General features: G+C 32.9%; 6 protein-coding genes, 1 long non-coding RNA gene and 1 pseudogene across 9 annotated transcripts; 6 read left to right on the plus strand and 2 right to left on the minus strand.

Annotated features, from left to right (window-relative positions):
- Positions 1-7,082: 7,082 nt before the first annotated feature.
- On the plus strand, positions 7,083-9,106 carry LOC120140642 (cationic amino acid transporter 6, chloroplastic-like). The gene is made up of 4 exons (XM_039155609.1): positions 7,083-7,492; positions 7,559-7,781; positions 7,888-8,218; positions 8,321-9,106. Exons 1-4 carry the CDS (start codon positions 7,102-7,104, stop codon positions 9,104-9,106), a joined length of 1,731 nt encoding a protein of 576 aa, XP_039011540.1. The 5' UTR covers positions 7,083-7,101.
- A 38,631-nt stretch (positions 9,107-47,737) lies between these two features.
- On the plus strand, positions 47,738-69,564 carry LOC120140823 (casein kinase II subunit beta-2-like). Its single transcript, XM_039155805.1, has 7 exons — positions 47,738-47,748; positions 61,021-61,026; positions 67,027-67,334; positions 68,089-68,313; positions 68,662-68,771; positions 68,864-69,029; positions 69,220-69,564. Exons 3-7 carry the CDS (start codon positions 67,103-67,105, stop codon positions 69,348-69,350), a joined length of 864 nt encoding a protein of 287 aa, XP_039011736.1. The 5' UTR covers positions 47,738-47,748; positions 61,021-61,026; positions 67,027-67,102; the 3' UTR covers positions 69,351-69,564.
- Positions 59,016-85,523, minus strand: LOC120140826. Its single transcript, XR_005517741.1, has 5 exons — positions 85,512-85,523; positions 85,407-85,409; positions 83,736-83,746; positions 71,646-71,648; positions 59,016-59,145 (listed from the first exon to the last, which is right to left on the minus strand). It is a non-coding gene; the product is annotated as an uncharacterized LOC120140826 (long non-coding RNA).
- On the plus strand, positions 59,157-62,254 carry LOC120140824 (calcineurin B-like protein 1). Of its 2 annotated transcripts, XM_039155806.1 has the most exons (9): positions 59,157-59,263; positions 59,614-59,780; positions 60,098-60,180; positions 60,506-60,565; positions 60,970-61,078; positions 61,168-61,220; positions 61,381-61,461; positions 61,802-61,914; positions 62,002-62,254. In XM_039155806.1, the coding sequence occupies exons 2-9, from the start codon at positions 59,702-59,704 to the stop codon at positions 62,063-62,065; spliced, it is 642 nt and encodes a 213-aa protein (XP_039011737.1). In that variant the 5' UTR covers positions 59,157-59,263; positions 59,614-59,701; the 3' UTR covers positions 62,066-62,254. The 2 variants fall into 2 exon arrangements, with proteins under 2 accessions (XP_039011737.1, XP_039011738.1); XM_039155807.1 differs by lacking the exon at positions 59,157-59,263 and having other exon boundaries at positions 59,596-59,780.
- On the plus strand, positions 85,317-86,671 carry LOC120140825 (transcription factor PRE3-like). Its single transcript, XM_039155808.1, has 2 exons — positions 85,317-85,445; positions 86,522-86,671. Exons 1-2 carry the CDS (start codon positions 85,317-85,319, stop codon positions 86,669-86,671), a joined length of 279 nt encoding a protein of 92 aa, XP_039011739.1.
- Positions 86,672-88,605: 1,934 nt separating this feature from the next.
- Positions 88,606-90,806, plus strand: LOC120140695 (vacuolar protein sorting-associated protein 29-like). Of its 2 annotated transcripts, none has more exons than XM_039155671.1 (4): positions 88,606-88,760; positions 88,855-89,015; positions 89,919-90,056; positions 90,424-90,806. In XM_039155671.1, the coding sequence occupies exons 2-4, from the start codon at positions 88,884-88,886 to the stop codon at positions 90,727-90,729; spliced, it is 576 nt and encodes a 191-aa protein (XP_039011602.1). In that variant the 5' UTR covers positions 88,606-88,760; positions 88,855-88,883; the 3' UTR covers positions 90,730-90,806. The 2 variants fall into 2 exon arrangements, with proteins under 2 accessions (XP_039011602.1, XP_039011603.1); XM_039155672.1 differs by having other exon boundaries at positions 88,865-89,015.
- An 11,099-nt stretch (positions 90,807-101,905) lies between these two features.
- LOC120140722 lies at positions 101,906-105,484 on the plus strand (annotated as a pseudogene).
- Positions 105,485-107,122: 1,638 nt separating this feature from the next.
- LOC120140799 (calcium-dependent protein kinase 10-like) lies at positions 107,123-110,609 on the minus strand. The gene is made up of 7 exons (XM_039155782.1): positions 109,943-110,609; positions 109,460-109,603; positions 109,216-109,368; positions 108,691-108,806; positions 108,410-108,577; positions 108,028-108,258; positions 107,123-107,642 (listed from the first exon to the last, which is right to left on the minus strand). Exons 1-7 carry the CDS (start codon positions 110,607-110,609, stop codon positions 107,469-107,471), a joined length of 1,653 nt encoding a protein of 550 aa, XP_039011713.1. The 3' UTR covers positions 107,123-107,468.
- Positions 110,610-111,145: the final 536 nt, after the last annotated feature.

Below are 111,145 nucleotides of genomic sequence, written 5' to 3' on the forward strand. Positions count from 1 at the left end.
GGCACTTGAACATGAAGAAACCCCTTCATAGATTTCATGACCAAATGCACAAAACAACATGTGCATGGCCTTGGCATTAAGTTGAGCTTTTTTCCGTTCTTTGTCACTCATCTTCTTCTCATTCTTCTTTGGAGAAGAGTAGCCGTTCTCGATTATCTCCCATGCATCAAGATCATTGGATTGGATGAATATCTTCATTAATTTCTTCCAATGATGATAGTTGACTCCATTGAAGTATGGAGGTTTGTCGGTTGGTAGGGAATCTTCCATGTGGAACGAGCTGGAGGTGGAAGCCATCTTCTCGGTTGTGTCGGAAATTGGTAGAGCTTCTTCGAGGATCGTCTCAAGGTGGTTAAACCTTCTTAATGAGTTAGGCTCTGATACCAATTGTTGGGATTTTCGGAAGCTCGATTCGACAACTGGAACGGTTTGCAAAGAAGGGTCAGAACAGTTTTTGAGTTTAGGGAGTAAGGAGATTGAAAGATAGAAAATTGTACAGCGATTTAGAGTGGTTCGACTTTCTAAATCAAAGTCTACGTCCACTACCTTAGCTCCTCACCAACAATTTTTCAACAAATTCACTAATTTGTTCTTTCTTTTGAGGACAAAGAGATAACCTTACAACTCCCTAGTTTTTTCGGGCTAAACTAGAACATTTCCCTAGCTTTTACACGGGATAAACTAGAACCTTTCCCCTTTACAAAAGGATAAAATAAGTAAACAAGAAAACCTCACTAAGGTATGTGTTTACAAGATTGAGCTCACAAGAATAAAATATTTACAAGAGAAATATGAAATAAGAATAAAAAACTCTTCTCTTGTGTTTGATTGCTTGGATAGTTGTTCTCTCTATTCTTCAAGTGTCCTTAGCTTGTATTTATAGCTTGGAATGTGTTTGATGTTGTATATACCCGTTGGGGATGTTTTGGAGTCGTTTGGGGATGATTTTTTTACTAAAAAAGACTGCACATAACATGGTGCATCGGTGCACTATCATGGTGCATCGGTGCACTATCATTGTGCATCGATATCCCTTCATTAAATTCAAATAAACTAACTGTTACTAGCCGTTGCAGCCTTCGTGCATGGATGCACAGCATGATGCATCGATGCACAACCTTGATGTATCGATGCACATAATGATGCATCGATGCACTAATTGCATTCGGTGTTTGAGTGCATGAATGCACTACACGGTGCATCGATGCACTAGTGTAGGTGCATGGATGCACTGCAGGGGTGCATGGATGCATTTTGACACCCTTTAGCATTTTGGTTCAAATCCGAATTTAATGGATTTTGAATTATTTTTGAAACCTTTTAAAACTTTGAATAAATTCAATTAAGTCCAAAAACATTTTGTAAATTCAATTCAAGTCCAAAAACCATTTTGTCTTAAATTGTTATATCAAAACATAGTTCAACACAAAGTATAATTCAACAATGCGTCTTTTAGTCAGGAGACCATTTGTGTACTTTATCTTTATTTTTATTAGTAACAAAACAACACCTTATAGTCGATGATCATTTATGTAATTTACTCATATATTAGAAGTCATTGAACTATATTTAAATAATTATTTTGATTACTAAAATTTTAAAATTATAAAAAATCAACAAAATTTATCTAATTGTTATAAAATGATCATTAAATTTTATAAAATTATTAAAAATTATTAAATTTATCAAACTTTTATAATTATTATAAACATTGTATTGATCAATGCATTATAGTTTGATAAATTTAATAATTTTTAAAATTTAATAATTAAAACGATAATTAGAACATAGTTAAGTGATTTGGTGCACTTTACCTTTTTTTATTTGTCTAAAATTAAGACTTTAGTTTAGGTATAATGTCAAAATTTATCCTTTAATATTTAATTAGATATTCATTTTTAATTTTTATTCTTTTTGTAATCAGTCTTATCTCAACGTTTCATTTTAGGTTAAAATAACATTTTTAATATAGAAATCGTTGGATGACTAATAGTTAATTATTTATATCAACTAAATAAGTCGATATAAATTATAATATTAACACGATATGTCTATATGACTGCAAACAATGATGTAATATGTTCTCATTTGATTAATTTTAAATTAAATAACATAAAAGTTGAGTTTCGAGGAGTTCAGATCGGGATTCAATAGACAAAATAGTTTGATGCATGAACTACTAGATCAATCTATAAACTTTAGTAACTCTTGGAAATAAAAACATATAACGAAGAACTCAAAGTTTTAAATTTCTACTTCAGCGCAACTGTTTCCCAGTTTTTCAAGTCTATTCTGGATTTGCACCTTATGAGGTGATATATATTTCATTCTCGCAACTGCTGTCGTTATTTTACCAGGTTTAGGGTGCAGCACACCCGATTAAACTTCTTTTCGGTGTTGATCTGGGTGTTTTTTAGCTACTCTTGATGTCGTTTTGTTCCTAGTTTGTGCCTCTCTCCTGGCAACCTGATCTGCTTGCTCAATCTCTTTTGCAACATTCTCAACAATAATCTAAATAGTTGGAAACTAAAAGATGTTTACATACGTTACCAAATATGTATTTCCATGCATTAATACTTGGAATTGAGCATTTGCACAGAACATGGATTCTTTTTGGTTGTCTCAGGGTTTTACCCTAATTAATTTGGTGGGTGATTCCAATTTTTTTTTGTATGTACAATACCTCAAACTCGAACTTGCATAAACGATATCAAACTACTTATCACTTGAACCAATCTCGCTGTTACACAAAACATGGACTCTAGTACAAACTATAAAGCCTAGAGCTTTACAGGTTCATATATTCCAAATACACCTGCAATATGAAGCACAGAAACTCCACTATAGAATCACTTTTATCTTTGCCTTATGCGCATCTGCAAGCTGTAAAGCACAGAGCTGATTATTCGCTAGTCACGGTTCGAAACATCCTTCTCGTGCTGCAGTGGCTTCAGTCAAAGCTGAGAGTGACGGCACAATGTTTCTTGATCAAAGTCAAGTCGAGTTTATAAAATTAGAATCAATGAAATCAATTTTTTTCATCAAGTCGAATTTTGCTTACCCTTACCCGCATCTATTGTGATTAGTTGGACATCTGCTTTTTCTTACCTTAGGCCCATTAAACCCAAACGCTCTCACACATCAAGTCAATTTTAGGGTACAATAGTGGAAATTAAACCCCAATTTCCCTATACAGACCACAGGCTTGCTTGGAGTTCTCTGGTGACACCCATACAAATTATTTTAGCTTAATGTCATACATACACTATGCATTGATCATATCTGAATCTCCATCCATCGCCATTGATAGTTGGAAGAGTTAGAAATGTTTGATTCTAGTTTTGTCCATGGAAAGGACACGTGAAAGAAACTAGTACGTAGTTTGTTAAAAGTGGAACTTACATTGATTGACTATGAAAATCGAGACTTTTTGTAGTTCAAAACTATTGATAGATGATGTAGATATGTGATTTCGAATATTAAATTTATTTAATATCATCTTTTCACGTGATTATAGGGATCAAATGAGTAAAGTTTTGTGCTGATAAGAGTGATGTCTATATGTCAACTTGGCTTTTACACAATTGGTTTGTTTTTTCCCATCAATGCTCTTAGCATATGATTTGGTTTTAATTCTTCTAAAAGGGGAGAAACAATGGCTCATCCAAGGCTTGCATGCTCATTCAACCTTAATGTTATTTTTATATCAATATCCATAGACTCGACTCAAATTTTTGTTCTCTTTAAATATTTACATATATTTTAATATTTTACAACTTTAAATGTACCTCTAAAAATTTAAACGTGGAATAAACATACATAATATAAATAAAAATGAGAAAATTTTGATAGGGAAATAATGATTATAAGTTTCATTGCCCGGTCCTTATTTTATTAGCATAAAAGCCAAAATTCAAGGGTAGGGAATAGATAGAAAGTTGAAAACCAAAGGCCCTTGTAGAACCAATTCCAAAACCAATAAAATATATTACCCCGAACTTGAAAATTTGACCATTAACGTGATCGAATGAATTAAAATATTTTTTTTCTAAAATAGTAAAAATATCATCAAATTTGGGGATTAAAAGATCATTTATCTTATTTTATATCAAATATTGTTTGATTGCATAATAGATAATATTATTTTAAACCTAATTACTATTAAATCAATTACCGATTAAAACAAGATGAGGCGTTAAATTATTTAAACAAAATCCTTAAGTAAATTTAACGTCCGCGTCAATCTCGATGTTTTTTAAAAATGTATTTTTAAAAATGATTTTAAAAGCATCCTGCGTTCAACTTAATAATTAATTATCAGTGCACTTTGAATAGGTTCCACTGCCCTAATGCTCTACTTATTTTAGTTGTGTGAATATGCTTAATCGCTGTTCAAAGGTCTTAAAAATCCTTAAATGCCCCATATCTCATTACTTTGTGGTATATATATCTTACACGTACCAAATAAACAATGCTGACCAAACGCTTAAGTTTAAAGCTAATCCTGAATGGTTAACCCTAAGATGGCTATCGAGTAAGGCCGAGACTAACATCTTTGTGTCATACAAATTATGTAAATATATAATAATCATAAATTAAGATCGATTTAGCTAGTGGCAGAGACATGATCTTGTTCTGTCTAAAACAAAGTCAGCCATGTGTTCATTATGTTCTCAACTGAGATCAAGATAAAAGACAGTTGAAAACCAGTTTAGTGTCCTGTTTTTCTTTTTCTAAATATCTTCTTCTTTCTCGAAATCTTAACCACGCAATCTCTCTTGGATGCAATGAAGTCAACGTTCTTTTTTTGCTTTTCCTAGCAGCAAAGTGTTTGTTTAATGGATATGGATTTTTAGAAAGATTTACAAGTTCACGCAAATTGCAGTGCTTCGATTATAATATTTTCTTTAATTGGCCCACCAGAGTTTTCATATTTGTTGATACAAAGATGGTAGTTTTAAGGTATGTTAGATTTTATAATATGAATTCCGTTTAGATTTAATTCGAAAAATTTACGGTGTGATCAGTTTGGTTAAATAAATTGAGAGGAAAAAAAACGATTTCGACAAATAAAAATATTATTGAGATTGAGAATATTTGATATTTTTAGTATTACAGGTTTTACCTTATTTTCAATGCTGATTGCAGGTTTTCACTAGAAGTCTTTGGCCAAGTTGCTCTGATTATTTGTGACATGAAAGCACAATGGATTCGAATAGGGTTTTGTAATTGCATATGCTAATGATTTCACTTTTGAACCCTAATTAGTATTTAGACAAAACACTCGAAACTTCAAGCTATACATGCACTGTGAGACAGTCTGGACACTTCCCAAATGGGGGTTCTGCCATGGCTTCTCCTCCACAAATATCCAAATCCATGTACATTTTGATAAACAGTCCCAAATATATATGTGTCTCATTGAGACACGTGGAGCAGCATCATCGATGATGTTTACGCGGTAAACCAGGTTAATTCTATAGGAAGAACAAAAGGGGTATATACTGGTTTAGTCCTTGTGTTTACTCAATCAGATCAAATCTTGATATATTCGACATGATTAAAATATTTTATTAATTATTGGATTGTACCCATGGATTTGATTCTGGAGCCAATATGTGAAAACATTCACTTTACCAGAAGATTAGCTACAGAGAATCATCACACTTACAATATAAATATATATATGTTTGATGAAAAGTGAAAGAAGAACCACTTTCGCATGCAGTCAATCGATAGCTTTACTTTTATCTGCCTTTATTTAGGGTAAATTACGTTTTTCATCACTTAATTTGGACACATTCTTATTTTAGTCATTAATTTTAAAAAAATCATTTCAATCACTAAACTTTAGAATTACTCCTTTTTTTTTTGTCATCCGAGCATTAGGTCAGAAACAACATAGCGATGTGGCATGGTTTTTGCTGATGTGACCACACCTCAGTTTTTTTCATTTTATTATTTTTTCCAACAACTTCAAAGCTCTTAGAGTTTCATCCATCTCTCACGTTGTCATTGATACTGTCATTCTTCGACTTTTTTAACTACTTCAAACATTGATGAACTCGTATTTTTCTCCTTTATTACTCGTAAAATAACTTTGATTTACAATTCTCATTGCCTGATCATCGTAAAATCAGTACTATATTTTTTGTGTATTTTAACATCAAGAAATTAAATAAAATCTGAAAAATTTGATTAAAATTTGGAAATAAAGATTTAGGGTATTAAACAGGAGCTTCAACGCATGTCCATGTGATTGGATCAGCCGCTGAATGGTAATACTGATTGAACCATTTAATGTGCTCTCGGTGAAGCTGAAGCAAGCGATAAATATTGTAACGTGAGGTAAAAAGGTTTGAAGATATCTGTAAAGACAAAAGATATCAAACGTGAAGAAGATCTAAATAAGCAAAAGAAACAGATTTTGCATTTTTCGCATAACGAGACGCGCCGAAAGCTTTTAAAGAAACTGGAGGCGCATCTTAAGAGCGGCGGAGAGGAATAGTAATGCTTGCATGCATGCATATATATATATATGAATAAACTATAAGTTTAGTATCACAATTATCATTTTTATTCTGTTTTGGTCACCTAACTATTATTTTTTTTAAATTATATCTAACAATACATTTTAGTTTTATTTTGAATGTCATTCGTTTAAAAATTAATAGAATTACGGATGTAACATTTTTGTATTTTTTTTCAATAATAACGTGACATTATCTTATGATAACATGTCAACATCATCATCAATTTTTTAAGTGGATGACCAAAATGAAATCAAAACTAAAATTTGAACAACACAATATATTTACAATATATATACAATAATACAATTAATATTTGATGCACTAATCATATATAATTTTATGCACCGTTAATGAATTAGATGATATTACACTAATAAAAAATAAAATAAAATATTAAAATTATTGATGAAATATTATTATCTAATTCATAAATATTTACAATATCTATTTACCAAGATATACGCTCTCTCTTTCTCTCTCCCCTACATTCATATTTAAACTCTCGCCTCGAACTTGTCATGTACACCAAGCCACCAAAAAGAAAAAACCCCATTTCCTTGAGAAAAACATGGCAACAAATCAATCCACACATCAGAAGAAACCTTTCTTCTTCAACTATCTCAAATCTCTCTCTCAAACCCCTCATAGGCTCAGAAAGAGAATGCTAGCAACATGGACCCCAGACCAAGAGCTTAACCAAGTGAGGCTAAGGTCCGGTGCCGATATGAAGAGGAAACTCAAGTGGTATGATTTAGTTGCTCTCGGTCTAGGAGGAATGCTCGGCGTCGGAGTTTTCGTCACCACCGGCCATGTCGCCCGATATACCTCCGGTCCTTCTGTTTTCATTTCATATATCATTGCTGGAATATCTGCACTTTTATCTTCTTTGTGTTACACTGAATTTTCAGTCCAGATTCCCGTTGCCGGCGGTGCCTTCTGTTACCTGAGAGGGACTTTTGGTATGTATGTGTGCGTCTGTATATATTATCAAGACATCAACTTTCTCTAATTTCCATTCTTTGTAGGAGAATTTGTTGGCTATTTTGCTGGTGCAAACATACTACTGGAGTATGTATTATCAAATGCCGCAGTAGCAAGAAGCTTTACTGAGTATTTATGCTCAGCCTTTGGAGTAACTGATCCAAATTCATGGAGAATTGAAGTTCATGGATTGCCAGAAGGCTACAACAAGCTGGATTTCACTGCTGTTGCTGTTGTTGTTCTTCTAACTCTTTGCCTATGCCATAGGTTAATCTGATCCCTAGTACTTAACTATCTTTTTTTATTTGTACCTCAAAATTATGGGATTTTGAAAGTGATGGATATGTTTCCTTTTTTTTCCTGGGATTTGCAGTACAAAAGAAAGCTCGATTTTGAACCTTGTTATGACGATATTTCATGTCGTTTTCTTCGGATTCATCATAATTTCGGGTTTCTGCTACGGGAAATTTGACAACTTGGTGAAGCCAAGAGGGTTAGCTCCGGATGGTATTAGAGGTATGCTTGATGGTGCAGCCGTAGTTTACTTCAGTTACATTGGCTACGACACGGTCTCGACCTTGGCCGAAGAGATCGAAAAGCCTCGGGTAAGCCTCCCGGTTGGGATTGTCGGTTCGGTCCTCATTGTCACCGGAATTTACTGCCTCATGGCATTGGCTTTATGTATGATGGTTCCTTACCAACAGGTAACATACTCAACATATACATACATACATACGTACATAAAAACATATATGTATGCATGTATATAGTTATATAGCATTGTTTTGATATATGATCATGTGTAGATAGCGGAAACAGCATCATATTCAATGGCTTTCGGGAGAATCGGATGGAAATGGGCGGGGAATGTTGTCGGTGCCGGAGCAAGCTTGGGGATTCTAGCATCGCTCTTGGTCGCCATGTTAGGTCAGGCAAGGTACCTTTGTGTTATAGGAAGGGCCAGGCTAGTTCCATCATGGCTATCAAAAGTTCATCCTTCAACGGGCACACCGTTGAATGCCACCATCTTTTTGGGGCTTTGCACGGCATTGATATCACTCTTCACGGACATGGAAATCGTGATCGAAATCATCTCCATCGGCACATTGTTGGTGTTCTACCTGGTGGCCAACGCTCTCATTTACCGAAAATACGTGATCGTAGGCAAAAATCGACCGCTCCCTACATTGTCCTTCCTTTGCCTCCTAACGTTGACCGCGGTCGGCTTCTCGGTTTCGTGGAAAAGGAAACGGCAATGGTGGGGTTTGCCGGTATTCGGTGGGATCATGATCGTCGTTACGGCCTTGCTTCAGTACACGGTCGTCCCAAACTCTGCCCATCAGCCTAGTGAGTGGTCGGTGCCGTTGATGCCGTGGCCGGCTGCCATTTCCATTTTCCTTAATGTCTTTCTCGTTACAACACTACAGGTGCTGTCGTTCGAAAGGTTTGCAATATGGACATGTTTGATAACTGTGTTCTATGTGCTATATGGAGTTCATTCAACATTTGAAGCAGAAGAGATGGAAGTGGAAATCATGGCTGTTAATGAAGCTCCAAACCCAAGTATCCAACCAACAAAATTCGATGTTTAATTCGAGAATTCATATATTCTATATTTAAATATCATTATTTGCAAGTGTTATATTCGAATATATTTTAATTATGTGTTTATTATAATAATTAATTTATATTTTTTTATCGTATTTGAGAGAGGTAAATGACGTGCACTTTTTTTTGTTTGAGTGCAAAGAATGATTGGATTGGACCATATACCCTACAATGATATGAACACAATCTCAGCTAATATTTGTATTATGAAGGTATCATTATCTTGAAGAATATAACCATAAAGCTTGGGAAAAAAACATGAAATGACATGAACGATTATAGACAACTTATCTACCCACCCAACGACAGACGTTCAGGTAAAATGTTCACACTTCCACGTTTCAATGGCCTTCATTTAATAGCCACATCATAATCTCGAGTTATCATTTACATATATAGCATAAAATATTCAAAACATTATAATATTCATATTCGACTCTCATTTGAATTAGAATATAGATAAATACTTTGCCCCAACTACTTAGGTTATTCTATGAAAAATTAAATGAATTGAGTATTTAAATAACTATACAGTTTTCGACGACAAGAAGTGTATACTTATGTCGGTTTTAGGACAATTATACTAGAATTTAATATTTTTTATTTTATTAATTGTGTTTATTCTAAAATTCTATTTATATTTATTCTGTATAATTTTATTATTATTAATATATACGTACTTAATATCCAATCTATTTGAGTGGGATGTTATATAAAATAACATCCTTTTCAAGAATTTTCTCCTACCTTGTCTTTTGGTTGCCCATTCTTTGTTGTGTTTTTCACACGCAATTCATTGTTCTTTCGCATTAGCTCTCATTTACATGGAGAAGCCGAAGTTTTGATTTTTATCTATTGCCTTCATTGCCATCCTTGCATTTTGTAGAACATTTGAGATAAATTATTTTTATTTTATTATTTGTATGTTATATTTAAGATTATAATTATATATCTTTAATATTTAAATTTAGGGTAAACTAAATGTTTAGCACTCAAACTATCACTTTTGTTCTAATTTGGTCATCTAACTATTATTTTATTAAAAAACATACCTAATGCTACGTTTTGATTTCATTTTGACGTGATATTTTTTTTTTACTTTTTAATGAAGATTTGGTATTATCTTATGGAAACACATAAGCTTCACCGTTATACTTTTAACGGTGGGTGTCCAAAATGAAATCAAAAGGTAACGTTATATATGATTTTGAAACAAAAAATTATTGAATGATCAAAATGGAACAAACTTGACAGTTGGAGTATTAGGCGTGTAGTTTACCCTTAAATTTATATTCTCTTTAAACGTACAATATATATTTTATTATTATAAAAACTCCAATATTATCCATATGTGATGTCGGCATAATTGTTGGGCCTTGTAGAATGGATAATGAAAATGATTTTTAATTGAGCCTATTAGCTCATAATTCCTGAAAGTAAAAAGCAGCCGAAATATAAAAACAGAATCAATATGCATATTATTTCTTTTGTTATAATATTATTTCTTTTAATAATAATAAAAACGAGTATAATTTGGCAACTAAACCGTGAATAAATTGTTACTTTTCTTTTGTTATAATATTATTTATTTTAATAATTAAAAGAACTATTCATGATAAAGTCAAAGAAGATAAGTGTTGATTGGAGGAAGAATGCATGCAAGTAGGGATGGACAAAATCTTTTGACCTGAAATAAATTTCTAAAATTTTATGAGAGGTGAACTTATAAAATTATAAAAGATAAAAATATATTATTAATTAAAAATATCTAAAATATATATTAATTTTTAATTTTTAGAGGGGTGATTGCCTTTATCCGTCCCCTTCGATCAATCTCTTTGTTTGTAAGGGGCTAGGGATGGAACGAGGGCAATAATTTTTAAATTCTATTATATTTTAGATTTTTTATTTGTATTTTCTATTAATTATTTAATTTCACACTCCTAAAATTTTATAATTTCGCACCTTCTAAAATTTTAATATAATTTTTTAAGTTTATACTTTTACATAAATTTTTAAATCCGTCCTAAACGGTATAAATTTATAAATAAAAGTATTTGCAAAAATCGCTTTCAAAGGTTTGAAAAATATTATAGAAAACGATTTTTCTTTTAAGACATGGGCAGTAATTGAATGTCTTCAAGCTGAAACTTTACAAATAAATAATATTATCAAGTGCCAGACAAAATAAATAAATAATAATATTCTCACCTATGTAGCGACATATGCTGCCTAAATTTTCAACAAGAAGCTCATGTGTCTTCCTTTGAGAAAATAAAAATAGTAATAAATTAATTACTAATCCGTTGACCAATGGGAGCAGAGAAAAAGTATCATTTAGATCATAATATAATAAATAAAAATACTTCTATGATTTTTTTTTTGAAAAATAAAAGTTTAGAGTTTATTTTATCTTATTTTTCCAAATTCGTTCTAATATAACTCATTTATTTTAACTAATATTTTTATTTAAATTTGAGTGTTTTATAACTAAATCCAATCAGTTACCTATTTTATTTCAAATATAAAAAAAGGTAAGGTCGTTGAATTTTAAATATGATTGTATTGCACATCTTATTATACATGTTTTTCGAGAAGAGAGCAATAGTCTCTAAACAAATAAAATTAGAGCGATCTTTTTACTGTCGATTTCATGCCGAGAGCCTCAGTGAATGGGATAGGTAAGGTGGACATTAATAACATGATTCGTGACGAGACTCTCATGATATTAAGTGAGAAAGAATGTTACATCGTATAATATATAATTTTTTTAATTATATGAGATTAATATAATGTAATGTTTGTTTAAAACTTTTTTAATCAATTGACAACATAACTTGAATACATGATCTCTGAAAAAAAATAATATTCATTTTTATCATCAATATCGATTAAATAGTTCAAAAAAACATTAATTCTATATCGAAAAAAATCCTAAAGTTTAAACATGTATATATATATATATATAAATAAGATAATAATATGTAACAAACAATGTAACTGTAACACCTTCAAATCGATACGAGTGATCCGATCTGATCCGAAGTGTCACATTAGGCCACCGGAGCGACCTAGGCTGAAAATCTTGGAAAATTTAAAATTTTTGTTAATCCATTTAAAACTGTAAAATAATTTATAGGGAAAATACAAGTTCATAAAAATCATTTATATATTAAAAATAGTATTAAAAAATATACAGTAATAAAACAAGTTTCAAACTCGAATATAAAAACAAAATACAATCTATATGCCCCCTAATTATATGCATTGTACTCCACAAGTAACATCGGGTGAACTTCTTTACTGATGTCGATAAAAGCATAGGAATCAATCTTTTTAACCTGAAATTGTAAGTAACAGAGTGAGCTGTGAGAAGCTTAGTAATACAAAACTACCATATGAATGCAATAGGCCATCGAATATAAAGTAAAACATAAATTTTCTTAACGATACATACATCATCAGGTTCTAGCGACGAGCTCAGATTTCATCAATTATTTCTTTAGGTAACAGTCGAGAAAATAAAATCTAAAGGAAATATTTAGAGAGACAGATTAAATATATTTTTAAGACCACACTAATACCCTCCAACCGAACACCGATATTCAATTCCGCATAACTGCATCCATAAAGACTTATCCTAGGCCCATTGGGAGTAGGAGCCAACCGAATGTAGTATCTTGAGGCCTGACAGACTATCCAAGAGAGTACCTTAGGGCCTAAAAGCCTACCCAAGGGAGTACATTGGGGCCTTAGAGCCTATCCAAGGAAATGCCTTCGGGCCTCAAAGCCTTCCAAAGGTTATCTAAGATTCGTAAGGAATTACCAGTTTGATCAGAGCTGAACCTCTGTAACACCCCTGACCCGTACCCGACCTGAATACAAATTTGAGGTGTCACATTGACTTTGCAAAACTTTGACTCGTTGAAAATCCAATTAAAATTTGACTTTTTATTTTTATTTTAGTGGAGAAGCCGTCAAAACATAAGTTAAAATCAAAATTAATATTAAACAATGAAAACAAATATTTAATATATTTACATAAACCTTAATTAGTATAATTACAAAGCATATCAGAGCAACTACGATTTAAACATTTCAGTACATGCCAACAAAATTTCAAAATAACAAAATCACATACTACTAAATTCAGTCTGATCTAATCTTCTTCAAGGTATGTTGTCATGACCTATCTTTCCTCTACTGACTTCTCTGAACCTACGTGTAAAAACACTCACACGCTAAGTCATTGATTTAGTGAGGCATAAATGAGTAATATAAACATTTGCTTAAATATTTCAGAGGAAACATTAAATACGAAAAACAATATACATTTCATAACAATAACATATACTCTTTGCACTGTTTAAATCATATTATTTTGTTTAAATAGCCCAATGTATATCACTGAGAACTCAAGGTATGTGAGTACTTTGAGGTTATGCATTGTAATTGCAATCGAAAATGCCGCGTAGAATTTGCACAGAAGTGCCACGAAGAATATGCACCGAAGTGCCACATAGATTTGTCCCGAATGACCGTTTAGAACCCTCGACTCTTAACATGCCAACTATACATCTAATTCTCATAACACATACTTTGGGCTTTAACCATATAATTATTTCAATTAACATTATTCAAATTATCATTTATTCAAATAGAATATATTCACGTAGAACATATACTTATAGTAATGAAATCACAACAATACTTCTGAAATACAATTTAAGTAAAACATTATAAGAACAATTCATAAAATAATTCAAATTGTTTTTTATTGAAAACCTTCGAGGTTGGCTCATCGTAAGCCTCCTCATATCAAATATAAAAGAAGTAAGTTGAACTAACATTTGCCTCACTTAAGCTCTAAGCCAAATCCTTTTCACTCTCGTTCAATATCTTTACTACGTCTATTCGTTCGGTACTTGCTTTCGATCGAAATCTACACATTAACATGAACAAGATAAATATCGAAGCTCAATTAACTACTAACCAATCAACACTTGCATAAACTAAATGAAACTCCTAATTTAAAATTTCAGGCTAAATAGTATCGATACTATACACCAATACTAATATTTCCCTTCTATGGTACCGTTATCTACCTCAGTATCGGTACCCAAATTACAATATGGAATTTCATCTTCAATTATAGTATCAATGCCTTACTATTGGTATTGATACTTCCCCATCAGTATCGATACTTCATTCAATATCGATATTGTTCATCCGATTCATACAATTTCCCTTCATTTAACCTTATAGTATTGGTGTTGTTCTTTCAGTACCGATACCTTTGCCCATAATTCACTTATTTCAATTCGAATTTTACCCAAAACTCACATAAATCTCATACTTCTATCTCCATTCATACCCTTAAAATCAATAACACTTATCACAACTAATTTACATCAATTAAATCCCCTTTAACATCAAACATTTTCATTAGAACACTTAAAACAAAAAATCACACTCATTCTTCAAACATATTTTCAATTCTTTATAATACTTCAATTACCTTATTCAAACCTTTAAAAAGTTAATTATACCTTTAAAATCCAAAAACTAATCAATTCTCATCAACTCCCTTAAAAACCCTTTTTACTAAATCACCATTAACTCATCAATCTCTTTGTTTCTAATCATCTTTAAGCTTTCTTATGCTTCTATACCACCCAAGAACACAAAACTAATTCAAAAATGAAAGAAACAACCAACTTCAAAATCACTTACCTCAACAAAGTAAGTTCACGATGGAAGAAGAGAAGATCAAAAGAATTCTCTAGGCTTTTCTTTTCCTTTCTCATATTTCCTTACATGCTATATTACCTTTAAATTGAATTTTAAATTCATTTTATGCCAAAATACCACTTTACCCTTTCATCCTTCAATCTTTGATAATATGTCCTAAATAAAATTTCCAAATCAATCATTGAACATTTCAATTTATCAAAATCAAACTGCTAAATTTTGAATTCTTACACTTTAGTCACTAACCCGATGTTTGGGATATTACAACCTCCATACTCCAGAATCCTACCCATACAATATCCCAATAATCAGCTCATGCAGTAAACAATAAATTCCATGATCCATAAATCAAGCATAATTATATTTTTCAATGAAAATAGGTAACTATGGATCATATATCATGTTGCCATAGTTCATAAATAGTAATTCAATAAATCAGTAATTCAGAATATTGAACAGTTAAAAAAACTCAATAAATTAGTAACTTCGGTAAATCAAATTTCAGGACAGATAAAATAATCATATAGCACATAAGGAACACACTAGATGATCTAGTTATTTTTCGAAGGTACTTGGTAATTATCAAGCGGGGAAAACACAAAACTTCTGCAAACTGATTGAACTTTGGAAATGAGATCCCTTTTTAAAGAGTCCGATAGCTAACAAATTAAACAATCATTAGGAAAGTGATACATTAGGATCATATAATATTCAGATATATATATTCAAAGGATATTTAGAAACTGTTACATCAGAATTTCTTAAGATTTAGAATTTCTTGGGGTGATTCCATTAATCAGACTCATAAGGGCATTAGTCATTTGATTCTTCAGAAATTTTGGTAATTTAGTTTAATAAAGGTAAGGAGTGATTCACATTATTTTAGATTTCAAGCATCTTATCAGGCTTCCAAGTCCGATCGAATTGTATTGATCCCAGTACATGCGATACTTACCAAGTATACAAGTAGAGTAACTTCACGAATATTCATTTCTTATTATTGACTGCACTATAGAGTTGAATTGATCACTTTCAGAACCATCATTTGACAAATTTTTATGAGACGAATGGGTATTCAAGCTATATTTATTTTATTCTCATATTGTAATAGTAGCAAGCATGGCCGATATTCTTGGGACGTGTTTCAACCCTTAGGGGCGATACAACATTTATTTATATTTTTATCAATATGTCCGAAATTTATCCAATGACATTCACTTATTATATACCATGAATGTATTTAGGTCATTTCGATTCTTGAGGTTAATTTAGTCATTTTATGGCTCGAGGATATTTCATTCATTTTGAAACACAAGGGTATTTCGATCATTCAAGGGTTTTAGGGGTATTTCGATCATTTCAATATTCAAGGTATTTTAATCCTTTCATTCAATCCAGTTTTTCCATTTAATTCAAACTTATTAATTGTTTCAGTCATTTCGAACAAATCCTGACAATAAGAGTACTTTCAATAAGTTAGTCTTTGGGTGTTTGCTTATAAATCAGAAATTCTAGGTCTAGTGCATTCTCAGAGGTTAAGAATTGATTATCAATAAATTTTTCGAAAAGATCAGGAATTTAACAGGTGAATCAACAATTTATCGGGTTAAATACAAATTTTCAAGGTACTTTCACTATCAAGGTCAGTCCGAGACATTTTTACCTCTTAGGGGTAATTTCATAATTTCCTAATAAGGTACTTTCGGTATTTAAACTTTTAACAAGGATAAATAGAATTTAGAGATTTTGAGGTTAATAAATGAACTTGAAATTATTTTTTAGCAGTCTTCTAGTGTCTTATACATGTAATCTGAGTCTTAATCAGTTTAATTACTTTATATTACATTCGGATCGAGTTTAGAAATATTAATTACACGCATGTAACCAAACATATTCATCCATGCATTAACCAATACCAACATGTTTCATAAAGCATGCATAAGGTAGTAATGTATTACCTTGATATTTGAGCCATTTCAATCGACCATTTAAACTCCATTCGATCGCTCTCGATCTTGAATCCAATGCCCAAAAATATCTCAGATATAAACAAAATGAATTACATCAGAAACATAACTTAATTGTGAAAAATGGATCGAATCGGAAGGTAAAACGCTGAAAAACAACTTAATGGGTTCGAATTTGGTGAAACAGACCTAAAAACAGACTCGGGACATTAAAAAATGTCATGATAAGTGTTACCGAAAAAAGTCAACTTTCAGTCAACGGTCAATAACCGGTCAAACAGCTCGGTCTAGATCGGTTCAACTTGTCAACAGATTCCCATAATTGACAAATGACGCCCACGCGCAGGGAGTGACGCGTGTGGCGGCTCCGTCCTCGGTTCAACTTGAAATTTTCCAGTTCTTAGATCGACATCTCGGGGGTCTCGTGTAAGTGCTATTTTGTGACAGAGCATCAAAAACCCAATTTATGAACAGTTGAAACCTCTTCGATGTTTACTCTCTACGAAAGCGACGCAATGATGGTGAGGAACCAAAATGGTCGGGTATTAGTCGGACGACGACGGGGAGTCCAGTGCTGGGGCGGTGAGACTAACTGAGTTCGAAAACGGCGGGAAATTGAAGAAAAATGACGATGGTCGACAGGTTTTCAACAAATGTTTTGAACACTGATTCACGTTGATCAACGACGGTTTTCGACGAACGGATTGAATGAGTTTGGTCGTGACTGGACGGAGAACACTTATGTGGTGGCGGTGCACGTCATCGATGATTGGAGAGAAAACGTTGATGAGGGAGATGCGAACGAGGCGTTAATGGCTTGTGGGGCTTTTTAATATGATATAAGTTAGATGAACTAACATGTTTGTTAATTTAAAAACCTAAATATTGACATAACCTAGTGGTAGGGGTCGCCACACCTATATGTCACGCTTTCAAGCGTTGACAACCTTACATTTTTTTAGTGAGTTTCAAATTTATAACAAAATGAGTAAATTACATACAAGGCTACTGATTTCTTTAGAATTCATCCTTTTGGCTCGAAGTTCTTTCCCAAATGCAACTTAGTCAAATATTCCCTTAGTTTCCAAACAATTTGATTACAGTAATCAATATACAACATTGTTCAAAATACAAGATTAGTACTAATTAAACAACAATAATTTAAAATGAATATGGTAATTAATATTGTCGGCTTCTTTCATCCTAGTATATTGCTTAAGAATTAAGATAACATGTGAGATTAGAGAATCATACCTGCCAAACTCGAACACCTCCACGTGATTATTTGTTTTAAACCTTCGAGATAATCAAAACCATGTCCCCAAACATGCACTAAATTGCAATATTCATTAAAAAATTTGTATTTTTCAGGGCGAAACAAACTACTAATTTAATGATTGAGATTTGTAACAAACGTATGCTTTGTTGATCTATTTGGAAAGGTGGTTGGCCAAGGATTTGACTTCATGAACGATGAAAATAAGTAGAGAAAATAACTTCAGTGACCGAAAATTCCTTATAATATACGATTTTGACCAACTTTTTTTCGATTTGCCAAAATGACCAACAAAATCGCAATGCGATCTCTAAATCGCAACTCGATCTCCAGTATCGCAAATCAGTTTCCAGATTCGCAACGCGATTTTGACTGTTGCATTGCAATTTTCCAAATTCGCGTTGCGATTTTAGAAAATCGCAACGCGATAATACAAAATAGCAATGCGATTTTCAAAGCGCCATTAGTATCGCAACGCCTATTTTATTTTCAAATTCCAAACACGAATATTAATACATCCCGTAATCGTAACTCTTAACCTAAAACCCTAAATCACAACTCAATCTCATCTCCATTCTCACTCTCTACGGTGACATCCGTCCCCATCTCCGACGAAATCAATCCCCATCTCCGGCGAAATCCATCTATCTCCATCTCTTAGAGCCACCCTCACAATCATTCACGATCAGAAATGGAAAATCAACCAAATCAACCACCGAGGGTTAGTTTTTTTAATTATTTTTATTTTGAAATTTTTGCATTATTATTAGGTTTTTCATATTGAAATTGATGATAAGTTTACTGGTAATTTCAATAATAGATTAACCATTTCACTTAGATTGCTTATTAAACTCATTCGATTGCTGCCAATACTGCTAAATTGTTTAGTCATTAACCCTGTAAAGTTAGTATTTATCTTTGTTTTGTCTTTTGGTTGAAGTAATGCAATTCATTCAAGTTTCAATTTTAGACAATGACTATTTGAAACCGAGGATCGCAACACGAAATAAAAATCGCAACGATAGTTTAATTCGCCTTGCGATAGTCATTTTCGTGTTGCGATTTTCATTTCGCGTTACGATAGTCAAATTCGCGTTGCGATAGTCATTTTTGTGTTGCGATTTTCATTTTCGTGTTGCGATTTTAAGTTTCAGAAACTATTATTCTTCTACAAATTGAAACTTGAATGAATTGCATTACTTCAACCAAAAAACAAAGACAAATACGAAATTCACAGTGTTGCAAATTTAAGTTTGAAGAATAAACTACTACTACTCTTTATGTTTATTATTGTTTTTGGTATATCTTCACAGTGTAGTTTTTAATCTAACTTGGTATGTTTATTGTTTTTGTAGAACTTTTTTTCGGCTCAATTGACCTTAAGAAATAAAATAAGCCTAGTCACTACAATTGCGTCGAAGCTTTCACCTGTACAAAGAAAATTGTTTGAGGATACTTGCTTCGGGCCATGGCTGAAAGTACAACATCCGGGTGGAGATGATATGTTGACCCATTTGTGGCTTTATACCATGACTAGCGATCTACCCGAGAGTATAAAACGTGATAATGAAGAGATATGGTTTTATTTTCCACCGGCGTATACGTGTTTTGGGCGGGAGGAGTTTTGCTTAATCACTGGTCTACGCTTCGGACACGATGATGTAGGTCGATACACTAGTCATATTACCCGCCCTTCATAGTTATCTCGGGTTTTTCCTGAGCTGTCAATGGAAAAGCCGAATTTACACGTCTACGACTTGACGAGATTATTGAATAAGAAAGATGATTTTACTCGGATGGACGATGACGATGTCGATGTTGTCCGAGTATGCCTTTTAGTACTTTTGCATGTCGGCTTTTTAGGCAGAGAGACCAGATAACCTATTCCTAAGGACCTAATATTATTGGTAGATGACCTAAATGCATGGAACATGTTTCCGTGGGGTTCGTATATATGGAAAGCTACCTGGAATAAGTTGTCGTCTGCCTTTGATGACCGCAAAAGTTTGCGTGGCGATGGTTCCAAATACACTTTGTCAGGCTTTATTTGGGCCTTTAAGGTAAGAATTTCTATATAATGTTTCCAAAATTATAATTAATTATTTAACAATTACTAATGTTTGTGTATTATATTATTTTTATAGATTTGGATATTTGAGGCTTTTCCCGACATGCAGACAGATGCATTAAAAACTTCAAATGATATTCCTAGAGCTATTTCCTGGAAGAGGAAACAACGGTTTTTGATTTGGGAAGAGTTACTACGGTATGCGACAATAAATGATGTAAGTTAACACAAATACTACCATATATAAACAAGTTATTACTAGTACACATTTAACTTTGTTTGAGCTTTTATATTGTTAGGAGGCCAACACTCCATTACAGAGGCTGACACCCACGGAGGCTGAGCTTGCCACTGATTGGTGGCAAGCTAGTATGTGTTTTTTTGATGGCACGAATGATGAGCAGCCTCCAATTCGAGAGCCATCACCTCAACCAGAGCCATCACTTGATCGACCACACTATATACCTCTACAACGAGAGCCATCACCTATTCCATCACATCATCGAGCCTCTTCTCCACCATCACCTCATGATAGGCGACCGACAAAGATGCCACGATGTTTATCTCTCTGTTCTCCACCTCCACGGGATGAGTTAGGGGAGTTACGTGATGAGGTCAATACCTTGCGTGAGGAGGTCGATACTTTATGCGATGACAATGGTGCATGGCGTGACGAGGTATCTACTTTACGTGTAACACCCCAACCCGTACCCGACCCGAATACGAGTCCGAGGTGTCACATTGACTTTTAAAACCTTGACACTTAAAGAAAATCCCCCAGAATTAAAAAAACTTTGTTTAAAACAAAATACTTTAATTTATATAGAAGAGACTACAAAATACAAACTCGATCAGAGTGCTCATAATTAACGACTTATTACATGCCAACACTCTATACACAACAAAATACATACTTTGTCGATTACTTCTGATCTGATCTTCTAGTAGTGATACTGTCGTTGCCACTTCTATTACTGCTCTTCTTGTTTCTTGGTACCTACGTGTAAATCACTTACACGCTAAGTCATAGACTTAGTGAGACAATAAATGAACATGTAACAATAGATTCATAAATATGCATTCTTACCATTTGATCATGACATTTCAATATGCATATATATATATTTCATGACATATATATAATCATATCATGCACACATGAAACTTACCTTCTTGTATCACTTTCACTTTAATTTATCTTTCAATTGTATTGCCCATGTATATTATTGAGAATAGAGGTATGTGAGTACATTGAGGTTGTGCACCAATGCTGTCACCACAGCTCGTATAAATTCCCTCATGGGGCACCGAACATTTATTCAGTATTCGTCCCGAAGGACTGCTATATATGTCCCGTAGGACCACTACGTCCCGAAGGACTACGTCCCGAAGGACTACAATACCCTCGACTCTTGGCATGCCAACTATACCTATAGCTCTCGTATCATATACTATGGGCATTTACGATGAATACTTTTCTCATCACTTGTTCTTTCTTTTTTGTCACATACCACATGTATGTGTAACCATGTATTTCATATCATATCACATGTATCACGTATTGCATATTCATATATCATTTCATATATTCACATAACTTATCTAATTTCACATTGGTCATGTCTCATAGCATATATCACATATGCATATAATCATGTATATCATATCATATATCTTATGTTTTATGCTCTTATGTTTATGCATATCATGTAACATATATAATAACCTATACTCATTTCAAGTATTCATGCACATATAATAATCACAAATTAAATAACATTTTAGGAGTCACTTCTTACTATAGTAACTCCATCACTGGCTCATCGCAAGTCAATGTCCGTTCAATAATATAAGTACAATTAAAATTGCACTCACCTTAGCCTTGTTTTCTTTGATTCGATCCTAATCCTTTGATTATTCCGGAACTTGTTTAGACTCAATATCTACATAAATATAACATTTCAAAACAACTATCAGAAGCCTAAACCTTAAACTTGATGTTAACAACTTAAGCCAGATTAAAGAACCAAATTCCATTTTTTCATTTAGGGGGGAATCGATACCCCCCCAGGGGGAATCGATACCCCCTGAACATTCTGGAAATTTTCATCCAAGAGGGGGAATCGATTCCCATTCATAAGGTATCGGTTCCCTCTACCCAGAAATTGTATTTTAACCCCGAAAATCATCAATTCTTCACTTAATTCTTCTATTTTAAACCCCTATCATGTCATTAAACTCAACTACCATTACTTAAACCAACTTATATCCATGAAAATCATCTATAACTTCAAAATCCTATCATTCATATGAAATTCAAGAATCATACTCAAATTTCAATATGTTTTAAATACAATTCTAACACTTCATATTCCTTAATTATCATGATGACAAGTCAAATTTAACTTCAAATTCAACTTATCAACTATTTTCCATGATTTCATATAAAAACTCATTTTCTTAAATCTCTTATAACTTCTTCATCTTTTGATTATAAGACAACTTAAGCTTTCCTTAAGCTTAGTTATCATCTAATGATCAAAACCTAACCTTTAATTTAACAAAGAACCAACAAATCAGAAAACCCTTACCTTTGCCTAGCTTCCACGGTTGGGAGAAGAAGAAAGGAAGAAGAAAGAGTTTTCAGATAACTCTTTCCCCCATCCCACGTGATTCATTCATATAATTGGGGGAAAAATATCTTTCATGCTAAATGACCATTTTGCCCTTTAATTCTTTGGATAATTACTATAAAATTTTAGGAAATATTTCTGAACCAATCATTGAACTATTCAAATATCCAATTTAAATCACCAAAATCTGAAGTTTTACAATTTAGTCACTAACCCGTATTTTGGGATGTTACAATTCTCTCCCCCTTAAGAAAATTCGTCCTCGAATTTTCACTGTACAAATAGATGGATAACTATATACTCATTCTTATTTGCATTTCTCTGTTATATTACGGATCCACCTCTTTTAAAGATCCATAAGGTCCAATGAATGTAGGACTGAGCTATACTAAACAGAAAATCTTATTCAGAACAAGATATTAAGAAATACTTTATCACTTATCTAGAAATTCCATTTTTTTTAAAAAAAATAAGTGTAGAACTTCTGTTAACTATCCATTATGTAATTTTTCCCCACTTTTCTTCAACTTCTTTGATCCAATCTGTCCATACAAAATCTTAATATTTCTATTCAACTAACTTAATAGGGTCCAGCATTTCTTTTACACAACTTCACAAAAAGCTATTTTGATATATTTCTTTACTTGCGGACCTACTACTCATTAAACAAACTCAATAATAACTCTTTCTATGACATGATAACATTCATCCGACTTTAAGTCTTTAACTTTCCCTTCGTGGTTGCAATTACTAAACTTATTTTCAATCAACAAGGAATTACATTCATTCATATCTTTTCACTCATTCGATTCTACACCTTTTAATCTTTAGCTCATCATGGAAATAATAAGGTTCCATCCATACGGTAATCTCAATCTTTATCACTCAACATCATGAGTCCACTGATTTCTTTCATCCTTCTCTAATGACTTACAACATAAACCAAACATTTATTCTTATACCATCTTCATTCAAATTACTATACACATTTCTTTCTAAATTTTACTCATATTAATCTTTAAATTGATGTCAATACTCTTTTTATCATCTCAAAAGTAACATACTTATCTTTAACAACTTGATTAGAGAGAATACTATCATTCAAATATATCTTAAGTTTCCTTCATACATATAAATAAATCCTTATCTCTTTGACTATATTTACATGGCTAAGAAACACAACCTTAAACCAATACATGTTACACTTGGTTAACTTAGTCTGACATTCTTTTTCCGATCTTTTAAATTCTATTATACTCTCCCCTTTGCATAATAATTTTTTTTCTAATAAGATACTTTAAGAAAAACTTTATCGTCTTCATGAAATTCAATTTATTTCTGCCTCAAGTCTGCCTAATACTTTTGTCGATCAGATGTCATTTTGAGATTATCTTGAATTATCTTTACTTTATCTTCAACCACTTTCAATAAATCCTGGCAAATAAAATTCTAATCTTTTAACTTGAACCAAATTAATGGTGTCCGACAATTTTTCCCATATAAAACTTCATAACTCTTTATCCTTTCCACTTAAAATTGAAAAAAAATTCTTACTTTTATACCAAACTTATACTTTACACCTCATTCTAACCCTTTTTAATAAATCTTTCGTGCTATCATAACCTTTATTTCATTACTTTAATTCTTTCATTACCTTTTTCCTCTTATGCTTTTACCTTCTTTTCATATCATTTATACTTATCCCTCTTTATCCTTTTAACTTTTCTATCAATCCTTTGTTTCCATCAAACATACAAATCCTTTAACTTAATACATTCACTATCACATTACTTTATTGATCAACTTATTTCTTTCCATCAAAACGTAAACCTTCATCGAACTATCCATATGTGTATATTTTTTTTAGTCAAAATAATTCATTCTCTATTTCCTTCACTTATCAAACCTTCATTCTCACTCATCCATAATACGATTCCTTTGGTTCAAAATTAACCATTCCATTTACCTTTTTATAATTAGTATTATCTTATACATAACTAAATCATATCATGTCCTTTATACTCACATGCTCTTGTATATCATATATATTTATCCTTAACTATCACTCCTTATCACATTTTCCTGACTTTGATAGTCATATCTACTAGCACAGAACTTTATTCTTTATTATTCTTATACTTGTATCTTTATTCCTCAAAGCGCATTTTAAAACCTGTAAATACTCTTCTCATTGTCTTCATATATATATATAGGATCCAAATACCTAACCATATTCAAATCCATATCATACTTGATTAATTCATTTTAGCTTTTCTTCCAATCTTTTAACTCTATCACCTTTACTCTTACGGATAGTCAATAACAACTGTTTAATCTAGTGCACAAGTCCCAATTAATTAATCATATACTCCTTTTTCAATCAGAATTATCTCAACAATAGTTTACTTAACTTATCAAATCCACATTCATTCTCATGTATCATGAAATTTTATTTGTCAGTCTCAACATTTCAACATCTTTCATCTTATAAAATAATTACTGACATACCTATTTCTTAAAAAAAAATTTCCGAAACAATATTCACATCAATTAATCTTCCATTATTCCCATTATAACATTTATTTACCATATTTTATCTCAACCGCATAGCAACTAAATTATCTCATCTAAATTCTCCACTTTAGAATAGTGGATATCCTTTAACATTATTTAATAGTACATTCAATTTTTAAACGAAATCTTTAACTTTTAATCTAGGGTACAACCCTTATCCACTCAATCATCTACCATATTTTCAATCAATTTTTTTATATCTTACTTATCTTTTCAAACTCGGACTTTTACTCACACGCAATATTATTTTTCTGTTTAAAAAAAATCAAACGTTATAACTTCCTTTATCTTATAAATTGTTCACCCACTTACTCATTCTCAAACTTTTCTATTACTCTATATCTTCTCTTGAACATTCAAATCCTTATCTCACATACACATACTTAAACTCATTATATTCCTTTAAAATAATTAATTTTTTTTCCTGCTTCAATTTTCATAACTTCTAACAGAGCTTTTAACCTAATTCACAAAGGTTGTCTTTAACCCTGACTTATTATCAATTAACTCCTTGTTTAATCTTTCAAGATCAAACCCTACTGCTTGAGTTTGTCGGACTCTCTTATGATTTGATTTTCTAACGGAGAATAAAACTAATTCATATCTGGTTTAAAGTTGAAAACCAAAATCTCTATTTTTCTTTGATAGTACTTAACTCTATAAAGCACTAATTCTCTTAATCATCTGAGATTTTTTTTGTCCAATCCTTTTATTCTTAACTCTCCCTAGAGCTTTAACACGATTAACCATTTCTAGAAATGAGAAAAATTTCAAAACCAATAACATTTTTTTTAATTTAAGGCGCAAGCCCTAAACAACCAATCACATGTTCTTTCTTATCCTTCTTAATCAAAATCAACTCAACAATAAATCTGTTTAATTTATTAAACTTATATTCATACACATGCATGTGTAATTTCCTTGTTTCAATCTCATATATTTGAGTTTCATTTATTTTATGAACTGATCATTCATGTACTTATTCATGAACTCTTCTACAAATGATAACCACATCACTTGATATTTTAACATTCTTATGGTAACATTTGTTCACCATACTTCTAACTTATCTATGTAGTAACAAAACTACTCAATTTAACTTCTCCACTTTGGAGAAATGAAAATTTTCTAATATTATCTTCCTATCATTTAATCAAATTTCCATAACAATGAAACATTTCTCAAATTCACCCTTGAACTCGGGTGTTTTCAACTCTTTTCAATACATTCATTTTATGAATTATAGAAGTATAAAAGTAAAACACATCATAATATCATTCTTTAATCTTATTCAGGCATTCCCTGAGGTTTTCGCTCTTCTCCCTGCCTGGCCAGGGCAGGTGAATGCTATTACCTTCAGTTTATTGCCTTGTGCTTCACTTTAGAAGCTCTCATTATCATACATATAATATAACATAACATTTTAATTCTATTAGCAAGACAGTACACTCCTTACCGTATCAGATCAGAAGTTTTCACTATTTTGTTGGCATGTATACCTTATAAAACACTCTAGACTCCGGTTTATGCCGAGAATCGACTAAACCTTAGCTCTGATACCATTAACTGTAACACCTCAACCCGTACCCGACCCGAATACGAGTCCGAGGTGTCACATTGACTTTTAAAACCTTGACACTTAAAGAAAATCCCCGGGAATTTAAAAAACTTTGTTTAAAACAAAATACTTTAATTTACATAGAAGAGACTACAAAATACAAACTCGATCAGAGTGCTCATAATTAACGACTTATTACATGCCAACACTCTATACACAACAAAATACATACTTTGTCAATTACTTCTGATCTGATCTTCTAGTAGTGATACCGTCGTTGCCACTTCTATTACTGCTCTTCTTGTTTCTTGGTACCTACGTGTAAATCACTTACACGCTAAGTCATAGACTTAGTGAGACAATAAATGAACATGTAACAATAGATTCATAGATATGCATTCTTACCATTTGATCATGACATTTCAATATGCATATATATATATTTCATGACATATATATAATCATGTCATGCACACATGAAACTTACCTTCTTGTATCACTTTCACTTTAATTTATCTTTCAATTGTATTGCCCATGTATATTATTGAGAATAGAGGTATGTGAGTACATTGAGGTTGTGCACCAATGCTATCACCACAGCTCGTATAAATTCCCTCATGGGGCACCGAACATTTATTCAGTATTCATCCCGAAGGACTGCTATATATGTCCCGTAGGACCACTACATCTCGAAGGACTACAATACCCTCGACTCTTGGCATGCCAACTATACCTATAGCTCTCGTATCATATACTATGGGCATTTACGATGAATACTTTTCTCATCACTTGTTCTTTCTTTTTTTGTCACATACCACATGTATGTGTAATCATGTATTTCATATCATATCACATGTATCACTTATTGCATATTCATATATCATTTCATATATTCACATAACTTATCTCATTTCACATTGGTCATGTCTCATAGCATATATCACATATGCATATAATCATGTATATCATATCATATATCTCTTATGTTTTATGCTCTTATGTTTATGCATATCATGTAACATATATATAATAACCTATACTCATTTCATGTATTCATGCACATATAATAATCACAAATTAAATAACATTTTAGGAGTCACTTCTTACCATAGTAACTCCATCACTGGCTCATCGTATGTAATCCCCTCGACCCGGTCTATGCGTTTCGACTAAGTCTAGTGGATCACATTATGATTATTAAAGACATTTTTCGAAACCGTTATTCCATCAATATAAAATCACATTATAAATAACATGAAATTATAAACAAATTATACTATCAAAATCCAACTCGTAAATATAGTACCAATAAATAATAATTTAATTTTAAACATGTCTTCAAATTCAATATCACAATAAACCGAACAGTATTAGCAAAAGAGTTATCATTATAAAATCCGATATTTTAAAATAAGGTCCATGTCACCAAAATAAAGTCAACTTGCCAGATAAAAACATTACAATCTGATTTACTTCAAGAGATATGTTGATCCTCCAAGTGCTCGAACCAAGGTATCTAACCAACAATATCTGAAAGGGGGAAAACATTTTCAAAAGGTGAGCTAGGCTCAATGTGTCCCAACATTTCCATAAAATGTCAATAGGTACAAATCATAGTCCAGTAATCTCACAATTTCGTAAAAGAGTTTAACTTTTGAAAATCATAGTTTAAACCCTTTTCTGGTACACCATCAGTAGTTCTCAAAATTATTTTCCATATAGCTTACTTTATGCACATAGCAAAAAGAAAGCCGACTTAAGGATAGGCTCTGAAGCTTGTATCCTTAAGCCCAAGTCAATAAGTCCATATAGCTTACCCAAAGCACACAGCAAAGGAAAGCCGACCTAATGAAACATCTTGGGGCCCTCAAGAGTCACATTAGGCCCAGTTAGCTTGATCAGAGCTATTCCATCGTAATTCAATTCCAAAATTCAATTGCACCGTGACATAAATTCCATAAATCCAAAAACATGGTAATCATATACCATTTCAAAACAAAAATTAGATAGCAGCCATATTCCATAAATTGTCACATTAAATTGGTGCATCCATAAAACAATAACCAATGAATTCGGTGTACCACATATTAAAACCAATAAAACAGTTCAATAATAAGTAGGGAACACACCTCGACAATAGATTCAAATAACAAATCTACTGATTGATGGTTTCACCACGCTCTGCTACAGTTTTCGAACGGGTGAATACTGGCACACGTGGTTTAACTGATCTAGAAGAGCTGGGTCGAGCTGTCGAACGATCCGTAGAGTCTCTTGTACCTTCAAACAATAATATTTATCAGTCCCAAATCCTATTTAATTGTTCAAAGCTAAACTTCTTAAGTATATAAGCATTTTTCGGGTTTGACTATCAATTTGAGGTATTTCAAGTCTGAATTTGGCCAAACGGATTGCAGAATCGGAATCAGGGCGTCGAAAAACATAAAGTATGACTTTTCGAAAATTCAAATTCTTGGTCAAAGTCAAAGTCAATCACTTTGACCGTAGATTTGGAGACCTTCGGATTCAAATTTGACAAAACGGACCACGGAAACGGATTTGGCACGTCGAAAACTATCAGGATAGGTATACTCGGAAAAGATTAACGGTCGTTTAATGCTCGGTCAAAGCCATTTTAAGTTTTGGTCAAAGAAAGTCAACGGTAAACGGTCGGGTCGGGTTGGGTCAACGGTCGGGTCGGGTTGGGTCAACGGTCGGGTCGGGTCGGGTCAACGGTCGGGTCAGACCGGTCAAACCGGTTCAGACCGGTCAAACCGGTTTGAACCGGTTGAAACCGGTCAAACCGGTCAGAACCGGTTAAACCGGTTTCCAGCAGCCACTCGCCCTACGGCGGCGCGTGTGGCGCGTGAGGCGTCCTCCGGGGCCCTAAAAATCCCGAAAAAAATTCTAAAAATTATTTTGAGCGATTTCGAGATACTTACAACGATCGGTTCAAATTTTTGAACGGCAGAGAGCTCGATTTCAAATCGGCCGAATCTTTGACTGCACCACCTCCTCACGCGCCGCCGTCTACGGCGGACAAGGTTGACACCGGTGAACTCAGAACGGCACAAGGAACACGATGGTGCAGGAGGTGTCGTAAACAGAGCAACGATCAGCAGTGAATTTAAGATTTTCTTGGCGATAGAGCTAACAAAACCGTCGCTACTTTGACTAGAAATTCCCGACGTTTGGTCGCGTTTCGCTTCAATTAATTTGAAGGGTTTGCTCCTCGCTCGATGATGAACACAACGGTGGTTTCAAAACAACGATCGGAATTCGGACGGCGTCGGAATCGAGTTTGGAAGTTGTGTGCGTGAGGAAGGATTTGTGAAATTGATTTCTGTTTTTCAAAACAGAAATCACGCATATAACAATTGTCTGCCGACACTCCATGGTTAAATTCAGGGCTTGGTCCCTGAATTTTCTTTAACTTTAAAACAAGCTCCAAGTTTTAAAATCTTTCAATTCAGTCCCAAATTTTCGCCAAATTTTCACAATTAAACCCTCCAATTTTAATTAAATATTATTTTGAAAATCGGGTTGTTACAATTCTCCCCCTCTACAAGAAATTTCGTCCTCGAAATTTACCTTATGAGAATAGTTGAGAAAACTGAGCCTCCATTGACTCCAATGTCTCCCAAGTAGCTTCTGAGGGGCCTCGATTCCTCCACTGAACTTTGACTATTGGAATTCGTCTATTCCGAAGAACTCGTTCATCTCTCTCCAAGATCTGAATGGGCTCCTCTTCATATGACAAATCAGGTCTCAGCTCTACTTCTTCAACCTGAATAATGTGACCTGGATCTGGACGGTATCTCCTCAACATTGATACATGAAAGACATCATGAATACGACTTAGCTCAGAAGGCAACTCAAGCTGATATGCAACAGGTCCTACCCTCTTCAAGATACGAAATGGTCCAATAAATCTTGGACTCAATTTACCCTTACGCCCGAATCTTAATACTTTCTTCCAGGGTGAAACTTTCAAAAAGACCCGATCTCCCACTTCAAACTGTATATCCTTCATTCTTTGATCTGCATAAGATTTCTGCCTATTAAATGCCTCTTTCAGACGGTCACGGATTAATCTGACTGTGTCCTCCGTCTCTCGCACTAACTCAGGTCCCAACGTTTTCCTATCACGCAACTCAGTCCAACAGATCTGTAACATCCCAAAATACGGGTTAGTGACTAAATTGTAAAACTTCAGATTTTGGTGATTTAAATTGGATATTTGAATAGTTCAATGATTGGTTCAGGAATATTTCCTAAAATTTTATAGTAATTATCCAAAGAATTAAAGGGCAAAATGGTCATTTAGCATGAAAGATATTTTCCCCCCAATTATATGAATGAATCACGTGGGATGGGGGAAAGAGTTATCTGAAAACTCTTTCTTCTTCTCCCAACCGTGGAAGCTAGGCAAAGGTAAGGGTTTTCTGATTTGTTGGTTATTTGTTAATTAAAGGTTAGGTTTTGATCATTAGATGATAACTAAGCTTAAGGAAAGCTTAAGTTGTCTTATAATCAAAAGATGAAGAAGTTATAAGAGATTTAAGAAAACGAGTTTTTATATGAAATCATGGAAAATAGTTGATAAGTTGAATTTGAAGTTAAATTTGACTTGTCATCATGCTAATTAAGGAATATGACGTGTTAGAATTGTATTTAGAACATATTGAAATTTGAGTATGATTCTTGAATTTCATATGAAGGATAGGATTTTGAAGTTATAGATGATTTTCATGGATATAAGTTGGTTTAAGTAATGGTAGTTGAGTTTAATGACATGATAGGGGTTTAAAATAGAAGAATTAAGTGAAGAATTGATGATTTTCGGGGTTAAAATACAATTTCTGGGTAGAGGGAACCGATACCCTATGAATGGGAATCGATTCCCCCTGTTGGACGAAAATTTCCAGAATGTCCAGGGGGCATCGATTCCCCCTTGGGGGGTATCGATTCCCCCCTAAATGAAAAATGGAATTTGGTTCTTTAATCTGGCTTAAGTTGTTAACATCAAGTTTAAGGTTTAGGCTTCTGATAGTTGTTTTGAAATGTTATATTTATGTAGATATTGAGTCTAAACAAGTTCCGGAATAATCAAAGGATTAGGATCGAATCAAAGAAAACAAGGCTAAGGTGAGTGCAATTTTAATTGTGCTTATATTATTGAACGGACATTGACTTGCGATGAGCCAGTGATGGAGTTACTACGGTAAGAAGTGACTCCTAAAATGTTATTTGATTTGTGATTCTTATATGTGCATGAATACATGAAATGAGTATAGGTTATTATATATGTTACATGATATGCATAAACATAAGAGCATAAAACACAAGATATATGATATGATATACATGATTATATGCATATGTGATATATGCTATGAGACATGACCAATGTGAAATGAGATAAGTTATGTGAATATATGAAATGATATATGAATATGCAATACGTGATACATATGATATGATATGAAATACATGGTTACACATACATGTGGTATGTGACAGAAAAGAAAGAACAAGTGATGAGAAAAGTATTCATCGTAAATGCCCATAGTATATGATACGAGAACTATAGGTATAGTTGGCATGCCAAGAGTCGAGGGTATCGTAGTCCTTCGGGACGTAGTGGTCCTACGGGACATATATAGCAGTCCTTCGGGACGAATACTGAACAAATGTTCGGTGCCCCATGAGGGAATTTATATGAGCTGTGGTGACAACATTGGTGCACAACCTCAATGTACTCACATACCTCTATTCTCAATAATATACATGGGCAATACAATTGAAAGATAAATTAAAGTGAAAGTGACACAAGAAGGTAAGTTTCATGTGTGCATGACATGATTATATATGTCATGAAATATATATATATGCATATTGAAATGTCATGATCAAATGGTAAGAATGCATATTTATGAATCTATTGTTACATGTTCATTTATTGTCTCACTAAGTCTATGACTTAGCGTGTAAGTGATTTACACGTAGGTACCAAGAAACAAGAAGAGCAGTAATAGAAGTGGCAACGACAGTATCACTACTTGAAGATCAGATCAGAAGTAATCGACAAAGTATGTATTTTGTTGTGTATAGAGTGTTGGCATGTAATAAGTCGTTAATTATGAGCACTCTGACCGAGTTTGTATTTTGTAGTCTCTTCTATGTAAATTAAAGTATTTTGTTTTAAACAAAGTTTTAAATTTCCCGGGGATTTTCTTTAAGTGTCAAGGTTTTAAAAGTCAATGTGACACCTCGGACTCGTATTCGGGTCGGGTACGGGTTGGGGTGTTACAGTTAATGGCATCAGAGCTAAGGTTTAGTCGATTCTCGGCATAAACCGGAGTCTAGAGTGTTTTATAAGGTATACATGCTAACAAAATAGTGAAAACTTCTGATCTGATAGGGTAAGGAGTGTACTGTCTTGCTAATAGAATTAAAATGTTATGTTATATTATATGTATGATAATGAGAGCTTCTAAAGTGAAGCACAAGGCAATAAACTGAAGGTAATAGCATTCACCTGCCCTGGCCAGGCAGGGAGAAGAGCGAAAACCTCAGGGAATGCCTGAATGAGATTAAAGAATGATATTATGATGTGTTTTACTTTTATACTTCTATAATTCATAAAATGAATGTATTGAAAAGAGTTGAGAACACCCGAGTTCAAGGGTGAATTTGAGAAATGTTTCATTGTTATGGAAATTTGATTAAAGGATAGGAAGATAATATTAGAAAATTTTCATTTCTCCAAAGTGGAGAAGTTAAATTGAGTAGTTTTGTTACTACGTAGAAAAGTTAGAAGTATGGTGAACAAATGTTACCATAAGAATGTTAAAATATCAAATGATGTGTTTATCATTTGTAGAAGAGTTCATGAATAAGTACATGAATGATCAGTTCATAAAATAAATGAAACTCAAATATATGAGATTGAAACAAGGAAATTACACATGCATGTGTATGAATATAAGTTTAATAAGTTAAACAGATTTATTGTTGAGTTGATTTTGATTAAGAAGGATAAGAAAGAACATGTGATTGGTTGTTTAGGGCTTGCGCCTTCAATTAAAAAAAAGTGTTATTGGTTTTAAAATTGTTCTCATTTCTAGAAATGGTTAATCGTGTTAAAGCTCTAGGGAGAGTTAAGAATAAAAGGATTGGACAACAAAAATCTCAGATGATTAAGAGAATTAGTGCTTTATAGAGTTAAGTACTATCAAAGAAAAATAGTGATTTTGGTTTTCAACTTTAAACCAGATATGAATTAGTTGTATTCTCCGTTAGAAAATCAAATCATACGAGAGTCCGACAGACTCAAGCAGTAGGGTTTGATCTTGAAAGATTAAACAAGGAGTTAATTGATAATAAGTCAGGGTTAAAGACAACCTTTGTGAATTAGGTTAAAAGCTCTGTTAGAAGTTATGAAAATTGAAGTAGGAAAAAAATTATTTTAAAAGGAATATAATGAGTTTAAGTATGTGTATGTGAGATAAGGATTTGAATGTTCAAGAGAAGATATAGAGTAATAGAAAAGTTTGAGAATGAGTAAGTGGGTGAACAATTTATAAGATAAAGGAAGTTATAACGTTTAATTTTTTTTTTAAACAGAAAAATAATATTGCGTGTGAGTAAAAGTCCGAGTTTGAAAAGATAAGTAAGATATAAAAAAATTGATTGAAAATATGGTATATGATTGAGTGGATAAGGGTTGTACCCTAGATTAAAAGTTAAAGATTTCATTTAAAAATTGAATGTGCTATTAAATAATGTTAAAGGATATCCACTATTCTAAAGTGGAGAATTTAGATGAGATAATTTAGTTGCTATGCGGTTGAGATAAAATATGGTAAATAAATGTTATAATGGGAATAATGGAAGATTAATTGATGTGAATATTGTTTCGAAAAAAAATAGGTATGTCAGTAATTATTTTATAAGATGAAAGATGTTGAAATGTTGAGAGTGACAAATAAAATTTCATGATACATGAGAATGAATGTGGATTTGATAAGTTAAGTAAACTATTGTTGAGATAATTCTGATTGGAAAAGGAGTATATGATTAATTAATTAATTAATTGGGACTTGTGCACTAGATTAAACAGTTGTTATTGATTATCCGTAAGAGTAAAGGTGATAGAGTTAAAAGATTGGAAGAAAAGATAAAGTGAATTAATCAAGTATGATATGGATTTGAATATGGTTAGGTATTTGGATCCTATATATATATTAAGACAATGAGAAGAGTATTTACAGGTTTTAAAAGGCGCTTTGAGGAATAAAGATACAAGTATAAGAATGATAAAGAATAAAGTTCTGTGCTAGTAAATATGACTATCAAAGTCAGGAAAATGTGATAAGGAGTGATAGTTAAGGATAAATATATGTGATATACAAGAGCATGTGAGTATAAAGGACATGATATGATTTAGTTATGTATAAGATAATACTAATTATAAAAAGGTAAATGGAATGGTTAATTTTGAACCAAAGGAATCGTATTATGGATGAATGAGAATGAAGGTTTGATAAGTGAAGGAAATAGAGAATGAATTATTTTGACTAAAAAAAAATACACATATGGATAGTTCGATGAAGGTTTACGTTTTGATGGAAAGAAATAGGTTGATCAATAAAGTAATGTGATAGTGAATGTATTAAGTTAAATGATTTGTATGTTTGATGGAAACAAATGATTGATAGAAAAGTTAAAAGGATAAAGAGGGATAAGTATAAATGATATGAAAAGAAGGTAAAAGCATAAGAGGAAAAAAGTAATGAAAGAATTAAAGTAATGAAATGAAGGTTATGATAGCACGAAAGATTTATTAAAAAGGGTTAGAATGAGGTGTAAAGCGTAAGTTTGGTATAAAAGTAAGAAAATTTTCAATTATAAGTGGAAAGGATAAAGAGTTATGAAGTTTTAAATGGGAAAAATTGTCGGACACCATTAATTTGGTTCAAGTTAAAAGATTAGAATTTTATTTGCTAGGATTTATTGAAAGTGGTTGAAGATAAAGTAAAGATAATTCAAGATAATCTCAAGATGACATCTGATCGACAAAAGTATTAGGCAGACTTGAGGCATAAATAAATTGAATTTCATGAAGACGATAAAGTTTTTCTTAAAGTATCGTATTAAAAAAATATTATGCAAAGGGGAGAGTATAATAGAGTTTGTTTAATGAGTAGTAGGTCCGCAAGTAAAGAAATATATCAAAATAGCTTTTTGTGAAGTTGTGTAAAAAAATGTTGGACCCTATTAAATTAGTTGAATAGAAATATTGAGATTTTGTATGGACAGATTGGATCAAAGAAGTTGAAGAAAAGTGGGAAAAAAATTCATAATGGATAGTTAACAGAAGTTCTACACTTATTTTAAAAAAAAATGGAATTTCTAGATAAGTGATAAAGTATTTCTTAATATCTTGTTCTGAATAAGATTTTCTGTTTAGTATAGCTCAGTCCTACATTCATTGGACCTTATGGATCTTTAAAAGAGGTGGATCCGTAATATAACAGATAAATGAAAATAAGAATGAGTATATAGTTATCCATCTATTTGTACAGTGAAAATTCGAGGACGAATTTTCTTAAGGGGGAGAGAATTGTAACATCCCAAAATACGGGTTAGTGACTAAATTGTAAAACTTCAGATTTTGGTGATTTAAATTGGATATTTGAATAGTTCAATGATTGGTTCAGGAATATTTCCTAAAATTTTATAGTAATTATCCAAAGAATTAAAGGGCAAAATGGTCATTTAGCATGAAAGATATTTTTCCCCCAATTATATGAATGAATCACGTGGGATGGGGGAAAGAGTTATCTGAAAACTCTTTCTTCTTCTCCCAACCGTGGAAGCTAGGCAAAGGTAAGGGTTTTCTGATTTGTTGGTTATTTGTTAATTAAAGGTTAGGTTTTGATCATTAGATGATAACTAAGCTTAAGGAAAGCTTAAGTTGTATTATAATCAAAAGATGAAGAAGTTATAAGAGATTTAAGAAAATGAGTTTTTATATGAAATCATGGAAAATAGTTGATAAGTTGAATTTGAAGTTAAATTTAACTTGTCATCATGCTAATTAAGGAATATGACGTGTTAGAATTGTATTTAGAACATATTGAAATTTGAGTATGATTCTTGAATTTCATATGAAGGATAGGATTTTGAAGTTATAGATGATTTTCATGGATATAAGTTGGTTTAAGTAATGGTAGTTGAGTTTAATGACATGATAGGGGTTTAAAATAGAAGAATTAAGTGAAGAATTGATGATTTTCGGGGTTAAAATACAATTTCTGGGTAGAGGGAACCGATACCCTATGAATGGGAATCGATTCCCCCTGTTGGACGAAAATTTCCAGAATGTCCAGGGGGTATCGATTCCCCCTGGGGGGGGGGGTATCGATTCCCCCCTAAATGAAAAATGGAATTTGGTTCTTTAATCTGGCTTAAGTTGTTAACATCAAGTTTAAGGTTTAGGCTTCTGATAGTTGTTTTGAAATGTTATATTTATGTAGATATTGAGTCTAAACAAGTTCCGGAATAATCAAAGGATTAGGATCGAATCAAAGAAAACAAGGCTAAGGTGAGTGCAATTTTAATTGTGCTTATATTATTGAACGGACATTGACTTGCGAAGATCCAGTGATGGAGTTACTACGGTAAGAAGTGACTCCTAAAATGTTATTTGATTTGTGATTCTTATATGTGCATGAATACATGAAATGAGTATAGGTTATTATATATGTTACATGATATGCATAAACATAAGAGCATAAAACACAAGATATATGATATGATATACATGATTATATGCATATGTGATATATGCTATGAGACATGACCAATGTGAAATGAGATAAGTTATGTGAATATATGAAATGATATATGAATATGCAATACGTGATACATGTGATATGATATGAAATACATGGTTACACATACATGTGGTATGTGACAGAAAAGAAAGAACAAGTGATGAGAAAAGTATTCATCGTAAATGCCCATAGTAAATGATACGAGAGCTATAGGTATAGTTGGCATGCCAAGAGTCGAGGGTATCGTAGTCCTTCGGGACGTAGTGGTCCTACGGGACATATATAGCAGTCCTTCGGGACGAATACTGAACAAATGTTCGGTGCCCCATGAGGGAATTTATATGAGCTGTGGTGACAGCATTGGTGCACAACCTCAATGTACTCACATACCTCTATTCTCAATAATATACATGGGCAATACAATTGAAAGATAAATTAAAGTGAAAGTGACACAAGAAGGTAAGTTTCATGTGTGCATGACATGATTATATATGTCATGAAATATATATATATGCATATTGAAATGTCATGATCAAATGGTAAGAATGCATATTTATGAATCTATTGTTACATGTTCATTTATTGTCTCACTAAGTCTATGACTTAGCGTGTAAGTGATTTACACGTAGGTACCAAGAAACAAGAAGAGCAGTAATAGAAGTGGCAACGACAGTATCACTACTAGAAGATCAGATCAGAAGTAATCGACAAAGTATGTATTTTGTTGTGTATAGAGTGTTGGCATGTAATAAGTCGTTAATTATGAGCACTCTGATCGAGTTTGTATTTTGTAGTCTCTTCTATGTAAATTAAAGTATTTTGTTTTAAACAAAGTTTTAAATTTCCCGGGGATTTTCTTTAAGTGTCAAGGTTTTAAAAGTCAATGTGACACCTCGGACTCGTATTCGGGTCAGGTACGGGTTGGGGTGTTACAAGATCGGAGTGTGACATTTACGCCCATAGAGCGCTTCATAGGGTGCCATACGAATACTGGTCTGATAACTGTTATTGTAAGCAAATTCAGCCAACGGCAAAAAGTTCTCCCAACTACCATGAAAATCGATTACGCAACCCCGCAACATATCCTCCAGAATCTGAATTACTCTCTCAGATTGACCATCAGTTTGTGGATGAAAGGATGTACTATAATCCAATCTTGTTTCCAAAGCCGTATGTAACGCCTTCCAAAATCTCGAAGTAAATCTCGGATCTCGATCAGAAATAATAGACAATGGAACACCATGCAATCTGACAATCTCTGAAATATACAATCTTGCCAGCTTATCCAAAGTATAATTTACTCACACAGGAATGAAGTGAGCTGACTTTGTAAGTCTGTCAACAATCACCCAAACTGAATCTTTTTTCGAAGGAGTCATAGGCAAGCCAGTAACAAAATCTATAGTAATACGCTCCCATTTCCATTCAGGAATCTTGATAGGCTGTAACAAACCTGATGGATGTTGATGTTCTGCCTTAACTTGCTGACAAGTCAAACACCTAGCCACAAAGTCAGATATGTCTTTCTTCATACCAATCCAATAATACCTCTCTCTCAAATTCCGGTACATCTTATCTCCTCCGGGGTGCATAGCATATGGACTACTATGAGCCTCAGTAAGGATAGTCTGCCTCAATTCAGCATCATCAGGCACACAATATCTACCTTTAAAGCATAAAACTTCATCCTGATCAATTGCGTAATCTGTGTTTGTCCCCTGCTCTACTTGCTCAAAGATGGAAAGCAAGGAGCTATCAAGGGGCTGCTTAGCTTTGATCTCATCAACCAAGGTCGGCTTAACTTGCAATTCTGCTAACAAAGTGCCATCGTCATATAAATTCATCTTGGCCATTAAAGACCTCAACTCCGATACCGTCTTTCGACTCAAAGCATCTGCTACAATGTTAGCTTTACCAGGGTGGTAATCAATCACGCAATCATAATCCTTTAGAAGCTCTAACCAGCGACGCTGTCTCAAATTAAGTTCCTTCTGGGTCAGAAGATACTTTAAGCTCTTATGATCTGTGAAAATGTAACACTTCTCTCCATAAATATAGTGTCTCCAAATCTTCAAGGCAAAAATTACTGCTGCCAACTCTAAATCGTGAGTAGGATAATTACTCTCATGCGGCCGCAGCTGACGGGATGCATAAGCCACCACCTTACTTTCCTGCATTAAACACAACTAAGTCCTGAATGTGAAGCATCACTATACACTGTAAAATCCTTCCCGGACTCCGGTTGAATCAACACAGGTGCTTGAGTCAAAACCGCCTTTAATTTCTCAAAGCTCTCCTGCTGTGCCTCACCCCAGTCAAACAGCACATTATTCCTTAACAACTTTGTCAAAGGAGAAGCAATGATCGAGAAGCCCTCAACAAAACGTCGATAATAACCAGCCAAGCCCAAGAAACTGCGGATTTCAGATACGTTCTTAGGTCGTTTCCAATTCATAATAGCCTCTATCTTGCTGGGATCAACCTGAACACCTCGCGCAGAAATAATATGCCCCAGAAATGATACTTCTTGAAGCCAAAACTCACACTTGCTTAGTTTGGCATATAGACGATGCTCTCTCAAAGTCCGCAGAACGATCTTCAAATACTCGTCATGCTCTGCCTCAGTACGAGAATAGATCAGAATATCGTCAATGAAGACCACCACAAATTGATCCAAATATGGTCGGAACACCCGATTCATCAAATCCATAAAAGCTGCAGGAGCGTTCGTCAAACCAAAAGGCATCACTAAAAATTCATAATGACCATATCTAGTGCGAATGGCCGTTTTTGCAACATCAGATCCTTTAACTTTCAATTGATAATACCCCGAACGAAGATCAATCTTAGAGAATACAGTAGCTCCTCGCAATTGATCAAATAAGTCATCAATCCTGGGTAATGGGTATTTATTCTTGACCGTCATCTTGTTCAATTTCCGATAGTCAATACATAATCTTAGCGACCCATCCTTCTTTTTCACGAATAGAACTGGAGCTCCCCATGGTGAAGTACTATGTCAGATAAATCCTCGATCGAATAATTCTTGCAATTGGACTTTCAACTCCTTAAGTTCCTTTGGAGCCATACGATAAGGTGCCATAGAAATAGGTGAAGATCCCGGATAAGTCTCAATCTCGAACTCTACCTCTCTATCAGGAGGTAACCCAGGCAACTCCTCCGGAAAAACATCAGGAAACTCGCTAACTGTACGAATCTCCTCGATCGTGGACAATGCACCTTTGGTGTTCAAAATACAAGCAATGAAGGTCTCATATCCCTTCCGGATCATATGATCAATTTTCATCGCTGAAACTATATTGGAGAGATAACCACGCCGTTCACCAATTAACACAACAGTCCGACCATCTGAAGTCTTCAGAGTAGCCCGCTTGTATTCGCAATCCAGTTTTACCTTGTGTTTATTCAACCAATCCATTCCAAGAATTAGATCGAACTCCCCTAAAGGAAGTTCCATAAGATCAGCGAGAAAAATTTCTCCCTGAACCTCGAGAGGACAACGCCGAAATACTTTATTCACTAATACCGCTTGTCCTACTAGACTTGTAACTGTAACAGTATTTTCAGTGTTCTCGATCGGAATCTGAAGGTTTTGAGATACTGAGCTCGATACATAGGAGTGAGTGGAGCCATTGTCCAATAATGCAAAGTATGGGGTAGAATAAATAGTAAATGTACCTGCAATAACCTCAGGCTCATCTCTGTCATCACGACGTCTAGTTGCATAAACTAAAGCTGGCTGTCTAGCCTCAGAAGCTGTTGGCCCTCTATTTTGCTGAGGTCGGGCTCTACTGTCTGTCCTGGACGCTGATCCTCGAGTATTTCCTTGACTACGATCTCTAATTGGGGTCTGTACTGTAGTCTGTGAACGCACAGGAGTTTGGGTAGTGGTCTGCTCAAACGAAACTAACTGAGGACAATCCCTCCGATAATGACCACTAGATCCACACTGATAGCAAAGACCCATCTTCTTACGACACTCTCCTGAATGCTGTTTACCACAATACTCACAAAGGGGCCCATTATAATACGACGAGGAACCGCCTCGACTGACAGCTAAAGGTGAGGATGCTGCAGGCCTGAAACGTGTATTGCTTCTCTGAGGGGCTGAAGTACAAGTCCTCTTTCCGGACTGTGCTGATGACTCCATCGGGCCTGAAAATTTCTTAGATCGATCTTGATCAACACGCTCTCTACCAGAAGCTAAAACCTCCACCTCTTCCGCATCTTTGGCTCTGCCCACCAGCACATCAAATATCTCATCCTGATGGGTTACAACTTGCCTACGCAGCTCGTATCTGAGTCCAAGGGCAAATTTACGACATCGATCTCTCTCCGTAGGTACCATACTGAATCCATACTTCAGCAACTTCAGGAACTCGATCTCATATTCAGAAACAGTCATGTCTCCCTGAACCAGGTCTTGAAACTGTTGTCGTCTCTGAGCTAAGTAGCGCTCTCCCAGAAAACGGCTCCGAAAGCGATCCTTAAAGAAATTCCAGGTCAAACGATCGGTAGGAACACTACTGGTCACTGACTCCCACCAAGTGTAGGCATTGCCATCTAACATCGCCACATAACCCTGATATCTCTTAGTTGAGTCCAAACCCAACTGATCCATGCGTCTCTCTGTATCCTGGAGCCAATCCTCAGCTTCAGTAGGAGCTCCACCTATCTTTTCCCCAAAAGTTCTAACTCCATTGGCAATCAAAGTCTGCGAAATAGGAACCTCAGATACAACACCAGTAGCTCTAACTGCTCCCTGTATTAACTGCAGAAATTGTCTACCAAAATTCTCATCCAAAGCAACTCCGGTAGACTCTGACTCAATATCGGTCGCTCCTATTATCGGTGTAGTCATGCCAATACCAGCGGCAGGAGGCAGATCCGTTGGGGTCGTAGGAGCATGATCACCTATCGGAGGTGGGGGATCTACCCGTATCTCATCGATCGGATCTGCGAATCTAGCCACTTGACCTCGTCCACGGCTAGTTCGACGACCATGTCTAGCACTCATTTTGATGGATCTCAAGTTTACTACAGAAGATAAAACTTAGGGTTAGATAAGCACTTGGAGTCTCAAACATAGTTAAAATCTTAATAACTTTGTGACATAGCCTTAGTAACTCGTTTTGTAAAATATTTCAAAACCGTATTTTCAATGTGGACTCATATACAGTCCGAGGGTTAAAAACCAAAAGCTCTGATACCAATAAATGTAATCCCCTCGACCCGGTCTATGCGTTTCGACTAAGTCTAGTGGATCACATTATGATTATTAAAGACATTTTTCGAAACCGTTATTCCATCAATATAAAATCACATTATAAATAACATGAAATTATAAACAAATTATACTATCAAAATCCAACTCGTAAATATAGTATCAATAAATAATAATTTAATTTAAAACATGTCTTCAATATCACAATAAACCGAGCAGTATTAGCAAAAGAGTTATCATTATAAAATCCGATATTTTAAAATAAGGTCCATGTCACCAAAATAAAGTCAACTTGCCAGATAAAAACATTACAATCTGATTTACTTCAAGAGATATGTTGATCCTCCAAGTGCTCGAACCAAGGTATCTAACTAACAGTATCTGAAAGGGGGAAAACATTTTCAAAAGGTGAGCTAGGCTCAGTGTGTCCCAACATTTCCATAAAATGTCAATAGGTACAAATCATAGTCCAGTAATCTCATAATTTCGTAAAAGAGTTTAACTTTTGAAAATCATAGTTTAAACCCTTTTCTGGTACACCATCAGTAGTTCTCAAAATTATTTTCCATATAGCTTACTTTATGCACATAGCAAAAAGAAAGCCGACTTAAGGATAGGCTCTGAAGCTTGTATCCTTAAGCCCAAGTCAATAAGTCCATATAGCTTACCCAAAGCACACAGCAAAGGAAAGCCGACCTAATGAAACATCTTGGGGCCCTCAAGAGTCACATTAGGCCCAGTTAGCTTGATCAGAGCTATTCCATCGTAATTCAATTCCAAAATTCAATTGCACCGTGACATAAATTCCATAAATCCAAAAACATGGTAATCATATACCATTTCAAAACAAAAATTAGATAGCAGCCATATTCCATAAATTGTCACATTAAATTGGTGCATCCATAAAACAATAACCAATGAATTCGGTGTACCACATATTAAAACCAATAAAACAGTTCAATAATAAGTAGGGAACACACCTCGACAATAGATTCAAATAACAAATCTACTGATTGCTGGTTTCACCACGCTCTGCTACAGTTTTCGAACGGGTGAATACTGGCACACGTGGTTTAACTGATCTAGAAGAGCTGGGTCGAGCTGTCGAACGATTCGTAGAGTCTCTTGTACCTTCAAACAATAATATTTATCAGTCCCAAATCCTATTTAATTGTTCAAAGCTAAACTTCTTAAGTATATAAGCATTTTTCGGGTTTGACTATCAATTTGAGGTATTTCGAGTCTGAATTTGGCCAAACGGATTGCAGAATCGGAATCAGGGCGTCGAAAAACATAAAGTATGACTTTTCGAAAATTCAAATTCTTGGTCAAAGTCAAAGTCAATCACTTTGACCGTAGATTTGGAGACCTTCGGATTCAAATTTGACAAAACGGACCACGGAAACGGATTTGGCACGTTGAAAACTATCAGGATAGGTATACTCGGAAAAGATTAACGGTCGTTTAATGCTCGGTCAAAGCCATTTTAAGTTTTGGTCAAAGAAAGTCAATGGTCAACGGTCGGGTCGGGTCAACGGTCGGGTCAGACCGGTCAAACCGGCTCAGACCGGTCAAACCGATTCAGACCGGTCAAACCGGTTCGAACCGGTTGAAACCGGTCAGAACCGGTTGAAAATCGGTTAAACCGGTTTCCAGCAGCCACTCGCCCTGCGGCGGCGCGTGTGGCGCGTGAGGCGTCTTCCGGGGCCCTAAAAATCCCGAAAAAAATTCTAAAAATTATTTTGAGCGATTTCGAGATACTTACAACGATCGGTTCAAATTTTTGAACGGCGGAGAGCTCGATTTCAAATCGGCCGAATCTTTGACTGCACCACCTCCTCACGCGCCGCCGTCTACGGCGGACAAGGTTGACACCGGTGAACTCGGAACGGCACAAGGAACACGATGGTGAGGGAGGTGTCGTAAACAGAGCAACGATCAGCGGTGAATTTAAGATTTTCTCGGCGATAGAGCTAACAAAACCGTCGCTACTTTGACTAGAAATTCCCGACGTTTGGCCGCGTTTCGCTTCAATTAATTTGAAGGGTTTGCTCCTCGCTCGATGATGAACACAATGGTGGTTTCAAAACAACGATGGGAATTCGGACGGCGTCGGAATCGAGTTTGGAAGTTGTGTGCGTGAGGAAGGATTTGTGAAATTGATTTCTGTTTTTCAAAACAGAAATCACGCATATAACAATTGTCTGCCGACACTCCATGGTTAAATTCAGGGCTTGGTCCCTGAATTTTCTTTAACTTTAAAACAAGCTCCAAGTTTTAAAATCTTTCAATTCAGTCCCAAATTTTTGCCAAATTTTCACAATTAAACCCTCCAATTTTAATTAAATATTATTTTGAAAATCGGGTTGTTACATCGCAAGTCAATGTCCGTTCAATAATATAAGTACAATTAAAATTGCACTCACCTTAGCCTTGTTTTCTTTGATTCGATCCTAATCCTTTGATTATTTCGGAACTTGTTTAGACTCAATATCTACATAAATATAACATTTCAAAACAACTATCAGAAGCCTAAACCTTAAACTTGATGTTAACAACTTAAGCCAGATTAAAGAACCAAATTCCATTTTTTCATTTAGGGGGGAATCGATACCCCCCAGGGGGAATCGATACCCCCTGAACATTCTGGAAATTTTTGTCCAAGAGGGGGAATCGATTCCCATTCATAGGGTATCGGTTCCCTCTACCCAGAAATTGTATTTTAACCCCAGAAATCATCAATTCTTCACTTAATTCTTCTATTTTAAACCCCTATCATGTCATTAAACTCAACTACCATTACTTAAACCAACTTATATCCATGAAAATCATCTATAACTTCAAAATCCTATCCTTCATATGAAATTCAAGAATCATACTCAAATTTCAATATGTTCTAAATACAATTCTAACACTTCATATTCCTTAATTATCATGATGACAAGTCAAATTTAACTTCAAATTCAACTTATCAACTATTTTCCATGATTTCATATAAAAACTCATTTTCTTAAATCTCTTATAACTTCTTCATCTTTTGATTATAAGACAACTTAAGCTTTCCTTAAGCTTAGTTATCATCTAATGATCAAAACCTAACCTTTAATTTAACAATAACCAACAAATCAGAAAACCCTTACCTTTGCCTAGCTTCCACGGTTGGGAGAAGAAGAAAGGAAGAAGAAAGAGTTTTCAGATAACTCTTTCCCCCATCCCACGTGATTCATTCATATAATTGGGGGAAAAATATCTTTCATGCTATATGACAATTTTGCCCTTTAATTCTTTGGATAATTACTATAAACTTTTAGGAAATATTTCTGAACTAATCATTGAACTATTCAAATATCCAATTTAAATCACCAAAATCTGAAGTTTTACAATTTAGTCACTAACCCGTATTTTGGGATGTTACAATACGTGGCAACGTAGCGGCTCTACGTGAGATGGTAGCATTGTTGCAGATTGAGGTTCATACTCTACGCAACAAGGTAAGTTTAAGATTTTTCATATTTAACTTGATTTACTCGTAATTTCACTTAGATTAACCATTTCACTTAGATTGCTTAGTAAATTCATTCGGTTGCTGCCAATACTGCTAAACAGTTCTAAAATAACCCTGTGAAGTTAGTATTTGTCTTTGTTTTGTCTTTTGGTTGAAGTAATACAATCCATTCAAGTTTCAATTTGCAGAAGGAGAATATTCGCAACATGAAACTTAAAAATCGCAAAGCGAAAATGACTATCGCAACGCAGAAATGACTATCGCAATGCAAATTTGACTATCGCAACGGGATAATCGCAATGCGAAATAAAAATCGCAACGTGAAAATCGCAATGCGAAAATGACTATCGCAGCGCGAATTTAGTTTCACATTGCAATTTTGGTTTCGCGTTGCGATTTTTATTTCGCATTGCGATTATCCCGTTGCGATAGTCAAATTCGCGTTGCGATAGTCATTTCCGCGTTGCGATAGTCATTTTCACGTTGCGATTTAAGTTTTGTGTTGTGATTTTATGTTTCAAAAACTATTCTTCTTCTGCAAATTGAAACTTGAATGGATTGCATTTCTTCAACCAAAAGACAAAGACAAATACTAACTTCACAGTGTTGCAAATTTAAGTTTCAAGAATGAACTACTACTCTTTATGTTGTCCTTGAACATGCACTAAACCTATATACTGTCCTTTTAAATGTTTATAAGTGCTTACTTCCGGAATGTTATCTGATGCATTTTGTGAACTATAATAGAATAATAACTTGGGTGAATATCGTGCAAGTTTGAAACATATTTATCTTTGTTTTCACTGTTTAATATCATGTATGTTTATTTACTGATTTATGTATTAATTTATTTTTAGTGGCCCGATAAGGTGGATGCTTTACGTCGAGTTTTTCTTGCACGATGGGGTTCACGAATCAGATGGTGTGCACGTGCCATTACGTATCTGTTCACCCCAATAGTGTAAAGACTCCGTAAGAAGAAGCCCGACTCACTTGTCATCGTTCAAGAGGCCTCTCCTATCGTTCAAGAGGCCCCTATCATCCCTCAAGAGTCTCCTCCCACCATTCAAGAGGCCCCTGTCATCGTTGAAGAGGTCACTCTCACCATTCAAGAGCCTGATTCATACGGCGTAATATGTCGAATTATTGAGAAACCCCCTCACGTGCCGGACATGATGGATGACTGTTGGCTTTCGTAGGAGTTACTAGCCAGTACCATTCCGGTAGATGAAGTAGAGAGGAGACAACTACCGGAAACAATTCTGGATAATACCCTTTGAGCTAAGATCGCAGTTGATTTTTATCTATATGAGCGGAGCCAAGGGTGTTACGCTGACATATACAAACTCAACGATGATATGCATTTGTTGATTGATCGGTCTTGGTGGGGTGTGTTATTAGGGGTTGAAGACAAAGGCTATTTCGATGGGGGGTAAGTCTTATATTTCTTCTTATATTTCATTTTGATTATTTTTTTTAAATTTATGTAATTCACTAATATATGTCTTTTTTTGTAAAACATCATATTGTTGCATGGGTGTCACGTCTTCTAATAGTAAGGAAATTGAAGAAAAATAAAAAAAAACGCGATATACAATTATGCCGACGTCTTTTCACGTAGTTCACTTGAAAAATCAACGACATGAATCATATGTGTTGGCTAATGGACAAGCTAAAATTTATCTTGTATGGTGGGAGGTCGATAAGGTTAGTATTTATTTTTTTAAATATTTTAAAGGTGTTCATAAATAAGTGCGCAATTTGAATTATTCCTTATGATTGCAGGTGTTTATCCCTGTTTTGGAACGTACTCATTGGCTTCTCGTCGAGCTTCAACTCCCATCCCTGAAGACAATAGTATATGACAGCATGATAAATTACATATCATTGTATGATTTGAGAGATATTATTAAGGGATGGAGCTCTCATTTGGCTAAATTTTTGGATGCGATTAATTATTGGACTTATTCTGGAAACAAGAAGCCAAAGAAGTTCAATGTTACAGTTATCAGAGACGAGATCGCGCCACAACAAACGCAGGAAGCCAGAGGGGATTGTAGTCCTCTCGTATGCATGTGCTTGGAGCGTTTGACGACAGGAAGTACACAGTTTCTACCTCCCACCGATAGAGATAGAGGTGCAGTAGGCTTGTGGTTTTGGCATTTTATGGCTAGAGCGATATATGTGAGACGCTGTCTACCTGCATCCGCGTTATGAAAGTGTCCATAAACAATTTGTAAGTCAAATGCAAGTTTTGTTAAGTACCTATAATTCAATAATAATTTGTTGTTTGTTCGTTTTAGATGTGTAGAAAGTGTTGTTTGAGCAAATGTTTGGTTTCTGCAGGTTAATCCTAAAGTGAGCTGTGTGCAATTGATGTATGGATGCATAAACAACTGTTTGGGGTATATTTTTTTATTGTTTAATTGATTCTTAAAAGTCTGATTTGTTTAATTGATGAGGAAAATAAGAATTATTAGCATTTTTCCTTGTTTAATTGATTCGTAAAAATTGATTTGTAAAAGTTGATTTGTTTAATATTGATGTGTAAATAATTCTTATTTGTGCTTGTTTAATTAATTTGTAAAAGTTGATTTGTTTAATTGATGTGTAAATAATTCTTATTTGTGCTTATTTAATTGATTGAAATGTAAAAGTTGATTTGTTGATTTCAAACTGCATCATATTGAAGGCAAAAGACCTGTTGAATGTACACTTTCGCAACGCTAAACTCAAAATCGCAATGCTAAAGTCAAAATTGCAATGCGAAATCCAAAATCGCAACGCGAAAGTCAATTCACGTTGCGATAGTCTAATATGCTTTGCGATTTTCTTGTTGCAATAGTCAAATTCCCATTGCGATAATCAAATTCGCGTTGCGATAGTCAAATTCGCATTGCGATAGTCAAATTTGCGTTGCGATTTTTGCGTTGCGATAGTCATATTCGCATTGCGATAGTCAAATTCGCGTTGCGATTTTTGAGTTGTGATAATCAAATTCGCGTTGCGATATTCAAATGAATGTGTAATAAGTGATAACAACTGAACAGATCATAGCAATGTTCAAACTCAAGTTACTAATACATGTCTAACTGAAAATGTTAAAAGTTTACACATAAAATACACATAATAGTCAAATTCGCGTTGCGATATTCAAATGAATGTGTAATAAGTGATAACAACTGAACATATCATAGCAATGTTCAAACTCAAGTTACTAATACATACCTAACTGAAAATTTTAAAAGTTTACACATAAAATACACATAATACAACGTTTGCATTTAAAAATCACCTAAGTTAATAGTCCCAAAAGGTGAAGCCGGTTGTGATTGGGATTTTGATTTTGATTGCGATTTTGATTGCCTTTTTCTTGACACCATATGAGCTTTGGATTTTGATGAGGATCCATATTTTGGTAGAGGAAAAGATGATTGTGATGGCACTGGTGATCCACATGTCAACCTTGTATGACCATTTTCCTTGCACCGACTACATGTCGATCTCTTCTTCTCATTACTCTTAGACGGTATACGATCGTGACTTTTTGGTCGGCCAGGTAGCCTTCTATCCATGGCTGGTGCCAAAACTATTTGTAAGTCATCTGGTATGTCCCACTCAGAAGGATGTGGAATATGGTAGATAATCTCGGCATAAGTCTGTCGATATACTTCTGTAGTGTAGCAATCCATAGCGTATGCGCTTGAATCATCTTGGTTTAGATGAAGAGCAACTTTTATAACATGGCCACACGGATAACCAGATGTATTCCATTTCATACAACTACACGTCTTTGCATTTAGATCGACAAGCCCATTTAAGTTATTATCCAGTACTTCAAACAAAGTGTTTGAACATGGTTCAACTCTCCATGACGTTGACTTCAAAACACGTTTCGTTATCTTTTTTTCAGTCCATGGTGTAACACGATGTTCCAATGTTCCTGTAAATTTAAATAAAAAATACTTAGTAAAATATATGATAAGTTACGAATTTAAAGAAATAATACCTGCATGGTTTCTTTTCTTGTAGTACCACTGTTGAATAGAGGCTCGAAAAAAATCCATTAACATAGTAATGGGTAATTTCCGGGAATAACGACTTAGAGCGTTGATTGATTCTTCACTATTAGACGTCATGAAACCATATCTTGCTCCAAGTTGATGTACTCTTGACCATCTTTCAAACCCGACATCTTCTAGTGTTTGAGCACACTGAGGCAAAACACGTCTTAAACAATTTATATGCTTATTAAAATCCACTTCCCGATAAGCTTTTACAGCCTTCCAGTATGTCTATTTATGATTTTTTATACCAGCAGACCTTGATTTTAGATTGTTATACAAATGAACACCACAAAGTCCATGAAAAGCATCTGGGAAAAACCTTCTAGCAGTGTTGTCAATTGAGTTTGCCCTATCGGATATGATTGTCAGATTGCTAATAGGACCTATGTAATCCCTAAGATGCCCCATAAATCATGTCCATGAATCAGAGGTTTCAGATTTGCCAACCCCAAAAGCTATTGGCAGTATCACATTGTTAGCATCCATGGCTACTGCTAATAAGTTTACTCCAAGGTATTGACCTTTTAAATGTGCTCCGTCAACTATAATAACTGGGCGCATGCAAGTAATAAACAAACGAATCTACAAAATCATATACACAAGAAATATAATAATTTAAATGTGAAATGCATGTAACTAACAAAAATGAGTCAACAAAATTATATTGATTTACTAACTGCAGCACCAATGGCGATAAACAGCAACTCAAAGCGTCCATCTCTATATGTTTTGATATGAGTTACCGACCCAGGATTTTTCAGCTTTAAATTGTGACAATAAGCCGACAGTTGGGCAAACGATGCTTCTGGCGACCCCCTCAACAATTCCAAGGCATAACATTTGGCTCTCCAAGCTTGAGAATATGATATATTAATCTTGAACCAAGCATTCATGTTAGTCATAATTTCATGTCCCCGATATATCCTGCCATTCAAAAACATTAACTCAGCCAGAAAACCACCCAACACCTTTTTGTTTTCCTGTCTATGGTGAGGAAAAACTTGGGTTCTTGAACATGTATGTTTATCAATAAAAGTCCTAACTTGAAACATTTCACAATCTTTTATCCTCTTTACAATCATACGCCAGGTACAGTTTTTGTCAATCATACACCTTGTTTCGAAACGATCTTTGCTTGATTTGTTAACTTTTAGTTGATAACCATCTTCCACACATTTCGTATACAAAGCTATCTTCAAGTCTTCCTTTGTATCAAAACAATCATCTTTCTTGATACGAATAATTTTTGTGTAACAATCAACTGTTATTTTTACCAACTCTTCTTCCGGTATCTGAAGTAATTCTGGAATATTCTAGTTATACTCCCGTGGCATTTTCTTCGGGGATTTTTCTTCTTCTTTTTCTTCTTTAGGGTTATATGAATGCAGAATGAATGTTCAATATGTTCATTCACAGTCGTAACTTCCTCCTCATTATCATCAATAACATCTTCCTCGGCAGCGGCTGTTTCATCATCAAAATTCGGGTATTTACCAATATCAAAATCATTACACGCAGGGTCTGTTTCTTCTTTTGAAACATCATCAAAATTCGAGTATTGACCAAGATCAAAGTCCGGGTATTGACCAAGATCAAATTCCGAATACCGACTAGTACTCACAATTTTTTCTGTTGGCTCATCATCGTCTAACTGGTTAATACGAAAACCGAAATTTGGTGCTAAAAGTTGATTGGGATTTGGATTAGGGAAAGGTTGTGGGTTTTGAGATTGTGTTTGGTATTGGAAATGTGGAGAAACAAAATTTGCTTGGTGATGAAATTGTGGTGGAACCATTAAATTTTGAGCACCATAAACTGGGGTTGAAAAACTTAGCTAATTACTACCCGCTACTGACCCAACTTCACTACTTCTAGGTTCAACAACATACAATGTAACATCATCTTGTGAAACACTAATATAAGCAATGAATCATTCAACATCTTCATTGTAGGTTAACCAATAAACTTTACCTTTTCTCTGATAAGATAGCCTAAATCCACTTAAGGGCTCTAAATTCAATTTATTTGCAACACGTAATATTAGAGTTTCATAAGTTAACTTTTTTAATGATAGTTTTTGTAACACCCCAATTTAGGGGCTAAAATTTAGAAATTATAAAGTGGTGGACTTAATTGGTATTTTGAAAGAAACAGTGGGTTAAATTGTAAAATTTTAAAGTTGACAGACCGTTTTATGAAGTGCAGGAAGTTCAGTGGCTAAACTCTTGGTTTACCATTTTTAAATATGAGATGTTATAAACCCCAATCCCCCGCATGTTTTCTAGAAAATTTTCCAGTTCCCTCTCCCGTCAACCCCTCTTTGAACTCCGATCTACTCGCCGTCCAACTTCCAAACGACGAGTCGAAACCACCATCGTGTTCGTTGTCAATCGAGGAACAAAACCCCTCAAACCTTTCGTCGTGAATCATCGCCGTTCGTCGTGAATTTCAGTCAGAAGTATCGTCGGTAATAACTCGGTTTTAGTTGGTTTTTCATCGATTCACGACGATCGGGTCATCCGTTTACGACACCTCCCGCACCATTGTGTTCGTTGCATCGTTCCGAGTTTACCGGTGTCATCCTTGGTCTCCGTCGACGGCGGCGCGTGAGGAGGTGAAGCGGTCAAAGTTTCTGATTTGTTGAAATCGAGCTCTCCGCCGTTCAAAATTGTGAACCGAGCTTTGTAAGTATCTCGAAATCGCGCAAAATAATTTTTAGAAATTTTTTCAGGATTTTAGCACTGTTCACGCGCCGCCACTACGCGTGGGGAAGAAACAAATGACCGGTTTGACCAGTTTTGGTGCATAGTTGACCGGTTTGATCGGTCACAACCCGACCCGACCCGTTTACCCGACCCGAACCGTTGACCGACGTTGACCACTGTTGACCAAAACTTTGACTGGCTTTGACCGGGTATTAAACGACCTTTGACTTCGACCGAGTATACCTATCCTGACATTTTTTCGACGTTCCAAATCCGATTCCGCTGTCTGTTTTTCGAAATTCGAACCTAAAGGCCTCGAAATTGCCGGTCAAACCCGTTGACTTTGATTTTGACTGAAAATTCCAAATTTTTGAAAAGTCATATTTTATGCATTTGACGTCCTGAATCCGAATCCGAAGTTCGTTTTGCCAAATTCGAACCCGATAAGCCGTCTTTCACTTATTTATCACCCGATTCGATCCGTTTATCGTAATTAAGCTCCGTTTCTGATATAATTTATGTTGATATGTATATGAGGAATTATTGGAAGTTGAATTGAAGATCAAAGGCATTCGAATAGAATTTTTATGGTCGATCAGTATTGTACGAAAATCGAGGTAATACTTTACTATCTCTTTATGCTTAATAGAACATGTTGGTATTGGTAAATGCATGAATGGAAATGTTTGGTCTCATATGTGTAATTAATGAAGATCTACACTAGATATGAATACAGTATAAAGTAGATAATTGAATATGGCTCAGATGACTATTATAAGAAATTGGAGGACAGTTGGAATTAAATTACAAGTTCTGGAATTAAGTGATAAAAGAATCAACCAAGGATTGTAGATTATAATTTATCTCATTAAAGGTACTTAGATGATAAATTATGAGAATATTTCGATTTGGTAAAATTACGAAATTACCCTTATGTTGGAAAATGACAAGAATTATCTCTGGAAGTTGATTAATAAATCTAAAAAGAATTATTGATCTGCTAAAACTATTGATGTGCATAAGAAATGTTAGTTTTACTTGGAAATTTTGGATAACCGGTTTTTAACCCCAATAAAGTTTATGCTAGATTCTAAAAGTCTTTTAATGAATCATTTCAAGATCAAAGAATGTTTGAGGAAGCAATTAATCATAGAATCTCTATATTATATTATTTTCGTTAGGAGCTAATATCGAAATTATCTGGTTAAGAAATTACGAAAATACCCTTGAGAGATAAAATAATCTAAATTGACCCTGAATGAGAAAATACTTTGAGGATTTATACTTAACTCGATTAAATACAAATTTAATTGTTAAGATCTTGTCTTTGTACAGAAAAATTCATGATATTCCGTTTGTAAGATATGAGAAGACACTTGACCCGAAAATATTCGAATAATGAGTAAATACTTGAAGAGTAATTTATCGGGGGTATTATGCTGTCAGAATTGTTCGAAAGGACTGAAGTAAATGATAATATTGAATTAAATAATAAGACCGGATGACAGGAAAATATTGAGATAGCGTAGATATGTAAAATGACCGAAATACCCCTGTAATGAAAATGACCCAAGAATATCACCAAGCTCAGGAATGATTGAATATCCTCGAGCTCTGAAATAAATAGAATAAAACTGGACATCAAGATGACCAAAATACCCTCATGACCTATACCAAGCAAATGCTTTGGATTAATTAAGGAATCTTAATAAGCATAGGTATTAGCCTACCTTTAAAAGTAATGGAACATAATTTAAGTGAGTAGATCAACCCTAAAGCTATGTCAATACCTGAATGGCATAGATATTACTGGAATGTGTGTTCTTCTTCTTAAGTTTGGCTCGATGATAATTTTGGAATTATTCAACTCAACTCAACTCTAGATCGCATTCAGTACTAAGAATTGGACGTATGTTCGATAAATCAACCATGAAGACCAAATCGAATGGAATGGAAGTACAACATGTATCTAAAATTTAGTAACGTCTAAATTACTCTGAAAACCCCCGAAGTAACTGGAATGGATTTAACTGCTAAATAAGCTAAGTAACCTCAATGATTGAGGATTAAGTAAGTGAATTGGATAAGTCTGGAAATTCTGATGAGTTTATAAGATGTATTGTCCTTATGGAACATGAACTACAAATCAAGCCCGTCAGTATTTCATGATATCGTGAAAGCTTGGAAATGAAATAAAGATCATTGGAAGATCTATTCAGCGGTGATTCTGAAGGTGATCTATGAACAAGAATTTGTGGTATTAAAAAGTAAATACCCTGGAAGAGAAATGAATTGACCAGTGGATATAAATTGTTAAGGTTCTGAATCTTCGTTATCAAGTTGTTCGATTATCCGATCAATTGACATGGATGCAAAGGATTTTGAATACCCTTCTGATTACGTACAACTTCTGAAAACTGTCCGAATAAGATATGATCCTGATAATTCACATTCTGAATAACTGATGATTCTGTCAGTTAATGAACTCTTCCAATAGTGATTCTAAATTCCAACATTCTATCGACATACTGAAGAACTGTGTTTCTCTGCCTGATACAGTACCTCTAAATAATACCTGTAAACTCTGGTGTGTTCCCTAATCATATAAATATTTTATCTGATTTCTGACTTGAATTATGTTATGATACATTACCTGAATTCTATTCTGATTTCTGATCTGGATTCTGTTCTGATATCTGATATGAATTCTGTTTTGATTTCTGATATCTCCATTTACCGACGGAGAAATGTTTTATCTGGGGGGTTTATTGTTGGAGGAAGATTATCTGCAGACTCCTCGGCTTTGTGCTCAGGGTCTAAATGGTATGTGCGGTTGGGTGTATGGTTCTGGGGAACCTCTACATTTATGATGTGAACGGATGAGGGTATATATATATATATATATATATATATATATATATATATGTTTTAAAAAGATCTGAAAAATTACATGGTTTTTGGGAACACACTAGAAAACCTATTCTGATCTCCTGAACTCAGTCATCCAAAATATTTCTCTGAACTGAAAACTCATTGTTCGTTACCACCTGAAATATCAGTAGGATCTTTGCTCAGCATAAAAATATGTAAATGTTCGGAAACAATAAGGAAATAAATATTTATCTGTATATGCACGTTCATCAGCATCATCTGGTAGTTCTGTATTACTGAGCTTTCCAAAGCTCACTCTATTACTCACCTTTTCAGGTTAAAAGAATTGTACCAGTGCATTTATGGACTTCAGTAAGGGAGTTCTTCCGACGTTGTTGCAGAGTATGGTACATGTGATTAGGGGGCATGTAATTGTATTTTGATTTATATACGTGTTTGGAAATCTGTTTTATTTTTAAATAGTGAAAACTGATTTTATAAGTTTACATGTTCTGATAAAAAGTTTTAAATTTTCCGCTATTTTTACAGTAGGTCGCTCCGGTGGCCCTAATGTGACTTCCCGGATCAGATCGGGCTACCCTTATCGGTCTGTGGGGGTTACAATTTTAGTTGAAGATTCATGGGTAAAGGCATATATTGTAAAACACCATGAACATTCTCCCATGACCCTCCAAAACACAAATCTATCCAAACATGATCAACATTAGATGATTTCATTATTGTAAATTAATTTACTAAACAAATGAGCTGCGAAACTAAAACCTGTTGCCGAATGGGGAAGGATGTCGTTGGATATAGGAACGGATGTCGCCGGAGAGAGTGATAGATGCAGATGGAATGAGTTGCGATTTAGGGATTTAGGTTATGAGTTACTGCTGCTGCGTAGTTATATACCCAAAACATTTGTGTTGCGAAACTAAAACCTATTGCGAATTTGAAATTCAGCATTGCGATAGTCAGAATCGCGTTGCGATAGTCAGAATCGCGTTGCGATAGTCAGAATCGCGTTGCGATTTACATATTCGCGTTGCGATTCGCAACGCGATAGTCAAAATCGCGTTGCAAATCTGGAAACTGATTTGCGATACTGGAGATCACGTTGCGATTTAGAGATCGCATTGCGATTTTGTTGGTCATTTTGGCAAATTGAAAAAAAGTTGGTCAAAATCGTATATTATAAGGAATTTTCAGTCACTGAGGTTATTTTCTCAAATAAATATATGAAGATATATTGAATTTAGGGTTTGTAACCAATTGGATTGGATCAAATTTTCGACTAATCTAATTTAATAAACATATATTTTAAATTTTAATTTGATTCGATTTAATTTTAAAAAAGATTTATCCAATTCAAAATTTGATCCGATTTTAATGGAAAAAATGATTTTTCACCCATAAACAATTCTAAACACCCAAAAAATAATTTAAAATTATAATTGAAAAAAATGATTTTCAGCTCAACCTCAAAAACTCAAATTTCAAGCTTTTAATGTAAAAAATCACTTTTGAGGTAAAATTATATTTTATCCTCAAATACTATAATTTTAATTTACAACATAATGTTTAAAATGAACATTTTAACTTTTCAAAATTATTTTTTAACAACAATTTCAAACATTTAAATTTTAAATTATACTTTTAATAGTACTTTTTTATTACACTTTTCAAAATCATTTTTCATAAGTAACACCAAATTGGTTAAAACTATTTCTTTTACAATATAAGTGATTAATTTTATTAAAATTTGAGAAATATCTAAAATTACAATGAATGTTTACAATCATAATAGTAAACTAAACACATCATTAGGATATTCTCTTATAACCATTAATTCAAGAAATTAATCCCTTGATATCATAAAAGGACTATACAAGAAAAAGATGAAAACGTCATAAAAATTCAAACAAAAGATAGATACAAAAAGATATGACTGCATCATAAAAAACCACAACAGAAAATCAAACTATTTAAAGACTATTGATAAATACAAATTAGAGCCAAGCATTGTGAAAAATTATCTACGCGTGCAAACCGCATATCCAAACCTAATATGAGAGTCTAAAATAATAAAGTTAATCAAAATAACAAATAAATATCATTTTAATCAACTGCAATGACGTCAAATCTAACCTTAAAAAATAAACAAAAAAAGCCTAAACAATCGAGACAAAAGACAAAAAAACGTGCCAAAATCAGAGGAAAACATGTCAAAAGAAAAATGTGTAATAAAGATAAAATTATTAATAACAAATGAAAATTAAAGATATGAGACAAAAAAAATAAAAAGAAATAAAAAATATCATCGATCGATAATTAATATCAACACCGATGCCTCGACCTGCTAACTAAAGATGAAAAAGAAAGATCTAACAACGCTAGAGTTTTTTGAGAGCATTAAAAGTATTATCTTAAATTAATCATAATTTTATTTGATAAAATTAAATTTTAAATATATATATAAAATACAAGGGTAAAATGAACATTTCATAATAAAAATGCCTGTAGTGGGCTTTTTGTATAGTGCAAAAAGCGAAACTAAAGTAGAAATTAACGACTAACCTAATTAACACGGAAGAGAGAATATTCCGAATTCCTTCTCGACGCATAATAAAAGTAAAAGGAATTCGACCACTCGCGTCAAAACCATGTGCAGATAAGGCGTCCAACCGTCCAAGTCCTATTTGTTGGCAAAAAAAAAAAAAAATTCAGTGACTAAAATAAGAAAAAAAATAGGCTAGTGACTACATCTGTAGTATACCCAAAACTAAATAAAATTTTCTTCCGGTGCTTCGCTTTTTTTTTTCTTCCTTTTGGACATACGAAAACAATAAAACTGCAAATTTACGGAGTACTAAAAAAGAAGAGAGCAGCGTAAAAATGGGCTTTTCCATCTTCTGATCAGATCAAACCAATTTCAACCGTCAGATTAACCAGTCATCTTTGTGTTATTATATAATCTTCTCTGTGCTTTTCTCAGTCTCATACAAATTTTTTCGTTCTTTTGGAGAGAGTTGAGATTTCGAAGCTCCATCTAAAGGTTATGAATTTTTCGATCTGTAAGTTTCTGATTTCTTTGTTATTTGAAAATTTCGAGTTTGCTTTTTCCCCATATATATATATAATAAATTATTGTTAATGTTGTTTGTTTGGTGGAGAAATTTTGTAAAAAAGAAAAAACATAGATTGATTTTTCTATTCGGAAAGTTGAATTATATATATTATATTGGCTGTCGCATTGATGAACGATCTATGATTCAATTGTAATCACGTTATTTAAATTTGTATTTTACCGAAAATTTCGATAATTGTTAGACTGAGATATTTTTGATATAGTTAGCACATTTGTTGCCTTTTTTATTTTGGTTTCTAAGCTAATTTAGTCTTAATATTGTGGATGAACATGCAGGGTTTAAAATGGTTTTGCTGAGCGAACATAGTAAAGCCTTGGCGCTCTAGTCTAGCAATCTTTTATCTTTTATTCTTTTTTTGAGTAAATGGGCTGCTTTCAATCAAAAGTAACAAGACAATACCCCGGACACGAAGACCCAATTATTCTCGCTTCTCAAACTGCTTGTAAGTTTACAAATTACTATAAATTTTTTGTTCATTTCATTTGGCCTATTGTCTGATTGGTTTTATGAGGCGAAATGCCAATGTTTTCTTAGCATTTTCTTGTCTGTAGCTGAACTGTTGCTATTTGTTTTGGGGTTTTCTAATTCTACTATTAGTCAAGAAACATGACTTTGCTTCAAATTATTCTTGGTTTGTTGTTTTTATGATAATCTGGGAATGGGAAAATTTCAATCAGCTTGAGATAGATTATATAGTTTGCTAATCTTTGACTGTTTTTATGCTCCAAATTTGACTACTTGATTGGTTTTCTTACGCAGTTAGTGTTAGTGAAGTTGAAGCACTTTTTGAGCTATTCAAGAGCATTAGCAGTTCAGTGATCGATGATGGGCTGATCAACAAGGTACAGTTACCAATAGTGTCAATGTAGTTTGAGATTAGGATTACCACACCTGATATCAAGTGTGAGTCGATGATGTGTTGAATGGTTCTCATCACTTCGCTATTTTGTTTGTATTCCTCCCTTGTGTTACTATGCCTCTTTATTTTTCTTGAAGTATCCATATTAAACATCCATGTCTGACACTCACAGCCTAGTTCAAGTAACATAATCCATTCCTGCTTTCTTAGCATTAGAGTATATTTTTCTCACTCTTCCCTTTTCAGTCAACTTTGAAAATTTACACACGAAGTTTGGTGCCCATCTAACTCTTCTGTTATACATGCAGGAAGAATTTCAATTAGCTCTCTTTAAGAATATGAAGAAGGAAAACATTTTCGCAAATCGGGTAATATATTTTGTTACGGGAAGTTCAATATTAATTCAAGTTTCAAATTTCATTTTGCTTTGTCTAAATCATGTTGGACTTGGATGGCATGTCCTGTGCTACCAATGAGTGACTAGGTTGCATGATTATTTACGGGGTTGAGGTTTGTTTTGTGGGGGTGTTTATCACATTTATCTTGCACAAATGCTTAAAATTTAGTACAGATATAAAATTTGGTTTGAGGGGATAAATATCTCTCTAGGTTGCAGTATTTCTTGTCCAGGTTGCAGTAGAGTATTGTACCCTGTCTCATTTTCGTTCTATAAACATGTATTTAATACCAATATGGAAAGTATGAATTGAGTATTTTAGAGAATTTCTAAGATTTGAATTGGTTTATTTCTGCACACTTCTACTACATGCAGATCTTCGATTTATTTGACGCGAAGAAGAAGGGGGTCATTGATTTTGGCGACTTTGTGCGAGCACTCAATGTCTTCCATCCCAGTGTCTCACAAGAGGACAAAATTGATTGTAAGTAAACAGTTGATATAATTATCTTGAATACCTAAATTGTGTTCATCTTCCATCTTATTTTCTAAGTTGATTGTTTTACATTGCAGTTGCATTTAGACTTTATGACATGGATGGAACAGGTTTTATCGAGCGTAACGAGGTATGTTGGCACTTACATGTTTGATATTTATATACCATGCAGAACAGAACTGGTTTTAAAGATTACATATTGCTGCACATGACCCATATTCATATTTTGATTCCATTACATTTTTACCCGAACCTCTTGCAGGCAAATTTATCTTCTGTGATTTTGGCAGGTCAAGCAAATGCTGATCGCACTATTATGTGAATCTGAAATGAAGTTGGCTGATGAAACCATCGAGGCAATTCTTGATAAGGTGAGAGCTTGTTGTCATGTTGTGGTATGGCTGCATAAAGTAAGTTTTTATTGTACTGATGAAAATCTTCCACCACGCCTGGAAATCATTTCGAGTCAATAGCTGCTGAGTCGTAGACTATTTTTTGAAATGGATACCTCTAAGAAGATTTCATGTGAATATGTGATCGCCCGTATTAGGTATCCGGTTTACAGTCAGAATAGAGGAAAGAATATTTGGCATTGTATTTAAGTTCTATCCAACAGTGCGTGTAATTTGCAACTCTATATATGTATAAAATCTTTCGTTGGATTTTACTTAATTTACTATTATTTACTCATCCGTGACAATTTGTGAGCAGACATTCTTGGATGCTGACATGAATCAGGATGGAAAGATTGATATATCTGAATGGAAAAACTTCGTCTCCTGTAACCCATCACTGTTGAAAATCATGACCCTTCCATACCTGAGGTATGTTTTACCAACAATAATCGGTTTACGTAGAAACCTCAAGTCTCTGGGGAACTCAGCCTCCATCGCACATTATGAATCATGCAGGGATATAACGACGACGTTTCCAAGCTTTATTTTTCATTCCGAAGTTGATGAAGTTGCCACATGATTGTTGGAGTATGTGATGGATCATGCATGCATTGCGTTGAGATGCATTTTTTACATGATTTGTGTGAAGAAGGAAATAGGTTTAGATGCTGTTATGAAGGCTAAAGCTATCAAAGCATTCATAAAGATAGCCAGCTAAATGTGATTAGCACTGGTAGTGCATTATTGTAATTCACATTTTTCAAGTTTAATTTTTTTTTATCAATTGATTTGTAGGTAATATATGTTTAGATTTTAATTTGTGTTAATTTGGGTAGGTTGCTCAAATAATCGCTTGAAGACATTAGGTATGCTGGCTATGGCTAGAATAAACAATTCGGTAGCAAAATTAAATTCTTACATTTTATCGATAGTAATTAATTTTTTTAACTTATAATTTTTAAATACAATATTAATTTGACTGTTAAACTCTAATACAATATCAATTTGACTTTTAAACTTTAATACAATATTAATTTGACCATTAAATGTTAAATAAAATATTAATTTAACTTATGAATCTAGCTAAAGTCTCTTGCCGTCGTTTATCACCATTGTGGTTAACCGTTAATTGCCTTTGCCGACGATTGTTGGACCGTAGAATTTGAATTTGTTCATTCCTTCTTGACGTCTTGAATACGTATAAGACATTCATTTTGATGTAGAGAAAAATAAGATGATTTAAATATTTTTATTTTTAAAAATCATAGCTAAAATAAGATGACAATTTTTGTGGAATAATGCAACGGAAAAAAAATCATGGAATAATGCAGTCCATGAATTATTTTTTTATTTGGGGTGATTGTTACAGTGATCTACGAGGTTGCCGGCTGCTCTGAACAATCTGTTTTAGCTATGGTTTAGGTAATTCTTGTTCGGAACACATGACGACCAACGTAGGTCATTTGGAATATATGACGGCCTATGGTAAACTGTAGCATTTGTCCCAGATGAACAAATAATCCTTCGACTGTATTATCTGAGAAATTTTTTTTCCAAAGCATTATTTCACAGATTTTGCCAAAATAAGATATACCGAAAATAAAAGTTACCAATAATGTAGTCTAATTTAAAGAGAAAATCGCCTCAGTGACCAAAAAAAAGTTATAATATACGATTTTAACCAACTTTTTTTGGATTTGCCAAAATGACCAACAAAATCGCAACGCGAAATAAAAATCGCAACGCGATCCCCAGAATCGCAAATCAGTTTCCAAAATCGCAACGCGATTCTTGAAAATCGCAATGCGATAGTCAAATTCGCATTGCGATTTTCCAAAATCGCAACGCGAATATGAAAATCGCAACGCGAACACATAAATCGCAATGCGTATCCGTAAATCGCAACGTGTATCCGTAAATCGCAACGCGTATGGGTAAATCGCAATGCGTATCCGTATATCGCAACGCGTATCGGTAAATCGCAACGATAATACATAAAATCGCAACGCGTATCCGTAAATCGCAACGCGATATTTAAAGCGCCATTATAATCGCTACGCGTATTTTATTTTCAAATTACAAAAACGAATATTAAGACAAAATCCCGTAATCGCAACTCATAACCTAAAACCTAAAATCACAACTCAGTCACATCTCCATCTCTCACTCTCTACGGCGAAGAAATCCGTCCCCATCTCCGAAGATTTCCGTCCCCATCTCCGGCGAAATCCCTCACAACCATTCACGGTCAGAAATCCCTCACAATATTCAGAAATGGAAAATCAACCTCCGAGGGTTAGTTTTTTTAATTATTTTTATTTTGAAATGTTTGCATTATTGTAGGTTTTTCATATTGAAACTGATGATAAGTTTACTGGTCATCTCAATAATAGATTAACCATTTCACTTAGATTTCATTTCGCGTTACGATTCTCTCGTTGCGATTTTCATTTCGCGTTGTTATTCTCTCGTTGCGATTTTCAAGTTAGTATTTGTCTTTGTCTTTGTTCTGTCTTTTGGTTGAAGTAATGCAATCCATTCAAGTTTCAATTTGCAGAAGAGTCGCAACGAGATAAATGAAAATCGCAACGAGAGAATGACTGTCGCAACGCGAAATGACAATCGCAACGAGAGAATCGCAACGAGAGAATCGCAACGCGAAATGAAAATCGCAACGAGAGAATCGCAACGCGAAACCAAAATCGCATTGCGATTTTTATTTCGCGTTGCGATTCTCTCGTTGCGATTTTCATTTCGCGTTGCGATTCTCTCGTTGCGATTGTCATTTCGCGTTGCGATTCTCTCGTTGCGATTTTCATTTCAACCAAAAGACAAAACAGTGTTGCAAATTTTAGTTTCAAGAATAAACTACTACTTTTTATGTTTATTGTTTTTGGTATATCTTCACAGTGTAGTTTTTGGTATATCTAACTTGGTATGTTTATTGTTTTTGTAGAAATTTTTTTCGGCTCAATTGACCTTGAGAAATAAAGTCAGCCTGGCCACTACAATTGCTTCGAAGCTTTCACCTGCTCAAAGACAATTGTTTGAGGAAACCTGCTTCGGGCCATGGCTGAGAGTACAGCATCCGGGTGGAGATGCTAATTTGACCCATTTGTGGCTTCAGACCATGACATCAAATCTACCCGACAGTATACAACGTGGTGAGGAAGAGATATGGTTTCATTTTCCACCAGCGTATACTTGCTTTGGGCGGAAGGAGTTCTGCTTAATCACTGGTCTACGATTCGGACACGATGATGTAGGCCGGTACACTCGTCATATCGCCCGCCCATCATGGTTATCCCGGGTTTTTCCGGATGAGTCAATGGAGAAGCCGAACCTACATGTCGACGACCTGAAGAAATATAACTGGGCGCATGCAAGTAATAAACGAACGAATCTACAAAATAATATACACAAGAAATATAATCATTTAAATGTGAAATGCATGTAACTAACAAAAATGAGTCAACAAAATTATATTGATTTACTAACCGTAGCACCAATGGCGATAAACAGCAACTCAAAGCGTCCATCTCTATCTGTTTTGATATGAGTTACCGACCCAGGATTTTTCAGCTTTAAATTGTGACAATAAGCCGGCAGTTGGGCAAACGATGCTTCTGGCGACCCCCTCAACAATTCCAAGGCATAACATTTGGCTCTCCAAGCTTGAGAATATGATATACTAATCTTGAACCGAGCATTCATGTTAGTCATAATTTCATGTCCCCGATATACCCTGCCATTCAAAAACATTAACTCAGCCAGAAAACCACCCAACACCTTTTTGTTTGCCTGTCTATGGTGAGGAAAAACTTGGGTTCTTGAACATGTATGTTTATCAATAAAAGTCCTAACTTGAAACATTTTGCAATCTTTTATTCTCTTTGCAATCATACGCCACGTACAGTTTTTGTCAATCATACACCTTGTTTCGAAACGATCTTTGCTTGATTTGTTAACTTTTAGTTGATAGCCATCTTCCACACATTTCGTATATAAAGCTATCTTCAAGTCTTCCTTTGTATCAAAACAATCATCTTTCTTGATACGAATAACTTTTGTGTAACAATCAACTGCTTTCTTTATCAACTCTTCTTCCGGTATCTGAAGTAATTCTGGCATATTCCAGTTATACGCCCGTGGCATTTTCTTTTCTTCGGGGACTTTTTCTTCTTCTTTTTCTTCTTCAGGATTATATGAATTACAGAATGGATGTTCAACATGTTCATTCACAGTCGTAACTTCCTCCTCATTATCATCAACATTACATTCTTCGGCAACGGCTGTTTCATCATCAAAATTCGGGTATTGACCAATATCAATATCATTACACGCATGGTCTGTTTCTTCTTCTGAAACATCATCAAAATCCGTGTATTGACCAATATCAAAGTCCGGATATTGACCAAGACCAAATTTCGAATACTGACTAGTACTCACAATTTTTTCTGTTGGCTCATCATCGTCTAACTGGTCAATACGAAAACCGGAATTTGGTGCTGAAAGTTGATTGGGATTTGGATTAGAGAAAGGTTGTGGGTTTTGAGAAAAACTTAGTTGATTACTACCCGCTACTGACCCAACAATACTACTTCTAGGTTCAACAACATACAATGTAACATCATCTTGTGAAACCCTAATGTAAGCAATGAATCGTTCAACATCTTCATTGTCGGTTAACAAATAAACTTTACCATTTCTCTGATAAGATAGCCTAAATCCACTTAGGGGCTCTAAATTCAATTTATTTGAAACACGTAGCATTAGAGTTTCATAAGTTAACTTTTGTAAAGACAATTTTAGTTGAAGATTCATGGGTAAAGGCATATATTGTAAAACACCATGAACATTATCCCATGACCCTCCAAAACACAAATCTATCCAAACATGATCAACATTAGATGATTTCATGGTTGTAAATTAATTTACTAAACAGACGAGCTGCGAAACTAAAACCTGTTGCCGGATTGGGAAGGATGTCGTTGGATATAGGAACGGATGTCGCCGGAGAGAGTGATAGATGGAGATGGAATGAGTTGCGATTTAGGGATTTAGTTTATGATTTCAGTGTTATATACCCAAAATTTCAGTGTTGTGATTTACATATTCTCGTTGCGATTTACGGATTATCGTTGCGATTTACAGATTCTCGTTGCGATTTACGGATTATCGTTGCGATTTACGGATACGCGTTGCGATATACGGAAACGCGTTGCGATTTACGGATACACGTTGCGATTTACGGATACGCATTGCGATTTATGTGTTCGCGTTGCGATTTTCATATTCGCGTTGCGATTTTGGAAAATCGCAATGCGAATTTGACTATCGCGTTGCGATTTTGGACACTGATTTGCGATTCTGGGGATCGCGTTGCGATTTTTATTTCGCGTTGCGATTTTGTTGGTCATTTTGGCAAATCTAAAAAAAGTTGGTTAAAATCGTATATTATAACTTTTTTTTGGTCACTGAGACGATTTTCTCTTTAAAATTTATTATTGTAACAGAAAAAGAACGAGAGAAACCCTAGATTAATATCACCGCTATGAATCGGCGATAACGGTAGCGATTAATATCATCGGCAAATAAGAAGAGAAGAGATAATAAGATGTACAGAGGAGAGAGAGCGGCCGGTGGGTCCAAGGGAGAGGTTGCGTCTGTGGATCGGAAATGGATCAGCGAGGAGCTTGATAAGCAGCTGGAACGGTCGTCGCCGTCCACTTCGAGGACGACGAACGGCAAGGATAAGTCCGCACACTCCCTTCTCATGGGGAAGCATCCACCTGATCATCATCGCGACTCTCGTTCCGGTTCTCTACCCAAAGCTAACATCTCAAATGGTATAATTTTTAATCACATTTCCCTCTTTCAGTAATTAAGTTATAACTTTTTTTTAGAAAAAAATGGATTTTTTTCTTCTAGTTTCCATATGCGAACATATGAGGAATATAGGTTTCTGTAACCTTTTATTTAATTTTATGATTAAAATTGCATGCTTCATTTGTTTTCCTGTTTGTTTGATTCTACTGAAATGAAGCTTGCCCAAAGGTTTTGAAATGTACGTGATTGAAGCTGTTGTAAACTAAATTGTGAATATTTTATGCCTATATTTTTTTATAAGGGTGAGAAAAATAAGATAAGGCTAATATTCTTAATTTATATTGTCACAATCTTTGCTTTGTTGAGATTATATAGATATTGGCCAAACCCTGTATTTGTATGAAATAAGATTTCCGCAACACCGGTGTTTATAACTCTAAGGTAGTGTCGGCATTGAAACTAAGTTGGTTTTAGCTTTTCTTTTTAACCCTTTTGGACGGAGCATTCAATTTCCGAAATCAAACGAAATGCTTATATGCAGTAAACCTCCATATTTTTAGTTTTTAATATTTTACTATAGTGTGTCACGATTGTCCATTCGGTAGATTCTTCTTTTCTATTTTCTTATTCTTTGTGAACAATGTTTTCAAAGTTAGGGTTGTTACCTTTTGGTTTTTTCGGTGACACTGCTTTCCTATTTCGCTTGTTATTGACATATGGTTTCCCATTTTGCTTGTTATTGACAAATGCTAATGCAAATTTTGATTACATTAGTCGCAGATGAATCTGAAACCAAAACAGAGGAGTCAGATGTTAGTGGTTCCGATGGGGATGACACGACTTGGATCTCATGGTTTTGCAATCTAAGAGGAAATGAATTCTTTTGTGAAGTTGATGATGACTATATACAAGATGATTTTAACCTTTGTGGGCTAAGCAGCCAAGTTCCTTATTACGATTATGCGCTTGATTTGATTTTAGATATTGAATCTTCACACGGTAAGTACATAGTATGTTTCTTCTCATGTCAAGTTGTTTAGGGTTTGTGAAAATTTGATTGCTCTTGATTTTGTTGAAGTCTTTGAGTGGCATCTTGCCATTAGTTTTTTAGAGTGCTCACATATGTCTCATTTATTTTCTTTGAAGCATCTGGTTTCATGATTGGTTTCATTCTAATTTGACTGCTTTTAAATATCAAAGATGGCAAGATTTCCATTTTTTCTGCATTTAATGTTCTTGATGGCATTTTAATTTAAGTGGGGCAGTATTTATGTCATCTAACAACAAGGCAAGTGTCTGTTTCATGTTTCTTGCGATGCGTAATTTGTGTTGGGCTGACATTGATAGGAGATATGTTTACGGAGGAGCAAAATGAATTAGTTGAATCTGCCGCTGAAATGCTTTATGGTCTGATTCATGCTCGGTTCATATTGACAAGCAAAGGAATGGCTGCTATGGTGAGAAGCTCACCATGGTATTTGATGTTATAGTTCCATTTTTACATATTAATATATAAAACTTTACAACAATGTTTTCGAAACTTTTACAGCTAGACAAGTACAAGAACTACGATTTTGGAAGATGCCCAAGAGTTTACTGTTGTGGACAGCCATGTTTTCCGGTTGGTCAATCTGATTTCCCTCGGTCAAGCACCGTAAAAGTATACTGCCCTGGATGCGAAGATATTTACTACCCTCGGTCCAAGTATCAAGGCAGTATCCTTTTGGTCACTGAATTAATTGCTACTTGATACATGCATGCATGCCATGAATAAGCTTTCCTTTCTACCACTTCCATGCATTTATGATAGTCACATGATCAAAGTTTATATATACAATCAATGTTTATTTTTCCGACATTTCTGCCATGGCGTGTTTTGATTTTACCTTAATTATTTCTATCTAGACATCGACGGAGCCTATTTCGGGACCACATTTCCTCACCTGTTCCTGATGATGTATTCGCACCTGAAGCCACAAAAAGCGACTCAAAGCTATGTTCCAAGAGTATTTGGGTTCAAGCTCCACAACCCATAATACTGGGATTAGAGCTTCCCTCCTGCGAAACAGTTTACTGACGAGTTTGTATTCGGTATTCCTCGGCTTCTATTTTTGGAAGTACTGTTATCGAAAAATCAGGTATAGTTTGGTAGTCTTTTGAGGTAATCATGTTTCAGTTCCTTTTCATATGTTCTAAATGAATTACCATAAAATCATTTCTGCAACCAGCAAGTATTAATCTTCAATTTTATCAGCCGGCTTCTTCATCCGAATTTTATTTGCACTGTGTAGTGCCTCGAACTCCCGGAATGTCGTATCCTGTATCACCTAAAAGAAAGAATTCACTAGTGGATCAATTGTCCCATATAAATTTTCTAAGAATGTTCCTTTTTCAATCAATTTGCCCCTTGCATGAACATTTCATTTTGATTATCTTTGTTCACTTATTCTCGGATATGGTCTCAACAGTCCCCAAATCAATGTGTTGTAATGAGTTGTGCATATTTGCAACTTTTCCATGGACTACGATGCAACCGATATCTACTTTACATTTTTCAATCCCTCAACTAAATCTTTTCAAAGGGAAAGTTTGGGTAAAAGTATGAAGTTTGAAAATTTTATGCTCGTTCGAAGCATGGACCGGTCTTGGATTCAAATACTCAAGGTCGGAGCCTGGTCTTGCCATGTTTTATAATATATTATAAACAAATTTTGTATTACATGAAAATTAAATCTAGTATATAAACATTAAAAGTATTTTAAGTTATTTATTTTGAAATTTCATTTAAATTATTTAATTAAAAGAATATAATTTTTAAAGAAACAAAAATAATATGAATAGATATACAATGGGTTTTGATTAATCATTTATAAATATGAGTATTTTTTCTAATAAAAGTAGTTAGTTTTATTAAAAGGTGAAAATATCTAAAATTATAATAAGGGCTTGCAAATATCATCATTAATTAAATATATAATTTAGACATTTTTCTATAGCACTGAAAATAGTCACTTTAGATCATATATAGACCATACATGGAAAACATTAAAAAATTAACCAAAAGACTCGAACAAAAAACCGATGCAAACAAATCTGACTGTATCGGTGAATGAACTACAAAAAGGGATTAAGCTATTGAAAGAGCATTGAGATCATAAATCAAAGTCGAGTGTTGTGAGAAACTATCCACGAACGCAAAGACGCATATCCAAATTCAATCTGAGGGTTCATAGTAGAGAATATCAACAAGATTACAAATTAGTGTTATCTTGATCAGTTGTGTTGTCGTTAAATTCATCCTTAAAAAACATAAAAAAAAGGGGTCAAATGACCAAGAAAGCAAATGAAAAATATGTCACAAAGACAAAGAAAAACATGTCACAAATGTAGAATTATTTTTATTAAAAAATTAAAAAAAGAATTGATGGTTAGTAACTGTCACCGTCAGTTAAACAAAATAAAAAAAAAAGTTAATATGATTTATAGAAAATAACACATACTCTAACAATTAGCCTAATAAAATCCAGAACTTATAGAAAGTGAGAATAATAATAAAAAACACATCATTGTTACTTGTTTTTGATCTCACTAATTTTCACCGTTATTACAAGGATTTTAATGCTTAAAACGATATTTTATTGTTGAATTTTTAAATATTATTAAATAATTATTAAATTCATCAAAATATTACAAAATGCTTATTAAGATCATAATAATTGTATAAATGTAATAATTATTTTGTAACAAACTAATAAAAATTTTAATGATTATTTGATAATAGTTCACTAAAATTAAGGATTATTTAATAATTTTTAAAAGTTTAAGGAACAAAACTAGAATTTATTCTAAAAGTCTCAACCCAGGAGTCTTTCTCGATCTCGGGTGTCCACCCATCTCTTGAACCTCTCTTCTTCGCTCATGTCCCTCAACGATCTCCACCCTCATCCCGCTTTAAAAGACTGCTTGACCCTGTTTGATGACGCCCTGACTCGACTCAATGACTCAGTGTCTGCAATGAAGGCTTAATTGACCAAGAAGAAGATCAGTGATATCCAGACTTGGTGATAATGGGATGGACGGCTGATGATGTAGTCTCCTAGTAAAAGTTTGACCATTGTTGCTAAAATGCAAACTCCTGTACGAGAATTTGGTGCACTTAAATTCACAAGTTGTCTCTTTAAGTTCATCTCTATTTGTTGATGATGCAAATCTTATCTTCCTGCTGGTGCTATACTGATCGACAAAAATGGGGTTCTTAGGCTGAAATCAGACCATATATCCGTATTCGGCAGTCACACCCGAGTAGTTTTACTTCGATCCAATTATTAAACTTGCTTCTATAAGCATTCTGTGAGCCCTTTTAAATCAATTTAATTGTGTTAAAGCTTCATGTGAATGCATCTGATCAAAGCCTGCAACTATGGAACTTTTGTCTGAACATAAAAGAACAAAAGCAATGCTACAAAAAAAGAGAATCATTCGTGATTCGTAGGTTTTTCATTCAGATTGCTCTATTTGATATTTGGAAATTATAATTTTGAGTATAATAGTGGTTTCACGCTTGGGATAGCACCTCAACTGAAGTGGCAGAAAAGGAGAATTAATCCCACACCGACAAAGTATATAAAGTTTATGCTATTTAAATATGAAGTGAAGAACTCATCAGTTCGCCGAGTTGGGTAACGCCTATTTGTGACCCGAGTGGGGGCATTAAGGTGATTGGATATTGGCACATTCTTCAGAGGTGGGTCCGTGATGACTGTTCTCTGGCCTGCCTATTCCAAGCGAGGAGTTGGACTATGGGTCTTATGCGAAGGCATGGGTCTCGTACCACTTAGACAGGAGCACATTGCGTGAGGCTGGCTTCACAGAGCAGCGAAAAGTTCCCTCTCCTCGCGGTGGAAAGATAACAGGCCGTTGTTGTCTGGATCCAATGTGGCTCTAAGGGCGTTCCAATTGTACAGTCATTTTTTCATTTTTTTTCTTATATAAAATTTAAAATATTTTTATTCTTGAAAACTATTTAAAAAAAACATTTTCTTATAGAAATTTTATATAATTGTATGAATAGTTTGTTTTTAACAAATACTTTAGTTTCGGTTTTAACAGTAAAAAGGAATATATTTTAATACTTTAATTTCATATACATGATTGAAGCAAATTCATAACTGTATATATGAATATACAAAATTATAATTTATATATCAAATTATATACTAAAAAGTTCAATGAAAATTTAAAATTATCTCTAAAACAAAATCTTGTTTAGAATAAAGAGAGTGACGTCAAAATTTAATCTCTAGTCATTCTCAATGCATCATCACAGCAAGCTGTCTTCACATGCATCAATAGGATTTATTAAATTTATTTAAAGATGGAATTATTTACACAACTTTATAAAACAAGTTATTTTGTATTTCGATCTACCATGGCATGAATTTTTTTTATTGATTAATATTTTATTAAATTTAAGCATAAAATGTTTTTAATACTTAAAAAGCAATAAATTCAAATTTAAATGAGCCTTGTAGAAAATCAAAGTGCAACGGCTGTAGAATTTAATGGCCTTGGAAATTTTTGCAACATAGATTAGGTAGAGAAAGGGTGGTCCAAAGCTATATAGGTATATAGGAAGCTAAGCTAAGTGATCCACTGGCATTCACATGGGCTTATTGTACAAATTTTGCCTACATAAATGGAGACACGGGCACTGTTTACATAGCTCGGCCATCAATTGATTTAAGTTTTATTCTATAGTTAAATTTAATTTTAGAATAAACTATACGTTTAATACCTAAACTATTATCTTTGTTCTATTTTGGTACTTAAACTTTATCTTTTTCAAAATCATACGTAACATTTAGTTTATGTTTCATTTTGGTAGTCCACCGTTAAAAATATAACGGAACTTCTGTACGTGGTAATTTGTATAGGTAAATTACATCATTCATCACTAAACTATCTTCTCACTCATGTATATTTTGGTCACTAAAGTTGAATGTTTTTCAATTTAAGCACTCAACTTTCAAATTGCTCATGTTTTAATCATTCTAATTTATTTTATTAATAATTTTTGTTACATGACATTTATTATTATCTTATTAATATATAATTGAAATGAAAAATAATAAATTTGAAGGTTAGAGTGATTAAATTAAGAGTAATTTGAAAGTTACGTAACTAAATTAAAAAAATTTAGACTTTAGTGACTAAAATAGGAGTGAGAATATAATTGAGTGATGAATGATGTAAACGTTAAGTTTTTAACAGAGAGATACCAAAACGAAACAAAAAGTAAACGTTAAATATTATTTTGGAAAAAATAAAAGTTTAGGTATCAAAACAGGACAAAAATAATAGTTTAGGTATTAAACATATAATTTACCCTTAATTTTATTATAAAAAGATTAATTTATAATTAAATTTATTTAAACAAAAATTCTTATCGGTAGGTAATGTTTTCTCTACAACTATTAAAGTATATGTTGCATAAATGCATTTTTGTAGGATATTAGGATAGTGTTTTAAAATACATTACAATTTTAGAATATATGTATTTGATTTTATAAACAATAAATTTTATATATTTGTACATTTTGGGAAATCTACGTGAATTACAATTTAATTCTTTTTATTAAGTGGAAGGATATTAGTAAAGATGAGATTTAAACTCATTCTCCCTCCCCAAATTTATAACGGTGATCATTAAATAATCATTAAATTTATTTAACTGTTACTAAATAATCATTATATCGTTATAATAAGCGTAAAAGCTCGATAATAGTGATCATTTTGAAATAATTTGACAAAAATAATTTTAAAAAAATTAATAATTAAAATATTCGTTTCAGTATAATTTGATAACATTTAATTTAAAGTATCCTATTTTTTTTTGTGGCAGACCCTATAAGCAAAGGCAAACCCTTTTCATTTAAATCACATAACATAACCTTAGATCCTATAACATGTACGGCTGATTTTGGTGGACCAACTCGTAAATGATGGATATGAATTATAGGGTAAAAATCAATAGAGACAAAATCAAAATAGGGCAAGCAATAAACAGACAATGAGACAAAGGTATCAATTTGGTAAAATGTAAACATCTGTACTTTCTTTGAATTTAATACTCTGATAAGACTTGACATATAGTTCATCATAATATCATAAATACAGACGTGATTTTAAGTTTCTCACTACTTGAATTTGAATTTTATTTTATGTAAATCTTATATGAATTTTCTAATTAAGTTTATTTTTTAAAATAGTTTGAGCTGATTATAAAATAATATTTATTTAGAATTTTATTAACCTATTTGATAACGCATCTACACATATTATAGATGCAGCTATTGAAGCCTGAGATCTCTATGAAGAATAATATTTCCTCTTACCAATGAATCACTCAATGGACTTAGTTGGATTTAATTTAAATTAACTTAATTCTTAAATCAATTATACATTTATGTATTTGTAACAATTTATTCTGATTATGATTATTATCTCTCATTTTACAAGATTTTGACATTCTTAATAACATTATATTATAGGCTTATGATAATTTCTTCATCCAAACATGAGAAGGTGATTTCCAAATGTATAATTATCACGAATGATCGTATTATGTGTGAACTAATCACGAGCTAATGAGTACGTACTTGCACCGTATTCGACAACCGGTGTAAAGAAACCAACATTTTTGTTATGCATGTTTACTATCAACTGTCACGCGGTGCAATCTTTCATCCTCGTTGAGTGTATATATAAGAGCTGGTTGTGCCCTCTAATTTCAGTGTCTTTTTTAAGGGTTGTATTCTATGTCTGGCCAAGGATCAACAAGTTCCCACAGAATCACAGATGATGAGCTCAATGCTCTCATCTTTAAGCTGCAAACGTTGCTGCCTCAGCTTAATCAAGGCCGCCATGGCAGGGTAGAACCCCCCCTCTCATCCTCTCTCTTACTTGTTTTTACTAGATTTGAATTGGTTTAAAGTCAACTTGAATCAAATCCTAAATAAGGAAAAACTATTGCAATGTTTAAGTTATGAACTTGTGAATTATAGGTCGTTCAAACATTACGATTTATTTTTATTCTCGATTTGTTTGACTTTCTCTCTCAGTCGTATAAGGTTTGATTTTTTATTTTTCATTCCAATTTTAGATTTTGACTTTCTTAACTTCATTTTGATAAAATAATTTTTTAAATAAAATTTTAAGGTTATTTGGTGAATTTAAAAAACCATACATTTCCTTTTTTTCCCCTCAAGTAAATAAAGATAACTAATAATTTTCATGTAGTGTCACAAAGTTACTTTCACTATTTGAATGCAAAATACATATTTTACATTATAAAAAGAGTTAGGATCCACTTACACATAGTATAAAACTTTTACTTTTACTTTTACTTTTAGGATCGTTGGATGAGAGAAAATCAAAGGCTGATATTAACTCTTTGTTTTTCCCCAGTGATATCTTCACATTTTCTACTGTTAATCTCAGTCTTTGATTTCCCTTCATCCAACGATCCTAAAAGAGTGCAAAACTAAAAAGTTTTACACTATGTAATTGAATCATATCCCTTATAAAAATAAGTTTTAATAAAAATAATCACGATTTTTTAAATACCACTGTCGTTTAATTAGATTTTCGATTTTATTCTCAGTCATATCGAGTATTTTCAATAAGAAAAATAATGTTAGAATATTCTTCCTACGGTTAGGAATCCAATCTAATTTAACTTTGGATATAATCAAGATTTATATGATTACCGGACCGATGAATAAAAAAGTTTAGGCGTGGGGGATATATTTGAATATTTTCAATGTTAATATATACAGAGCCTTTTTTCTGCATGCATTTTATGATCAGGTATCAGCAGCAAAAGTGCTGAAGGAAATATGCAGTTACATCATGAGATTACGAAACGAGGTTGATAATCTGAGCGAAAGGCTGTCTCAACGTCTACACTCCTTGGATTTAAGTGGTTTTGATGCTGAGATTCTTAGAAATTTGTTGCAACAGTGAAAGCCCGCTGTCCATTTTTGCCCACTGTATGAAGTTTGAATAATCCAATTATATTCTGTAAAATTCTGTTTGTTTTACACAAATTTAGGATAATTAGATGAGTGAAAATAGATGGTCGAGATTGAAATTAGGAAATGAGAAGATATTTAATGGAAAATAAAATAAAGAGTTAATCTCATCCATTAATTTTCACTAATCCAACGGTGTTAAATTTATGTAAAACTAAAAGAGTTTTACATTATGTAAGTAAATATATATATAGAGAGAGAGAGAGGCAGAAAGATTGTATCATTTTCTATTGATTAGATCAACGGCGGCATCAATATTGATGTTGGTCATCGACCGTTGATTTTGTTACTTTTTTAGTTTTTAATAAGAATAATTATATTTATGTGGGCATATTTTTCTCTATCTTTGTAGTATGCTTTTCGTCTTCTTTCTCGGTCGTTTGGTCGTTCTTTTTATTTTATGTTTTCTCATGGTTGGATCTAACAACTCCACGATTAATGAAGATGTCTTTTATTTGTAATCATGTTGATCTTCATGCTATGGACATTCAGATCGAATTTGGATATACGATTTTGTGTTAGTGGATAGTTTCTCACGACGTCGACTTTGATCTGCGGTTCTCGTTGGTCTTTCAATAACTTAATACCCTTTTGTGGTTGGTTTGTCGACGCAATCCAAGTTTGTTCGTATCTATTTTTTATTCGAGTTTTTTTGGTTGAGTTTTTAACATTTTTCATATATGGTCCTTATATGATTTAAAGTGACTAGTTTTAATGTTATAGGAAAATGTCTAAATTATGTATTTAGTTTAGGATGATAGTTGTAAACCTTTTATATTAATTTTGGATATTTTTATTTTTTTTAATAACACAAGTGGCTCCTATTCAATGTTTTTTACATATACCGAAAATCTAACTAAAAATATATAAATACAGATCAGATGAGCTTCTTTAAATTCAATAGACTCAATTAGTTATAAGAAAGAAATTTAACTCAATCAAACACAAATTTTATTAGAAAAATTGATTGTATCAGATTAAGTCAGATAAAATATATGTACATATGAGCTTCTTTTACATCTTTAATTGGAACATTGCTCGACTCGTTGACTAGAATCAAAAATAATAATGTGTTGAATAAAAATATGAATACTTTTTTCTTTTTCTTTTTTTGATATTAATTTAAAGGGTAAAGTATAGTAATGGTCACTGAACATTTATGAAGCTTGCATTTAGGTCCCCTAACTTTTAAAACTTACAATACAGTCCCCCAACATTTATTCCGTTTGCAATATGGTCCCCAACTTAAATCACTGTTAGAAAATTAGGGTAAATTATATAAACGGTCATTGAACTTTTTAGGCACTTGAATTTAAGTCCCCAACTTTTAAAACTTGCAAAACAGTCCCCCAATAATTTTATTTTCTTATTAAATATAGATGTATAGAAAATATAAATGATTCAATTTATATTTAAATGTATGAATCATTTATATTTTTGATATATTTTATTTTTCTTGTATAAACTAGTATTTAAAATATGTTTATATTTTAATCAAAATATTTCAATATACGAATAAAAATATATTTATATAAATGTATATTTATATTTAGATGTATAAATAAAAAATATATTCATATATTAATGTATGAATCATTTATATTTTTTGAATATTTTATTTTTAATAAGAAATTAAAATTATTAATTATATTAGAAATACTTAACTTAAGATTATATATATAATCATGAATTATAAATATGAAAAATATAATTATTAAATTTAGTTTAAAAATATATAAATCTTAAATTTATTCTTTTAAAATATTGTATCAACTAATATTTAAAAAATATATTAAATCTATCAAACAATTTATCAAATATAATATTTTTATTGTAAAAAAATATAATATTTTCCCATCATTTATTGCTTTCAAATTTTTTGCCGAAGTTCAAATCTCATTATTTCCATTTTCCATTATATTCTTTTTTTTCTGGCATTGGTCATACTATTAGTATATGTATTATTGTATATCTCTTAACACAAACGATGGTGTTAGCTTAGTGGCTCCACCCTGTATCTTTCATTTGCGTGACTCAGGTTTGAGTTTGCCCAATACCCAAATTTTACTTCTTTGTAACTTAATTTTCTTCTAATTAGGTGGTGACATGTGTCACCAATAACATATATCATGATCATGTGTTAACACATGTCAGATCCTGGTTAAATGATTAATTTATTAAATTTTATTTAATTTAGGACCAAATTGATAGCACATATAAATAATTAGGTGGTGACATGTGTCACCAATGACACGTGTCATGATCATGTACTAACACATGTCAGATCCTAATTAAATGATTAATTTATTAAATTCTATTTAATTTAGGACCAAATTGATTATATAAATAATAAAGACTGAATGTATAATAATGTCAATTCCTTTTAACTGCCACTTCATCATTTGTATCAATTGGTAACGACTAGTGGCTTAGTTGAAACAGTTAAATAATTATGTTGTATGATTGATAAATTTAAAAGATCGATGACAAAAGTAAAAAGGGCTAGATAGTTAAGTTGTCAACCTAGTAGTTTACACTTTTATTTATACGTCAAAATAACATTTTATAAATTTAAAATTCGAATTATTTTCAACCTCTTCTATATCCTAACTACTTTTTTTAATTAAAAAATTTCTTCAACATATAAGAATTATACTATTATATTTATATAAAAAATACGTATCACATGAAATAAGATGAAATTAAATAATAATAAATCTGACATAATTGAATTTAATTGAATTATTTTGGAATTTAGGGTTTAGAATGAAATTGAATTACTTTGGAAATTGGGGTTTAGAATGAAATTGAGGATTTTTTGCAAGTTTTAAAAGTTGGGGGACCTAAATTCAATTGTCTGAAAAGTTCAATAACCTTTTATATAATTTACCCTAATTTCTAACGGTGGTTTAAGTTGGGGGATCATATTGCAAACGGAATAAATGTTGGGGGACTGTATTGCAAGTTTTAAAAGTTGGGGGACCTAAATGCAAGCTTCAGAAATGTTCAGTGACCATTACTATACTTTACCCTAATTTAAATGATCGTGTTTTTGTTCACGTACATAGAGATGGGAAGTCAAAGATGTTGGTGTCCTTTTTTAAACGAATAATAATATTTTCGACTCCTTTTACCTCAAAGTAGTATTTGTGTTCAATGTCTGTTTTGTTTTGTTTTTAAAATAATTGTGTTCAATGTTAAATTTACCTAAACTCATTCATATATATATATATATAAGTAAATAAAATTATTCAAACTCAGATAATCTAAAGAAAAAAATAAGGTTAAAACCTGCGCTCCTTGCTCAAGTTTATTGCTTCTAATATTCTTTATAGTTTTTTTATATATATAATTCCTTCAACTGTCCTAACTGCACCCCTACACACAATTACATGTAGAGTTACACTTAAAATATAATATTTAGTGATTCCTTTTATTTCGTAAATAAAACTAACTAGCTTATATGGTATAGTGGATCCCAATTCGATGAATGCATTATGTTTTCCCACCAAATTATTATTTTAATTAGGGTTTTTTTGGAGTACAATGTTTGTTTTGCTATGTTCCAATTGTCAATTGGAAGCAATTGTGATTGAATAATTCATATAATTAATGGTGGCCCATCCCAAATTGTTGCTAAAATATTGTTGCAAAAGTTAAAAATGGAAACCCAAATATACCATATAGAGCTTGCTCACAAAGTTATATAGATATACGTGGTTAAAACATGCTCTGAATTTACTGGTTGAAATTATTTGGTTAAAATCAGGTTCATTTAGGTTTTCACCTAATCCTGGTTGGATATATATGAATGCGGATGGAGCAGTCTCGCTTACAGCTGGTGGTTTATTTTGAGATTTTTCTGGTACTGTTCTGTTGGTTTTCACTAAGCACATCAGACACTCTTCCGTGCTTAAGTTGAACTATGGAGAATTACGAAGGTTTGAAGTTTGCAGGAGCTCATGGTTTTAAAATTTTGATAGTACAAAGGGATAATGAAGATGCATATAGGTTGCTTTTTCCTCCATCCGAGATCAGTCCCTTCGCTTTGATGAGGGCGATTACTGATCTTTATGCCAAAGTCATAGATTTTCAGAAAATTCACTGATAAACAAATGGTGCAACAGACTTCATAACTAAGATGCACTCTTCCTCATATTGATCAACTATTGTTTTTCATCGTTCTCGCCGCAATTGCTTAATATCTTGGATAAAGACATCGACGGTCCCCTTACTTGCGCGTAAAGACTTAATGTAATAGCTTAGATCTTCTTCTTCCATTCAAATATATATATATATATATATATCAGGTCCGTTTACATTTTAAAATAAAGAATACTAACTTGGTATTTGATGACCATATAACAAAAGAGAGAGAGAGAGAGAGGATGTTTCGTAGTGGACATGAATTTAACAAAACTTTTTACGGATGTTAAATATTTGGACTTGAACGTTCAAATTCAACAGATAGAGGGACTAAATTCCTAAAAGTAAAAGTAAGAGATTAAATAATGGACATGCATTCAGACAAAAAGATAAGTGAGTGTTCACATGATCGTATCATAGACACCTTTTATATTTCCAAACCTTTAATAATTATTAATGAAATATGTTTATTTAAAAAAAAACATGAAATAATATTGGGAATGAAAATACAGTTTATGTCAATTAATCAATATCTAAATAGACAAATGCATGTTACCTTTAAGATAATATTAAGTTCATATTAGTTAATTAATCATAATAAAAACAAAAATTACACGGAATTGTAGATGCTAAGATGATCAATATATATTTTTTGGTAAAAATATTTCTTAAGTCCCTCTCAATTCTAAAATTAGTCTATGTCTTTGGAAGTAAGCATTTAAGGAAAGTGAATTATTAACGATTGGGTTAACACATTAGATTAAATCAAGATCTACAGCAGTCCTATTAATTATTTTGTGATCAATCGATAAAGTAAATAGATACAATGTAATTTCTGAAAGTTGCATTATCAAAATAAAATAAAAATGAAATAAGTGACCTTTTGTGTAGATTACCCTATAGTATATATTAATTTTATTTATTTATATTTTATGTGACATTGAGTACAGTCCTCGCTGGCCATTGAATGAGTGTCATGTGCGCCCTAAATGCACGCTGAACACTTCACCATTCTCACTGACTATGATCACAGACTTTCATCATCAAATAGGCAAAATATTCTTTTCTCATTGATTTACATAGGATCTTGTTTCTTTTATTATTTTATTTTATTTTCTGTGTACCTTGGATTTTATTTTATTAAATTAATCTTATCGATGAATCAACTTTTAATCACCAAATTTATAGGATCAATGGTTGTTGGAATAAGAGGTGAAGAATATGATATCTTTAAATGGAAAAAACAATGTTATAGATTATTTACATTTAAATATTTAGAAAATAATATTTAATATTATATGAATAATAAACGTTGAACAGTAAAAGAATAATATTAAAAAAATTAAGCTCTAACTAAAAATCATTAGTTTGATTTCCTATATTAATTAATTAAATCTCTACCCTTTTCGACGATTGGTGGGTCACAAGCACGTGTTTATCAAGATAAAATTTAATAAAAATGTTAATGCAGGATCGATTTTTTAATTAATATACAAGTAAATCGACAGGCAAAATCATAATTACGAGGTTTATTGAAGGTTGGATCAAATCTCACATAAATCTAGAAAATAATTACCAGCTGTTTAGTATTAAATAATTAAAAATATTTAATTAGGTTACAGAAGTGAATCATGGAGGCACTTCATTTTGATGATTTTTTACTTTTTAATTAATTATTTCTTATAAATATAAACAAATAACAGGCACTGGCAGGCATCAAAGAATTAATATACAGTTACAGTTCATGATAATATTCTTATTGTCTCTTGCTAAATATAAATAAATAAAATTAAAAGCCAAAGCTAATGATAATTAACCAAATAAAGTAGTAATCTTAAAATTAATTATTCTATATTATAAGCACGAATCAATTTACTTTAGTGGTTAACAGAATTGTTGTTGTTCTAATTTTTTTAGAGGTCATGGGTTCGAACACCAACGACTGCAATGGTGATTAAACATTCATTATCAAATAGTTAAGAATATTTAGAACATATACTATTATAAGGACATATGCTACTATTAAGAATTAATTATTTTCTATTATAAGGACTTGTGATACAATTAAGAATGAATAGGAGATTCGGGTCCAATTGATTTTGTTTCGATTCTATAAAATCATAATTTAAAAAAAAATCAAAGTGACCTGGTATAATAATATTCTTCTTCTTCATAAATTTAGAGATAATTGAAATAATACTCTTATCTCCATATTTTATCTAAAAATATCGAGATAATTATTTTTTATGTATTTAGAGACCTCTATTTTATTTAATAAAAATAAAATTATATATATAATTTATGTCAGGTCAAGTATGATTTTTTACTTAAAAAATCAGATTAGATATTAAATCAGATGAAACGGCTCTAAATTTATATTGAATTAAATAATAAACAAAAGAATATAATATTTAAATCAAATTCAGACTGACAAAAAAACTTAATCCAACTCATGTTCATTTCTAAACATGGACTGCACTAGCCAAAATATTGGAAAGAGCCTAGAGAAAATTATAAATAATAATCATTAAACTATAACTTATATAATATTATATTTAAAAATAATTTATAAAAATATTCAACAAATAATTATAATTTTTAATATAAATAGTTATAAATTAAATAATGAAGAGTTTTGGTATCCAAGATAACACGTGAGATGAGGTGCGAAGAACATGGTGTGTGTTCTTTTTGCTTTACTTAGACTTGACCGGTCAACCCTCCTAGCATTGCGTTCACGACCTTTAGTTTCATTTCTTTGGTTTTTATATAAGGGTTAGTCTAAATATACAAAATCTTTTATTAAACCTATTATTTTTTATCATTATAATTTTTTTATTAAAGCTTTTTAGATAGATGTAATGATTATGTAATGATTTTTTTTTTATTTTTATTAAAGTTTTATTTTTTTATTATTAAGTTTTTTTATTAAAGTATTTTTCATTTATTTCTTCAAAATGATAATAATTGTTTGGATTTATTTTTTTCGATCCGTTTGATTTTTCAGTATGTTGTTCGTGTTAGACTTGCGTAAATTTTTGACCTTTCGAAACGTTGATCGTAGATCCCGATCTCCATAAAGAGGCCACAAATCGTTCGGATTTATTTTATCCGATCCGTCACTGTCCACCGTACGATCGTTCTGATTTTTTCAGTATGTTGTTCGTGTTGACCTTGCGCAACTTTTCACCGTTCTAAACGTTGATCGGAGATCTCAATTGCCGGCGAAAATCCGACATAATGCAAGAAATGTTTTTTTTCTCTTTTTTCTCTTCAATTATTCTCTCTCCCGTATGCTCCTCATTCTTCTCTTTGATTTTTATGATGAATTTTAGTATAATGTGGTTGATGATTTAAAATAATAGGTAGTGAGTTTTTTAGTGGGGTTTTATTTAATGGGTAGTGGGAATATATAATAATTACATAAAAATATTATAAAATTATTAAAATAACTTCAAATATATCATTTTCGTTTAGATTATTATCAAATTTTTAGGGGGAAAGTAACTATTTATTATAAAAATATTTAAATAATTGTTGGAATATTTTTTCTTATATCCGACGATTATATCTAGCATATAATAAATTATTGTTTTTTTTTTCTAAAAAAATTGATTGTAGATTTGTAGGGAAATAATGATTTTTTTTACTTAAATATCACCAAACAAATGAATAGCGAAAATAATACTAGTTTTAGATTATTTTTGTTTTTCAAGTAACGTGTTTCTTTATCCTATATGATAAACAATGTTAAATCAAAATTAATCTGAAGTAAATGTTATTTTTTATATTAAATTTTGTTTTTGATGATATTTAAGTAAAAAACTTGAAATAATATGTGCTCATGTTGCATATTTAGTTCGTACATTAATCATCATTAATCTAATAATTATTGACAATCAACCAAGCACCTCCATCTCTGTTTTCTTTATTTCTTTCTCTGTTCGAATCACGATGTGCTCAGGTATAAATACTTTCAATATTTAAATATAAAAAAAATCATAAATTTTTTAATATGTGTTAATAGAAAAAGGAATTTTAGAAATATAAAAGATAACTTTCAAAATAAAATTATTATTGGGTAAAGTACATCTAAGGGTCCTCAACTGATTATTTTTGATCATTAAATTTTCTAATATTATAAAAAAAGTCATTAAAATTATCAAATTATTATAAAATGATTATTAAATTTTATCGAATTATTACAAATGCTCATGATATTTATCAAACTTATACACTTATTGCAATATCTCAAATATTATTTTGTAACAATTCAATAAATTTAATTATTATATTGCATCTTTTAAAAGTTTAACGACCAAAACGATAAGTTGAGTATAATTCAATGAATTTTTATATAATTTATCATTATTATTAAGTTGAAGTAAATTGGGAACAACCCAAATGAAAGACAGGATGGCATATCCAAGTGTGGGTTGAATCTTGTTGTGTGTATATTTTTAATTAATATTATTATTTACTCAAAAAAAACTCTATTTAAAGACAAAGGGGCTTTAAGCAAACTCCCATGCAAATTGTCCCCCTCTCCACTCCCCAACACACCTCCACTAGCTTTCCTTGATTTTTAACTCTCTCTCCCCCCCTATATATATATTCACACAACTATATCTCTTGTCCATAACTTGTCTCCCTTGCCACCATTCTTCTGTGTTCCTCAAAACTCATCTCTTTGCATTCACAAATTCTCACCTATATATAATAATTTGTGTGTGTTTGTTAAGTAATAATATATCCACGAGAAATATGTCAAGTAGAAGGTCAAGATCAAGACAAGCAGGGAATAATTCGAGAATAACAGATGATCAGATTAACGATCTTGTTTCTAAATTGCACCAACTTCTCCCTGAGATTCGCAATGTCCACTCTGATAAGGTATTTTTCAACTTTAATCCATTCTCTCACTATATTTGTGTATAATGTAGTTTAATTATTAAGGACCAAATCCTTGTTTATCTTATTCTTAATTTAAAAAGAAAAAGAAGAAAACATAGGTTATTCTTTTTTGAATAGTTGAGGAGATTACAAAGTAGTATTTGTTTAGAATCTTTCTTAATTATTGATAATGCATACATTACGTAAATGCAGCTGCTCAAACTTAAAACTTTTTACGGAGAACAACACTCTATTTAATCATTAAGGCCACTTGATGGGTGTAAAATAGAATTATTCTAAATATATTTAGACAATTTACTATGCATACATCTGGTATTCTATTTTATTATGGAATGTAGGAATAAATAAGTTAACAAATTAGGAGTTTCATAAGGCTACTTTCTGGTTAATTTCTTCATTTAGTTCCTTTATTTTGTGTAAATTATGTAATACAAGGACATAATTATGTAACCTTAATTTCCTATACCACTTTGCTAACATAATAAACTAGAGATGGTGATGATCTTTAAGTTTGATTATGGAGAGGTCAATTTAAATTATTATTTATATTCTTGAAATTATAATTGGTATGATATAAAATTGCCCCGAAAACAAGAAAAAAAGTAACAAGGAAATTATTTATTTTGTTAAGGACAATTTAAATGTACTTTTAATACAGTGGGATCCACTAATTGCGTAAAGTTCATTAATTTTACATGAAATAAGTCATTAGATGAACATAAATTGACGATTGAGAATAAAGTTTTTCTATCCTATTTTTCGATGCAAATTAGAAAAAAATATAATACTAATGCATAAGCTTTAATCTTAGTCATATATTTAGATTCATTCAATATTTATATAACTTTTTATGTAAAATTAAATAATTTTACTGAGTGCAAGCAGATGGAGTACTTCCCTTTATATATTGGAAAGCATTTACTCTGATGAAATTATTATTATCGATTTTAGTATTAGTGACGAATATTTTAAACAAAATTGCTTTTAGTGACACTAGTATTCCCGACGGGATTATTATTTACTGACTTTAGCTAAAATGTGTACTTCATTGATAGGTTTCAGCGGCCAAAGTGTTACAAGAGACATGCAACTACATTAGAAGCTTGCATAGAGAGGTTGATGATCTCAGTGAGAGATTGTCGGAGCTTTTAGCGACGACTGACAATGCTCAAGCAGCCATAATCCGAAGTTTGCTAATGCAATAGATCACTTTAAATTCATCGAAATGAGGGCCAATTTATATTAGGATTTTATGGCTTCACTACTTTCATTTTTGCCTTTTTGTATTAGGGTTTGCTTAGTTTATCCAACCCTTTTTTTTATTTCCTTGTATTTTTATTTTTCTATTTTATTTTTTTTAATTTCTTATCAAATTTTTATTATTAATAGTGGCGGCATTCGACGTTTTTTGTATAGTGTTATTTAAAAAGCCTAAATTTACGAGTAGCAACAGTGAGTTATGTATTTTGAGGGGACGTATAATAATTTTATCATTGTCTCGACCTATTTTTATTTTTATTTTTTATAGTATAACTAAAAAAATGTATTAAATACATTTTTCTTCTAAATAGTAACTGAATAATCTTTAATTAGTAATTATTATTATTATTATTATTATACTTGATCCACTGATCCAGCCTCCCCCAACGTGCAAACGTGATGTAGTCACCAATTTCAAGAACCAATTAATTAGTGGGTTGGTTTTAATATTATTAAGTTAAAAGTGTTTTTGTTCAAAATAAAAAATTAAAGAATTTAAATAAAAGATCAATCCTTGTTCTAAAATATAACTTGTTAATATAGATTATAAATTAATATAAATAATTTAAAAAATGTTAAAGAGTTTAAATAAAAGATAAATCTTCATTTTAAGACACAATTTGTTAATATAAGATTTAAAAATGACAGAAATGATTGCAATTGAAAATTTTATTAAGAATGTAACTTTTTAGATTGAATAAAATAATATTTTAGGTTGGACAGGTTGTAACTGAAAATATTACATTTTTCATAACATTTTCAGTTATAAACTCTAAACCCTAACTTTTATGTTACAGCCAAAAATGTTATAAATTTATATAATTTTTTAAATTAAAAATGATAACATTTTACATTAAAATCATCTTAAATTAACCTTAAATTAAACGCAAAACTACCATGAATAGCAACATGAGCTTATTTTAAAATATATTCATTAGTATGCCTATTGATATTAAATGATACCAAAATTTATCAATAACTGTGTTGATATTGTATGTAAATAATTATTTTTATATGTTAACTGAATAATTCTTTTTAGATAGATAAACAACAACAAAAATTAACCCATACAAATAATTATCCTTAATGTGTTTACAGAGTGGAAGACTAAGATGAGTCCCGAAATCTCTTATTCATTTGAAAGTTGTGATCTCTCTAATTATGTTTTCTTAGTTGGGAGTATGGGTGCAATTTTTCTCCTTTGTTTCGTGGAGGACGTATTTACATTTGATTTTTGTGATTTTTCTGATTTGCGGTTTGTTGGTAGTTTTTCAGTAGTTCCATTTTATTTTGTGTTCCGTTTACCGATGCGATTAGATCTATTTGTATCTATCTTTGTTCGAGTTTTCTTGGATAAATTTTAATATTTCCTTGTATGGTCCTTGTATAATCTTAAGTTATTAGTTTTGTTTCAATGATTATAGGAAATTGTCCTAAATATGTGCTTAATTTATGATTATGATTATAAATTTTTATTGTAATTTAATATATTTCCTATTTTGAATAAAATTAGTGATTTTTTAAAAAAAAATCAAATATATGATTATATACAATGATAGAGTTAAAAAATTTAAATTACAATATTTATTCATAATTTTTTATTAGTTATTGACAATGTGTATATATATTACATACGAAATTGTTCAAATTCGAAACGTCGAAACACTTTTTACTACTATAATCGCTTAATAATTTCATATATTTTGTATGAGTCTAGTTTAAGTGGTGAATTTTTCACCTCTTTCTTCAATGAAGATTTCTGTCCGAATCTTGTTTTTAAAGAGTATAGGTATAGCTCCAATTAAATGGATTGAAACTACTGGACCGGGCCGGTCTTTGATGGGTTTAAAACCGATCTACGATTGAACAAAACTAGGATGGAAACAAGACAACAAACAGTTTCGAGGAACAAATCGTCAACTAGTACGAGAGGGAAAGCAAAACAAAAGAATCAAATTCTTCATTGGTAATCAAAAAACATTTTATGTTTATTTCTGGGTTTCCTCCCAAAAGTTCAATCCAAATCCGTCGCTGGTAATCCAAAAGTTTCCATCCCATCTTCTTTCATGTTCATGTTTCCCTTGTTGGGTTTCTTTTCATTTCATTTTTTTCTGAATTAATTGTGCAGTTATTGGTAGATATTAGAAGAAGAAGAAGATGGTTCTGGTTTTGGCTTTGGGGGATCTGCATATACCTCATCGGGCGGCTGATCTCCCTCCGAAATTCAAGTCCATGCTTGTTCCTGGCAAGATCCAACATATCATTTGCACTGGCAATCTTTGCATCAAGGTATCCCATCTTTCTTTTTCTTTCTGGTATTTTTCCACACTGTTCTTCTATGGGTTTTATTCTAGTTGAATCTTACTTGAATTTGGGTTTCATGTTTCTCAGCTCAGTCTAATTGAAGCAATTGACTTTATTAATCCCCCCCCCTGAAACTATGGAGTATCCAGTCCTTGTTCAGGAATGCTAATTCTATGCTTGATTTAATCTGGATTTCATGTCTTTGCCCTAAGATATATTGTTTCCTACTTCATGCATTACAGCAGTGTGCTGTGTGCACAATATACGCGAGATTCTCTTTTTATTTTTTGTCATGTTTATAGTTTGCCTTCGGGAGAAGCAGCAGAAACTACCGTATTCTGCTGTTAATATTTTAACTGATCATCGATAATCGTTTCATTTGATCATTGTAATTTTTTATCTAAATATCTTTGCTGCTGTATATCATTTGTCACCTTGATTTATATAACATGCAATGAATGGCATTCCCTTTGCCCTGTATTGTTTGGTCTCAAATGCAAATATGCTATCTTGGCCAAACTTGCTATGAGGTTCGGTACGTTGGTTTGTGTTCAAGTTTGTTCGATTTTTTGTAAAAATTGTTTTTCCATATATTTGGAGGACAGCAACTCATTCCTCCAAATATGTTAACATAGCATTAAGTAGTTATCTTGTTTTGCTCTCCGGTACTGCTAAAGGGGTTACTTAGCATAGCAGAAGCTAATGTCCTAAGTTTAAGCTGTCTTTCTCTTATTTGCATAGTCGGTGAAGTATTCGAATGAATTGATTTGTTAGCTTCAGCTTTACAGAAACTACCCCATGGTAAAATGTTAACAATTTACATTTTATAGTTCCCATTTATCTTATTAAAATTACCACTGGCTTAGCGAAATCGAACTAAAATTTCAGGAAGTTCAAGAGTACTTGAAGACTCTCTGTCCTGACCTGCATATTACCAGAGGTGAATACGATGACGAAACAAGATATCCCGAGACCAAAACTCTAACTATTGGACAATTCAAATTGGGATTGTGCCATGGTCATCAGGTGTGGTTTCTTTTGTACCTTGAATCGTTTTTTTCTTCTTTCCGATGGAATGTTGACTGACTCTTCATTTTAAATCAGTAATTAGTTTGCAATAGATGTGGATTATATAAATTTATAAAGCATGCATCTCCCGCTGTTGTGAAAATTATGTGCATTCATGCTAATGATGTTACCTGCACCTATGTTGCTCAGTCTCAAGAGTGAAATATCGGATACAGGAATTTGTACTACACGAATATGCTCATTCTTTTTTTTCTAGTTTCCCCATGTATTTGAAGGATCCATGGAGGGTTATATCTCCGAACCTATGTTGATATGCACATTTCAGACAATACTAATCACTCTTAATGTGGCTCCATACATCAAGGTTATTCCCTGGGGTGACCTAGACTCCTTAGCCATGCTACAGCGGCAACTCGATGTAGACATACTCGTGACAGGTCACACCCACCAGTTTACTGCATACAAACACGAAGGTGGGGTTGTTATAAACCCGGGATCTGCTACCGGTGCATTTAGCAGCATCACTTATGACGTCAACCCAAGCTTTGTCCTGATGGATATTGACGGGCTACGAGTCGTGGTCTATGTCTATGAACTCATTGACGGAGAGGTTAAAGTCGACAAAATCGATTTCAAGAAGACAGCAGCTTCAACTCACTCTGCTCATTGAACATTTTTAAGGGGTTTACCATCATCTGCTGCTATTGACATGTTTATTCACTCAAAAAGTTTGTCTTGCTGCCTACTGTTATGTCCTGTTTTAGAAGCCATTTTGGAGAAACAATCTCTAAACCTTCTTCTCTTAGTTGAAGAAAATGAACACAAAAGCTAAGACAAGCTTTGAAATGGATTCTTTTCCTTTTCCTGAATGTTAGTGGGTCTTTACATCAATATGTTTTTTAAGGTTGAAATTAATTACTTTGTATGTTCAAAAGTTTCTCTAAATTCGTGATTTTATGTTATATTATAGATATAGAAATATAAATTATAGATAACTAATTGAAACAATAAGTTTATTTATAAATAACATATACACGTATATAAAATTATGATCAGAATTAATTATTATAATGCGTAAATAGATGGATTGATAATTATAATAATTAAAATATACATATAGAATTAAATTAAAATAATTTTGAACAATATTTATTGTATAAAGATGGGCATGAGTTGGGTCGAGTTGAATTTTTGACATGTTTGAACTCGATTTGAATATTGTACCTTTCTGATGAGTGTTCAGAATCGTTAATCTTTACTCGTTATTTCTTCGATTTTGTGGAGTTATTGCCGCTGATTTGGTTGTGTTATGTCTATTTTCGTGCAGGTCCTTACTTTCCAGAATTAGTGATAAAACAGACGAATTTTGCATTTTTTTTATTATTTGGTCACGGCTGGAGACATGGGCACGACTCTCGACACGACGCGGTCTGACGTGGCTGTTTCTAGAAGGTGATAGAGATAGGGACGGTGGGGTGTCTTTTTCTAGACATGTTTTTCCCTGCGGTAAAAGTAAGTGAACTACGAAGAAGAATACTTGGAATCAAGCAACTTGATGAAGAGTCACTCTACGACTATTGGGAGCGGTTTAAGAAGTTATGTTCTAGTTGCCCACAACATGGGTTAACTGAACAAACACTCCTTCAATACTTTTATGAAGGATTATCCTCCCTGGAAATGAAGATGATCGATGCAGCCAGCGGTAGAGCCTTGGTGAATATGACTCCTACTGAGGCTAGGGACTTAATATCGACAATGGCTGCAAATTCCCAATAATTTCGCACAAATAATGAACATTCTCGAAGGGTTCATGAGATAAGTTCATCTTCCTTAGAAAATAAAATCGATAAGCTAACTGAAGTCGTAAACTCTCTTGTTTCAGGAAAGATAGGGCAAAACCGAGTATGTGGAATATGTGCATTGCCTGATCATCAGACAGACGGTTGTCCACTGATTCAAGATGACGCAACAGCTCAAGTCAATGCAGTCAGGAATTTCCCGGGACCTCCCCAAAGAGCTTATAATCCCTACGGCAATACATACAACCTAGGATGGAGGGATCATCCGAATTTCAGCTATGCTCAGAACCAAAGACCAAATCAAAGCTATCAATCGAGACCACCTCCACCACAACAACAACCGCAGAAGACATCACTAGAATCGATTGTCGAGAGGTTAGCACTTTTCCAGGAAAAATTTCAGAATCGCACCGAAGCCCACTTACAAGAGTTAGACAGGCAGATGAGCCAACTAACTCAAACTGTAAGCCGCATGAAATCACAAGGTAAACTCCCGTCTCAAACTGAAGTAAACCCGAGGGAGAACGTTAGCGCCATCACTCTTCGGAGTGGTACAGTAGTGGCGCCACCTATTCCATCAGACCAAAAAATCCAAAAAGAGAAGAAGACTGATGACGCAAGATCTCAGAAAGAGAATGATGAAGAACAAATGGACGATCCGACACCATCTCTCTATGACGCGCCACCACCTTTTCCATCGAGGTTAGTCAAAAATGATAAAAAAGCCGAGGAAAATGAAATATTAGACGTACTTCGGAAGGTGGAAGTTAATATACCTCTCCTTGAGGTTATCCGAAAAGTTCCAAGGTATTGCCGATTTTTGAAGGATCTCTGTACGACTAAAAGGAAGTTTACCGGGGTCGAGAAAGTGGATTTAGGTGCGAACGTCTCAGCAGTTTTCCAACGACCGCTTCCACCGAAGTATAAAGACCAATGTATGTTTTCAATACCTTGTAAAATTGGTGAGATTAAAATCAAGCAAGCTATGTGCGATCTAGGTGCCTTTATCAATGTAATACCTCTCTCCGTCTATAATTTAATTTCTACCAAGCCTTTGAATGTGACGAGAGTTACACTTCAGCTAACAGACAAATCAGTTATTTATCCTGAAGGACTTATAGAAAATGTTCTAATAGAGGTAGAAGACTTAATTTTTCATGCTGATTTTTATGTGATTGATATGGAAAATGATCGTAGCAACATTGGTTCTAAAATCCTCTTCGGTCGTCCCTTTTTAAGCATGGCAAATGCAAAAATTGACGTTCGAAGCGATATTCTTACTATAGAATTCGACGGTGAGATCATAAAGTTTGATGTTTATAAAACAATGAGATATCCGGATAATGTGCATAGTATTAATTTTGTTGGCATTATTAAACCTGTTGATGATGAATCTAACTTTGTTGATTATTTATGCAAGGAATCGGATGATAAAAAAGACGACATAAGGGAGTTGAAAAATATTTCATTAGTTGATTCGAATTTGATCTTAACTCCTTTAAGCACTAAAGATTCACCTTCCCTTTTGCAGGCACCAAAAATTATGTTGAAACCATCGAAGAATCGTTTGAAGAAATCAATTTTTGGTAAAAAAGATGTTTTGACGGACATTCTTTTCGACAAGAATTTTAATTTGGGAAAAATCCGAAGAAATCTTTATGAGAATTTTCGAATCTCATAAAGAATTTCTTAGTTGGAAAAAACAAATGAAGTGGAAGTGTCTGTCACGAAACCTGTAGTCTGAATCAGGTCGTCGAGCCAACGACGTTAAACAAAAGCGCTTCATGGGAGGCAACCCATTGTTTTCAATTCCGTTATATTTTTATCTTTACTTTTTGTTTCATTTTATTTTTATTCATTCAAGCATGTTTAATTTTTATTTTTATTTTTGCAGGAATCGAATAATTTTATTCAAACTTAAATGACGAAGAATTGCATAAATTTCAGTCGAATAGTACTAATTTCGGAACCCCATGAGCAGTGGTAAAAAAACGCAGAACAGTGGAACAAGGAAAGATCCTTGCGCACATTAGCATAACCCTTTGAAGGTCAGCGCATGTTAGCAAAACCTATATGAAAAATTCTTTTCCCTTTTTGTTATCTTTCTGCCGCCCACTATTCTCCAATTCTCTCTTCTCTTTCAATTTCCTTTTACCATGGACCCCACCATCCTTATCTCTATCACCTTTAAATTTTTAAACTCCAATTTATCCACACAAAAAATAAAAACCCCATTTACTTTCAATTCAGACACCCCACGGTATGAACCAAACTTAAACCCATCAACTCGATAGCCATCCCCAAACAAACGCAAAACCATAGCCCCTTCTTCTCCTCACCGCCGACGGCATCACCGAACCCCTACCCCTTTGCTAACGAGTTTCCACGCTACCAGCTCCTCTCTACTCCACGACGGTGCGCACACAAAACCGATATGAAATCCGGGGAGTACTCTAATTTTTTCTCTTGCACTTTAATTTTCGTTTTGAGGCAAAACGCTTTAAGTGATGGGGAGTAGAGTGTAGGATTGAATTTCCCTTTGATTATCTTTATGTTTCGATGCTAGTATATGTTGATTGGATTTGTCAAAAATTTCATTGATTGTCTTTGTCTTGTTGCAAATTTTTGGAATGCTATGCTTGTTTGGGAACACATGATTATTTAAGTTAGGATGTTATTGATAGCGAATAACATGAATTGTGATAAATTGGTGTTTTTGTGATATTCCATGATTTTAATGGTTAAAATGTGATTAGTTCAATGCATGAAATAATTTGGTGAGATTTGAGCCTTTACGAACATATCATTTTCGCTCTCATTTTGTTGGATTGAGTGTGTCGAATTTGACATTGGTATTCTAGAACCTGCATGTTAAATATTGTCGAGATTACACATGAACATGATGCTTAAAGATGATTTTGGCACCTTACGAATAACCATTCTGTTTCCCTACTAAATTGCCTACCCATATATTTTCCCCTTAGTTAATCACTTCTGAGCCTATTCCCACTTCTTTGTTTTCACCATGTTCATAAACCCGAGCCTTTTTATTTTATCCATCTTTTCTACCTTTTTCAGGGTAAGTGAATAATTTTACCGTTATATTCTCCATAAAAAAATGATGAATGAAAGAAGAAAAAAACAACAGTTCAAAAAAGAAGAAGAAAAAAACAAGTTGTTCGAAAGAAAAAGAGAAAGAAAAAAACATGAAAGAAAAAAATGGAAAACAAAACAACAAAAGTGTGAAAAAATGTATTTCGATAAGAAATTTGTTGTTTGATATGTCGTCTTTTTATCTTGTTGTGCTTAATGTTTTGATGGAGTTGAGATTATTATTTGTTAATTTCTTACCTTGAATTTTTAGTCATATTTTTAGTCTTTTCCCCACCTTTACCTAAGTCCCGTTACAACCAATAAAAGACCCTTTGATTTATGCATTTTGTTTTTATTAGTAGTAGATATTTGATTTACTTGCAGGCTTATGGTAATACCGTGTAAATTCTGACATTGAGCGTTTCTTTACCCCAAACACATTGAGTGATTTGAGTGAATCCCGGTAAGGTGTTGAGTTATGAGCATTGAGATTAATGAATTAATGGATATTACAATTGCACTTGACTTGTTCCAATTGGTGATGTTCAATTAATTAATTTCTTGACTTGAATAGTTATTGTGGTCTCTACATTGTTTCCTTGAATATGAAACTTGACAAAGAACGTTTAATGAAGTTTTTTTTGACTAATTTGGTTAATCTTACTTGAGGAAAAACATGAGATAAGTGAGGGGGAATTTGATTAGTGTTCAGAATCGTTAATCTTTGCTCGTTATTTCTTCGATTTTGTGGAGTTATTGCCGCTGATTTGGTTGTGTTATGCATATTTTCGTGCATGTCCTTACTTTCCATAATTAGTTATAAAACGGGCGAATTCTGCATTTTTTTTATTATTTGGTCACGGCTGGAGACATGGGCACGATGCGGTCTGACGTGGCTATTTCTAGAAGGTTCAGTCAGCGGCGGTTTCTAAAAGACTTCATCCGCACGCCTTCTGGAAGATTGACGAGTAGAGTTGTATTAGGAGACTAGTATAAGTTTGAATTTAAATTTAAAACAATTATCTTTTAGGATAATTTTATTTATTTTATTTGTTTATCTCTTAGGCTTTGAGAGGTTATAAATATCCACTTGGGGTAAGCCTAAAATCATCACTCAAATTATATTCTTCTTTTCTCTCTAGTTTTATTAAAGTTTTCTCTTTTTACTTTTCAAGTTTTTCCTTTTTTCTTTTATTTTCAAGCTTTGTTTTCAAAATGCTAAGTATGACTCTTGTCATGCTTAGCTAAACTTTTCAAAAGCCGAGAGCTGTCGCGATGATTCAATTCCAAAGGGAGAATTGAAACGGTCCCTTAATATCTTCGGAATATCTCTCTAAATCTTTACGCTTATTTTTCAAAATCAAAACAGTTTTCAAAATCAAAGATTGACTTTGGTGAAGAGGTTGTTGCGATTAAATGTGTGGGAGGAAGATTCGATTTATAGAAAGCAATTCGACTTCCTAGGAACACACTTGGCGAGATAATTTCGCCAAGAGGAAATTGAGATCGGAATTGACGGTTATAGAAGCAACAATCCGAGTCGGACGCCACGAACTTAAACGGTAATTGATCTACGACAATTGATGTCGTTAGAATCAATTATCGAAGCCGGAATCAAAGATTGCCTTGGGTATTCGGTATACAAGATAGAGTCACGGGGATAGCCCTTGTAGACAAAGTAACCGACGTGAATCCCGAAGAGAAAATCTTATTCGATGATCATAAGGAAATTGAGTCAAAGCGAAGCTTGAGGCTACTTTTACCGAATTTATTCACAATCTTCATCTTCTTATTTTTATTTTAATTACTTTTATTTATTTAATCATTTTTATTATTTTAATATCTTTTTACCAAAATTCTCCCCCATTTTTACTGTTTCACGCCTAACATAAATAAATCAGACAGAAATTTATAATTTTTTAAATCCCTGTGGAATCGACCCTTACTTCTCTTTACTACGTATTTCCTTTATTTATTTATTGAGAATAATGAATTTATTTGACATCAAAACGACGGGTGTCACTTTCACTCATCATCTGATCCAACATGAGTTCAGGAAGTCTCACTCGATCCGACATTAAGGTAAAAATTTACAATATTATCTTGGATTGAGTCGAGAATTTTTTTACTTAAATTCAAACCTGGTCTAAGCTGACCTTATCATCCAAAAAAATTCGATCCGAATTTAATTTTTTTAAAAAAATTAATATTAATTCTATATAATCAGGTAGAATCAAAACATATCGAATTGAGATCTTACGTCTGTCTCTACCACTATCACATGGGATTTAAACCGGAACAAATCCAAAGAACTTATACGTGTTGTTACCTCAGAGTTTAAGAAGCCAAGATCTCGGTCTTTAGCAACTAAATTCGTATTTTACATGGTAAATATTATTTTAACAATTTTACTGATTGAGTTTGATTTATCTAATATTGTCGTTCGTATAATTTATAGTAGGATGTAAGATTAAATATACTTAAGTGCTTAATATCTTTTATTTATGGATGACAAGAGATCTAGATAGTATAAATATTGTAACTTTTATAACTTTTAATGATCATTATATAAATTTAAAAGTTAAATAACCAAAACTATTATTGAAGTATAGTTCGATTACTTTTTGCATATTATACCCTATAAATAATCCAAGACGGTGCACACAACAAGTGGCCGGAAGCTCAAATTTCAATGGTCAAAGGCGATGCCATCAACCGATATTTAAACATATAAATATTGGGTAAAGCACAAATGGTCCCTTGACTATATGGTAATATTTTATTAAATCCCTCAACTATTAAAAGTTACAACATGATCCTCTGACTATAGGGTACCACTTTGTTGAGTCCCTCAACTATTAAAAGTTACATAATGATCATCTGACTATTCTTATGTTTCAAACTTATCATTTTCTGGTGTAATTTACTTATAAAAAAAACAGGTACTGCAATTATATTAAGGTTTTAACGAAAGTGTATCAAAATGAAACATAAACTAAACGTTAGGTATGATTTTGAAAAACAATAAAGTTTAGATACTAAAATAAAATAAAAATAATAGTTTTGGTACTAAATATGTAATTTACTTTTTTTTACATAAATATCTAGTTAACGCTCTGTTTGATAAGTTTAAAACTAATTTAAAAAAGGTAATATATTTTTTAGCACAATTCAAATATATATATATATATATATGTTAGCAAAAAATGTTTATAATTTGTTTGAAATTAAGTATAGAATATAATTTTATCATTTGAAAAATGTAAATTTTAAAAACTAATATACTCAAAGATAAAAGAGTAAAGTATACAAATAGTCCCCAAGTCTAGATTATAAGATGTTTTGTTTTGTTGAGTTTCTTAATTATTAAAAGTTATAAAATGGTCTGTCGATTATAGGGTGTTGTTTTGTTGAGTCCATCAACTATTAAAAGTTATAAAATAGTCACCCGACTATTCATTATGTTCCAAACTCCTCATTTTCTGTTAAAAAAATTGACGATAGTCTGAGCTAAACGTTAACATATTGACTGAGATATGATAAAATCGGATCTTATAATCTCAAACACTTATTATATCATAATCAGCATGTTAACGTCTAGCTTAGATGATCATAATTTTTTTAACGAAAAATGATGAGTTTGAAATATAATGAATAGTTGAGTGATCATTTGTAACTTTTAATAGTTGAGGGGCTCAAAAAAGTAATGTCCTATAGTCAGGGGACTATTTTTTAATTTTTAATAGTCGATGGATTCAACAAAATTGTGTCCTATAACCGGGCACTATTTGTATAATTTACCCAAGATAAAATTATGAGGAGTCAACTTGCTTAACTTCAAAAGAGTAGGACCTATTTAGGATTTAAACCCAACAAATGAAAAGATAAATTTTAATTTAATCGACACTTACAATAATAAAAACATAAATGTCATTATATTATTTGATTAATCCCAACAGCTTGCAAATCTTATAATTAATTTAAATTACAATGGATGAATGAAAAATCAAATCCAAGGGATTTTTCAATGATTGTTTTGCTTCTTATTCGGTCAATCTCTTGTATTTTATCAAAATTGAAATTATATCGGCAGTTTCGTTTAGTACAATTAATTATAAGTAGCAATTATAATTAAATTAAAGTTGTAATTACAATTAATACACTCAAACTATAAATATATCCAATCATTATAAAATAAAACTATATTAATATTTAAATGTATGCATATTTAAACAATAATAAGTTTCACTTAACAAAATTAAATGAAATATGAGAGACTCATGCCCTAAACTTTTTATCAAATGATAATCTTAGTCCATACAAATTTAAACATTAAGCATATTACATATTATCTTTTCAATTCTTTAGTTTAAAGATTTATCAAATCCTTATAATTTTATACTTAAAATGATCTAATTTTTTTATAATATCTAAATTCGATTTCTTTTTTGTTTTGCATACAATACAATTTAAAATTAAATAAATATAAAAAAGTTAGCTATACTTTTATAGAATAAAATTTGAACTATGATTTATTTATTTATTTATGGTTAAATTCTAAATCTAATCCTAACCAGAAGGGAGAGGAAGTTGGACTCTAGGGGAAGGAATGGAATGCTTTGAGTGGGTTTAGAACTCAAGAAATTAAGTAATTGCTTAGTTTGAACTATAATCTTAATAATTAAAACTTCGACTTAAAATATAATCAAATGTGCAACTAAATATCTAAATTAAGTAACTGTTACATATATTTTTAAGTGAAATTAATGTTTTTTTAACAAATAAAATAATCTAAACTAGAAATTCATTTTTATAAATTAAATTATTGGTTTAATTGACATATATAAATTAGTGGATAGTTAACTGAAGCTCAAGTACACAAATTAATTATAGGGTACTGCTATGTTGAGTATCGATTATTAAAAGTTACAAAAATAGTTCATTGACTATAGGACGATGCTTTGTTGAGTCATTTGACTTTTAAAAGTTACAAAATGACCATCTGACTATTTATATGTTCCAAACTCGTCTGTTTTTTGTTAAAATATTGGCGGTCGTATGTGTCGCGGCCGTCTTTCGGATGAACCCATAATTGGGCTTCTACTTAAATAAGTTGGTTAGGGTCGTCACTGATCATTTAAAAAATATTTAGGTTAATCGGACACGATCTTACCTGATCTGTGTTTTACCAGAAATATGTCGAATTCGAGAGTCAGTTACAGTCAAGGAAGAATTAGCACACTTGAACTGCCCTTTTGGTACCATTTAATTTATTGGTTGTCTTAATTGCGAAAATTGAAATTGAAATTAAAACTTACAAACTCAATTCGAATTACTTTCCTTTGATCGATTGAAATTATCTCTAAAAAGTTAAAAACGTTGAAATATCAAATAAAAATTAAGTCTAAAAAACAAATCAAAGAATGAAATATTAAATTTAAAAAATGTTATATAAAAAATGTTAAAATAAAATAAATGAAGAAAATATTAATTTCTAGAAAAGAAAATTATTAAAATATTAAAAAAATATTAAAAGAGAAAATAAAAGTAAAATAAGTGAGAAAATAAAGATAAAATAAGATTAAAAAAAGAAAATATAATAAAATAATAAATAATAATAGTAAAGATAAAAAAAATTAAAAGTTGTTTTTAAAATAAAAGATAAGAATAAAATAAAATAATTAAATAAATAATCTAAAAAGATTGAAATAAAGAGAAACTTATAGCGAAGACTTCAACTTTGTCTCAAATTTTTTGGATTATCGAAACGGATCTTTACTTTAAAATTCACGTCGGTTTACAAAGTCAATTCTTCGCTGCCGACTTAGATTATGTTGTTTCAACAATAACTGGTTCCGATCTCAGTTTCCTCTTAGCAAACAATTTTGTTAAGTGTGTTTTCGGAAAGTCGAATATGAATTCTCACGTTTGGGACTAAGTCTTTGCTTTAGCCTTCGACTTAAAAGAAAATTAGCTAAGTATGACCAAAGTTATACTTAGCATAATTGTTGAAAACGAAATTTAAAAGAAAATAAAGAAGTGTGCAAAAAATATAGAGAGAAAGCTAGAGAGAAAAATGAGATTTTATTCTTAGATCTGTGTCTGTTGTGTTTATAGGCTCACCCTAAGAGGGTATTTATAGTCTTCAAATACCTAAACACAGACTAAAGATAATTCCTAAAATAACATATTTTATCATAATTAAAACACTTAAAACTATTTAAACTAAAATACCTAAAACAAAGATAAAATAAAATAATATTTAAAATAATATCCTAAATCTTAATTGAAATAATAACATCTTTTTAAATTAAAATACAAAGATAAAATATAATATTAATATATACTAAATAAGCCCTGCAAGAAAATGGGTGTCTACAGTATGAGCATGACATTAACATGTTGACTGAGATATGATAAAATCTGATTCCATAATCATTTGAGTTGTATTTTATGGACCAACTCTCCTTTTAAATTATACTGTCAAACCAGTGTTTGAAATATTATATCATTGAGCTAGTGCTTGAAAGCAACAAAGATATCGATATACTTTATTAAAATATGATTTTATCATATATTACTCAACAAGTTGATGTTCAACTCAGATGATTACTAATTTTTTAATAGAAAAAGATGAATTTAGAATATATGAATAGTCAAATAAACATTTAATAACTTTTAATAATCGAACGACTTAATAAAATAATATTATATAATATAAAAAACATTTTATATCTTTTAATAATTGAACTCAACAAAAGACCATCATCGAATTAGATAACATTTATATTCAGTTCACACGCAAAGTATTTTCTCTTCAGTTATATTCGTGAGTGGCAAAACGGACAATAATTCGAAACCCAAGGTAATTTATTCTCCTTTTCACTCTTACATAATCACACAAAAACCGTGCCTTTTCAACTGATTATACATATAAGAATCCAAAAACAAGTCCTACAAAAAATAAAATCAAAATTTAAAAAGAAAATTGTCGATGGGAGGAATTGGGCTGCTTGGTTTGCAATTCAAAGATTTGTTGAAGAAGAATCTGATGAACAAGCGATCGACGTTTATCCAACTCTTCTCTTCGTTGTTCTTCATTTTCCTCCTATTTGGTATCGACAGAGCAACCCATGCTCAAAACGGCAACACGACGACGTACGAGGACATTCGGGATCCGAAGCCGTTGGTGGCTCCGGCGATCCCTCCATGTGAGGATAAGTACTTTGTTAAGCTACCTTGCTACAACTTCGTTTGGAGCGGGAATGAGAGCCGGGCCGTTGACAGGATCGTTAGAGCCATTAGAGAGAACAATCCCGGCAGACCCATTCACTAACTAGGGTAAAATAAAACTAATTTCTATATATTCTCTGCTAGTGAATACCGTGAACAGAGCCGAAGCCGTGAATTTTTTTAGGCTGTGGGAATTGAATTATAAATTCTTTTTGATGCAATTTTACCATTAAGTAACTTAAAAATTTACAATTTCTGAAGGGATCTACCTGTAATATTACTATTTTGGTGTTATATTGACTTCTTGTGAATAGTTATGTTATTTTAATATGTTCGTATATATTTTCTTGAAATCGATTTTGTATTAGCAGAATGCTAGGAAAGTTCTGCTGTAGTAGTTATTATACTGGTTACTTGGATAAATGAAACAGTTACTTATCAGATGATATATATGTCTTTTTTTGCATGTTAAATCGTTTAGGACTACTGGTGATGTAGATGAATGGCTTTTCTATGCATGTCCCGGGAGCTTTGCATTTTAGAGAACTTAATGGAAGTGTGATTAGCTATGGTTTACAGACTAATTCTACTGCAATGAGCAGACGGGGGCAATATGAAGATCCAATACTTAAATTCCAAATTCCTCTTCAAGTTGCTGCAGAACGTGAGATTGCTAGGTCACTGATTGGAGGTACTAAGTTCTATTAAGAAATTTTATTTGGCGGACTTGATTTGTGTTTCTTTGTCTGATTTGTTTATATGATGATACAGATCCAAACTTTGGATGGACTGTTGAATTCAAGGAATTTCCCCACCCCGCAAAGGAAAACTTTTCAACGCTGGGTACTGTTGGACAGATTTTTTTCCTTGCAATTGCAATGTTCGGTTTTGTGTTTGAGATTGGTTTGTTGGTGTCAGAGAAAGAACTCAAGCTTCGACAGGTCTCAAATTTTTATGTTTGAAACAGAGATTAGTTTTGCAATCTTTATACAGGAATATAATGGATTCAGTTTGTTTACCTTTTTGATTGGTCCCCAACAGGCTATGACTATGATGGGTCTTCTTGATTCTGCCTACTGGTTATCGTGGCTCGCATGGGAGGGGTTCATGACACTTCTTTTGTCACTCTTTATATGTTGATTTCTGCTCTTAATTAAGTAACGATTTGTGACTTGTGATGCTTGATGGGCAGGTTGGTTTTGCATTCATGCTGCCATCCTTCATTAGCAAGTCATCTTCAGCCACTACTATTGGTTTCTTCATTTTTATAATCGGTTTTTTACCCAGGCAATGATCCAACTCTAAACTTCTTGATTTTGAAGTACGTGTTCAATTATATTTATAGACTTTAGTTGTTTATTGCAGATTGTTACTAATGCTGGATTCCCGTATGGTGATACCTTCAGTCGAACTCTTCAAAATATATAGTCACTATTCCCACCCAATCTTCTTGCTGAAGCACTAAATCTTCTTGCTGAGGCTACTAACACTCCAAAAGACATTGGAGTTAGCTGGAGTAGACGAAAAGAATGTGCTCCAAATGATGACCGATGTATAATAGCAATTGTACGTCCATGGTTCGAAATTGAAAATTTTTGGTTGAGAATATTGCCCATTATCTTTCTGCTTTGTTCTCTTTTCATTTATGCTTCGTTTTTGCATGTTCCTGACAGAATGATATCTACATATTGTTGGTGGCAACATTTTTTGTGTGGTTTGTTTTGGTTATCTACTTTGATAGCATAATTCCAAATCTGTCAACTAGTACGAGAAGACCAGTATTTTACTTCTTGATGCCTGGGTATTTTGACGGGGAAAGGTGGAAAGGAAGAAGGTAAATAAAATTCAATTTATATTCAAGAATTTTCCTACTTGAACAAATGCGCCTAACTTGTATTTTTCTAGCTTTCTCTTAATAGAGGGTGGCATTTGTAGTTGTATTGGTTCAGCTCCACCTGTGTAACATGATACTCCCGATGATGAAGATGTCCTTCAAGAGGAAAACCTTGTTAAAACACAAACAAGGGAGGTATAGTTGATCAGAATGTTGCAGTTCAGATACGGGGTCTTTCAAAGATGTATCATGGGACCAGATCGTGTAGTGGCTGCTGTAAATGCAAGAAAACTGCACCATACCATGCTGTTAAGGTAAGCAATCCTTTTTTCCGACTTAGTTTTCTTGCCTGACGAAGGAGGATATGTTCCTTCGTCCCTATGTTGTCCAAATTTAAGTACCGTTTATTTTCCTGATATATTTCAAAGGAAATTTCTTGGTCTAGGATGTTGGGTCATTTAGGATGGTAAGAGAAGTTTAATTTGATTGATTTTTGGCCTGCTAGCACCCTTTTGAGTAATTTTGAGTCGCAATTCATGCAACCAAATCATTATGGCTCTGCGATGTTACTCAGTATCTAATATCTATATTTGTTATGTCTTCAATTTATTCATCAAGTTGTTATTTTCTCGTGATCTTAACAGTTGCTGAATTACCGCAGTAAGGCTAGAGATGGAAAACATAACGTTGATAGGAATTTAGATTTCTGCTGTAAGTGGAGATTTATTTAAAATATGTTGCTTACTTGTAAACTTGTATTCAGGGCTTATGGGTGAACCTTGCAAAGGATCAACTATTTGTCTTTTTGGACCCAATGGAGCTGGAAAAACCACAGCAATCAACTGCTTGATTGGCATAACACTTGTGACTAGGGGAGATGGTAAGATGCCTTGGTCCTCGAATCTTTTTTCTCGATGCGTATAATTCAGCATAATGAATCATCTATGGAAGTAACAATATGTTACTCTGTTCAAACTTCTGTTGGCATGTCAAATATTCGGAAAATTATAGGAGTTTGTCCTCAGGTAAACATTAAGAATGTTTGAAAACCGGAATCAGAACGATTCGAAACAACACAAGGACACATTAGCCACCGAAGTAACTAGGCTGAACCCGAGTTTGAAAAACTAAGAAATGAACTCAGTCTTTGCAATCTGTTGAGTTTGCCAATGCTGGGAGATATTTTCCCTCCTAATTGCATGTATGGTAGGTTTCTGTAGAAGATCAACACATATATAAGCAAAAATAGGCAAAAGTGAAGCAATAAAACATCAAAAGGAAACAAAGGGTGTGGTTTATATTGATCGAACTCTTTGAAGATTGGGGAAACAAGAAATGCCAGTCCAACTGCAGGGTGTTTCATCAGTGGCTAACCAGTTTACAAGATAGTTTCCTCTGTCATTCAATGTGTTCTTGATCTCCAACAATGTTAGACCTTTAAAAAAAATCAGATAAAAGAAACCAGAAGCTCAACTTCATTTCTAAGCATTTTAAAAAGGACAATAAAATTCTGGGATATTTTTTTCTAGCAAAAAGACAAACTTTCATTAGAAAAAAGAACACAAACAGTGATGGGTTCTTTAGCTTTTACCATAGTAAGAGCAAAAGAGCAGGATACCAAAAGGGTAACTGCAAAAATCACAGGGGAAAACCAGACCAAAACCCTCATTTTCCAGCTCAACTTCCAGCACGAGAGAGAAACAAAGAGGGAGAGAGAGAGAGAGACTGTGTGTGTGTGTTTTCAGAATATGTTATGAACACTAATGGAGGGTTTCTCCGACTGTTTTTTGAAATTTTCAAGGAGAGTAGTGCTCCTGTGTAGCATTTGGTGTGCCAATTGAAATTCAAGCACGTTCTTGAAATAAATCCACTCGAAAAAGGTTAAAAAGGAATTGATCTGGAGATCAAAAGATGGGTTTTTTTCTTCATTTTTCTTGAGTAATAGATTGCATTGGCAAAATTCAGCTGAAATCCATTTGAATATTTAATGAGCTGACATTTCTTTTTAAAATTATGAGATTAAGTTACAATTATAATAAAGTTAAGGGTTAATTCTACAAATGGTCACTAATTATTATACTCTATTATTCCATAGAATTAAAGTTATTAAACGATTTTCTGATTACGTTATCATATTTTTAGGATAGCACTATTATGAGATGTACATGATAAGTATGGAATGCGGATTCAATTGGTTTCGATCCGGTCTTGTAGAATATATATATATATATATATCGAAAATCTATGTTTGGGTTAAGTTTCTTGTAGGGTAATGTCACCGGTTCGAGTTTTCGTTTAATGTAAAATGAAAATATTAACTTGATCTAAATCAAGATAATAATATAGTTATCTTTTTATATATTTAAAAATAATTGTCACAATACTTCTTATTCTATATTTTATTAAATAAAAATAAAATATATATATTTTTGTCATATCAAATGCAAGTTTAAGTTTTTATCATAAAAACTGGATTCAAATTTTAAGTGGAATGAAATTTTTATAAACTTGAATTAAATTAGATTGACATATATATATATATATATAGTATTATATCAAATTCGAATAATCCAAAAACTCAATCATACTCGTCCCTGTATCCATCTCATGAATAGATTTAGACTTTATATTCCTAAAGGTTATTTTTTCCATTGTTTTTCAAATCACACCTTACTAATAGTTTTTTTTTACGAAAAACAATTAAAAAATTAACTTTTGAAATTAAAAAAATACTGATTAAACAAGCTTTTAGACAAAAATAACTTTTAGATATAAAAACATTTAAATTAATTTACTTTTTATCTTTTCAACATGATATCTAAAATGTTAATTTAAATATTAAAGAGTCAAAGAACGATTCATTGGAACTCATTTACTTACCGATTTTATAACTCGAGAAGTTTATGAGATACAATTTTATTACATTGTGTAAAACTAAACACAATGAGAAGATATTCACTGAAAAAAAGAAGTTAATTTCATCCATCTATTTTCACTAACGGTTCTAAATCTGTGTAAAAATAAAAAAAAATTGTACCATATAAGTAAATCCTAACCTTATATATAAATATAAAGGAAACAGAATAAAAAAATAGTAATATATATATAAAACAAAGATTGGAAACATATTTATAATGTCACATTTGTCGAAGACAACTCTACACTACATTCTGCACAAAATAGTAAAATGAAACAATACGAAGTCGATCACCAAACATGACATGAAAAAATATATATATCATTTATCGACAGCAAATGGTGATGTAAACATGTTATGAAAGAATATTGCGTTTGCCACCAAAATGCTCGGTGTTACACTCGAACCTAAATGCCATTCCGATAAGCAACTGGTTTGGTACGTTTCAGATATAGATCATTTATCGACAGCAAATGGTGAGAGAGAAGTGTCAAGCAGGAACAAGCATAACAAAGTTGATCGATCCTGTTACCTCAAACAGCAACAGCTTGGCCGGTAACCGCATCATGGAGCTGCAAGGAACCATCTTTCATCAAGTTAAGACTCAAGCTCTTGAACCTCTCTCTCGAATACTGCCTGGATGCCTTTCTCCAATCGGTGCCAGCTTTCATCATGGCCACAAATTCATCATAACAGATTCGCCCGTCCTGAATAATCAAAGGTACACAGAAAAAAATGGGGTAACCGTAAAAAATATGGTAAAAGTTCAAAGTTATGAAAGAAAATATATGATGAAAGGGCACTGGTAGTTTTAGTTGAAATTAGCAATCCTCAATCTCCCAAGTCCCAAGTACATTGGAATTTTAACCATTTTCAGCAGAAACTATTTTGACAAACTTTGAAAATCTTAATTACTTAGATTTTACGTTATATGGACCCGAGCATGAGCATGAGCATTAGATAAAGGTATGTGTCCAACACGAGTATGCTTACAGTTGGGAGATCATACCCCATACTTACATCCAAATTTATGGAATGTTGAAAATGAATATTTCAAAGAAAATGAATTCTCAGCTATTTATCGAGTAATACCTTGTCAGTGTCAACTTCACGCATGATGTCGTTCAGTGCGTCAACATCAGTTTCACCAGATTCATCTGCTAATGCGTCTTGTAACTCATCCAGTTCAATATATCCACTCCCATCTTTGTCAAAGAACATGAATGCTCTGCGGAAATTGTCATCATTCTCCATCTTCTGCAAGTGAATTGTCACTGCTACAAATTCCCCATAATCCAACACTCCATTTCCATCAACATCAGCCTGATACGAATAGATCAACACAAAGGAAACACGAGTTGACGTTTGAGTTCTCGGGAGCCAAATGAGATTATGAGATAAAAAGTAAAAATGATATAACGTGCTAAGTTTTGATCTTTCAGTTAATTAAGCAGACAAAAGAAAGGGACCATACCACTTCCATTAACATCCTGATCTCTGGTTCCGCCAACTGCGAACCAACCTTTCGAAGACCGGCCTTTAGCTCCTCAAACGAAACTTTCCCATCATTGTCCGTATCCATCAATGTGAACATATCTTTGATCACTTCAACCTCTTCTACTGATAAGTGCTCTGCAATTACCTGCAACATTAACAAAAACTGAATCACCTGCAGGAACTTGCAAATTGCACGACGGCACAACGGTCTTGAATCTTTAAGAGACAAAATCACGTAATCTGCCCAAAAACGCTTACCCTTAAAGCCTTCTTCTTAAATTTATTCATCACCGAAAACTGCTTGAGCCTGGCTCTCACAATATCTCCCAATGGAACATTCGGAGCTTTCTTCATATTTTGCAACCAGGGATGCTCTGTGCCCAAAAGTAGGGTCAAGAACGGATGAGATCAAAAAGCAAAAATCAACACAACTATTAAAAAATGTCGAAAACACGATCCTGCAGGAACTTTAGTATATCTTGCATGTTAAAATAAATGGTTTCTGCTGATTAGAAGTATTAAAAGCTATAAACCCATTATCAGATGCCAAAGCTATAAATCCAACCGCTCCATGGCATAAAGTTAGCTCGATGCTCAAGCTCATTATGGCTGGAATCTGAACTTTCAAGATCACTCTGACCTCGCTTTCTTGAACAATGATTCATAATGTTTAGGTAGCAAGCACAATGGGTCCACCAATTCTATCAAAAGCTAAATATGAAAACTACTTGTCCTTGATACTAACGGAAAATCCAACACGGTAAGAACGGCCGGAGAACTTACCGAGCACCTGTTGAGCAGTCAACCTTTGTTTAGGATCCGATTCTAACATCAGCCTAACAAGACTCTTAGCACTGTCAGAAACTTGAGGCCAAGGTTCCCTCTTAAAATCAATGACCCCTCTCAAAATCGCAAGAGCAACGCCCTGTTCGGTCTCTGAAAATACATAGATTTAAATGCTACATGTTCATGAGAGTGTCTGGAACTGTACAAGCATGTAAAAGGAGAAAGTAAGAAAAGGGAATACCTGCCCAAAAGGGAGGAACCCCACATAACAAAATGTACAGGATCACACCAGCACTCCACACATCAACCTCTGGTCCATAGTTTCGTTTCAAAACTTCAGGGGCCATATAATATGGACTCCCCACAATCTCGGAGAACTTCTCCCCTGCAAAAATAAATCCAAATTTCCAAATATCAATCCTGCAATCAAGTTGAAATCCATGAATAAACCTCACTAAAACGATAATCAAAGTTCAAAAACTCAAGATTCAGCTGTTGAACAAACATCTAACGAGCAGAATCTGAAATCCAGTCAAATCAAACTATCCCAGAGAAAACTCAGGTCTAGTTTAAAGGTTTGAAAAACTAAAAATCGAAAAATAATCGTAAACAAGAAGAAAAAAAGCCACACAAAAATTATCTAAATTTTGGGTTATAATTCAAAAATTATCAAAAGACCCATATAAGACCTCAAAAAAGGAAATAAATAAATTCACCAACATACCAGGCTTAAAGAACACAGACAAACCAAAATCGATCACTTTTAGCGGCGAGTGTTCTTTCTTGTTGGCAAACAAAAAATTCTCAGGCTTCAAATCTCTATGCATAACGCCATTCTCGTGGCACATCTTAACCACCTCAGCTATCGTCTTCGTGACGTTCGCCGCCGCGCGTTCCGTGTAATGCCCTCTCGCCACTATCCTGTCGAACAATTCCCCACCCTCACAAAGCTCCATAACCAAATGAACGTTTTCGTTGTCCTCATACGTCGCTTTCAGCTTCACAATATTCGGATGTTCCGGCAACGTCGACATTATGGCAACCTCGCGCCGGACATCTTCGATGTCGACGGCTGTCCGGAGTTTCTTCTTGGAGATTGACTTGCACGCAAGGGCTTCGCGCGTTTCCCTGTCCGTGCAGAGGTAAGTGATCCCAAACTCACCTCGCCCCAGCTCGCGCCCGAGTATGTACTTGTCGAAAATTCGAGTTCGGTGACTCAGTGGGATCACATCTTTTAGAACTCGGATCGGAGCAGGCGAGGTGACTCTGTCGGCGAACGGGTTCGTTTTTCTTTCCCGGTGTTTTTTCTTTCCTTTCTGATTCTGGTCCGATCGGTTCGGTTTACTTTCCGGACTCTCGTCCGGTCTTACGCATGCGTTACAATTTCCCATAATCAGAAAGAATTAAAAGAACAGCTGAAACTTAGTCTCCGCCGTTGCGGGGTTGGTGGGCGGAGGACGGCGCAGGAAGAAAGAAAAGAAAATAAGAAAACGCGGGGTGACTGGTTGGTCTCGAGTCTCGACAATCTGGTGGGTTTTGAAATTTTCTTCGTAGCATGAATATGATTATTATTTTATTACTAATAGATTCTTTTGAACAAAAATGATTTCTTTTTTAGGAATAATAAAATTATTACCTTAAAATGATTATTTAATTGCTAATATAACTATATTTTCTTAATTTGATTAGTTGGTTAATTAGTGAGGGAAATGATTCGCGGTAGAACGAAGTCAATAACTTGTAATTTTGCACCGTCATATTTATTTTTTATAAGTTAATTGCAATGCACATTCTCAAATTATGATTTTTTTTTAAATAAGTCTCTAAATTTTTACATATTTTAATTTCACCCAAACTATAATTCATTCTAAATTAACCCTCGATTTTTTTGAATATTACAATTTCATCTCAAATTATGACTCTATTT

This window comes from Hibiscus syriacus, unplaced genomic scaffold (assembly GCF_006381635.1).
Source record: "Hibiscus syriacus cultivar Baekdansim isolate YM2019G1 unplaced genomic scaffold, ASM638163v2 tig00110788_pilon, whole genome shotgun sequence".
Classification (NCBI taxonomy): Eukaryota; Viridiplantae; Streptophyta; class Magnoliopsida; order Malvales; family Malvaceae; genus Hibiscus; species Hibiscus syriacus.

Excerpts from the sequence above, each read along its gene's own strand:
- LOC120140642 (XM_039155609.1), top strand. The coding sequence starts at position 7,102 with ATGGCAACAAATCAATCCACACATCAGAAGAAACCTTTCTTCTTCAAC. Across the intron at positions 7,493-7,558 it reads TTACCTGAGAGGGACTTTTG|GAGAATTTGTTGGCTATTTT; the intron begins GTATGTATGTGT and ends CATTCTTTGTAG. Across the intron at positions 7,782-7,887 it reads ACTCTTTGCCTATGCCATAG|TACAAAAGAAAGCTCGATTT; the intron begins GTTAATCTGATC and ends TGGGATTTGCAG.
- LOC120140824 (XM_039155806.1), top strand. The coding sequence starts at position 59,702 with ATGGGCTGCTTTCAATCAAAAGTAACAAGACAATACCCCGGACACGAA. Across the intron at positions 61,079-61,167 it reads ACAAGAGGACAAAATTGATT|TTGCATTTAGACTTTATGAC; the intron begins GTAAGTAAACAG and ends TTTACATTGCAG. Across the intron at positions 61,462-61,801 it reads TCGAGGCAATTCTTGATAAG|ACATTCTTGGATGCTGACAT; the intron begins GTGAGAGCTTGT and ends ATTTGTGAGCAG.
- LOC120140823 (XM_039155805.1), top strand. The coding sequence starts at position 67,103 with ATGTACAGAGGAGAGAGAGCGGCCGGTGGGTCCAAGGGAGAGGTTGCG. Across the intron at positions 67,335-68,088 it reads CAAAGCTAACATCTCAAATG|TCGCAGATGAATCTGAAACC; the intron begins GTATAATTTTTA and ends TGATTACATTAG. Across the intron at positions 68,772-68,863 it reads GCAAAGGAATGGCTGCTATG|CTAGACAAGTACAAGAACTA; the intron begins GTGAGAAGCTCA and ends AAACTTTTACAG.
- LOC120140825 (XM_039155808.1), top strand. The coding sequence starts at position 85,317 with ATGTCAAGTAGAAGGTCAAGATCAAGACAAGCAGGGAATAATTCGAGA. Across the intron at positions 85,446-86,521 it reads GCAATGTCCACTCTGATAAG|GTTTCAGCGGCCAAAGTGTT; the intron begins GTATTTTTCAAC and ends CTTCATTGATAG.
- LOC120140695 (XM_039155671.1), top strand. The coding sequence starts at position 88,884 with ATGGTTCTGGTTTTGGCTTTGGGGGATCTGCATATACCTCATCGGGCG. Across the intron at positions 89,016-89,918 it reads CTGGCAATCTTTGCATCAAG|GAAGTTCAAGAGTACTTGAA; the intron begins GTATCCCATCTT and ends CTAAAATTTCAG. Across the intron at positions 90,057-90,423 it reads GATTGTGCCATGGTCATCAG|GTTATTCCCTGGGGTGACCT; the intron begins GTGTGGTTTCTT and ends CCATACATCAAG.
- LOC120140799 (XM_039155782.1), bottom strand. The coding sequence starts at position 110,609 with ATGGGAAATTGTAACGCATGCGTAAGACCGGACGAGAGTCCGGAAAGT. Across the intron at positions 108,578-108,690 it reads TTAAGAAGAAGGCTTTAAGG|GTAATTGCAGAGCACTTATC; the intron begins GTAAGCGTTTTT and ends TTAATGTTGCAG. Across the intron at positions 108,259-108,409 it reads TCAGGATGTTAATGGAAGTG|GCTGATGTTGATGGAAATGG; the intron begins GTATGGTCCCTT and ends TATTCGTATCAG.